Consider the following 121,896-nt stretch of genomic DNA (forward strand, 5'->3'; position numbering starts at 1 on the left):
GACGCTGCCTCATCCTGATCCTGTTACACGCCAATAAACATCAGCTACCAACATGGGGATTATGGCGTTGGTGAGGATGTGCGACTCTCCTGGTTTTTGGCCGGACCTTTTATCCTCCTTAACAGTGACAGCACGCCGCTGACACTCTCAGTACAGCTCATATTTTATGTGAGGACTTTATACTGAGACTTACATCTTTACATTTCAGGATAAGGTGAAATCCCACAACTGTAGGAGATAATAAAGAACTATTTATCTCATCTTTTGTTTTATTTGTCAGCAGATAAATAGCATCAAACCTAGATTCAGGCATGACTGTTTGGTACCATGGCAGAGCATGATTGCTCACCTGCTGGTCTGCTTTCACATCAGTAACACTGATCATAGTTTCATATGTGCACAGGTTGATACAGCAGGCCTGAGCATTGACTGTGATCGGCGAGGACCCTATTGAATCAGTGTTACTTTTCTGGCAGAAGAGTCCCTAACTTGGGGGGTTTAATGTGCTCAAAAACTCACCAAACTTTCCCCTAGTGGAAATTTTGTATTTTGGTGAAATTGTGCAAGTCTGAGATCGAGGACTGGGTAAGAGCTACCTCCATGAAAATTGGTACACATATATACCATGATTAGACGAAAAAAAAAGTCTCTTGGGGCCATCCTCTAAAACGTACAGGAAGTGCACTACAAACAGTTAAATGTCAATTTTTGCCATTTTTGGGCAATTCACAAGGTCGTTATTTTAATGAACTACTCCGAGGGATTTCATCCAATTGACTCCAGAATTATTTTGCTCATACTAGACAACCTGGAGATCTTAATCTGTATAAACAGTGAGTTTTCACCATAGGGTGGGGCTGTGACTGGAGCCCAAACTTAAACTGCTTTTTTGCACATTTTTTGCAGTGAAAATACACCATTAATGCCTCATAACTTCTTAATGCTTACATCAATCATCACCAAACTTCACAGGGATGATCACACATTAATCCTGAATACATTCATACATCAGTATCATTACTTTGTCACAGCGCCCCCCTCTGGCAATCAAATATTTCTGCATCTGATTTTTTGAATTTTCCCTTTAAATGTTCAGCCCCCGCACACCTTTCAGCCCAGGCTTATGATTTTTTGTCTGCTTATGGGTCATCATAAAACCTACAAAAAAGCCTCTTGGACCCATGCCCAAATCCCAACAGGAAGTCCACAAGCTTCATCTCAATTTCAAAATAAGGCTTTTTTTTTTTTTAAGGTTTATTTTTGGACATTTTTGTGCCTTAACTGATAAAGGAGGATAGCGGAGAGAGTTGGAAACAAGGATGAGAGCGGGGGAACGACATGCGGCAAAGGGCCTCAGGCTGGATTCGAACCCGGGCCATCCGTGTACATGGGGCGCACCTCAACCACTCTGCCACCTGCGCCCCAAAATGCCAAATGACTTTAACCTATTCTAACTTTAGTATACAATATTCTCTGATCTTTGGCTCTTTATCATAAGACATTGGTATCACACTGAACACGCCAGGGTTCAAACATCTCATCACAGCGCCCCCTACTGGCAACAGGAAGTGACACAAATGGTTTTTTCCTCTTATTGTGCTTAACCTGTGACAGGAAGTATACAACTCTCATACCAAGCATCTGACTGCTGTCATTTCACATGTAGGATCAAGGTGTTCCCTGTACATACTCAAAGGTTAATTTCATTGTTTTGATGTAGCACCCCTACTGGTAACAGTAAAGGACACAACTGGGCCATTTCTTTAATGGTGAGCAATTTGTGATCATGCTGTGTTACAAGAAGTCACTGTAACTCTTCTGACTTGCATCAAATCTCACATGTATTATTAGGGTCTACCCCTCCATATATTTAAATGTGTATTACATGTTTTTGCTCATGCGCCACCTACTGCAAGAAAGCAGAAGCATACCAAGAACGAGATAAATAACAGTCCTAGGAGGATTGAGATGCTTTTTGTGCTCTGCTGCAGCACGGGTTGCTAACACCCAATAATTCCCACTCCCTGGATGTGAGGGCCTTTTTGTCTTTACTGATTTCTTAAGATTAAATAAAGATGGAGATTAAGTAAAACTGGGGTGGATGGACATGCACAGGACCAACGCCAGGAGTTTGACTTTTACCTGAAGGACTTTAGCCTTTGTTTATGCCCTACCAACAGAGCTAATCCAACCCTAAATCAAATGTTTCCAGCATTGCAACCATCAACCATGTCTGTTGTTTTATCTAGTGGTGACCATTTATCTAAAGTGAACAGACAAAAACCACCTCTGAAGTGGTTTAAACTGATTGATTTTCACAAATTACTGGATATCTCTTTGTCTGGAGTGATGAATTTTTGACTTTTGTAGCAGTGGGTTCTTCAAATTATCCAAACAAAAGCACAAAAGCCACTCAGTCAAAGTGACATGAAACTGCCGGCCCCAAGCGAGCAGAGATTTTCCACCAAAATACACCATTTTTTTTTAGTGTGGACGCATGTCAGAAACATGATTTAGAGCATAAAAACCCCAATGTAAAGCAGAAAGAATAAACAAATGTTAATCTTGAAATCAGATGAAATCAGATCTCTGTGCCAAAAATAATGATGGACAGGACTGAATTTCAAATATTGGCAGTCCTAAAGCTTTTAATAAAAAGAGAAAAGGGTCCTTAAATCATCAACGGCCGTCACGCTCACTTATATGCCTCCTTCCTTTCTTTCTCCCCTTCTTCCACCCTCCCTCCTTCTCCTCCCCCCTTCTCTCCTATTGCCTTTCTTTCTTACAGAAAATCTAAAAGGCTGACATGCAAATGGGGCTTATTAAATCCTATTAGGCCGTCTGTCACAAGCCAGCAGAGAGAGGGAGAGTGAAAAAGGAGGGGCGGAGAGCTAAAAGCGAGAGAAATTATGATTTGAAGGAGGACGAAAGTACGAAAATCAGAGAAAAAGAAGCGGCAAAAACATGCTTTTTTTGATATATGTGCAGTTTAAGCAAAATCAAACACGCAACCTGAAACTGAGTCAAGAAGGGACATTTTTAGAGTTGAGTTCATTTCTATCCTCTGAGAGTTCTTCCTACAAGTTATCACACAACACACCTGTCTTTATGAACAACTTCTATGTGTTGTAATAAAAATTTAAAGAGTTTTTTGGCCTTTCACGTACTGTTGAAATGAGAAGCAGTCGCCGTCCAGTCTAGTTTGAATACGCTTTATTCACAAAGCTCTGGGTGAAAAAATCAAGGTGGGCAGGCACAGAACGTCTTTGTGTCTCTATCTCCGTAATCATCTTTGATTCTGAAATGAAGAATCGAGCCTTTATGAGTGAAATCAAACCTCTCAGTTCAGGTTTGAACCAAGAAAGCAGATCCTTTAGAGAAAGTGATAACTGGATTTATCAGGAATTAAATGGAAAGATGGTGCTTTTGAAGACGGATCTTCATTTAGATGTAGCAGAACAGACACCATCAATACAAACTACTTACAGCGCCTATAAAAACCCCTTTGATGTTATACCCTTTAACTGACTTTAAAAACCATCCATGGTCAATAGAATCAGGCTTTTTGACAAAATACTAAAAACCCTCTTTGCAGGATGACAGGTCTTGCTGCTCTGGAGCTCTATCCTTGGGCTGAAACATTTCTTCTTCATGTCTTTTGTTTTACTGGTTCTTCCTCTTCTTCACTGGTTGTTTAACTGCAGTTAGCAAACACAAACATTACTGCCACCTGGATTGGTGGGAAATAGTGTCATAGTCGTCTGCCAATCGTTTATTCAATCACTTTACAAACATTACTTTAAATCAGAAAGAAGATGAACAGCAAATCAACCCTTTATGGCAAACAAACATGCAGTTTGCTGTTCTGGGCCATGCACGCCGTCAGCCCGAGAAAAAATGCTGTGGACACATATCCTGTGGGAATTGTGGGTTAGAAGGAAAACTGACCATTAAATTAACATTAAAGAGACTAGTTTAGTGCACATGAACTCCCTGTGAAGTTTGGTGATGACTGACAGGAGCGTGTAAAAGTTTACAAGCATTACTGCAAAAATGTACAAAAAAGTAGTTTGGGTTTGGGCTCTGGTCACAGCCCCACCCTTTGGTGAAAACTCACAGTTCGCACAGATTTAGATCTCCAGGTTGTCTAATTTGAGCAAAAAAATTTGGGGGTCAATTGGATAAAATCCATCAGACGAGTTCATTCAAATATGAAACTTGTAAGTCGCCCAAAAATGGCAAAATTTGACCTTTAGCTGTTTGTAGTGTGCTTCCTGTACATTTTAGAGGATGGCCCTAAGAGACTTTTTTTGTCTAATTGAGATGCATATATATACCAATTTTCATGTACTTGGCACTTACCCAGTCCCCAATCTCACATTTGGGGCCCCTGCTTGATGGACTTGCAGGATCTCACAACCAGCAGACATCTTTGGAAGAAAAGCAGAGATTCTCCATCAGTGGCTTGAAAAGGTGGAAGTTTCCTGCGACCTGCTGTAGACTGACATCCAGAGGCTACAAGCTAGGCTAACTGAGCTGAGCTGAGCCGGGAGGAATGAGTAGGAGAGGTAAATCTGTTTTTCCTTCAGTTAATAACAGAAGGTTGGGTAGTTGGTTGGGAAAAGCACTGTAGCTCCTGAACCCAGCCTGGGTGTAGGCCTTGGCTTGACCTACTCTGCTCCCATTGTTTCTGAAGCAAAAAGCTGCTAGTCAAAGTCACACGGACAAAAAAGTTCAACCCAATCCAAGAACATGGTGAGTTGTACCTGTGTTTCATACCTAAACTGACCCTTAAAATCGACAGCATTCTCTTAAAGGATAAAATCATAGGTACCGGTGGGTTGGTGATTGTGTCTGCACGCCTCATGTCCACGGACTGTTGTCCTCAAGGTAGGCTGCCTGGGTTTGGGTCCAACATGCGGCTCCTTTATACCACATCATTCCCTGCTCTCACTCCACAGGTTCTGACTCTGTCCACTCTCCTGTCTGTAACAGAAAAATGAAAAAATAAATCAATGTGCCTGAAAACAGACCAAAACCTTCTTGACACATCAGAAGGTGTTGAACATGCTGAATTAAAGCACCCTTAATTAGAGACATTTCAGGTTATTAAAACAGGAGTGGACCTGTGACAGGTTAATGATGGAGGACGAGGATAGTCAAAGTTAATGTAAAATTCACACTTTACAGACGTGTCCTTTATAGAACACTTGGCCTTATTTTCACTCATATTTCATCAATCATTCAGGGAAAGTTCTGGGTTTAATCACAGCTCTCTTTGTCTTTTTTGGCCTTTTTAGCCCTCCTATGCCAGAGTAATGTCAATGATCTAAACAACTCCTGTAATGTGAATTTGCTCTGGTCAACGTATTGCTTGTTCTCCCTCTCTTTTCCTCCCCTCCGCTGCTCCTTCGCTTTGATTTCCCTTCTCTACGATGACACAGGAAAGATGAAGGCTGCCTTTCTCCCGCCTGTCAATTATCCCGCTGTCCGTCTCTCCGTCCAGCTTAATTGGCGTTTGGGAGACGCTGGTGTCGTCCCAGCGGGCTCAGCCAGAACAATGGACGCCCATATAGCTGACCGGCCCTCGTCTGAGCCCAAATTGAATTGGAAATCTTCCATCTTCTCTTTAGCATAACAAAAGGGGTGCAGGGTTTTTAGACAAAGGGCCCGTTTTAATGGAGAAAATCAATCTCTGGGAGGAAGCGGCACCATTGTCTCCCATCAGCTGTACAGGTGTGTCTCACCCACGCCGGGCCTAATCAGAGGTGGCAGGGGAGAGATCTGGAAGCTACGTCTCTGTCACTGAGGGAAGACTGGCAGCCGAGAGGAGGAAGAGGAGGATGGGCCTTTGTATATCCTGCAGTTCAGGAATGGACTCTGGAAAGGTTAGAAGTTAACGCCTCTAATAGAGGGTCTGCACAAAAAACTAGACACAAAAAACACTCCAAAGCCTGCAGTTGTTAAACTCAGTGGTTCCCAACCTGGGGTACAGTGTCGTAACTCTGACAGACTCAACCTCCAGTGACTCGACCGGTGGTTGACCCCCGACAGAAGCCGGAGTTCTGTTCAAACAGGTTATTTCAGGGCGCACAGTGGCAGTAAATAGAAACATTCTGATGCTAAAATGTCAGATCCTAAATGTCTGCTCTTGGTGATGGATGAAGGAATCTTGGATGATCTGCTGTTACACTCTGATGTTCAAAGAGGGAGTTTATTGAAAAGAGGGATATAAAAATCCCCAGAGCTCTTCTTCTCTTCATGGAGCCAAAAAAACCTGACGCCAAGAGAGCAGATTTGAAGGGACGTGGATTTGGGAGCTGAGATTGTTGTCGGACTACAATGTGGAGAAGGTACGAGAGGATCGCCTGGAGCACAGACGAGACCGCGGATTATGGTGGCAGGGATCTAGCTGTCCTCTCTGAACACGCGTTAGGATCACGTTACATGAGAAATCAATCACTCGGTCAGAACATATAGGCGCCTTTTTCAGAGAGTAACAAGTCAGCACATTTGAGCGTTTTCACTGCCAGAGCAACAGCTCTCTGGACTTCATCGCATCTTATCCAAAGTGTTTTTGCGTTCTTTTTGTGACAATCCTGGATCTAGGAGTAGATTTCGCCCCAGATTTTAAAAAGCATGATTCAAAAGCTTCATGGATGAGCCTTTTTCAAGTCCAACCACAAATTCTCGACTGGATTGATCTGGGCTTTGACTCGGCCACTCCAGAACATTCACCTTGTTTTAAAAACTATTTTTCGTGTAGCTTTCTCTGTTTGCTTTGGGTCATTGTCTTGCTGGAAGATAAATCTTCTCCAAGCCACAGTTCTCGTGCAAAGCTAGTAAGATTGTCCTTCAAGAATTTCCAATATTTTCATTTACCCTCTACCTTTACAAGCCTTTCAGAGCTGGCTGCTGAGAAGCATCCCCACAGCATGAAGCTGCCACCACAATGCTTCACAATGGGGATGGTGCACCGTTTTGTTCTCATCAGACCAAAGAGCTTTCTTCCACTTGACCATGGAGTCTCCCACATGCCTTTTAGTGAACTCTATTCCAGATTTAATCTGAGTTTTCTTCAACAGTGCCTTTCTCTTTGCCACTCTCCCATAAAACTTTGACTGGTGAAGTCTTTTTCTTGCACGGTCACTTGGGGTTTAGCGTACCAAACCATACCAAACCGAGCTGAATCAAACCGGACCCCTGATGGAAACACGGCAATAGGTGTCATAGGTGTGTCATTAGTTTTCTTCTTGCACGCTCTCTCAGTTTGTGATGGCGGCCTGACCTAGGTAAATTTACACGTCATATTCCTTCCATTTCTTCATGATGGATTTAACTGAACTGTGGGGGATGTTCAGAGCCTTAGAAATGTTTCTGCATCTATCCCCTGAGTTGTACTTTTCAGTCACTTTTTCTCTGAGTTGCTTGGAGTGTTCTTTTGTCTTCATGGTGGAATGGTTGCCAGGAATACTGACTAATAATGGTCATTTTCACACCTGATAGTCCGGGGGACTCGGTCCGTTTTGGAACAGAAATTGCAACATTGTTGCACTTTCCTTTGGTTTGGTTCGCATTCACATTGCTCTTGGCCAAACAGACCAAACGGTCTGAACACCTACAAACTCTGCCGACGAGGGGCGCTGTCGTTGCAAACAAAAGGCGACCAAGAAGAAAAGAAGGCGTAGAAGAAGACGAAACCAGAAATCCATCCCCGTCTGCCGGTCTTTTCTTCCACATAAACAATGAAAAAACACTGAATCTTGGGGTTTCTGCTCTTGCATTGGGGAATCATGAGCAAGCAGCAAGTTGGTGAGCTGTCCAGCATGCCGTTCTTTACATGAGACGAATAAATCAGCACCGAGTACGACGTGTTGCTATGGCTAAACAGATGCCAAGCGAGCTACCGACATGTGTTTGAGTGTATTAAATCACATATAAATCCGTATCATTACGCTTTATTCTACTTCCTGCCTTTGGTTCACAAGTTGGTCTGCTTTGCTTTCACACCTCAAATGAACCATACCAGGGTTAGTTTGGAAGCGGACCAAGACCCCCTGTTTTCAAGCAGACCAGAGTCCGCTCGTTTGGTCCGCACCAGAGTTCATGTGAGCTTTCACACCAGTCTAACTGGACTATCCAGGAAAACGGATAATGTAATAATAATGTAATAAATAATGTTAAAAAAGTGCCAACTAACTACTAAGACAACAGTACGGCTTCTGAGACTCAGTTTTAACTCAGCCAGTTTTAATCAAATAATCTTAATTCTAGGCTACATATCTAAATGACCCTAACACTAACCTTAGATGTCCAGTTTTACAGGCTGACACTGAGGTCTGTGTGGAAAGTATTTTTTTTTATCACTTTGGACAGTGGCCGTGTTCCTCCTCTAAGTGTGATGGATGCACCTTAAATGATTGTATTGTCCAAACCTTCCTGTAAATGAGGCCATAATCTGCTACAGCTTACTGACATCTTCCTCTCTGCTCCGTCTCTTCTTCATGTTTCCTGTCGGTGTCTCTCTGCTGCTCTGTCTCTGCTGTTAAGGAGTAGTCTCTCAGGTCTGGGTGCCTCGATAAGGTGAGTGTTTGTGTTTATCTGCGCGCTCACAGCTCCACGCATTACCATGAGAATGGTTTAAGCCCTGTGCTAATCCTCTGTGTCTCCGTTGTAATAAATGTCTTCATTCACACTCTCTGCAGCAGAGAGGGGACGGGGACGCACGCCAGAACCAAACATATCGTCTTCACGGGGAGGAAGCAGTCAAACATGTCACCTTGTGTTGACCTGAAACTGGAGCATCTCTCACCGACCAATCATATCCTTCAAAACAAAAATACCATGCATGTTTGTAAAAGTTTATAGAAAGACCTCTGCATTCAAGGGTGCCTTGATCAGGTTTTTACTGCTGATACTGATCACATGAGTGAAATTTGCTGATACCAATAATCATTTTTATGTTTGGTTTGATCAGCTGGTTCAGCCGTTGGCCAGTCTACTTAGCTTTGTAGTGTACTGAGACCTCCCACAGGTGGCAGCATAACCTGATAAAGAAGCTCCAATGTCCCCCTTAATCAGTTGACAACATGCTTTAATGTCCTTTGTTCAGCAGAGGGCACAAAAACCTCTGAAGGAGGAATTTAACAAGTATCCTGCAGTAAGGACTGACTTATTGGCTGTGTTCCTTGCTTCGAAATATCTGACCAGCTGTTTGGGCTTCGAAGAATTAGAACAAACAGAGCTAATTTTAGTTATTTAAGCTCAGCTTTCAGTTTTTTGGATGACAAATTTCCTTTCTAGTCTTCTGGATGGAGCTTAGCTCCCTTTATCCTCAGAAAATTGAAGAAGGTTGGTAAAACACCAGCATTCAGTATGGCAGGGAACTCTGGATGGAGAGTGATGCAGGCTGCTATCGTCGATCAGAAATGTCCGGTAGAAGTCCCACTCATGACAACAGTAGCTCTCTGGGACAGTTTCCGCACCTACACCACCAGGTAATCTGTAGAAGCTCCTCTGTGTACTCCAAATCCACAGGAAACGTTAACTATTCAAGTCAAAGTCGTTGTTTTCACGGTGCTCTAGCTTAGCTTGTTGTTGTCGTCTCTGAAGAAGCCTGCAGACCCAAACAGCCGTTCAGTTACACTGAGGTGGAAGAGCATGTAGCCTGTAGCCAAAGCTTGCATTGCAGAATAGTGCAGAACACAGAGGCTTTCTGGGTGGAAAATAAAACACTTCAAAAATTATCAATGTAGCGTACAATCGAGCCAGCATTGCTTTTACCTTAAACTCTCTAAATCAGTGTTTCCCAACCATTTTTCCTTGGAGTCCTCCCACATGTACAGTTGAAACCAGAAGTTTACATACACTATATAAAAAGGCACATAAACTTTTTTTCTCACCGTCTAACATTAAATCAGATTAAATTTTTCCTGTTTTTGGTCAATTAGGATTACCAAAATTATTTCTATTTGCTAAATGCCAGAATAATGAGAAAATGATTTTTTTAGACAATTTTTATTACTTTCTTCAAAGTCAGAAGTTTACATACACTAAGATTACTATGCCTTTAAACAATTTGGGAAAGCCCAGATGATGATGTCATGTCTTTGGAAGCCTCTGATAGGTTTATTGACAACATTTGAGTTAATTTGAGGCACACCTGTGGATGTATTTTAAGGCACACCTGAAACACACTGCTTCTTTGTGTAACATCATGGGAAAATCAAAAGAAATCAGCCAAGATATCAGGAAGAGAATTGTGGACTTGCACAAGTCTGGTTCATCCTTGGGTGCAATTTCCAGATGCCTGAAGGTGCCACGTTCATCTGTTCAAACAATTATACGCAAGTATAAACACCATGGGAATGTCCAGTCATCATATTGCTCAGGAAGGAGACGGGTTCTGTGTCCCAGAGATGAATGTGCTTTGGTCCGAAAAGTGCATCTCAACCCAAGAACAAAAGCAAAAGACCTTGTGAAGATGCTGACTGAAGCTGGTAAGAGTGTGTCATTATCAACAGTCAAACGAGTCCTGTACTGACGTGGGCTGAAAGGCCACTCTCCCAGGAAGAAGCCATTACTCCAAAAGAAACATAAAAAAGCCAGATTACAGTTTGCAAATGCACACAGGGACAAAGACCTTAATTTTTGGAGACATGTTCTGTGGTCTGACGAAACTAAAATTGAACTTTTTGGCCATAATGACCATCGTTACATTTGGAGAAAAAAGGGGGAAGCTTGCAAGACTGAGAACACCATCCCAACTGTGAAACATGGGGGTGGCAGCATCATGTTGTGGGGTTGTTTTGCTGCAGGAGGGACTGGTGCACTTCACAAAATAGATGGCATCATGAGGAAAGAACATTATGTGGAAATACTGAAGCAACATCTCAAGACATCAGCCAGGAAGTTCAAGCTTGGGTGCAAATGGGTTTTCCAAATGGACAGTGACCATAAGCATACTGCCAAACTGGTTAAAAAGTGGCTTAAGGATAACAAAGTCAATGTTTTGGAGTGGCCATCACAAAGCCCTGATCTCAATCCCATTGAAAATTTATGGGCAGAGCTGAAAAGGCATGTGCGAGCAAGGCGGCCTACAAACTTTGCTCAGTTACACCAGTTCTGCCAGGAGGAATGGGCCAAAATTCCTGCAAACTATTGTGAGAAGCTTGTGGAAGCATATCCAAAACATTTGACCCAAGTCATACAGTTTAAAGGCAATGCTACCAAATACTAATGAAATGTATGTAAACTTCTGACTCTCAAGAAAATAATAAAAAAACGTTTAAAAAATGATCTCTCTCATTATTCTGGCATTTAGCAAATAGAAATAATTTTGGTAATCCTAATTGACCAAAAACAGGAAAAGTTTAATCTGATTTAATGTTAGACGGTGAGAAAAAAAGTTTATGTGCCTTTTTATATAGTGTATGTAAACTTCTGGTTTCAACTGTACATAAAAAAAGCGGAGCCCCCCCCAGGACCCAAGAAAAAAGAAAAAGTGACACCAAAAATCAACATAAATTTTAATTGTTTTACTGATAAAACCCTACAAAAAGGCCTTTGAATGCTTTTCTTATCAAGACCTTAGCATAAACTACTTAATAGCTGCTTTATCCTGGTTTTAGTCAATAGTTTAATCTAATTTTGGCAGCCTCAAAGCAGACAAAGATTTTTGGCGCCCCCCTGGGGGGTCCTGGACCCCAGGTTGGGAACCAATGTTTTAAATTACATGGAGAAACTTTACCCACCTGCTACGATGTTTAGCCTAGCTTCCCCTGTTTGAAGGGGCAATGTCCACTGAAATCTCAGGAGGCTAACAGCACTGCTATCACCAAGTAACTTATACAGCCCAACTTCAATAATACTAAAATATCCCTTTAATGCCATTGGTTTCTACATGAATTTCAACACTGGATTATTATTTTTAAGTAATGCGTCTTGCAAAGTTTAGAGGATTTTACCTAGAAAGAAAAGGTTAAAACTACAGCTGTCAAAAGATTAAAATATTTACTTGCAATTAATCCTAAAATTTCTGTAGTTAACCACAATTAATCTTTTTATGACATTTTCGAATTCAACTATTTTGTATTTAAAATTCCCTTTTTTGAATTTTCTACTACTAAGAGTAACTGACTTTCACTGAGAATGCATGCTGTTGAATTTTTATATTTATGTTCAGACCTGAAACTTTCAGTCCACAAAAGATGCAATTTAAAGTTTGAAGAATGACCAAATTCCCAAATTTCAGTCCTTAAAGCAGACTTTAAAGTTTGAAGAATGATGATGACTGTCCAGGCTAAAACTACACAAGCTCATTTGTTCATATGGCCAACATTTACAGCTGATATATGCAGACTTATATTGGCAAAAAAACAGCTGTAAATGCTGGCAGAAATCTTCATATCTGTTTGTACCAATAATTGATTTTCTAAGCCAATATCTGCCGATACTGGTATACCGACAACACTGTGTATCTCTAGCTTTCATAGGTAGAGAGAAGATTTAACGTGAACTTAACCAAAGAAACTTATGGATCTGAGAGGAAATAAGGGACCATGCTTGACAAAGTTCAGATGATTGTTTGGCTTCACCAAAGTGTATTGAAATTATTATTAATATATAATTATTAACACTAGACATTGCATCAAAGACTGCAACATAAGGAAGCATGCACTGCTACCGGATGCTGCTGTTCTGTTGCTGTATCACACCCCAATTTCTCTCTGACATCAGCTGTGAGTTTAATAGCTCAAACTTCCCCGTGTTGTTAACTTCATCCCCCCAAATCCAGACCTCTTGGCCACACTAGACATTTCCAAGTCAAGTAGAAACTCAGCTTTACGTCTTGATTCCAATGGAGGGGTTTATTAAATAGAAAGGTGTATTTACTGAATTGTTATGCCTGAGTCTCACAGAATGAGGGAGAAAAGCTGTTAAAAGTTGATCCCAGAGTGCTTTGTGAGTAACTCAGAGAGCTGTTTCTATTCAAGTCAATATGACAAATCACAGCTGTATTATTAAACACTGGGTTTAAATTAGCTGTGAGTTCCTCAGTGACACATGCTAACCCCCCAGTCTCCCTGACCCCCCCCCGAGTTCCTCTCATCATAAAGCAGTCCATTAAAGAGCCTTCAGACCTTTATTCAGAGAGCCTTCAGCACTGGGAGGAGCTGACATTAAGCATGTGAGGTCTGGGCCTTTGGGTCCTGTGGATCATCACACCCTGATGTCCTGTAATCCCCTTCAATCCTTTACACACACATACATTAATGGACTGATGATGCTAATACCACACAGTGTATCTATTATATTACAAATCCCTCCTGTATAATTAGATCATAGTTTACGGATGTAATACAAAGATAAAAATGATTTTCTTCTCCTAGCAGTGATTGGTGATGTAAAAAGGAGCGGTTTCAGGTGTCCCTGATATGAATGTGGACTTCCACAGCATCTCTACCTGCAGCAAATAGAGAATAAAAAGGGGTCTGGGGTCACCTAAGTCTTTATTGAAGATCAACCCTTTTTTTACCCAGAGTGCATTTCTGTCAAAGACACTCTACTAACAGCACAAACAGGGCAGCGAGACGCAGAAGATGTTTGAACCCCGTGGTTAGCCTCTGCTGTCTGCTGTTTGAAGAAGATGAAGGGATCTGCAGCGAGGAAGGTGAGATGGCAAACCTCTTCAACACCTTTCATGCTCATACGGCGGCAGGAGATCAGAGACGGAGACGACGGAGGGAGAGCAACAACAGATTGAGAAGAGACGGAGAGGAAGGAGATGGAGACTGGGGGTAATTGAAAGAAGAGATGGAGATCCACAGGAGCAGAGAGATATCTGTGTTAAGAGCTCTGCTCTCTGTTTGTCAAAGAAGTGCATTTAGTCAGCTGTACGCTCACACAAACACGAGAGCGGCCTCAAAGAAGACCATGACATGTTGGTCTAAGGAGGTTTTCTTTAGCTATCATGCATCTTTCTCTGCTGCAGCCAAAACAAGAGTTACACCATTGCATCTGCTCAGCAGGCAGCCACTTTTCTGTTTATTTTCAACAAAAAAGTTTTTAAACTTGAGAATTTGGAGTTCTGAGTCTTTTCAAAGATGTTAATTTGCGGGAAAAAAATCTGATTTTTTTTTAACCTAAAAGTTGGAAACATACGTCAGCCAAAACTTCTGATTTTTTAAATTAAATTATAATTATAAATATAACCACTATTTTCAGTTTGGTTTCTTGTCAATTTTTTCTTTAAACTGTTAATGTAAGATTTTAAAAACTTGAAAGTCTTCCGTTTTAATGCGGAAAAATTGAGACTTTTTAAAGATGAAAATTTCTTTTTTTTTCTTGTGATTTTTTTTTTTACTCTGAAAAACCTGAGATTGAATTCTTGTACAAATTCGACTTCATAATGTCAAAAAGTTTGATTTTTTTCCCCCTAAAAATCAGACTTTGAGTTTTTGCACAAAAATGAATGGATTCTCTTAATTCTTATTTTTAGGTTGGGGCTAACACATTATTTCTGATTTAAAATATAAATCTATTATAGGGCTGTGTATTGGCAAGAATCTGGCGATACAATATGTATTGCAATATACATGTATATACACAGTTTTAGGCACTTTTGGACTGAAATTTCAGGCTGAAGTAAGGTGTGTAATGACGAGTATGCCCACCTGAGGGCTCCATCGGGTGGGATGGAGGATTGACATAACCCAGGTCATACTCCAGATGTCTTTGTACATTACCAAGGGCGTGGGAAAATAATCTGATGAAAACAAAACAAAAACAAGAGTTATGGGTAAATGTGGAGCTTAAACCTAGCCTAGGGTACTGTTAGGGCGGGTAGGAAGGTTGCCACAACCCCCTGGTTGTCGTGTGTATGTTCTACGCAGCCAAAAACTGTTGGTGATTGTTGGGTATGTTACCAGGGGTGCAAAGGCCCGGACAAAAGAAATGCTGTTAAGCTCGACCTTGGCTGCTGAGCGACACACGTACATGTCAAATGTGTCGACACTGACTCTGGCCACCCTTCCTCCTCTCTTCAGCCCGGGGCTGGGGAACATCAGGACCTGTGAAGAACCGTTAGTGCTCTACATGCCTTAAACTTCTGCACAGTACTGTATGTATATAAAGCATGCCAGTATTTTGAAATAGTCAATGGAAAGTTGAACTCACGTATAACTACTCAACTGAAGTGAAAGAGGCCACATATCAAAGCAGGATATTAATCTGCATAGAGGAACAAAAGCTGGTGGAGCTAGCTGCTAATGCTAGCCATGCTGTACAGAGTGCACCAGGCTCACGTCACACCTGCAGACACAACACTACTGACATGATTGAAGTATTTTCTCCTCTGTAGACTAGTTGGTTAAATGCAATTCAAATGGGCATTAGCTGAATGGAGAAATGGACTCCTGAGAACATCCTCAGCTAATATCCATGTATGTTAGTACGGTTGGTACAGAGGGACAAAGGGACAGACGGAGAACCTGAAAACATAATTCCACTGGTTCTATTGCCAACGCAGAGACATTATAAATTTGTTAAAGCATGCTTGAGTGGATGCTGAGCAGTACAGTGGAGTGTCATCAGCGTAAAAGGGTAATTTTGCATTATAGACTAACAGGACAAAGATCTTTACAGTAAGTTACCTCCATGGTCGTGGAGCAGTACGCTAAGTGAGGAGGGGGAAACCTGAGACAGCCAGTCCTACAATGTCTTTATTAATATTTTGTTAAACACCCAACAAAACAAACACACACTCAGAGCTCAGCGCCCGCACACACACTTGTGGTTTGCCGTGGGATGAGAGATGGATGGGTAAATATTGAGCAGTGACAGAGTAAACAATGCCCTGGTTACCAGATGGCTGGACTGACACACACACACACACACACATGCTCTCTTCACAGTGTCGATCAAATCTAAATAGCTTTTGGCTGGAGAGACAAACACTTTATGAGGAGGCAGAATGAGAGGCTTGTTTTAAAGCTGAGACTCATTTATCATCATCTGTTTTCACATCTCAACGTCATTCTCTACCTCTGACTTTCAACACTTCTTCTTCTTCTTTGCTCTGTCTCTCCTGCCTTCTTTTCAAACAGCTGACACTGACTCACATATCTTGAGATGAAACAGGCACGTAGAAGTGTAGGAGCTGTAAAAGTAAACCAGAATAACTCTACACATGATATTTATTCATTGAAATGTGAGTGGTTGTGGATTTCTGTAGCAGCAAAACAAAAGGCTATAAAACCAAAGAAGTTTTAGATTTAACCAACTTAAACCAAATGCCAGTGACTGATTTATAAAGTTGGATTTCAGAATATATAAAGAAAACAAAAGCTCACGAGGTACTGATCTGTTTCAGACCCATGGACAGCTCCCTCACTGTTCACAGAGTCAGTTTCTATTTCAGAACCATGGACAGAGGAACTAGACCTCTTCTAGGGCCTCTCTGAAACCTCAGGGATCTATGTCTGAAAACATGAATAAAGTACACGAAGGAAAGTTCCTTCTCTTTGCCTCAGCCATTGTATCAAATAGTACTGGAACAGGCTTAGTGGGGAAATGGAGAAAAGTAGAAAGCAGATCAAAATGTTGAGGATGCTTGAGGAGAAAAAAGCAGGGTCAAGGTCTAGAGCAGGATGAGGCTGATAAGGAGAAGAAAGCAATAACAGAGAGCAAGATGAGGATGATGAAGAAAAAAGCAGGAATGGAGAGCAAGATGAGGATGATGGAGAAGAAGAAAGCAGGAACAGAGAGCAAGATGAGGATGATGGAGAAGAAGAAAGCAGGAACAGAGAGCAAGATGAGGATGATGGAGAAGAAGAAAGCAGGAACAGAGAGCAAGATGAGGATGATGGAGAAGAAGAAAGCAGGGATAGCGGACAACATGAGGATGATAAAGGAGAAGAAAGCAGGAACAAACCAAGATTAAGATGTTGGAGAAGGAAAAAGCAGGGATAGTGAGCAACATGAGGATGATAAAGGAGAAGAAAGCAGAAACAGAACAAGATGAGGATGATAATGGAGAAAAAAACAGGGACAAAGACCAAGATGAGGATGATGAAGGAAAAGAAAGCAAGAACAAAGAGCAAGATGTGGATGTTGGAGAGGAAAAAAGCAGGGATAGCGAGCAACATGAGGATGAAAAAGGAGAAGAGAGCAGAGAAAAACAGCAAGAGGATGATGATGAAGGAGAAGAAAGCAGGGACAGAGAGCAAGATGAGGATGTTAAAGAGGAGAAAGCAGGGATAGCAGGTAACATAAGGGTGATAAAAGAAGAAAACGGGGACAAAGAGAAAGATAAGGATGATAAAGTAGAAGAAATCGAGGACAGAGCAAGATGAGGGTGATGGAGAAGAAGAAAGCAGGGATAGCAGGCAACATAAGGGTGATAAAACAGAAAAAAGCGGCGACGAAGAGCAAGATAAGGATGATAAAGCAGAAGAAAGCAGTTGCAGAGAGCAAGATGAGGATGTTGGAGAAGAAGAAGGCAGGGAAATCTCACAAGATGAGGATGATAAAGGAGAAGAAAGCAAGAACAGAGAGCAACTTCAGGATGTTGGAGAAGAAGAAAGCAGGGATAGTGAGCAACATGAGGCTGATAAAGGAGAAGAAAGTAGAAACAGAGGGCAAGATAAGGATGATGGAGGAGAAGAAGGCAGGGACATAGAGCAAGAGGAGCATGATAACGGACCAGAAAGCAGGGACAGCAGTTGACAGCATGTGTCGAAGCAAGCTGACAGAGACGCTCTGCAAAGTGAGTACACTTGCTGTATATTGCTTTTATTACAGACACACTTGCAGAAGAGAGCACAACTTTTACCTTATAGTATCTTGTACTGATACTGGTCTACTGTCCACCGCTACTGTCACACTTTGAGTCGGCTATTCTGAGGTGGTTAAGTTAAAAGTGAGTAAATTCAGACCACATTCAGACATAGTATCATTATTTCAGGTGTTCACATCAGGCTTTAGAAGTGATGATTTGCTGTAAAAATGCCATTAATTTGTGGTTTACTTGTTATAAAGCCTCCTTTGATTCTGATGCATTTAGCACACTCTCACAATCACCATCTGCTGCTCTATCTGAGGCCTAACCTGTATAATAAGTGTCACATTAGCAAGACAACAAATCAAACCAGCCTTCATTTCCCAGGCCTCTCCTCAGCTGCACAGCTGTATGCCGCTCTTTGTTGTCGGGGGACTTTCTAATTAATATGATAAATAAGATGGCGGCTTCTACTCCGCCATGCTTTTTAATTGGAGGGAGGCTTGAATGGCACGCGGGCCGAGGCAGAGATTAGCCGGTTATTTGTGAGTGTTTTTGTATGAGGAGAGAGAGAGGGAGAATTTTTTATCCTCGCAGTGATTTCCTGTCTCATTGTGATACTCCAGCGCACACAAACGCACAAAAAGAAACACACACAAAGAAACACACACGCTGGGGTTTGAGAGACAGCTGACAGTCTAGTTACACCAGCCGTCCTCACATACAAACCCACAGAGTTCTGTATTACTGTTTCAAAAACACTAAAACAGATGAGGTTTGTTCATCTGCGAGATCACTAACACCAGAAAATGTCAATTATGGAGTAAAATATTACATTTTCTTTAATCTGGACACTATCTTTTTACATTTTTGGGGCTCTAAATGTCTTACAGGTTCCTAAAAGTGGGTTAAAGTTATTATTTTTGTAACTTAAAGATGAAGCGGTTGTTACAAACCAATCATTCTGGCTTAAATTGTGTCACTGGAGGGAAGAGGAGTGAGGCACCCAAATCTAAAAAAGTTTCAACCATAATTCTGTTATCATCACGGGCCTGGAAGGCATTTTATCGATCACATTCAGAGAAAAAATGTCACACAGCCACCATTCTTTGCCGCTGCAGTGGGTCCTTTGGTTCTTCGCTGCTCTAAAATATGGTAGCTCGTGCATGCAGTGATTTCTGGTTTTTAGCGATATCATTTAGCATGGCTATATTAAGCAAAATGTAAAGGTAAACCAAACGGTATCGGATCAGTGCATAAACTTGTGTAATCGCCAATACCAATACCTGCATTTGAAGCAGTATCTGACATATTTCCAATACTGGTAACGGAATCAGAACAACAGCTAAGCTAGAGACATTTTCCCTTTCAGTTGTTAAAAAATACATTTGCAAGAGCCACAAGTAGTGAAAAGTGGCAAGGTGGCAAAATTGGTCAAAAAGCAGCAAACACTGGGAGAAAAGTGGCGAAAAAGGGCAGAATATGGCAAAAAAGGGTGGGAAGTGAACAAAAAATAAGTTAAAGGTGGCCAAAAAATGGCCAGAAAGTGGCAAAAATCTGAAAATAGGTGGGCAAAATGGCAAAAAGTGGCGTTTGATTGCAAAAGGCAGCTTAAATGGGTTAGAAGTGGCAAAATAGGCATATAGGGACAAACACTGAGGGAGAAGTGGCAAAAATGGGGAGGAACAGCAGCAAAAATTGTCCAAAAGTGGCAAAAACGTGACAAAAAAATGAATGAAAAGTGACTCAAATGGACAAAAATCAGAAAAAAGGTGGAAAAATGGGAATTAAGTGGAATTTAACAGCTAAAGGCACTTTAAATGGGTGAGAAGTGGCAAAAATAGGCAAAAGGGGCAAAAAGGGGCAAAAAATGCAAAAAGCAAGATAAGAGTGTCAAAAATGGATGAAAAATGACATAAAGAAGTGGCAAAAAATGGGTGAGATGTGGTAAAATGATGAGTTACAGGTGGAAAAAATGAGAGAAAAGTGACTGAAATGGGCAAAAATCAGCAAAAAGGTGGGAAAATGGGCAAAACGCATCAAAGAGTGGCAAAATGGTATTTAGGTGGCAATTAGCTAATTGTAAAAGGCAGCTTAAATGGGTGAGATGTGGCAAAATAGGCAAACAGGGAAAAGTGGCAAAAATGGGGAGAAAGTGGCAAAAACGTGGTAAAAAAAATGAGTCAAAAGTGACTCAAATGAGCAAAAATCTGAAAAAAGGTGGAAAAATGGGAATTAAGTGGAATTTAACTGCAAGAGGCAGGTCAAATGGGTGAGAAGTGGAAAAAATAGGCAAAAAGTAGGAATGGAAATCACTAGTGGCCCCACAAACGATATTATCACAATACTTGGGTCACGATTGGCTATTATTGCGATTTTAAACATTTTGCAATACAGTCAGTATTGTGATCCCATATATTGCAATCTTTACATTTTTTTCAACTGTTTAGCTGATTTAGCATTAGCCTTGCCCTCATGTTTGATGTATTTCCACAGTATTTTATTTTCATGTAGCACTTCTTGCAGACCTCATGTGTCAAGTCCATCTCATCCGTGCTCTGCTTGCATTCCTAATGTCCCTCCCCTGGAGCTGCCATGCTTGTTGTCTGCCGACCTCACTGGACAAACAACTGTCCAAACAATTTATTTCATTTTCCGTTATCATAGACTTCAGTTCATACTAGCAATTAATTTGAAAAAATAGATACTTGGGCGGACGAGACCATATGATAGATCACCAGACAAAACATCGCAATATAACGTATCAAATTTTTCGCCCGCCCCTAGCAAAAAGGGGCAGAAATTTGAAAAAAGCAGGATAAAAGTGGCAAAAATGGGTGAAAGTGGCAAAAAGAAGTAGCAAAAATGGGTAGAAAAAGTGGCAAAGATGGGTGAGATGTGGTTAAAAAAAAAAAAAAAAAGACATACAGGAGGCCAAAATTGGCTAAAAGGGGCAAAAGTGTGACAAAAAATGAGTAAAAAGGGACTAAAATGGGCAAAAATCAGCTAAAGATGGGAAAATGGGCAAAATACATCAAAGAGTGGCAAAATGGGAAATAGCTGGCATTTAACTGCAAAAGACATCTTAAATGGGTGCGAAGTGGCAAAAGGGGCCAAAAATGTCAAAAAGCGGGATTAAAGTGTCAAAAAGAGGTGGCAAAAATGGGAATAATGTTTCAAATTAAGACATAAAAGAGCCACATGTGACTACAGAGCCATACGTTGAGTATCACTGGCTGATTTCTCCCTGATCTAAAACCACTTTATTGCACACCTGAGGTCCCCCACGGACGACCTGGACTACCTAAGAGACATCTGAGCAATAGCAGGCATGGTGATGGTGGCAACAAGACGGTCTTTCTTTGGCAACCAGGAAGTGAAACCCTATGACTGATGCATCAGGATAGAATCACGCCAAAACACGCGGTCTGACGACAGAAAAGATTTCTACAGGTCAACAGCAACTTTCTAGAACTTTCTAAACTTTCTGAATTTGACTTTTTAAGTCTTTTAGACCTGAAAATGCTCAAAAATGATATTAAGGTTTAAAGATGGAGAAAATCCTCTTGAACTGGACAAAATCAGGAGATAAAATGAACCATTTTAAAGACTTGAACTCACAGCAGTGGAGTTGGATTTTCTTAACTTTTGTTTGCCGTGTGTTCGTTCGTTCGTGCCGAGCGTCCGTGTCTGCGCAGCCTTCATGGTGTATGTTGCACCACCTACGAAACAAAACAAGAAAATTGGTCGAATATCTGACAGCTTCGCCTGGAGCGTCAACGCATCACCAGCCCACTTCCCCCGTTGAACACACACTCTCAAACACACATTGACTCACACACTCTGATCTGCTCATCCTCAGCTAATCCTGCTCCATCTAAATCACAGCAAACAGCCCGCAGGGGACAAACCGCTGTTGTTTCTGGCTCATCTAATCCTTCTCTCCATCATCTTCATCTCCTTCTTATGTCTGACAAGAATCCTCTACATCAGTGAAATCAACAAAACGCTAACTGTGTGTTTATGTGTGAGCAGAGCCATCTAAAGGAGGATTTAACTCCGGTTTCTCCGGGCCTGTTCCAGCGCTGCATGTCAAGACTCAACAACTAAGAAAATCCCGTCTGGCTGGACAGTGAGAACCTCTCTACAAGAAATTAGAGCGTACAGAGGAAAATCCTCCTCCTGGCAGCGGCGATGGTGTCAGGAAAAAAAAGGAGGAGACAAAGAATGGAGGGGAAAGCGAGAAGAAGGAGATAGGAGATCAAGAGAGATTAGAGGATGAGAGAGGAGAGGAAAATTAGGATTACAGGATGTGAGACGAGGTGATGGAGAGGCTGACGGAGGAGGATGGAAGGATGAAGAGCGGAAATAAACAAGAAAGAAGAGAGGAGAAGAAAGGAGGGGAAAAGAAGACATGGAGAAGTTTAAGGGAGATTTTCAACCAATCATTTCAGAGTTAAAATCAAAGTTGCATGAAGACACGGACATTAAGATAAACAAGCAAAACACAACTTTACCATGCATCCATTCATGACAATGCTGCGTTCATGTCCAGCTTGGAAAATCGCCTATTCTTCAACTCTCTCACAGTCACACGGATGCTTTAAGGTACCAAAATGTGGTTCTGTTTGAGTTTATGTCAATCAATCCTCTAACCTGACACGCTAGATAGATGTGTTTCACACATCCATCTGGAAAACCTTCAATACAAAGCGTTTGGGAAAGGGCAGAGGAGAAACTCGGAGTGTGATTGGATGAACGTTCTGTCTGTCACATCTCTACGGGCCAATCAAAGCAACAAAACACGTGACATAGCTGCGACTGAGGTGCACAGCTACTGAGGAATAACGCAAACCATGGCGACTGTAGACATGTCAGAACACGACTTTTGTCGTTTTTGAAAAGAAAACAACTCACTGCTGTTCTTTGTTCTTCTTTTAATGAAGAAATGTCGTCAAGTTCTGATTAAACTGGCGCTTTAGTAGCATCCGCACTAGTCTCTTCTGCCATAATTGCACCAGCCTCATGTTGCTGCTTGCTTACGTCACGACTCCGCCGTGCCTGAAAGTACTGGCCCTTGTCACTGATTAGTCCTGTCACTTTCTAACCGGGCCCAAACAGTTCAGATGGGAGCTTTGCAAGATGGATTCGCCAGTGAAAAACAAGGAATTTGTTGTATCCATCTGCTTTGCAAGGTTATCAATCCTCAGGAGTACCAGCAGGATTCAGTCATGAATTCGGTACCTATCCCTAACCCTGAGATCCCTGGGGCATGAGATTTAGCCTGGCAGAGCTAGCTGTAGACACAGTGACCCTGTGAGGAATTTGACTCTAGTCAATGGGGATGAACGATATTATCAGCCGGATATCTATGTCGGCGGATATTAACAAAAAAAGACAAATATCCATATCTGCAAATATCTAGCCTAAATTTTTGTAAGGTTTATGCCACAGCTGCCCTAAATTAACAGCACTGGTAATTACCAAAATCATTTTTTATGTTTCTGCAATGGTTAATACACCAATATGTAAAAGCTCTTTAACCCAAATGATATTTTTAATGCTAAAATCTAATTATTATTCTTATCCACGAATTTTCAAATGTACTGATTTACAAAAAAACTGAAAAAAAAGTAAATCACATTAATATTTCTTGGTTAATATGTCAAATTATAGTTATTTACTTGCATTCCTGGACAGAAAAATGAGTTTTAGTGGTTGAATGTTATGTTTGATTCATTTCTCACTTCTCAGACATGCCCAGAGAGCCGGCTCACATTTGGGTGAATTCAGTTTGAAATTCCTCATTCCTGTTCAAAATGGTAAAACGTGGAGAGCTCACGGAAAATGAAAGAGTCCGCATTAAAACACTTCATGATGCTGGATGGTCTCTGAGACAAATATGACAGGTGGTCTAATAAATTTGTTAGGCACTGTACATCCGATATTTGGCCGTTCATATCAGCATATATCAAATCTAAAATTTGTCCATATAGTGGAGTTTTAGGCTGGACTAACAGATCTATGTAAGTTGAGATTGTTTTCTTTTTTCATTCTCAGTCTTTAAACTTTAAAGTGTGTTTTAAGAAAAAAAAGTTTGATCTTTTTTTCATCCTCAAACCTAAAATTGTGCTCAAAGGACTGAATTTTTAGTAATGTAAAACATATTTAAATATCAGTATTGGCTAAAATGAATCTGTAAATACTGGCATATTGGATAAAAATCCAATATAGTGCATCCCTTCTTTTCAAGCCTCCCTTTTCTCTTTTAAAGGACTTTAACTTGGTCTTCAGCAGAATGAGGAATTAGACACCTAAGAACATCCCTACCTAGGGGGAAATACTGATTTAATCATCAGGTTACACAGATATTTATTCATCAAATCAATCAAAACAGTCATGCTTATGATTTTTGCCATCATGGAGCAGCTCTACTGCTTTATAAGGGGCTGCTGTGGCCCCACTAGACATTTATAAGTGGAGTAGATATATACTTTAAAAAACAGTACAGCACCTTTTTCAACTCATGGACGAGTTTCACATTATGGGTAAGAAAAGCTGTTAAAAGTGTCCTTTTGATTTGGCTTTTGTCTCCCCCCTTCTCTCACCAATTTCTGACCCTGTCCTTCAAATCAAGGCATAAAAGGCCAAAATCCCAGAATGCTTTAACATAAATGATTTCATCAAGATTTAAAGACAAGACACAGACTGACTTCAGACGGCTCAGACAGTTTTTGACTTCCCCTGTGATTCTGAGCGCCATCCGATGGCTGTTACCGAGTACTTCACCTGCAGTGACTCAGAGCTGCAGAAAAAACTCAACCGTCCCTTTTGTTAAAGCACAAACTCCAACTAAACTTTTCTCTTTCTTTTTCTCCTCCTGCAGCTTTAACAGAGACCTTCAGCCTCCTCACACAGATCAGCCCGGTTCAACCACAAGTGGACACCTTGAAACCCATGAAGGACTGTCAGCAGCGAGAAGAGGTTTTTCATTTACAAAAGTCTAGAAGTTCTGGAGAATGAAAGGAAAAAATAAGAAATGAGAAGAGGAGAGGAACAGGGGAAGAAAACGAGGCAGAGCAGAGAGTAAAGAGGTTTTTGGAGGACGAGATGTAAGATGATGAAGATGAGGTGATTCAAAGAGAGAAAGTTCAAGGAAAGAAGAGATGAAGAGAGATTATTAAGACGGAGGAGAGGAGAAGAGAGGATGTGATAAAGAAATGAGAGGGGAGACAGGGCGGATAAGAGGTGAGTGGAGGATAAAGGAGATGAAATTAAAAGGTGTTAGAGGAGAAGGAAAAGAAGACAAGAGGTATGGTTAAGTTTGCTTCATTTAGTCATGCTAAATGTTCAGAAACATGTGCGTGCATGTGCTACCGTTTAAAAAACAACAAATAGGTTTTCCAGACCAGCTTGGCTCCATGCCGGTTCCCGGACCTGATTTAAAACTGGCCAGTGGGTTCAGACTGAAATATAAATTGGTTCAGAACCTGAAAAGTTGGTTCTCAGCTGCTGAGGAGACAAGAAGGGTTCAACAGAACGCCAGAACAAAGACTTACTAAACTCAAGAAAGTGAAGAATGAATACCAGGACAACAAGACAGACGCAGAGTAACGTCCTCCCACTTTGGTTCAGCTTAAACTGGTGAACGCTGGCTGGTTCGCCAGAAAGCACCAAGGTTCAGAGACTCCAGAACAGAGCCAGATCCAGAACCATGTCTGACTGGAAGAACTAAATAAGTGTCAAAGGTTGCCATAACTTAAATAACCTCTGGAACCATAAATTGAAGCCTCTTACCTGAAGCAGCTGTCGTGTCGTTCCATTGATACTATCCATGACTTTAAACTTCTTACATACGCATTTCTAGCGAGCCTGAATTCGGGTGATTTTGGTGGACTATGATAATTAAATCCACACCAGTAGATCTGATATTGAATGTCCTTTTATCTATTTTTTAAATCAAGCGTAATGCTAATGAATGCTAATGGCAGTTGCCTTGTCAGGGGCTGGCAACCAATGGCAGGTCGTTCATGGAGTGCTGTGTCAAACTGAGCATGCTTAAGGCCGGCTCAGACTACACGATTTTTTTGGTCGTTCACGACGGCACCGTGTCAGACTATGCAGCCAAAATCTTGACCCGTCTTGGCCGACAGCCTGGCCACACTGCAAGAGTGATCCAGATCGCTCAGCATATGCTGACGTCACCACCGTCTCCGTGACTGAGTGCAAGTTAACAGGTTGTGTGGGGGCGGGCCAAAGAGTGTCAATCACTCTACAACAGGGGCGCTCCGTGTGACTGTAGAGGTCTTTTCCTCAAAAATGGAAAATAAGAAGCAATGATGGATTGGATTATGGATAATAAGTATGGATGTATCAAGAGGAGGACAACATGGACTGGCTCTCCTTCAGATAGAACTTAAGGTATGCATGTGACAACGTGAAAAAAAAAAACAAAATTCACATAGTTTTAAGAAATAAAAGGAGATAAAAGTAGTAAGACTTGTAAATGATGATGCAAAGATAAAGAGCAAATGTTCTCCTGTTGTTAGACGTCAGGATTCATGTCGTTGACGTCAGGTCAGGGTGTCAAACTGGACGATGATGTACAAAAAATTCTGGCACGCTAGTCTTGTTGAATCGTGGTCGTGAGGAATCATAAGGAGTCTTGAACGCGTCGTTAATTATGTCACACCACAAGACGGTTTGTCGTTCCCTCTTGTCGACTCAAAATCGGGCCCGAGTTTTGACGACGAGCTGTGACATTGCAGTCGGGCTTAAATCTGGCTGAATTCATGTAGTCTGAGTCGGCCTTTAGACGGCCTGAATAGAGCATAATTAAGAGAGAGCCAGTGAGGTGGCTTTCTCCATCACTGACAGATTTTTAGTGACAAAGAATTTTTAGTTAACACGACCTCTGCTCAAGGGTTAATTAGGTATGAGTATTGAAAACCCATCTGATACCTACCAGGCTGAATAACAACATCCATATTAATACTTCATTTTGATACCTTGTCACCCAAATGTGCCCCCCAGCCCCCCAATGAAAGGCACGAAATACATTATGGAAGTTGTGTGTTTTATGTGTTAAGTTGCACCAGTTTCTTTTTCTTTTTTATTGTTAAAGATTTATTTTTGGGATTTTTGTGCCTTACTGATAGAGGAATATGGTGGAGTTGGAAACAAGGATGAGAGAGTGGGGAGACATATGTGGGAAAGGCTGGATTTGAACTAGGGCTGGGCAATCAATGGCAAATTAGATAAAATCGCAATACGGCCTGCTGCAATTTACTGATTGCAGGAGTTGCAATATTTCTTTAACGTGAAATGTGTCTAAATAGCAGTTTAATAAATCTAATTTTTTTTTGCAGCAGAGATTTTATGCACATTATGCAAACATTCAAGTGTCATTTTTTTATATTGGTTTACAAAAATCCTCTTTTTTGTGATATATGTCTGTTTTTTCTTTATAAAAATAAATGGCCTTACACAAAGCATACGACATCACATTTGCAATACGGGCAAAAATAGTCGCTCATTCTATTTAAAACTGATGAAGCCTAGCGTTACTTCATGAAAGTCATACCTCAGCTGGTGGCCAGCCTCACCTCCTCCACCCCAGCCGCCTCCTTTATAGCTTAAAGCTTGTTGCACCCTCATATTCAGATTCATGCTACTATGGATTAATTGCTCCTGAAATAATTTCATTGTTTTCAATGCACATGGTCTCATTTATGGAATTATTTATTGCTTGAATTTGTCAAAAAATACTTAAGCTTGACCTAAGAATAATGCTATATTAAATCGCAATTGCAATATTGGGGAAAAAAATCGCAAACTTTTTGCAAATCAATCAGCCCTAATTTGAACCCAGGCTGTTCGTGTACATGGGGCGCATCGTAAACTGCTAGGCCATCTTCCACTGGCACCTTAAACAAAAAGCTCCACTGACGTTCAACTCACATTTTTTCTCTCAAAATATTGATTCAGGCACCATTTTGGCACCAGCACCATGTATAAAGTATCGATTTAGCACTGGTATACGAAAAAACTCAAAAGATACCCATTTCTAGGGTAAATGCTCCCTGAGATCAGAAGTTTTAGGACACGATGGTGTTGAATCAGCGGCCATAATGCTGTTTAGTTTTCATGTTGCATCACAGAGTTGACTGCATGCAAAGATAGTAAGGATGCGAGATGGCTCACTCCTCATCAATCTCCACTTTATGCACAGAGTAGAAAACACAGACAATGCCGTAACCAACAAATCATCAACAATGAAATCTGCCAGCAACAAATTTGGTCACTTAATTTTGTAAACAACATCCATGAATCATATATTTTTACCAAATGGCTGACATCTATGGTTCACACACCAGCCTTTAGCTTAGAAGAAGCCATTATCTTTTTCTCAGTGATGTTTAAACTATGTCCAGCTCCGTTACACTAGGTGATGATGTGCTCCCTTTAAGCTGGTTACCAGTGCACCTTTTTCTGGTCGATCTTGCTAACAAAGTAGCAAGTAGCTAACTGGTTGTAAATGGAATGGTTTAGCCCTTTTTTACATGCACTCAGCTTTATTTTTGGTACAAATATGATGCACATCTCTCCCTAACATATGATGCAGGCAGACAGCAGCGTGATTTTTTCTGTGCTTAGCATTAATGGTGCACCACCTCTGGGTCAAAGCTCTGTGCAGAGGCTGTGGAGCATGCTCAGTATGTCTTGTCCAGTTTGGGTCTGACTGACATGCATTCTGAAAGTGCAGTTTTAGTCCGAGTAGCGCAATGATTAGATTTTTCCATTAAAACAGCTGCAGACTGAGAGGACAGAAAAGGAGAAGAAGCAAGGACATGAGAAAAAGCAGACGAGGAGAAGAGGAGGGGAGGGAAGGAAATGTAATGAAGAGAGGAAAGGAGTTATAAAGAAGAGATACCAAAGAGGAGAGGTAAAAGGGAAGAGGAGGAAGAGCAGCGGCGGCGTTTAAAGCAGTAATGACAGGCCACAGAGTGATAAGAGAGTGTGAGTGGAGAGGCCACTAACGCTGCTCTCCTCTGCCTGCTAACAACTGTAATTATCCAAACTCCACACTCACTACTATTGATCTCTCCCCCTCCTCCTCCCCCGCCCTCGCTGCCTCTCTGCCAGCGCGTGAGAGAGACGGGGTGTCGGCGGAGTGCGTCCCTCTCAGCTGAAGAGTTGTTCACACCTGCTGCAGCTCGCCGTGGAGAGCAGAGACGAGGACCGGGACAAATACGTGACGGGAGACAAACACAAATATTGGTGCAGCTCTGACGCCGGGAGTGAAGAGTGTTCTCTCGTGTCGTTCACACCTGGTTTAGAGAAGGTGGCTGCAGCTTTGTGAAAACAGTGTCATCATACCAGGTGTTAATGTGTGAGTTTGCTCTTTTTCATTGCATGTCCACAATAAAGAAATATACGTGCAAAATTACTTTCCATCAATATAACGTAATATTTCATATCAGAATCAATCTCATCTTAAGTATCTGCTGAAATTTATTTATCCACTTCCTGGTTAGCAGTTAGCATTAGCTCTGATGCTTCTGTTTTTATGCCTCCACAGCAGGGATAGCCAGCATCTGAGGTGTTTTGTATTTGAGGATGAGATAGCTCACAAACACTTCGACAGATTCTAATCAAACTTTGCACAAATGTTCACCGAACTCATTTGATTTTTGAGGTCAAAGGTCAAAGGTCTAGGTCACACGGCTTCATGATCATCCCTCGTCTTCCAGGCCATTCTACATAGCATGATATCGAAACAATGCTTCAAGGGATTTGCTTCAAACTTTGCAGGAATGATGGCTTTGACTCAAGGCTGAACTGATTAGACTTAAGAGGTAAAGGGAAAAGGTTAATCTACATTGTACAAGAGCACACGGGAACAAAATTATTTCACAAACCCAAAAACTACCAGGGTCTAATTATTAGCCTCCTGATGCTGATAGGAGTTAGTTTCCAAGTCTTAGACTCGTCTCGTTAGGAATCACAGCCCGTTCCTTTTTGGTGAATCCCTCAAGCTCCTCCAGATTTGATGTCTTTTGGCATGGACCTTCGTCTTCAGTTCACCCCACAGGTTTTCAATGGGATTTTACTCTGGACTTTGTGCAGGCCAGTCGATAAGGTCCGATTCGGGCTGAATACCAAACCCTCAGTCTCAATTGGCGTTCCTGCAAAGTGCGAGGGCTGTCCAATTCTCCCGAGAGTTGAGTTGAGGGGTGAGTTTGAGGGCTTTATCCCCCTTAGTTTTGAGATGTTCCTGGAGCTCCCATCGCTACCACCAAACAGCTCTAGTTTGGTCTCATCTGACCAAAGGACAGGTTTCCCATGTCAGACTCTTTCTCAAGGTTCTCTTTAGCAGACTTCAGTCTGGCTTGAAAGGGTCTCTTCTGCCAGAGTGGACTCTTTCTTGGTCTATTTCTATGCAAGGCTCTAGTGATTGTCTTCTTTGAGACTACCATCCCTGACTTGGCCATGTCACAAGAGTCCTAGCAGTCATCCTGGGGTCTTTAGGCACATCTCGCACTACTTTTCTTTCTAGTCTTTGGATCTTTCTCTTCCTACCTCTGCCAGACTTATTGAAAGATCGATGCTTCTATCGATAACATGAATCAAATAATAGATTAGTTACTGGGCAGAAGACGCCACCTTTTGGACAACCTCAGATCTGTTTTTCATGGTTGAATGTGACAGAAAATTTTGGCACCAAAAGAACTGATTACCAAACATTGGTATCAGTCCAAATGTTCAAATTTGGTCTCTAATGCAATTCCAGCACAAGTCAAGAAAGTCTGAGGTACTTTTTGCTGTATGCTTTTATGCAGACGACACCCTATACTGCACAGCTTAAACACTGGGTCGTACTTTTTGGTTTCTTGTTGCTTTGAGTGTAGAAACTAATCAGGTGAGCTGTCGTTGTAAAGAAAAGGTTAACCGCAGCTGACAGAATCAACTTGAGCAGACATGGAGATAAGAGCGCCTCCTTTTATTAGCCCTGCTCATACATACGTCTGGTTGTGTATCAGAGGACGTATAAATACTCCACACGCTCTCAGAGGATCAATGTGGGAGACCGTGGACCATCAGATAGCTCCATTCAGCCAGGGGAAGGATTTACACACGGCGCCGCGGCCTCGACACCCGCACAAAACCCCTCTTTTGTTCCCCTCGTCACCTGTTCCAGATTTATGACGTCCAATTACAAACACGGATGCTAACAGTACTCCCCATTAGCCTATCAAATGCCTTAATGGTCGTCCCCTCTAAAGGTTTATCTGGCCTTTCAGCGGGGCTGCGACCAATTTACAGCCCCCCCAAAGAAGACCGAACAAAGACCTCCCTAGCTCGGCTTTTTGTTTTCCTGCACCGCTCCCCAAGACAGGTAATTAACAGGGAAGGAGTTTGTGGTTAATTTGCGAGATAATTATCTAAATTAAACCGCCTTTCCTCGCGCTATCTCTCTCTCTAACTCTCCAGCGTGCTCACAATCTCGCTCTGCTGTCTGACGAGGGTGGTCAGAGTATTGTGCCGCCGCAGAAACAAAACCAGTAATGACACGTTCCTCTTTCTTTGCCTTTTGTTTTGGGCTCTTTGTTGTGCTTTGTCTTTGTTTTTCACTCACAGGAGGAGTAAATGAAGAGGCTAAAGGAGCAGAGAGAGAGAGAGGGTAGAAAAGAGAGGGAGATAAGGCAGAGAGAGAATCAGTTTACTTACAGACTTCACAAAGAGAACAGTGGCATTTACACCGCTATAATCTGATGTGCACAGGCTGTTATTTATCAGGTAGCTGTGAATAGCAGCGCTCGTGTGTTTGCTGAATCAGGAGATCAGATTACTGAGAGTGAAAATCCAGATTCAGACAGCAGCAGGAAAATCCAACAACCTCAAAATCTTTTTAAAGTCCGACAGACAGAAAACAGCTGATTATTGACCTTTGAACTCATCACCAAACATCTGATGATAATATCCTTGGGATTGATGGCAAATTTCCTCTTTTTCCACGTGTTACCTCTGTTTACAGTCTGATCAGCCACTTTAGAGACAAGAAATTAAGTTTAAGGTTAGATAATGTGGGGCAGTGAAACTGCTGCAGCCGAAGCTTCATTTTGGATTTTACAGAAAATCTGTATATATTTATGATTTTGTTATGGCACCATTTTTAAACAGATACATCCAAGATGTCTGCTGAGAGTCATCGGGGACGACTGGAGCAACGGTGTGGCGTGCAAATCAACACAGACACACGCCACCAATTATTATAGTAAGATGAGGATCTGCTGAGTGCAGTGAATGTGTCTCAAGACTTTTTGAAGTATCGAAGGTCCACTAAGGCTAATCCATATTCCTGGCTACCATTACACCATGAAGACAAAAGTACACTCCAAGCAACTTAGAGAAAAGGTTACTGAGAAGTATAAGTCAAAAACAAATAGAAAAGTATTGATACTAGGGGTATTGATAAGTGCTCAGTTTAAAAAAAAAAAAAGCTTTGGATTGAAAATGCAACTTCAAATACTTAGGCTATTACTTTAAAAAAAACTTGAAGAAGTGATTTGAAACAATGAATCTATACTTTTAAATTTTCAGCTAATTGTGGAAAAATTCCACAACTGTTGCACTCAAGTAAAAGTACAAGTACTCTGCTTAAAATTCTTTAAGTAAAAGTAGTGGTCGATAAATCTACTCAAGTAAAAGTTAAAAGTAATTTAAATTTACTTGAAGTACTGAGTCACTAATAGGGCTGAACGATTTGCAAAAAATAATCTAATTGTGATTTTTCCCCCCAATATTGCAACTATGACTAATATGCGATTATTTTTAGGTCAATCTTATAGGCTATATTTTTCAACAAATTCAAGCAATAAATAACTCCATAAATGAGACCATGTGTACCGAAAACACTGAAATTATTTAAGGAGCAATTAATCCATAGTAGCATGAATCTGAATATAGGGGTGCAACAAGCTTTCAGCTATAAAGGAGGCAGCTGGGGTGGAGGAGGTGAGGCTGGCTACCAGCTGAGGTGTGACTTTAGTGAAGTAACGCAAGGCTTCATCAGTTTTATCTAAATTGAGCTACTATTTTTGCTCATTGCAAATGTGACGTCATTTGCTTTGTTTAGGGGAATTATTATTTTTCTGTCACTCATTTTGATGAATAAAAACATACATAAAACACAAAAAGAGGATCTTTGCAAACTGTTGCAAAAATGACACTTGAATGTTTGCATAATGTGCATAAAATCTCTGTAAAAATGATTTATGAAACTGGTATTTTGACACATTTCAAGTTAAAGAAATATTGCAACTTCTGCAATTTGTAAATTACAGCAGGCCATATTGTAATTTGATTTAATTTGCAAATAATTTCCCAGCCCTAGCTACTAAGGAGTTGTACTGTAAAAAATGACCTTTCCTTACTGGCAATAATAACAAGAGAATAAATCTCCAACCAGGTCATTCAGGTAAAATAACACCGTTAGAATAAAGTTGAATACACAACCAAACTGAGAATATTAATCAAACTAATTTAAAGTTGAATTTAACACTTTAAATGTGTTTACAGTGGTCCACACTACATATAGTTAGACACTTGTGCAAGGCTATACATACTAATTAAGAATACACACTATATATCCTAAACCAGCGCTACTCAAACCTGCTTCACCAAAGAGCCAGATTGTTGAAAAGTACCTTTGCAAGAGCCACATTGTAAGTGGTGTAAAGTGGCAAAAACTCATTAAAGTGGCTATAAAAATTAGTACAAGGTAGCAAATAATGGTCAAACAGTGGCAAAAAAGTGGCAACAAGGGGTGAAAAGGGAAAAAGAGTGGAAAAGCAGGGCAGTAAGTGGCAAAAATGGGTGAGAAGTTACCAAAAAAATGAGTTACAGGTGGCAAAAAAGTGCCAAAGAACCAAAACATGGAAACTAGAAAAGACCTCCACCATTAGCCCTATCTCCCAATAGTACAGAATCCTTTAAAAAACTCCTGGATCCAGATGGTGATCTGGATCACTCCCAAAATGTAATCAGTTCTTCCTTATGCCATTTCTGACATTTCCTGAAAATTTCATCAAAATCCCACCATGACTTTTAGAGTTATGTTGCTAACAAACTAACAAACAAACCCTGCCGATCACATAACTTCCTTGGTGGAGGTAAAAATGAGTGTAAAAGTGACTAAAATGGCCAAAAATGGTCAAAAAGCAGCAAAGAGTGGCAAGAATGCTGAAAACAGTGGCATTTGGTGGCAAAACGTGGCTTAAATGGGCAAAAAGTGGCAAAAAAGGGGAAAAAATTTGAAAATATCTAAAAGCAGGATAAAAGGCAAAAAACTGGTGGCAAAAATGGGATAGAAGTAGTAAAAATGGGCAAAGAGAGATGGCAGAAGTGGGCTTAATGCAGCAAAAATGGATTAAAAGTAGCCAAAAAAAATTGAAAAAAGGCAAAAAAAATTGCAAATAAGGGCAATGGAAATGTAAAAAAAAAAATAAAGGTTGGAAATTAAAGCCAACTGCATTAACGTGGGGATTTAAACTGATTAATGTGATGAGCAATGGATAATTTCTGAGGTCACAGTTTCCTTTTTTAAGGTTTTCTAGGGGAATAACATTTGAAATTAAGACAGAAAAGAGCCACAAATCACCACAAAAGAGTGACATGTTGAGTATCAGTGACCAAAACTCACAGACTGGAGCTCTAACTCAGTGGATAACTTCACTCATGGTGCAAATGTATCTCACATGACAAAAACAACAACAATCCCAGAGAAGCATGAGTTAAAGAACCCCAGGGATCTCTGCACAACAGGCAAACACAACTGAACATATAAAACACATCTAAGGGTTCCAGAGACATTGTGCTGCAAAAGCTCTATCAAGTAAAGGAGCATCCATCCCAACCAGGACGGGTTGGAAGCCATAATGTGGTGGGCCCCATACTGGGAAAACCAGGACCGACAGGGTGTCCAGCACCAGACCACAGCCCACATGAACCACTTAAACCAAAACAGTTGACACGGTTGTAATGTGCTGATTGCACCTATCCCTGCATTTCCTGAAACCCAAACCTGACCATCTCCTCCACTCTCATTCTTGCAATCCACATCCCTCCATCCCACCTAATTCTGATACTTTCTTCCCATGATCTGTAGGGCCTAAGGGGGTTCATCATGCCTGGGAAATACAGCTCTCTAAATCCATGCCAGCAAAACTTAACACATCAAGCACCAATTAAACATCCAGAATCTGGTGAAGAACTTCGAGAGAAAATTTGACCAAAGGACGGCAGATTTTCTGTTGTGTTTTTTAGATTATCTGTTGTTGTTTTTTTAGATTGTCGGTTGTTTTTTTTAGATACGATACGTTGTCGATTTGCATGAAAAAGAAAAGATGGAAACCCAGCGAGTGCCTCTGTCCTCTCTCTCTCCGTACTGTATGAACGAGGGATGATCGCTCGCTGTCACATCTGTTGGCACGTTGCCATCACGCCCTGACAGGAAAATAACACTCTTCAGGGAAAATAATACACTCGCTCTGCCGACGGCGCTCCCAGACACATGCACGGGTGTGTGCGTGGCGTCTAAAAGCCCTCGCCGCTGCTGTCAACCTGAGTACAAAGGATCACTTTATATGATTAGTATGCATCTCTGAAAAACACACTGAACAAAAAGGCCTGCCCCGCACGCCGCTCCACGCCAATTAATGGATTAAGAAATTATTTTGAGGCGAGGCTTGTTGTCAGACAGCTATGATACGCGGCTGGAGAGGCTTTTCTGTCGCCGCTTTAACTCCCAGAATGCATTGTGATCATGCAACATATATACAACCATACATTTGTCTGAGGACTGAAAAAACACCTGCCATGATTGACAGAACTTTTTAAAGCATCCTCGCCCCAGATGGAGACCTTTCACCTCACTCGTGTGCTCAGAGGATAAACGCCGCTTTGACACCGCAGTTAACCTGTGCCCTGCACCGCCCCGGACCCCCTATAACCCCACACTCATCCAGTGTTAAGAGCCTTTATAGATTTTAGAAGAAGCTGAAAATGGAGCTCAGAATCGACTCACGCTCCAACAATGAGAGCTGATTTTTTTACCTGTAGCTGTGGCGAGGTTTCCTAAATCTTACACATAAAGAGGCCCCACAACGGCATGTATCTGATTCTTATTTAACATTTTTAACTGTAATCTGAGGCTAACTCATCACAGCTGCAGCTTTAAGCAGTTTTCACCGCTGATTTTGTGTCTATTTGTTCTATTGGATCAGGAAATTTAAATACAGCAAGCAGCAGTTCTAACTCAGTGGACAGCTTCACTCATGGTGCAAATATGTCTCAAATCAACACCTCTGAACACTGCCCAAGGGCATGATGGGAAACTCTGCCCACACATCCCCACAGGTGAAATCAAAGTGGGTGGAGCTGAGAACAGTTGACTCTTTATAAATCGAAATACACCAAATATTCCCCCTAAATTTTTCTCAAAATGACAACAATCATAAACGGTGGCATAAATGAGCAAATTCTCCATCTGAGTGGCAGGAAACATCTCAACATCAGCTTTGGTTATCGTTTTGATTGGCAGCATGAGTTTAGGCTGGTGACTGTGTTCAAACTTTCTATTTAATAAAAGTTTAAGTATCACCTGTTTCCCTCAAACACATCAGTTTAATCACAGACACCATCAGTATTCTTGATTAATGTAGTACTCCACATTTTAACCTCCCTTTGTTAAGACTTATACCGATGCATAGTAAAGCTCAGCAATTGGCCGAAATAGATTAAATTGCAATATGGTTTGCTGCAATTTTTGCAGAAGTTGCAATATTTTTTAACCTGAAACTTGTGTAAAAATAGCAGTTTATAACTTTTTGTTTGCAGCAGAGATATTATGCATTACATATCATGCTTAATTTTTGCACATTTCTCTTACTATATATGAGAATGACATAAAAAATTATCAGTCCCTTCGATAAAACAATTCATATCCAATTTGCAACACCAGTCAAAATCATCATGATTACATTTAAAAAAAAAAAAATATTAAAGCCCTAATTTAGTCTATTATTGTGTTAGTTAAAATATAAAATAATTTATTTCTTGTGTTTGTTGGAAAACACATAAGATCAGGAACTTAAGAAATATTCACAAATCAAATCACAATATTGGGGAAAAGTATCGCAATGAAATTATTTTCCTGAATTGTTCAGCTCTAGTGCATATTTTGAATTTTCATGTAAAACATCAGCTCTCTTTATGTTTCACTAAAATAACAGCTGTCCCCAAACCTCCCCCTATACTCAGCATGACAGTGAGTTATCTACTTTTTGATGTATTCTATTTGTAGAGAAATAAGCAGCAGGCTTTTTGGTCCTTCATCTTTAATCGAGGAGTTTGAAAACGTCCTGTTTTTACCAGGCAAACATGCCTGCTTTGACATACGGTACCTGAAGTTGTTTCGATGTTTGAAATGTCAGATTTAAAGGTTAGTGAAGGGTTATCAGTATCTTTGCTTATTTTATATTAACCCCTTCTTTTAAAAATCAAAAACGGAAAAAAAAAATCTGTTCTTATGGCTCTAAGTAGGAAATTATGGGCTCCTGGCTGTGGTGGTAATATTAGAGGACAGAGGGAACTTTGACTCTGACTGATGTGCGAGTTTGGGTCGTTCATTAAAAAGACTTCAGATTTTGAGTCGTTTAATTGTGGGAAACAGCAATCAAAAATTTGAAACGGTTAAATATAGCAGCTAGGCTATTAGGGCCACCAGGTCTCAGTGAGAGGTATATCTGAGTGTCATCAGCATAAAATGGAAGCCAGATTATGACACTGAATGATGAAACCTAACAGAAGCATATAGAAAGTAGAAGTGGATCTAAATTAGAATTTTGCGCCACATCAAAGGTGATGGAAGATGCTAACTTTTGGTGCAATATCCTTTCAACTGGCATAGCTTGTACATATCGATTTATTTTAGGCCATTTAACCACACGGTAATTCACTGTTTCAGTATGTCTACAGAAGTGGTTCCAAACCTGGGTCCGTACACCTCAAGGTGGTCTATCTGCTCTGATGTCAAAAGAAGACGTGCATATATTTGACTAAAACCTTCCTTCGAAACGTAATGTATGGCAGTGTATCAAGGCCACCCTAAAAGATTAAAAAATAAGAGGGTTTGTACAGTTTTGAGGAAAACAGTCAAACATTTTGAGATAATAATGCCTCAGATTTACTTGGAACCAAAATCAGAATTTTTAGAGTAAAAGTTGTAAATTTATGTGAAACAAACGTTGAATTCACAAGATGGAAAAAGTCCTCAATTTTAAATTTTAGTGTCAGAAATTGACATCAGTGTAAAGTCAACAGCTGTTCGATTCTTGGCTTTGCACTCTCAATTTTTTTTTTGTCAATTTCTGGCATTTTTAACTCAAGAATTTTGGTTTTATTGTTGTAAATAACAGATCCTCTTTATTATTATTATTATTATTATTATTAATGTATTTTCTTTAAAGATGTATTTTTGTGCCTTTATTCGATAGATGAGGACAGTGGATAGAGTCAGAAACAGGGACAAGAGCAGGGGGGAGACATGCGGTGAAGGGCCTCAGGCCAGATTCGAACCCGGACCATGTACATGGGGCGCGCCTTTAACCTGTAGGCCACCTGCACCCCATTGGTTTTATTTTTTAAAGTGCCTCTAATATGCTGTCGCAGTAATTAATAGTTTATGCATAGATATTTTAGTAAGAAAGTATGTATGGAGGCTAATTATATTGGGATTTTTTTTAAATATTAAAACTGGTGTTAAATTTTCTAAGTGGGTTCTGGGGGGCTTCACTTTTTTGCAGATACATGTGGGGGGTTAGGGTCTGATCTACCTACAGATCTTTAGCCATTATCCTGATTGCATTATCCCGGGGCCAGGGGCCGTTCCCAGGGACTTATTTGGAAAATCCAACTCCATTCTGATGCTTTTATTTATCAACTCGTTAGCTCATTTATGATCAAAATGCACATCTTATTAACTGTATTATTTGTTATGTATTCTCTACATTTAATGTGAACTTTGTATTTGATTCAGACTTAGATAGACTTTATTTTGAAGGCCTTTTGTCAGAGGAAAAAAAGACAATAAAATAAATTTAAAAATAAAATAAAGGTGGCATTTTCCTCCGGGATCTTGCTCCATCCACACTGACAGATTCCTCACACAGATCTGAGATGAAACTCAAAAAGGAGCTGCTAAGTGAGAGAAAATGACAGAAACGAGGTTACACTGTGTGTTTGTCTTCTATAAAGCCGTGCTGAGCTGCGTCTATATTTGTCTGTTTCTGAGGTACAGATCTTCACTGAGCTGTTTGTGTGCTGCAGGCCCTCGTGTTTGTCAGCTCCCACATTCACTGCGTGGAGAATGAATGCACGACGCCGGATATCCATCACATTAATGCGCTTTGATAGCAGCCTGGCACTTTGAGGCAATTCAGTCCACGAGGAGAAGACGCTGCTATCCCAGCGGTCCACGCTCTGCTGCACGCTCCACTTCTGTCTGCGGCTTTTATTCTTATAATCAGAGTCTGCTGCCGTGTTTGTGCAGGAAATGTGTGTGTTTGGACTCGGCTAACATCGCTCTCTCCTGTGTTAGTGAAAATTATTTATTAGCACAGATCAGATGCTGACATGCTTCAAAACCTGAAGAGAAACTGAAAGACATTTGAATGAAAATCCACAACAAAATGCTGATATTCAACAGGTGTCAGCAGCAGGATTTCCCTCGGTGTGCTGAAATGTGCAGTAGATATATAAAATAAAGGAACTACATCAATTAAATATCAATATTTCTGCAGTATTTCTCACAGTGCATGCCAAGAAAACTACAAAATGTGAAAAATTCACATGGATTTGGTTATAAACTTCACTCGAATCCACATTTAAATTCACTAAAATATTAACAAGCATCGCCGTACTGAAGCAATCACCATTACATATAAAATGAACCAACTTTAATTGAATCTTTGGACATTTTTAAACTGAGTTCAGTGCAGATAAAGAGCTAGTTTTTGTCTCATATGCCACTCTAAACTGTCTTTAACACACAAAAAACTCTCTCTGATTCAGACGATCACACCAGACTTTAGGCCTTAAATTTTCTGCACACAGTCTGATGGTTTCTAAATTTCAAACGCTGCTGTTTGTCCAGGAGCTGAGCTTTAGATGTGGAGTTGAAGTGTGGATGTAGAGCTCCCTCTAGTGGACAAAAACCTTTGTGTCTGCAGAAAGTGTTTTTAAATGCGGTGACTCAGTAACTGTGGTCCAAAGACACCTGTGTGTGGAAGGTCCACTCATTTGTAATCAGTAATCCTGGCTACCATTCCACCCTGAAGATTAAAGAACACTCCAAGCAACTCAGAGTAAAGGTTACTGAAAAGTAGAAGTCAGGAGGTGGATAAAGGCACTGAACATCCCCAGAGTTCATTTAGATTCCATTTATGAGTGCCTGGTTTATCGTTATAATACATTTTAAGGATGATTGGTGTTTGATAGAATCGTAGGTAGAATTTTAGAAAAGCAGTTCAAGTAATGAGACAAGTGCAAAATGGCAAAAATCAATCCTAAACTTTCTTTTTGTGTTTTAAACTAACCTTACAACTTTTAATTTCTTAGACAGGCTTCTGTAAATATAGAGCGCTTTCTGCAATGTTTGTACAAAGACCAATTGTGTAACAAAGTTATAAAATGGCTTTAATAAATACTCATATTTTATAGTGGCTTTGACTGCACAATGTGTTTTTGTTTGTTAGACTGTGCTGCCATCTAGTGGTCATATCAGAGATTACAGAACCTGCATTTATAGCAGTAACCATCTAAATCTGCTTAAAAAGCACATTTAAGAGGAACAAAATTTGACATAAGTGCTGTGAAATCAAACATCAATAAACATCAATAAACAGTACAATAGAACACCAGGACAAAATAAAGATAAAAGCGGAATAAAAAAGGGAAAAAGAGGAATAAGGAGACACTCCTGCAGAGCCAAAAGTCGGGCTAAAGAAGGAAAAACCAGGTAAGTGTTTCTGTTCCATTAATTTCTATTCCTCTATGGTTGGATTCATAGTTATCAAACATGATGTAGAGTTCATTTGTTGTGATATATCTCTGAAAATCTGGACTAAAAACTCCTAGAGAAAAAAACATTCTCAGGGATCCATAAACTGAATCGGATCCCTACATGATCCTCTTTTTGCACATATTCTTCATTTCAACACTAAATGATGAGCCTCCATCATTTTAGGAAGTATTAAAGAGTCAAAGCTGTCTGATCCTGATGACTAAAGTCATGCTACTCAAAGCCAAACTACCACACAAACACCATCAGGTACTTTTAACACCTGACCTGCACCTTTTCCTGTCAGGTAATCCAGATCACTCATGTACGGTGGCCGTGAGAGTCAACTGCAAAAAATCTTCATGAAATGCAAGAAACCCAAACATGAGATGATTTTGTGTTTAATGAAATTTTTAGCTGTTGACCTTCAGGGCTACCGTACTCTTGTCTTGGTTTCGATGAATAAAAACTGAAGGATCAATGTGGATCAGCTGCAGACTACCAGGATACTGAATCAGCATAACCAGAGCTTCAAATGAAACCTCACAGGACGTACACGTCCCAGAGAGATCCTCCCAGCTTCTTTAAATCCAACCTCCAAAGACCCTGCATGTGCATAGAGGACATTTAACTTTGGCTCTCCTTCAATATAAAAATGATTTTTTTGCAACTGGACATTTTGAGACACTTGTCCAGATTGTCCACCTAAGTTTAAGTAAATTGCTTGAAATGTTGGGAGAATTTGCTTTAAAATTTTCAGGAATGTTCCTGTAATTTTTGAAGGAAACTGGTTTTCTATTCTGGGGTATTTGGTTGAAAGTTTTTTAAGCATTTTTATGGACATTTTGGGTCATGTTGGCTTATTTTGGAGAGTTTCACCAAAAGTTTTTGGGGAAATTTGCTTTGAAATATTCAGGTATTTTTGGGGGAATTTGGGAAATGTTTTTGTAATGTTTGGAACTTGAACTCTCTAAATTTAGTGGTGCTTAATTTTGAAAATATTTTAGGTGTTTTCATATTTATTTTGTTGGGAATTTGAAATTTTCAGATTATTTTGATGGAAATTTCATGGAATTTTTTTGGTTGTTTGAGGGAATTATTTGTCATTTTGGGGGAATGTATTTGTATTTTCTTTGGAATCTGCTAAGAAATTTTTCAGAAATTATGATGATTCAGTTGTTTTTATTGGTTTATGAAAACCAACAGAACAGATTCCCCACACATCAAAAGATATTACAACCACCCCGTCCCCAAAGACTGGCTGACAAAAGGATGAAAATAAATACATTCTAAATAAATAAATAAACAAATAAATAAACATAAAAATGAAAATAAAAACAAAAAAAATAAAAAATAAAAAAAAACAAAAATGAAAATAAATACAATAAAACATGAAAATGAATGCATTAAAAAAAGAAGGAAAAAAACATTTAAAAAATTGAAAGAATTACAATAAAATAATGTTTCAGAAATTGACATGGAATTTTTGGGGACATTTAATTGTTTAGGCTATGATAACGTAACAAAATTGAGGAATATTTAAAGAAATTTGGGGGAACTTTGTCTGGGATATTTAAAAAAATGTTTAAGAATTTTCACAGAAATTTTAGGCCATTTCCATGAATCTTTGTGGAAATTTGTCAGGATTTGGAAAGGAACATTTCCAAGAAATTCTGAGCTTCTTAGTGGAAGTTCTGTTCATGCTTGGCTAAAAAGTTGTTGTGGATAATCATTGAAATAACAAGAAAAATGACTCCACCATGACTGACACCAACTGTCTGACACATGAGCCAATGACATGCTCAAATGCGGTATTTTCACCAGAAACAGGAGATTTGTGGACATCCAAACTACTTCCTGTTCAAAGACAAGGCTAAACTTTTAAACTTATCAGGTCCTACTGAACCCAAATAAGTGGGAAAATACATTCCAAGCAAAAGCTCAGGAGGTTAATATCAAATGTCTGTTGTTCATGCTGTTTGTTGAAATATTTTAGTGGGAAAAATCTATATTTCTATCCCCAAAGCAAACCTAATCTACTTGCTTTTACAAGTAAAATGCAAAATATTTGAATAAAATCTGACATTTTAACACCATCTTTCTCTGACATACACTATAATGCCAAAAGTATTCACTCACCCATCCAAATAATTGAAATCAAGTGTTCCAATCACTTCCATGGCCACAGGTCTATAAAATCAAGCACCTAGGCATGCAGACTGTTTCTACAAACATTAGTGAAAGAATGGGTCGCTCTCAGGAGCTCAGTGAACTCCAGCATGGTACTGTGATAGGATGACACCTTTGCAACAAGTCCAGTGGTGAAATTTCCTCGCTCTTAAATGTTCCACAGTCAACTGTCAGTGGTATTATAACAAAGTGGAAGTGATTGAGAACGATAGCAACTCAGCCACCAAGTGGTAGGCCACGTAAAATGACGGAGCGGGGTCAGCGGATGCTGAGGTGCATAGTGCGCAGAGGTCACCAACTTTCAGCAGAGTCAATGGCTACAGACCTCCAAACTTCATGTGGCCTTCAGATTAGCTCAAGAACAGTGTGTAGAGAGCTTCATGGAATGGGTTTCCACGGCCGAGCAGCTGCATCCAAGCCATACATCACCAAGTGCAATGCAAAGTGTCAGATGCAGTGGTGTAAAGCACGCCGCCACTGGACTCTAGAGCAGTGGGGACGCCTTCTTTGGAGTGACGAATCGCGCTTCTCCATCTGGCAATCTGATGGACCAGTCTGGGTTTGGCAGTTGCCAGGAGAACGGTACTTGTCTGACTGCATTGTGCCAAGTGTAAAGTTTGGTGGAGGGGGGATTGTGGTGTGGGGTTGTTTTTCAGGAGCTGGGCTTGGCCCCTTAGTTCCAGTGAAAGGAACTCTGAATGCTTCAGCATACCAAGAGATTTTGGACAATCCCATTCTCCCAACTTTGTGGGACCAGTTTGGGGATGGCTCCTTCCTGTTCCAACATGACTGTGCACCGGTGCACAAAGCAAGGTCCATAAAGACATGGATGAGAGAGTTTGGTGTGGATGAACTTGACTGGCCTGCACAGAGTCCTGACCTCAACCCCATAGAACACCTTTGGGATGAATTAGAGCGGAGACTGAGAGCCAGGCCTTCTTGTTCAACATCAGTGTGTGACCTCACAAATGCGCTTCTGGAAGAATGGTGAAAAATTCCCATAAACACACTCCTAAACCTTGTGGAAAGCCTTCCCAGAAGAGTTTAAGCTGTTATAGCTGCAAAGGGTGGACCGACGTCATATTAAACCCCATGGATTAAGAATGGGATGTCACTTAAGTTCATACACGAGTCAAGCCAGGTGAGTGAATAGTTTTGGCAGTATAGTGTATATAAAGTTGATCATATTTTTGCCTGTAATGCAGTGTGATGATCTAACCCTGTGATGAGATCAACATAACCCTGATGTTTTGGGTTAAAGTTATCTCAGTCAAAGTTTCTGATTGTTTAAATCTGTTTCGATGACTTTGGAAGCACAGAGACAGCGCCGATCTTTTACAGCAAAGTCACACAAACTAACAGGTTTGCAGCGATGACAGAGTCAGACTTTTAAAATCTAGACCTATGAAGACTTCAGGTGTGTTTGAAAGAAACCAAACATGATGAGAAGAAACAGGAAGCATGAACTCTGCAACAAGAATACAACTCTAGTGACGACTCAAGAGCAGTGGTTTTTAACTTTTTCTGCACAAGCCACTTCTGAGATCAAGCCAAAATCTCAAGGAAAACCATATCTAAATCCACTTTACTGGTCCTGTATGCTTACAAAAGAATGGATTTGACTGGTTAGCTTTGATCTAGATGTACAGGAATAAGATATTACATATAAAAAATAAAAACAAAAACATGTAATACTCAAGATTGAAATATATGTCCTCCTGAATATATGTATTCATGTCTTTGTGAATATAGGTAGTTTACCACAGTGAGCTGTCTTACTGTGTTGGAGCTCCAGTAAGAGTGTGCAGGATATTTTACATTAAGTTGGGCTAAGGTGCTGGTAAAAAAAAAAGTCCTATTTTCTGACACTTTGTGACTTTTGAGAGGTCGTCAAGGTAGCTCAGTGTAACATCAAGTGTATCGATACATACTAGCCTCTTTAAAACATGTCACAGCAACTTAAGTTGTAGTAAAACCCCACCTAGGCACACCAGTCTGTCTTTTGCCCCCCCTTTGCCACACCATTTGAGAACCACTGCTCTAGAAAATGTAGTAATAATGACTGCAAGACAGGCAATCAGGCAGCTAACACAGTATTCAAAGACTGTGCACAAGTGGACCTAGCTGCTCTCGATGTTAAAGCAGACGTTGATTTAAATTAACTACAGTTCATCAAAATGGCCAGCAGGGGGCAACCACACTCATTCCTACATGCCAGTTAGATTATTCACTCAGTAAACATTCTCTTTATGAGTTTAGTTTTTAATTCATCACAGAATTGTTTTAACTCATAACCCAAGAGTGCTTGAGCTTGAGGTCATGAACTGATGGCCAGATGTTGGTCTTCAGGATTTTCTGGTAGACAGCAGAGTCCATTGTTCCATCAATCACAGCAGTGGTCCAGGTCCTGAAGCAGCAAAGCAGCCCCAGACCATCACACTGCCACCACCATGTTTGACTGTTGGCATGATGTTCTTTTGATCAAATGTGTGTTATTTTTAATCCAGATGTAACGGGCCGCACACCTTCCAGAAAGTTCTACTTTTGTCTGGTCAGTCCACAGAATATTTCTCCAGAAGTCTTGGGGATCATCAGGATGTTTGTAGTCAAATCAGAGACGAGCCTTTGTGCTCTTTTTGGTCAGCAGTGGTTTTGGTCTTGGAACTCTCCCATGATGCCATTGTTGCCCAGTGTCTTTCTGATGACCTCTTAGACCTTAACTGAGGCCAGTGAGGCCTGCAGGTCTTTGGATGTGATTCTGGGCTCTTTTGTGACCTCCTGGATGAGTCATCGTTGCACTCTTGGAGTCATTTTGGTTGGCCGACCACTCCTGGGAAGGTTCACCACTGTGCCCAGTTTTCTTCATTTGTGGATAATGGCTCTGACCGTGGTTCGCTGGAGACCCAAAGCCTTGGAAATGGATTTATAACCTTTTCCAGACTGATAGATTTCAATCACTTTGTTTCTCATCTGTTCTTGAATTTCTTTGGATCGTGGCATGACGCGTGTCTTTCTGAGATCTTGTAGCCTACTTCACTTTGTCTGACAGCTTCTATTTAATTGATTTCTTCATTCAGCAAATCTGGCAGTAATCAGGCCTGGATGTGTCCAGTGAAACTGAACTCAGCTTTTCAAGAACTGTGGTTAATCACAGTTAACTCCTGATTTAACAAGGGGGGCAATTACTTTTTCACACAGGGTCAAAATAAATAAATCAGGAATCAGAAGGGGGCAAACACTTTTTTGCACTGTAGTTAAGGTTTACAGATACATACAGATTTCAGACTTAAAAACATTTGCCTGACTGATAAAAAAAGTTTAAAAAAATGCACCCATTTTGGCTCGATAGATTTCAAGATGCCATGCAATTGGCTGGCCATGTGTCCAGATGTGACCCCGCCTCTCACCCAATGATAGGTGGGATCGGCTTTAGCCCCGCCTCAGTCCTAAATGAGCAGAAAAGAGGATGGATGGCCTTAAGGATGTTAGAAGAGACGTTTTGAGGACAGTTTCCACCATGATGAACTCAGGACGCCTGCTGGGGTTAATGCAGACCTCAAAAAAGTTCGAGTCAAGGTTATAACAGTTTAGGATTTTTCATTTATAGTTTAGTTTTTACCTTTAGTTTTGAATTTAATTAGTTTTTACTGCTGTTTTTTAGTTCAGTTTAGTTTTTATTTAGCAGAAAGCTTCGTTTTAGTTTAGTTTTAGTCAGTTTAAGTGTTAGTTTTAGTTTTGGATACTTGCCAGGGCGACACCCAAAAGGTCTCTACACTTTTTACTGTATTTACTCAATTTTTACGGTGGTCTACAACTCCAGACATAAAATGACCATTGTGTGAAGTTGTCTTCAATCAAATCAGGTGGTTTTTCTCTCTCCAGGCTTGGCTGTTCATGTCAGTCAGTATGTTAATGTCAAAGGCTGAAACTAAGCAGATTTTCTCCCTAATTCTATTTCATTTTAGTTAACTTTGTAAGCACACCTTACAGTTTTAGTTAGTTTCCATTTTATTTGTAAAGCTTAGTTTTTATCTAGTTTCAGTTAACTACAGTGATTTTAGTTTTAGTTAACTATAATAACCTTGGTTTGATTAATCCATCTTCTAAAACATCTGAAAAATAATTCCATCTAGGGCTGGACAATTAATCGCAAATCAGATTAAACCGCTATATGGCATGCTGCAATTTTCAAAATTGCAGACAGTGCAATATTCCTGAAAGTGTCAAAGTACCAGTTAGATTTTCTTGCTTATGTATTTATTTTTCTTCATTATAATGAGAATAATATGAGAGATGATCTTTCCCTTCAATATAGCAATTGATATCAAAATTGGCTATATGAGCCAAAATCACAGTAAGATTTTTTTTCCTAATCTTTTTATCCCTAGTTTTACTTATCTAATATTGTGCTTGTTGTAATATTGAATGATTTCTTGCTTATGTTTGCCGAACAACACAAAATGAGGAACCTAAATAATCGCATATTAAATCGCAAACCCAGCATTGCGGGAAAAAATTGCAATTAGAGTATTCCCACAAATCCTTCAGCCCTAATTCCATCAACACTGAATAAACACTCAAACAATCTGAAGTTTTTGTCATCACCTTAACTGTCAGACATGTAAACCTCTTATTTCTGACAATTTAAGGATGAAGAATCACTCTGTGCTTTCCCAAGAGAAGTAAAAGTTAAGTAGAACAAATCCAGATGTAGAATCCTGTGTGAAGTGCAACGTATGACCGCAGGGACGCAGTGAAGGATTTTTGGCCCCCCGAGAGAATATCACACCGGGCCCCCTTAACCGGCCTGCCATGCAACAAATGTTGCATAATTTTAACAAATATATATGCACTTTAATGCATTTTTGAACCATCATTTTACAATTTATGAGCAATATTTTTACTATGGTTAAACTGGATTTACTTTTATTATTTCACAGCACTGGACTACACCATTTGGACATTTTTAAGGGAGGAGCAGAGACCCCCTGTATTTTATTTTATACAATTTTCAGTCTTTGGACCCATTCAGTCACTTTTGATTCAATAATGACACTAATCACTGAGAAAAAGTAAATAAAAACCCTCTTTTCATTGCAGGCTTCACAAAGGCCCCTCCCTGCTGTAGGCCCCTTTTTCCCCCCTGTGCTACGCCCCTGTATGACTGCTGCAAAATGTTGACTTACATCATGTTGGAGGAATCCAAATCCATCCAGATCTGTCTGTGGTTCTGTTTGTGGTAATATCCGCATCTCGCTGAAGGCCACATGTGCACAGATCCCAGAGTGTGTGATTACTTTATCCAACATCCTGTGAAAAGGACGATGAGGTATACAAAAATTAAGTCCAGTTCCCCTTTCATGAAGTAAACTTAAGAAAACTGCTCTTTTGGTAAAACAAATATCCACAATGTCACATCCAAGTTGCATCCAAGTGCAGGTTAATGGTTCCTCATATTAAAGATAATGAGGAGCTAAACCAAAAGGTCTAAATATTGGAGAGAAGAATTTTGGTGTCATGTTGCAACACTTATTCTTCTGTGGGGTCTTTCTTCAGTCAGGATGCAAAATTAGTTTTTCCTTGTGACTTGCATGAAGGAAAAAAAGGAAAACAAGACAGTCCAAGTGATGAAGTGAATGGTCGTGGTCAGTGAATGGATTTTGGATAAAATCATCCACGTTGTTGCACTCTCTCTTTGCCAAACATTGCATGCAAAATTTATTAATGAAGTGAATTTTGCACAAAAACACTGTATCCCCACTTTGCTCACATTGCCACAAAGTGCACAAAAACCCCTCATATATGGAAATTAATGAAATCCAAGGTCCAAAGGTCCACATTTGTGCAGAAAATGACTCTGTTGTCATCAGAAGTTTTCAGTTCTTTCTTTAGTCTGTGTGCAAAGTCCAGTTACTCAATAATAGAGGAAAGAATGGACAGTTTTTGTCTCCAAAAAGAGGGAGAAAAGGAGGTTTGGATCTCCAGTAATCATGCAACCTTATCTTTAAGTTGCAAAAATAAAGTTTAGTTCATTTTTACAAAGTTGATTTGCAGAAATTGGCTCCTTTTGAGTGAGGTGATTATCTGCAATATCAAACAATGTTCAGCAATTTTGCAAAAAAAATCATCTGAGCTGTTGGACTCTGCTTGATAGAAGGGCCAAGCAGTGCATGCAAATTATTCTAAATATGAAAGTTAATGGCATGCATGGTCAAAAGTTTTGATTTTGCAGAGAACATTGTTGTCATCCTCAATACTAACAAAACTGCCCCATGTTTCCTGCAAAGCTTGTGCTAAAAATAATTAAAGCATGAATTTCCTTAATAAAAAAGGGAAAATAAGCAATTATGTTAGCTTTTATCCAATTTCTTGCAAAGCCCTCGGAGCTCTCTTTTGACGGAAAGTGTTAACTTATGCAGGAAGTTACTTCAAACATGACATAAACGACGTCCAAGGTCCAGAAGTCTTCCTCTTCAAGCTTTTCTTTGCAGCTTGCAAAGAAAAAAATCCAAAAGAGCATGACTTGCATGAGGAAAAAACTATATTGGCATCATTTCTGTGATCCTCCTCCTAGCGAAGCAACTTTTCACAACATTGTGCAATTTTCACTATTATTCTGTTTCATGCAAAGAAATCCAAGTTTTTGCACTCTCTCCTTGGTTGAAGAGTCAAACAGTGCAGGATCAATGACATGAGAGGTACAGAAGTCGCAGTTTTGCAGTGAAGTGAGGTCCAAAATGTTGGAAAACTGCATCCCTTCATCTCTGAGTTGTCTCTCATGTCTGCATGCAAAAATGGAGCAAAAAGCTGCATTTGGGAAATATTTTCCATATGACTCAAAAACCTCCACACAAAGCAGAAATCCTCTTCTTCAGAGATCCTGATGCTGCAGAGCAAGGTGATCCATGATCATGCAATGGTTGGACATTAAAGTTTGGTTTCTTGAGGACTAAAAGTCCTAAAAGAGGGGCGGATGCTGATGGAGAGAGCAGAGAAGTGAAGGATGCAGAGTTGAGGAGTGGAGCATCCTCTTGTCTCAGAGCCAGCAGGATGAATGAAAAGCTTTCCTCTGACTCCTTTTATACTCTCCGCCTGCTGCCTCGCTTTGGCTTTTACCCCGACTTCACTCAGTCTGTGTGAGCGGAGAGAGAGAGAGCCCTTTCAGAGCAGCAGGAATATATTATAACCCAAACAAAAGGAGCCGGCTTATTGTTTATGAATTACTAGCCTTCCAAAGCCAACAAAGGCCCCTATTTTCATAGAAAACCCTATTTTCATTTGAGCTGCGTTTGATTAGCAGAGCAGAGACAATGAAAAGGCCCCTCCGGTCGCAGCGTCCCAAAGGGATTCATTCCTGCGTCTCTCGCTCTTTCAACGCCACTGAAAAGCTTTCTTTATTGCTTTCTTTTCAGGAGCCACGTCAAACGGGCTTTTAGGAGTAAACCAATGACGGAGAAAAATTATTGCTTGGTACAATAACGGGGCCGAGCGAGAGAGCGAGGGAGAGAGAGGGAGTGAGGAGAAGGAGAAGAAGACGAGAGGAGGCCTGTGTCGTCTTTGTCATCTTTTCTTTCTCCTACCGGAGAGGAAAATTGCAGAGGCTGAAATTAATGGCGAGGCTTTGAAGGGAGAGAGAGAGAGCAAGAAGAGAGAGACACAATGCAACAATACGAGTCAGATCTCAATGATCAGCAGCTATTGAACGCAGCACAGAAAGGCTGAGAGGAACTGTACAGAAACTAGAGTCAGACACCTGTTGGTGCTCCGCCAAAAACAATGAACCCCACCGCCTGGCTGTCATCTCAGCCTGAAGAGAGAGAGGAGATGTGGGTTATTAACGCCGGTTCACTCCAGTTCAGGTTTCACATCATCGCTCTGAGCTTCTTTAACATGTCAGTCAGTCAGCTTTGATGGATTTAAACACCTCATTTCCATCTGAAGACGCCAGAACAATGAGTTTAACCTGGGTGTACACTCACCCGCCACTTTATTAGGTACACCGTGCTGGTCTTGCCTTCAGAACTGCCTTAATTCTCTGTGGCATAGTTTCAGCAAGATGCTGGAAACATTCCTCCAAGATTTTGGTCCATATTGGCATGATAGCATCACATGATGCTGCAGATCTGTCGGCTGCACATCCCCAAGGTGCTCTATTGGGTCAAGATCTGGTGATGGTGGAGGCCATCGGAGTCCAGTGATCACTGACATGTTCAAGAAACCAGTTTGAGATGATCTGAGCATTGTGGCATGGTGCATTATCCTGCTGGACGCAGCCATCTGAAGATGAGCCCGCTGCGGTCACAAAAGGAAGGACATGGTCAGCAATAGAGACGGGAATCGAGACCATTCTTAAAAAGCAGTTTCCATCTGCAGTGGCACAGAGAGTCTTCACAAACTCTCTCCATCATATCAGGCTCTAACATGATTTGCGCTAGGGCTGAACGATTTGCAAAAATAATTTAATTGCGATTTTTTTCTCCAAATATTGCGATTTAACATGCAATTATTCTTGGGTTGATCTGATGTATTTTTCGACAAATTCAAGCAATAAATAAATAATGTCATATATAAGCCCATGTGTATTGAAAACCATAAAATTACTTCCAAAGCAATTAATCCATAGTAGCATGAATCTGGATATGAGGGTGCAACAAGCTTTAAGCTGTAAAGGAGGTAGCTGGGGTGGAGAAGGTGAGGCTGGCTACCAGCTGATCACAGCTGGGGTATGACTTTCATGAGGTAACAGTAGGCTAGGGCTGGGCGACAAAGGCAAAAATCAAAATCACCATTACTTAAACTTTTTACCTCGATTATGATTAATAAACGATTATTACACCCCCAAACTCTGAATCTGTTTGTTCTGAAAATATTTGTATAATTTTAAAACAAAAACAAAAACAAAAAAAGGAACAGACACAAATTAACAATTCATGTTAATCTAAAACATTTGAAATCAAAACACACATCAGCTGAAATGAAAATGTTTGTCGTAAAAAGTGAAAGTTTTCCAAGAAAAGGGGAAAAAATTGAAATAATTGACACGGCAGGTTTTTGGCGGTTAGAGGCTTTAAATGTCAGTTTCGATTATTTTTAGGTTACTTTCCCAGCTCTACGCTAGGCTTCATCAGTTTTAGATAAAATGAGCTAACTTTTCTTGCTCGTTTTGCAAATGTGACGTCATTCTCTTTGTTTAAGGGCATTATTATTTTTATGTCACTCACTTTGATTAAGAAAAACAAACATAAAACACAAAAAGAACCATTATATGAACCATTATAAAAACACTGACACGTGAATGTGCATAAAATTGCCCCTGCAAAAATTGATTTATTAAACTGCTATTTGACACATTTCAAGTTAAAGAAATATTGCAACTTCTGGAAATTGGAGCAGGCTATAATGCGATTTAATCTAATTTGCAATTAATTGCCCAGCCCTAATCCGCGCAGTGACGAGCTGCGCATGTTGACAAAGCACGAGGACAGAACAGCCTGTCATTGCCATAGCCGCAAGTGGAAGAAATGAATATAAATAGATTTAAAAATGATAAAAAGACGTTCAACATCAGATTTACTGGTGTGGATTTTTAAATGGCCTGGCCTACTAAAGCTTATCTAAATTAATGATAAACACTCCATTTCTGACTAGGGATGAGTACCAGTACCAGTACATCCAATATCTACCAGACCGTATTATAAAACAGATATCGATACTTCCTTTCATTACCCCACCACCCCAAAATGAGAGACAAGAGGACCGTGATTTATGTGTTGGGTTACGCTGGTCTCTTTTATACTATGGTCTTAACTACAACACTAGGTTACGCTCTTAGAAACACAGCGGCAACTCAACACAAACATGCAGGAAGTAGTAGGATTTGTTATAAGTGGGTCTGCGAGGGTCTCTAGTCTCCCCTCTATCACAACCTCTACTCCTGCTGGTTGTTTCATTCAGCTGTTGACCTTTTATCACGTCCCTTTCACATCTTATTAAAATGCTAATGTAAACGTTAACATTAGTCTCCACTACTGACAGGGAGCAGAAAAAACAAACAAAAAAAATGGAACGTCTCCTGGTCCCTAAAAGTTTCCTACCAGTCTCCAACCTGCAGACCTTTTTTCAGTTCATTTCTGTATTTGTTGCATCCTGGCTTGACAGGATTTAAATTCAGACATCACTTACTTCGGTCTGGAACAGGTGGATCCTGTTGATTGTTATCATTGTAAGATATTTTGTGAACTCATAAATCAACACTAAAACCACATGAATACAGTCAGGTGCACACTGGTTGTTTCTGAGTCAGCTGTTTTAGTACAATGTAATGATGCTAAAGCTACTGGCTGTAAACTAGCATATGGCAACCACCATCTTTTGGCTTCATAATGCCTGAGTGACTTCACCTATACTAGGTCCATGTTTTATACAGCATATGGGATTTATGATGTTTTTTTTTTTATTTAAATCTTGAGCAGGTTTAATTAGACATCCATTGGACTGACTACAAACAGTAATGACAGTCTGTATCTGATGTTTCTCTGTAGAGGATGCTCTTTTATTTTGTCCCTGCTTCCTGTTTTTTTTTTTTTTTTTGTCGTGACTGGATGAATATTTGACTGGAGACAAAAGGTGAACCGATCAATTATTCTCCTCGCACAGCCCCGGTGCCGCTGCTGCTGTGAAAAGCGTTGACATTTGAGCTTTCCAGACGACATCTGCAAATTTATAAGCCGTCCATTGTGTGAGGCAGCCGGCCCCGTATCAAAGGCTGTAAAAGGCCCTGTCAATTTAGTCCGGACGACTCCACAAAGACGCCTTTCTCCTCTGTTGTTGGGAGAATAATGCTCCTCACCGTTTACCTGCCAAAACCTGTTGGCAATTTGGGCACGAGATGATATTGATTACATTGATAACAGACGACGAAGCATCAAACTGTCACTGATGCATTGTGGGACATCACAGATGAATGTGTGGAGATCAGATTCAACAGAGACAACTCTGAGCCCAGCTATCACGATACAAGAATTTAAAGTTTGATATTATATTAAAAATCTAATCATAATGACACCTGTGTTTACCACAAAAAAAAAACCAGATGATTGAGAATAAAATAAATGTAGAGAAAAGGGGAAAGTGACACTATTTAAGGCCACTAGGGGGCTCTTAATCAAAACAATAACAAAACATTAAGAGAAGAGAGGCACTACTTAGCTCCACCCACTTCCTTGCCATAAGACGTATTTGCTAAACAGTAGATCACTGTCTTGGTTTCATGGATGAATTTCCCATAATGAGGGAGAAAAGCTGTTAAAAGTGGCCTTCATGGTTCATGCCGCAAGCTATTTGCAAAGCATTCTAGAAATGCTTGCAGCATTTATGTGCAATTGTAGGCATGTCATTAATAACTATCAACTGACTAGCTAAACAACTGCTAGCTAGGACGGTAACCCAAAAAAGCCAAGTTATCAACCAGCAACTGAACATGCTAAATAATAAATAGCTATGAAGTTATGACATTACAAAAGTTTAAGAAGCCCTGGTGGGCTTTTTGCCAGAAAAAAGCTGCAAAATACAAATTTGAGTAGTAAAATATGAAATAGAGCAAGATAAAAACATCAGCAGTAGCAAGGGAAGGAGTTAACAACCATCAAATAATAACTAGCTAATCATTACAGCTGCCAAGTTATGACATTTCAGTAATATATGAAGCCTTGGGCGCAAGACTTTAAAGAAGGCAGTAAGGCTAGCTAAGAGTCACCAGTTAGCACGGTAACTTATGAAACCAAAACACCCCGTTATCAACAACCAAGAACTGGCTAACTAGATAATACATTTATATTTAGTTATGGCATTAGAACAATTTAAGGAGCCTTGGCAGGCTTTTTGCCAGCAAAACTAGCAGCAAAATACAAAAATGAACCGTAAAATATGAAATAAAGCAACGATAGCACGGGAAGGAGTTAAGCATCAAATTGCTAGCTAAACAATGAACAGCTATGAAGTTACGGCAATATAAAATGTCTAAGTGGATTTTTTTGCCAGGGAAAAAACATCAGAATACAAAACTGAGCAGTAAAATATGAAATAGAGAAAGATAAAATTCAAAGGCTACAAAGAAAGGAGTTAACAACCATCAACTGACATTTCAACAACAAGCCTGAGGGGGCACGAGACTATAAAGGGGGCAGTCATGCTAGCTGAGAGCCACCAGTCAGCACGGTAACTTCTTAAACCAAAACACCTGGTTACCAACGACCAACAACTAACTCGCTTAGCAACAAACGGCGACGAAGTAATGACAATTCAACAATATAAGAAGTCTCAGAGGGCTTCTTGCTTTAACAAAAAGCAGCAAAATACAAATTTGAGCGGTAAAACATGAAATAGAGAAGATGATAATATCAACGGTAGCACTTGCAGCCACAGCGGGAAAAAAAAGAGTTGTTATGACTTACTTTTGTTGTCAAACTCCATTTTTTCTTTGTTATAAAGAAAAGGCCTCAATAAATGTCCGACTGCACATCCTGTAAATATCGCTTTTGCTTCTTTGATATGAAATCGTTGTCAATCAGTAGACGTGAAAACACCTGGTGGATGCCGTTGTGGGTGTAATAGTCTAATTGGTCATCGCACTGATGAAGGGTGTGCTCTGTTTCACCGTTTTACGGATTTTATTACCTGAAAACACTCCACATTAACAAGATAATTTAGACAATTTAACAGCTTTTTCTTGGTTAAAAATGTCCAAAATCAACCAACATATCCACAATTGAAAACTTAGTTTTTTATTTGTATAAGAAACGAGAAAGTGCAGCAGATTTGTACTGTAGAGATTCACAAAAAGACACAACAGAGTTTCGTTTTACGGTTTATTCACAGACTGATGGGTGAAATAAATAGATGAGATGATTTATAACTACATTAATCCACACACAATAAACCAGTCACTTCAGTTAAATATATTAATAAGAGTTCATACGCTGTATAATATCTTCATTAGTGTCATTAAACATATCAGTGAAGTCTTAAATAACACCAGCAAAGGAAATGTTCGACTTATTTTTGTACAAATCATGGTTAGTGATCGAGCAGGTCCAGTAGAAAAAAGTCACAAATCAACAGCAGCTGTTAAGAATAAAAACACAATCACAAATATAAAAATAAGAAATCATTTTACAGGTAGTTGCATATTGAAATAGTAAAAATCATAATAAAAAACATTTTCCAGTGTTGCATTGCTTTGATTTTGGTCTTTAACAAAGGTGTTTAAATACTATGTGCACTAAATAATGCGGTAAAGACAAACTAGAAACAGACAGTGAAGGTATTTAATGCAAGAGCATGCTTAAAGGGAACTTCATTAGGTTTAATTTGTAGTGTTTGATCAACAAATAAGGCCCAAATTTGTTTCCTTTATTTCTGGCAGTAAGGTTCGGGGGGTTTTTCCTGCTAACATTCCATTATTTGTAAATGTAAGTGACATGAACACAATCTATGGCAGCATTTATTGGTTTTCTTTGATTGCACTCATTCTACAGGATTTATGAATATATATGGAAAGTACGGCCACTGAATCAGCTGATGCAGAGGAAAGGGAGAGTTCCTGCAGTTGTCTTCCCAATGATTGTGGTTGTGTGAACTCAACCAGAGTGAGAGAGTGAAGGCTCAGCAAACCTTTGCAAATTGGACTTTTCCACAATATTCTAATATTTTCAGCTTGTGGTTTTTAGATTTTTATTAGCTGTAATTATCAGGATTAAATCAAAAAGTCTTGGGACGTTTCACTTTGTGGAATGAATCTAGAATTTCTAAAAGTTTTAATTTTACATGAATTTTTTGGGCAGTGTTTTTGAGCTGTAAAGGAACACGACTGCCTGTCTGCTAGCTCTCACTGGCTGCTGTCAAAGCAGTCCAATCTGGAATCATAAATATGAAACATATTTGATATTTACGCCTCTAGATCTTACAGGAATACCTAAATCAGGGGCAGTAAAGTAGCTGTATCGAACCCAAACACTTGAGGAATATTTGGATAAACAATTGGTTATGACAAGCTTCAAATTCAGCCATTCCTGTGATTGTTGGGGGTGGGGTTAAGGCAGGAAATCAAGGCTTGAACTGTCTAGTGTGCATCCAGCCATAGTCAACTGTCAGCTCATGTTTATCTAAAGTTCATTGGTTTAGAGCCTGGGAATAAAATTACCTGTAGTTTCTTCAAATGACTTGAAATCAGACTAAAACAGAACTACAAACATTCTATATTTCCATGTTCTGCACTTCCCATGTTCTATAAATAATTATTCAGTGTGAAATGTGAAGAAGCAATCATATTTACATCAAATAGATTTTATATCAGGACTAACCTCTTAGTGCTGGTAAATTTATATTAAGTTTTGTTTCTCTGTACTTTATATCTGATAAAACAACCTAGAAGCTGAGTCAGCTGAATTTTTGTAGTGTCTTTCACTATTTGCTACTGATGAAATCTTTTTGTGTCGTTAAAGTTTTTCTCTCATGTTTCTTTGAAATGATAAACCCGTTTGAGCGTTGTTGTTAAATCTGAGTAAAGAATTTCTGAATTTCTTACTTTATCTAAAAAAAAAGAGGAATGAAAATTAAATATACATGTAAGTAGGAAAAAGTGATTTGTTTGTCAGTGCTCCATAGAAGGCATCCGAGAATCACGACAGGAAGTGATGTCATCATGCCTACCAGCTGATTTGGCGTCACAGCTCCCCGGTCTGTCGATGGCTTCGTTGACGGCTGGCAAGCGTTTTCTCTTGGTCCAGTTTGTCAGAATGTTTTATTGGCAGCTTGTGTCGAAAGTTCAAACAACATGTGGCCCGTTTTTAAAGTCAGGAATTAGTCTGGTCCCAAAGTTCAGAGGTTAGTCTCGTCCCAGGTGGGGTCGTTCATGCTCTTCAGGACCCTCCGGATGATTCTTTCCAGCTCCTTCCTCGCTCGCTGCTCCTCCTCCAGCGTCCTCTTCATCCTCTTATTGTCCTGGAAAGAAAGAAAAAGAACAGACGGATCATATCAGCTTCTTGTTACAATATTGAATACAAAATGAGAATGACACAAAAGCCCTTTAAGACATGAATTAATCTAGAAAACAAGCAGAGGTTAAATGCCTCTGTGGGGTATACAGTCGGTGGGAAGTGCAAGTACAATGGTGGGTCAGGAAGAAAAGCTGGGGTGTTTTCTGGGGTACAAATGGGGCTGGATAGCTGACTGACGAGTAAGAGGAAGTTGAGGGTTCAAGTCTGGTCAGGGCACAATGAGTATCCAATGTGAGCCCTTAGACGTGGTCATTAAGGCCAAAATACCTGTCCCAGATGTACAGTACCTCGAGTGACTGTAGTGTAAAGGTGCCTGTGCCTGTGCCTGGAAGGTCCAGTTACTGGTTAATCAGTATTCCTGGCTACCATCGCACCATAAAGCCAAAACAACACTCCAAACAACTCAGAGAAAAGTAGAAGTCAGGGGATGGATACAAAATCATCCCCCAGACTTCAGTTAAATATGGCAGCAATGGCAGCATCATGCTGTGGTGATGCTTCTCAGCATCCAGCCCTAGAGGTTAAAATAAATGTGGAAAATATGGAAAATTCTGGAGGACAATCTTACTCAGTCTGCAAGAGAGCTACAGCTGAAAGGTTTCAAAATAATCCGATTGCCTTTGCAATGTTATTTAAGTTTCCATGCATCCTGAGATTTCATTTTAGTAACTAATGCCTCCTTGGTTGAAGAAAAATGTTCATGGTTCTTCTTGCAAAAAACTAAACAAAGTGGGACCTCTGACAGAAAAAGGCAATTATTCAAAGTCTGTTATGATGAGATATCTAGAAAAACAGAGACTCACCTGTTTGAGTTCCTGGACTTCATCTTTCAGACAGTACACCGTGTCCACCAGACCCCTACAGAAATACAAACATGACCAGTAACAGCTAGAATATTGAACTAAATCCTCTTATTGCTTGCACCGATTCATTCATTGATTTCTCTGATTTTTGTTAAGTTTGCTTGTTTGTGATTGGTTTCTTTATTTAGTAGATATCCATCTTTGATTTGTCTCACCTCTCCTCAACCACAGTTTGTCCGTTACTCTTCGTCTCCTCCACAATGATCTTCTCCTCCTCTGGGAACAGCATGTGGACGTTCTGCCTGCTGGAGCCTGATCAGAAATAAAGGACCACAACAGTGAATGTTACTTTCTTGATGTAAAGAAGAAGGTTGGACACAGGCAGGATCACAAACACAGACTTTTACTCAGCATCAGGAAGGTTTGGGGAAGTTTATCTGGTTTGCTAACAGTTGGGTTTCGAACACTGATATCTTACGAGAAAACGAGCCCGTCCTGTAACTAGTGGCGGTCCAGATACTGTCATAATCCGAGTCCTCTGATTGGTCAGAACAAGGCAGGTTACCAGGGTTACCGGTGTTACCAGTGACCGTGAGGCTGGTGTCAGCAAGAACATGGTTGTGCATGAGGTCAGTCCCTTGCCAGGCTGCGCCATAATGTGAAAGTACAGGGGGGTTGGGATGAACCAAATTGGATGTTTGGGAGGGATAGAAATTATATTGGGTAAAAAATGAGGGAGGTTAACCCAAAATATACACCAGAGTTTGAGTGGGGTGAAAAATTAGGAAACAAGAGGAAGAATTGGAGGGAAGTCAATGAAAACAAAACATTTAAAAGATGAAAGAAACACATAAGACGAGAGAGAAGAGAGAGAAATGTTAGAATCAGAAGAGAACAATCAGGGTTAGCATTAAGTCGGATAGCATTATATTAGCATGCATCTGAGTTAGTGGACATGTGCTTGTGTACTCACTGGAGTTGAGAGTTTGTCGAGTTTTGGCGCTCGTGCAGTACGCCTCAATCACTTTCAGGATCTGAGCGTCTTCCTCCAGGGCTGCCGTACCTAAAACAGAGCAGACAGAAGAGTTACACGGGTTTATTACCACAGAGAGAACTAAAGGAGCTGCTTTTGGATGCAAGAGAAAGCTAAGTTAAGTTAAGGCAGCAGCTATTATGGAGAAAACTTTAAAAGATTCCCAGAGGATGATAATTATCTGCAGACTGTGCAAAATCAACCCAGGAATTTATATAAGCAATTTTCCTCTTTGGTATCAGGCAGCTGCATCTTCTTACTTTTTCTGACAGTGAAATCCTCCTCTGAAGGTTTCCTCTCTGGTTTCCTCTTTGGGAGCAGCTTCTTCATGTTCTTAGGACTTTTACTCATATCCTACAAACAAAGAAAAATCCTTTCATACACTAAAAACATGGTTTTTATTTGGATGTAGCGCATAATCAGACACTGTGTCAGTCTGATGTAAATATCACCTCCTTCTGGCTGAGCGCAGCAGAGGGTCGGAGAGGAGGCGCAGGCCGGAGGCAGCTCAGGCTCCAGGGTTTAGGGGTGCTGGGAGGCTCCAGGGGACCCCACATGGAGCTGCTGGTGTGAGCGTTCCCGAATGAAGATGGATGTGGGAGCGTGTGGTAGTTGTTTCCTGAGCTTCCTCCTCGAGACTCCGAGTGTCTGGACGGAGTGACGGGGAGAGAGGGCAGCTGCCGGGAGCAGGAGACGGCAGTGTTGTAAAATAAGTGGAAAAGATGTACTGGTTGACTGTTTGGATATCCTGCAGACTTACTGTGTGGCACACAGACTGAGGCTTGTGCGAGTGAGCGTGCACGGCCGGAGTGTGCGTGTATTTGGTGAGAAGGTCCAGCCAGTCCTGCAGATCCTGCTGACTGTTACAGGCAACCTGCATCCGCTCACACTGACCACCTGGAACACAAGATAAAGAGTGTGAATGCACAATCATGTAGCTGTCTGGTCAAGTTCACACAACATCCTGCAAATTAATGCACACAGAAATTCCCAAAATCTGCAGCTCCTCAAGTAAACATCTAGGGCTGGCCCCAGCTAATGTGACAACATTTAAGGAGTTCACATTTAGTCCCTTTCTCCGTCAGTGAACCAGTAAAGTATTCTCAAAGTATCAAAGTATTAAAAGTCCAAAGACTTTCTGCTGGCATGGGAAACAGAGCAACAACGATTCATGTGATTTAAAAAATTTAAAGCATTAATTCTGGACCTTAATAACTGATATTTTTGAAGGTTATCTTACAAGTTGCACACAGTATAAAAAAGGTAGAAAGGGTTTGAGCTGTTACTTGAGAAGGCACCATGCCAAAGCAGTTTAGACTTGAGACAAAGAATTGTTGATGCTCACAAAGCAGGAGAAGGATCTGCAAAGTTATCAGAGCGTTTCCAAGTGTCAATAACTGGAGTGAGAAGGATCATATAGAAATTCAATGAGAGCCACACAGTCCAGAACAAGCCTGGCAGAGGTAGGAGGAGGAAGATTTCAGAGACTCTGGAAAGAAAGCTAGTGAGAGATGTGTCTAAAGAAAATCAACACCAGAGCCCTGCACACTTCTGCAGAAGAGACTCCTTCAAGCCAGACAGAAGCCTGCTAAGGACAACCTGGAGAAAGATTCTGCAGAATGGAAGCATGTGCTTTGGTTAGATGAGACCAAAGTAGAGCTCTTTGGCCGCAGAGACGTTGCTGTGGGGATGATTCAGTAAGTCTGGAACTAGAGATCTCATAAACGTGGAAGGACTCTTAAAGAAATTGATGTGAAGATTTTGAAAGAAAACCTCTAGGTTTGTATTGTCGCTTTGTCTTCCAACACAACAACAACCCAAAACATACATTGGTCCAGGTGAAGAACTACTTCCAGAGGACCAAAGTGAACCTTATTGAGTGGCCTGCCCAAAGCCCTGACTTGAATCCTATTGAAAATCTGTGCACTGACGACCAAGGTCAATGCCAGAAGACCATGAAATCTGGAGGACCTTGAGAGATTCACCAAAGAAGAATGGGCTGGGATTCCTCAGGAGACAAGCCTGAGACTTGTTGAAAACTACAACTCTCTCTGTTTAACAGCACTTGGAGAATACTTTAAAAACTGGAATTTTCATAGAGGGGGGCTAATATTTTCATCCTTATCTGTATCTAAAAAGTGGGACTCTGAAATCCAGCAGATATATTAAAAAAATAGTCTAAGGAAGGAAAAAGAGAGAGAGCTGACCTGATATCTCAAAAGCATTCTTCAGATTTTCTCCATCTTCTATTCTGGAGATCAGAATCCCTGACAGTGGGATCCTTCCCTGTGGAGATAGAAACACAGAGTCCATCAGCAGGTACGATAAAATGATTTTCAGGGTTTCAAATACCAATGGAAGAGGGGTGCTGAGCTTTACATGTGCAGAGTGTGCACCACAAAGACCACGAGGGTATAAGCAGATAAATAAAGTATTAAAATTTTACATTTTATGTTAGAAATATGCTGCCCTCTACAGGTTGGAACCTGGTTATTGCAACTGAATTTTTCTATTGGCTGAACTGGAGGCCGGTTATGAATTCATCTATTTTATGAAAGTTTCCTGTGTTGAAAACATGTATATTTGCAAGAGCTGTAAGCTTTGTATAATGACTGTATTATTGTTTTGTATACCGCGCGTATATAAGCGCGTGACTCCCAAAATAATGGCATCAGAGACAAGAGACCCCCACCCTCCCCTGAGGGGGAAAAAGTGCAGGATGTTGCACAAAGCATCATGTCAAAAATGTGCATATTAGGTTGCATTTAAGGCACAATTATCACTTGATAACTACATTTTCATTTTAACTAAACTTATTTTAACTTTTTTTTTAAACTATAACATTTATGATTTTAAATCATATTACATTTTTCTTAGTTTTTTGAAAAGCATCCTGCAACCCCCCTGGGGGTCCCGACCCCAACTTTCAGAACCACTACTTCACACTACCTTTGAGGTGGATCTCACTGTTAATCGTACCTGATAAATGAATCCGCTCATCCTCAGGCTGGCAGAGAGCATGAGCAGAGTGTGAGGAAACAGGACGAGGTAGCGCTCATTTGACTCCTAAAAACAAGCAAAGAGTCTTAAACATATCCTTAACAGTATTTTTGTTATATTAGGTCTCACTCTCTCTTAGTCCTTCTTTAATTCTGATAATATAGGTACCTACCTGACAGTTCTGCGTGTGCACGGTGGTCTGGGACATGTGGAGAACGGGGCCGAGGGTTTTGATGTCATCGCCCTCCCAGTTTCTGATTGGCTCGGTTAAAATCTGCAACTCCAGGTCTTTCTTCTTCCTCACATCCTGACACAGAGCCTGAGCACATGAGTACAAATAAAGGTCAACAGGCTAGCTACCTTAAAGCTTCTGTGAGTGATTATCAATAAAAGGTGGCTGTGAAAAATTACTTACTGCAAAGTTTTTAAAGGCTGTGATAGAAGCATGGAGATCTGCTCTGTCAGGATGCTGCTCCTAAAACAAAGACGACAACGAAGGGTGTTGAAAAGGATTTTGTTTTCTGGGTTATTGGAGATTCAGGCAGACTGATGCTGACCTCCATGTGTCGGTCCAGCTCTTTGAACAGCGTCGGGTATCTCTCCAGTCTGGTGAAGGGTTTACTCAGACTGGTGGTTAGAGTCAGGATCCCTGGAGACGACGCCCCCTTTGACTCCATGTACTCCCCAAGCTCCTCCCTGCACAGCACATCGATAAGTTTTAATAACTTTTTATAACAGCTTTTGATCAGAACTTCAACATTTTGTGGTTTTCATTCCAGCATGTGAGGTTTTTTTTTTACCCGTGTTGTGTGAGGACGTTGACGGCACACGGGTGGTTGGAGCAGTACGCCACATAGATGGTTTTCATCTGGGGCATCAGGTTCAGGAAGAAACCACCGATCCTCTGCTGGCTCTCTTGAAGTCTAAGAACAAAAAAAACATTAAACATGGACGGGCTGCTGAGAAGCATCCCAACAGCATGATGCTGCCATCACCGTGCTTCACCGCGGGGATGGTGTGTTTGTGGGGGTGTGCAGTGTTTGACATATTGTCTCATGGCCAGAAAGCTCCATTTTGGTCTCATCAGACTTAAGAACTTTCTCCACTTGACCATGGAGTCCTCCACATGTCTTTTGGTGAACTCTAGTCCAGATTTAATCTGAGTTTTCTCCAACAGTGGCTTTCTCTTTGCCCTCTCTCATAAAGCTTCATGTGGCTGAAGCTTGGAACTCCTTCAGAGTAGTCATAGGTGTCTTGGCAGCCTCTCTCACTAGTCTTCGTCTTGCACGCTCACTCAGTTTGTGAGGACGGTCTGATCTAGGCAGATTTACACATAAATGGTGTCCTTCCATTTCTTCATGATGATTTAACTGAACTCTGGGGGATGCTCGAATCCCTTGGACGTTTTATGTATCCATCCTCCGACTTCTACTTTTCCATAACCTTTTCTCTGAGTTGCTTAGAGTGTTCTTTTGTCTTCATGGTGTAATGGTAGCCAGGAATACTGATCAACCAGTGAGTGGACCTTCCAGACACAGGTGTCTTTATACTACAATCACTTGAGACACATTCACTGAAAGTTTTAAACGAAGACATAAGAGAAACATAAGGATGCAAAAATTGTTAAATAAACAGAAAACAAAGCATATTTTTTAAATGGACAACGACATTTCTGTTAGAGGTTTATCTATTTTCTTTCTGCCTCTGTATGTTGGACAGTGGAAATGGGAGAGTGGGAAACCCAGAGGAAAGAAGTCACAGGGTTGCCAGTTTGGAAAACTTTGTACTCCATACTTGAGATGCAACATAAATGCTATTTTTTTGTTAACTGACAAGGTTGAAACCCTTTGAAATTGTCTTTTACAACATTACTAACAGGACTACGTTCAATATCATAAATTATTCTTCTGCAACACTGATAATTCAGTAGCAAACATGCATGCAACATGTCTCTAACTAAGATTATTGTTGCAAACTCTACAGAGCTGAACTTTCACATGAATTCAATTTTCTAAAACAAAAAACACCTGCTGTATCTCTCTGACTTCTGACAGACCTATAAATTCTCCACTAGATGTCACCATTGCTTCATTAACAGTCTAACACGACTGCTTGCAGCCTGATCTTCAGTTTATTTTGAAGAAAAGCTGGAGGATGTTTTTTTTAACAAAACAGGATGTTAACATGAGCTCATCGGGAAGTTTCTTAAGATTTCAGAGAGAAACTTTGCTCTGTGAAGCCAGCGAGAAACACACAGCACGATATTAATCAAAGCTGTTGCATTATTGATGATCTTGAACTACTTTTCTCTCTCCTTGACTGGGTTATTTATAAAATGGAGTTATTAGAGAGCCATAAAGAGACTAAAACTTCAGAAAATTTGGTTTATAAGAGGGTCTATTTCTGGGGGTCTCCCAAGGGGAAAAGTTCCTGTGTGATGGTTCCAGTTATGTTTAGTCAAGTTCACAACAGTCACTTTCTGTGCAGCTGTGTAGCTCTTTTAGCACCGTCTGTTTGTATTTTGCACTTCTGTTGGCTAACAGTACACTAGTTGAGTTCTTAGCCTATAGTAATGTTGATAGTTGTGAAGTACAGACCCACAGACCCCACGATTGTGGACAAATGTGTGAGAAAAGCTGATAAAAAGTGATACCAACCCACTCTGGCCTGGTCTGCATCACATCATCAATACTAAAAATCTCCTGAGCAACCTACATGAAAGTTTCAGAGTGGTTTGTGAAGCAGTGTTGTGTTTGTAAATACTGATGTACTGACTTTGTGTGCTCCTCCAGCGACTGAACCAACATCTGCTGGAACGTGGAGATCTCCTCCAGATTCCCCTGAATGTGAGCGATGTCGGTGCTGCTGAGTCTGCAGGAAGAGGAGGAGGAGAGAGAAGAGGGGAGTCATTCATTTAATAATAAATTCCCTGGCTTTTACTCTCATTAATGCGGTACTTTTAGGGCCATATTTTTAAACAGCACTCCAATATTTAACAGACAGACTTCCACAGCTTGACACTGATAAAACCTGAGACAAAATACACTTTTTTCTTTGGTGTTTTTTTTTTAATATTGGTGCATAATAAATTATCTAAAATACCACATTTATTGTGCAAATGTAAATTCTAACTTTCTTGAATAACAATATACCACAGATGTACTCTACGTCTTGGTAGCTTGATGCTAACACACCATAGAAATTGCCATTAACACGGTAGCAGGATCAAGCTAATGACTAGACTTGCAATGCACCACCTTGCATGCATATTCCTATAAAATACAGCATTAGCATGAGCTGCAGGACGTGTGAAAAGCCAGACAGGTTACATTAGTATTGCAACAGATATTCTGCTGCGTCTGAAGCCTGTTTAATAAAACATAGGTATAAAAATAACCTCACCTGTCTGAAGGGTGAAGAGAGCGTAGGTACGAGCCGAGCAGACTCTGCAGCTCCCTGGAATATTCACTCTCTGCTTCCAGGATGTTCTGGAGGACCTAAAAACACAAAAAAGCACCTTAAGTTTTGTTTGAATACTACGCACAATTCAAAAGATGCTATGTTTTTAAAGTCAATGCTTTACACTTCTTCCCTTGAAAATTCCTTTATTTTTGATGTTTTTAAGGTGGAAAATGTTCTGATATACTCACATTGTTGTTTCTACAAAGTAAGAAGCATCTTCAACCTCATTATCATGAAGACATTTGTCATTAAATATTGAGGAAAACCCCCGAAGCACAAGTCTTCTACTACAAAGTTTGTATTGTAAACCTTTTAGAGACTCCATTAAAGTCACTTTTTTATTTAGAGTGTCTTTACGTGTCGTATTCCTGCCAGCTTTGACTCCAGGCAGCGTCTGCGCTGAAATATTTGTGTGGTTCAGAGACTCAGGTATCTGTGGCAGAACTGGACGGTCCAAAGAGACTGTGGCAGCGTGCTGAATTATTAAAAACACACACAAACATGCACAAACATAACTCACACCAACACACCAGGAGAAACCAACCCTGCGGCGCAGCTGCCCCAGAAACCACTGGGATGGAAGAAATAACCTACATTTCACCGCCCAACACAGACGACACATGCAGGGATGCTCGGTGATGATTACAAGACACACACGCACGAACGGCCACACGCAACACACACGCAGCTGCACAATCATTAATTGGCCGGGTGGGCGAGAAATAATTGATTGTGACGGTTTACGACAGCAGAATGACACGTTAACTCAGTTCAGTCGAGTGTTAAATCTGAACCACATCAGGGAGAACATTTCTGCTAAATTACATATAAAAACTAAAACTTAAAATCCTATAATTTAGACAAAAAAAAAACACCCTCTAAAACCAAAGCACTGCATGAAACTAATCCCCAAAAACCTGAGGGTTCTCATAAAAACTGCCCCAAAACTCAACGTTTACTAAAATCTTTCTCAGCTTCTGTAGCAGAGTGAGAGGTAAAATCACAAACATTTAACAGATTAAATCCCAGGCTTTAACTGTTGTGCCCTGAAGTTCATAAATTTATGGATACCCCTCATCCACTGAGCCTTGGTCAGCAGGTTTGCTGTTACACGTCTAATCCGTCCCACCACAGTCTCATTCCTTGCAAACTGTACTTTTTATAAGGTATTTTAACAATATTTATTAAGACTGCTGCCGTTGCCTTGGCAACGTCACACCCAGTCAGTTAGCCGACTCTCCCGCCTCTTCATCCTCCTACGCCATCTGCATGCACATTAACGTACACACAGAATTCACTGAGCTGCATCCAAAACATTAAAGTTTGAAGTAAGTAGCCTTTAGTAAATAATACAGCATGCACCAAATATTTCAACAATAATCCTCTTATTATCGTTTTAGGATTATGGATGGAGTATTGTGTGAGGATCCTGTTCAGCATTTTTCAAATCCTGAAAATTAATAACATTTAAGGCCAACACTACTCTTATTGAGTCTGATGGGTTCTGGGGTGACTGTCAGATTCTAATAGAGGATTTGCAGCTGGACTTGAAGAGGGCTGTTCATGCCTGATCCTGACAGAGCTTGAGCAGTTTTGCAAAGAGGAATGGAATAAAATTCTCCTGATAGAGACCTATCCTCACAGACTCAGTGCTGAGTGCAGTCAAAGGTGACTCTAAATACTGACATTAAGGGGTTGAATATTTATACAGTCACTTGTTTTACACTTATTTATTATCAAATTACTTTAAAGAAATCTGTTTTCACTTTGACATTGAAGAGGGCTTTTGTTATTTTTTTTTTGTCAAAAATGCCAGATTGTATCGGCCATGATTAACTAAAAAAATCAATAGAAGGGCAGAACATCCATGGAGTAAGTATTTTATGGGCACTGTATGTGTTTTAGTGAAACAAGTTGCAGTTTGTCAGTCAAGTGTCTTAAAATTAATGAGATCAAACAGTTTTATAAATAACATGATATGAAACTCACCACATTGTAGTACGTCTTGCTGATGATTGTGGTGTCAAAACCTTTGGGTGGACTCTTAAGTGTGCCTGACTTCTGCTTCTCTAACGTTTTATCTATAAAGAGAAAAACAGGAGGAAAAAGTCAAATTTTCACTTAGTCAGATGCTAATGACCATGAAACATCAGTATTAGGGCTGTTAAGTAATAATGAAAGCTTTAAACTGCAAAAACAGCACACTGAAAGTGTTATTCAGGGCCAACACAAAAATAACAACATAAAATTTTGTTCTGCTTGACTGAAAAGTCTTCCTAGATAAAGCTGATGTACTTGTGGAGGCAGAAGTGTCACCTCTGTTCAATAAAAGCTCTCCTGTTGTAGTTCAACCACTCCCTAAAGGGCAGTTCAGCTAAATGTAGGACAACCAATGACGGCATGTTTAATTCAATGACTCATGTTGTGGCATATTCCTGCCCTGGTTGGCATTATACAGGAGACAAAAAGCAGAGCGGTCACATCCTTTACCTCACTGTTGTTGTTTGCAGACATTGCATGAAAAGCCTGGAGAATAATAGGCTTATTTTCTGGATAATAGGCAGCTTTATGTGCTTTCTGGGCTTATCCTTCTGACAAGAGATACAAAAGAGCTGCTTGAAGTTAAAGCCAAAGACTTCAAATTAACCTACAGTGCTTTTTTAAATGTTTCTAAGGCCTAGTCTTCAAAAACGCCTGTTAAACATGATGTAAAGCATGTGCATTTCACTACAATCAAACTCTATGTGCTATTTTAGATGGCTGCCCTACCTCCCTGTTCTGTTCTGGTTTTCTGCTGTTAGTCAGGAAGTTCATTTCTATACAGTCGCTCTGGATCTTCCTGTCTTTGTTTGCTTGTGGAGCTTCCTTCCTTCCTCCCTTCATCCCTCAACAGAAAGCAACAAAACGGACCAACACAGTCTAACAACCCAAGAGGATAATGCTCTTAGAGGCACGAGGAGGTTAAAGCCTGGAAGTGTTCAGATTCAGGTCAGAAACGAGAAATAGTAGATTTTTCCATACTGTTCTCACACTTAAAGGAAAAATAAATATATTTTAAAGATGTAAAAGTGAGGTGAGGCAAGCTTTAGACACCAAGTCTTCACGTAACGTACAAAAACAAGTTTCTTATTCATCCTGGAGGTTCACATGGTTCGGTTTAGGCCTCATTTTTGGGGTCAAGGTCCAGTACGGGTTCAGTTCAACGGCAGGAAAGAGAAAAGTCCTGCATGCACATATCAAAGTTAATTATTTTTAGCAGGTAACAACAGTTCCAGTTTGCTCGATCTTGTGTTGTGCAAAACTTCCAGACAGTGTGTCAGTCTGTCGTGGATTGAACAGCAAAACAAAAAAAAGAGCAAAACAAAATGGTGCAAAATAAGGATAGGATTGCTCAAAAATTATTAACTTGGATTATAAAAGTCCCAAACATTTACAGTGCATTCAGAAAGCATTCAGAAAGCATTCAGATCCCTTTCAATTATGTTATGTTGTAGCCTGATTAAGCTACACTCAGTACTCCATCATGACAAAGTGAAAACTGAATTTTAGAAATATATTAAAAAGAAAAAAATGAAGCATCAGACCCTTTGCTAAAACACTTGAAATTTAGCTTAGCTTCCTACCATCTCTCTTGATCTTTTTCTGAGATGTTTCTACGCCTCACAGCTGACAATGGTTACCAAGAGCACAGTGGTCTCCAGAATTCTTAAATGGAAGAGGTCTGGCTCAACCAGGACTCTTCTAAGAGCTGGTCGCCTGGCCAGACTGGGGCAGAAGGGCCTTAGTAAGAGAGGTGACCAAGAACCTGATGGTCACTCTGACTGAGCTCCAGAGATCCTGTGTGGAGGTGGGACAAAGTTCCACCGCAGCCCTCCACTGATCTGGGAAACCTTCCCTTGAAAGCCTGCTTTGAGTTTGCAAAAAAAAGCACCTGAAGGATTCTGAGACTGTGAGAAACAAGATTCTCTCGTGTGATGAAACCAAGGTTGAAGTGTTTGGCCTCAGCTCCAAATGTTATGTCTGGGGGAATCCGGGCTCTGCTCAACACCTGCCTGATACCATCCCTACAGAGAGGTATGGTGGTGGCAGCATCATGCTGTGGGGGTGTTTTTCAGCAGCGGGGACTCGGAGACTGGTCAGTGCTGAGAGAATGGAGCAGAGTACAGAGTTATCCTCATTTTAAACCTGTTTCACAGCACTCAGGACCTCAGACTGGGTCAGAGGTTCCCCTTCCAACAACCAATGACCCTAAGACCACAGCCAAGACTAACAGGAGTGGCTTAGGAACAATTCTGGGAATGTCCTATAGGGGCCCAGCCAGAGGACCGACTTGGGCCCTATCAAACATCTCCAACATCAGAGTATTAACAAAGAAGATTGGCAGATATTTCAATTGTTTATTTTTCATAAATTTGAAAAAAAATTCTAAAATTCAGTTTTGACTTTGTCATGACGGAGTACTGAGTGTGGATTAATGAGAATAAAACGGATATTTTCGACCGTAGCATTAGGCTGCATTAGGGGAGTCTGAATACTTTCTGATTCTGTCATTTTACAAAGAAATAAACCTGCAAAGAGCCTACATTTTTTGCTGCATTGTGTTGTTTCCATAGCTGCTTTTACATAAATAAAGTTCCCAAAGTACATTAAATTAAGCCGAATTGACTCTGATGAGCTAAACAACTGAGGATTTGTTCTTATAAATCAAATCAAAGCTGCACAAAGAGGACCTCATTCAGAGCACATTAATAGAATATTTGGCCCTGTTAACATTCTAAAATCAAATCTGATCCACAAATAGTGAGATATAGTCAGTTAATCCAGGCCTGGAGGATTTCTGTTATCTTGTGTTTGTTTGGCCGGAGTCACCGCTGTGGGAAAATAATGTTCACTTCAAAACAGAGGGCCTGTATCAAAAGTGGTGCTTAAACTCTGCAGCATTACTGCTGTGAATTTGGACTGATTTTGAGTCAGGGCATGATGGGAAACTCCCCCCACACATCCCGCCAAGAACTGAAATCGCAGTGTCCTCTGCAGAGTTAGTGGATCTACACTGTCAAAGGAGGAGCTGGTTAGATCTCTGCGTATATGAAGCGTTCAGATCTGCACCCACCGCCTCCTTTCAGCTCCCGTACATAGTTGCTGGGGAACCACCCAGACTTCCCGTTGAGCGAGCCCTCCCACCAGCCGCCGTCCTCCTGCCGGCTCACGCTGATGATGTCACCTTTGGAGAAGGAGAGCTCGTCCTCATTGGTTTGCTGGAAGGGAAAGCGAGCTTTGACCAGGATCTGGCTGCAGCCACTGCCCTCTGACATGTCCTGAGACGGAGCAAGAGAAGGAGAGAGAATCTGAGAGATGACTCAGTGAAGAATAACGTCACTGTGTTTAAATATAGAACTTCAAAAGATTCCTATATCAGTTTAGAAACAGACTTATATCAGTACTAGTGTATCCAAACAGACTGTGTCTGTTTAATGTCACTCTGCTGTCGTCATGGTAACTCACCAGGCTCCGGTACTGAGGCTGCAGCAGTTTAGACGAGCGAGTCTGAGTGTTGGAAGAGTCAAAAGATTTGATCCTCAATGAGGAGGAGTGTGGCACACAAACGCTGTCTCCAGAGACGCCCAACTCTGCACACAACAGACAAATACATGTTTTTACAGTTAGACATTTTCAAATAAGCCCTGAAAAATCATTACACCTCTGACAGACAGAGAGCTTCAACAATAATTCAATTTACTCAGTAGCATGCAAAAGCTGAAGAAAAACACCACCCCACCTTCAGTGGCTTTGTTGAGGACAACCAGGGAGTTTAGGACCTTGGAGAAGTTGAGCCCCTGCAGGAGGTCATTGACCTCAAAAGCCTGAAGGAGAGAAAAGAGAATACATTAAAGATCAGCAATAAAACATAAAGGAGGAAAGAAAAAGGAAAAACACCTTCATAATAAATTTATAAGGCTTTATATCTACAGAGATACCAGACTGCTCTTCAAGCTTGAATCTCACGCAGTGATGTGGAGAAGAAGAGGACCTCTGGGACCCCAAAAACAACCTAAATAGTTTGCTAAAATAAGGTCTACTACATGCACGATGAAAACAACTACAGCATTTTTAGAAGTAGAGTGTTTTCATTTATTTTTAAGTGATCTTCAGTCAGATTTAAACCAAAACTAGCACAAGAAATAGAGAAGGGATTGTCTGAATTGCACAAATACGTCGTAAATGTTTTAACTGTCAAAGATCAATGAAGTAACTGTGCAATTTAGGAGTTTGCAGTAGGTCAACATGTGGTCAAAGGCTGGAGCAGCATGACAGTTAGCTCATAATGAGGTGAAGAATGGCACTTAGGAAAAATCTAAAAAAGCAGGGAAGGCAATAAATTTGTCTGTGAAGGAATACATAGATGACTGAGATGAATGAACTGTCACCGACAAGAATCAGACATCAAATTTGAAAATCCTGGTATTGCCATGACCCTACATCATTACTAATTTACATGTAAAAAGAACACATGTAAAAATGAAGAAATACAACGTTCAGTGGGGGTTTCATCCCTGCTCCAACTGCAGTCTGGTGCAGGATTACTCAAAGTCTGAGCTCCCACTTCTAATCTCCCATCAAACACACACAGACACACAGACACAGACCAAAACCCAGCTCTGGAGCCCCCTAATCTTGTGTGCACCACACACAGCCCGACGTCTTCATCTCCACGGCGTGAAGGTGGAGCAAAGTCAAAGTGAAAACATCCACATTTTTTGGACTGAATTACCTCCCGAGGGAGCGCACTGAGAGCCGAAAGACGATCGACTCTCTTTAATCAAATCATAAAACAGAGCAGCTCTTTAATGCAGTGCTCTTAAAGACCCCACTTTGTTTGATTTATACACACAGGCTGATTAGCATTCACAGCAGCTTGGACCAAACACACTTTCATCTTTTGCTCTGGCGTTCGGCCATGGTACGTACAGTAGGAGTGAAGCTCAGCTGCAGAAGGAATTCTAGTTTATCATTGTGCACAGTTTTAATATTAGCTGCAGGACAGTGATGAATGAAAGACACTAAGAAGCACAGGCAGGGTGTCAGGTCCTTGCAGAAGAATCTTATACCTCAGTCACTAATGAAGAAAAAGTGTTGATGCTGAAATATGAAGAGTTAGAAATGCTGCATCATGAATATTTTATCTATGATCAAAAATGACCTCATCAAGCTTGGCTAAGACGTGATCATCTGATGCATTTCTCTGCTTCAGCACGACTATTCATCAGAGGAACTTCTGCTTTTGTCTAGGCTGAGTCAAGTTTAATTCTTCTAATTCCATAAAATAGATTTATTATCATGAAGATTATTCGTTTAGCCTGGGAACCTCTAGCTGCAGATTTCTCCTGGAGCTGGCACGTGCTCCTCCTCCTGTTTGGACACATTTCAATAAAACCTGATTAAAGCCAGGCCAATCATGGCTATTTATCCATGGAAGGTGGGCCACACATCCTGACCCTGTAACTGGCAGTCACAAGCATACAAGTCTTTAAAAAACAAAAAGAAAATGTGATTTCACTAGGCTACATCTGTGCAAAGTTTGCAGTAAAAAACTGAGATATATCATGTGGTATCGTATTCACAGTGTTAGGAGTGACGGGTATCAAAAAGTTCCTCTTATTTTTGGCTGCCGATAATAGGGTGAGAGTGCAGAAACTGTGCCTGAAATTAATTCAAAATTTTCCATGTTATGGTCAGAATCAGGTCAGGTCAGGTATGAGAGCGTATGCGCTGTGTCTCAAAATCCTGATGGCCACCCATCTCTCCGGGTATCCTCCCATCTGACCCCTCTATGATGCACATGGCAGCCACTGAGGTGAAGTCCAACCCACTGGGACCAAGGCATCCAGCATGCAGTAAGCAGAATCAGGCCAAGGAGACCCGGCTGCTGAGAAGCATCCCTACAGCATGATGCTGCCACCACCATCCTTCACAGTGGGGATGGTGTGTTTGTGGTGATGAGCATTGTTTCTGGTCTGATGACCAAAAAGTATAATTTTGGTATTACCAAAACAAAGAACTTCCTTCCACTTGGGGGACCAATGACTGAGAGACTCTAACTTTCGTCTGCATGCTCAGACGCCACCTCGCCCATCGCTCTATATGCGAGTCCTAGTCTGTGGTTGATCTCAGCCTAGTAGAAAGCAAATCTACTGATTAGGGCCTGTGTCAGTCGCTGGCTTTTTTAGTGCTGGCAGTTCTTATTTTTAATTCAAAACCAACGTATCCCTGACCTCGTCAATGTCACTCCGTCCTCACTTGCCAATCAAAATTAAGGGGCGGGACTTCAGACAACAGTGGAAGAAAAACTGATCTGACTCATCTGTTTCCGAGGGTAGTTTTCAGGTCTGCAGCTGCTGCTTGTGTCAGGACAGAATTCTTTTACAATGCATGTCTTCTAGGGGTGTAAAGGTACATGTTTGGTACAGGACTCTCAGTACAGACATGAACCGAATGGATACATGTGCAACGAAGCTCATACACGGACGGAAAAGTATCCATCTGTGACTTCAAAACTGAAGTATGTACCGAACTGAAATTTTTCCGTACTGTTAGACCCTTAATGTCTTCTGTCATATTTCCTCGAAAAAGGAAATATAAAGCACAAGGGATATTTTAATATGATTCTACCAAGAATACAGATTCTACCAAGGAAAGCGGGATTCAGTTTTTGTAACGTAGCAACAACAAGCGCTGGCGAGAAGCGCTCTGGAATTGAGGTCCTGAGTGCTGCCAGTGTAAAAAAAGCTGGCTATGGACACCAGCCTTATGCTGTTCCACAACTTCCACGCGCTCACTGTCCACAGACACAGATTTGATGGCAGCACCCAAAGCATTCCTAAATGCCTGGATCTTTGTTTGGCCCAGGAGACGCACAGTCCCAACGTTTCAGCCTTGACACTCAGCAAGTTAAGAGCCCTTTCAGGGACATCTACAGTCTCCACAAGGACCACAGCATCATGAGAAAAGTCCAGTCCTGTTACCCACCTCAACAGCCAAGCCAAAACCATGACCTTGAATAAACTGTTCTATTATAACCCAACTAAACTGAAACTATAGATAACATAAATGAAGAACAGCCCAGGCAGAGGTACATGTGGCACAGAAGCATTTAAATTAAGTAGCGTACCCTAGTTTTAGGATAAGACCTGCTTTAAAAACACACATCTTTAAACAACATGACACAATTACACATGATAAAAATAACCCTCTCACTACTACAGCCGCCAATGAAGAAAAGATATTAATAACTACAGAAGAAACTCAGTGTTCCATGCTCGGTTTGTGGGATGATGTGAAACTTCTGCAGCTCTGAGGACACAAGCACACAGCGTGCTTACAGTAAAACAAACCTCTGAGAGTAGTCAAACAATCAAAAGACCTCTAAAGCCCCCTAATCTGGTGTGAACCACACACTCCCGGAGCAAAGAGAAGAAGCTCCAAATGTGGTCGATATCCACAGAAACATTGGTTTTAATTATTAAACTATAAAGTAAGAGTTTGACTTGACTTCTTGTCTGCTCTGTAATCCTCGTCTGCTGGCTCGTCCCGCGTGTCTGAGCATCGTCTGGGAGAATTACTACACTGATGTCAGCCAGGCTGCAGGGGAAGAAGGCCTTAGCTTCCAGCAAACATGGATGACATGGCTCTAATCAACCTGATTGGAAAATCCACTGGCTGCCTGACATGTTGCATTACATCAGCCCCACTCCCCTCTCCTCCTCCTCTCCTCCCCCACCTCATCTTCTCTCCTCTCCTTTTTTACAACAAATTCAGGGATTTCTTACTAAACCAATTCCACTCCTTGCTTTGGGCTTTCAAGGACGTCAGAAATCGTTTCCACAGGCTGGAGTAAAACCTTGTTGAAGGGCTGCAGGCCGGGACTCCCGTCTTGCATAATCTAGCCCTTCCTGTTATAATTCAATGGCTTTTTCCACAGCCCAGATCAATACTGCCTGTTTGTGTGTGCCTGCTGTAATTTTCTATCACACTACTCACTTGGCCTTTTTCCTTGTTCGCTGTGCAGCAGGACAATTTAATCTGGCCTGATTCACTGCTTTATAAACACAACAAGACATGCACAATAACCTCTGAAACCACCACAGATACATTCTAGAGAAGTAACCAGAAATTTTCAGACAAGTTCAGCCTTTCCAGCTCAGGTTTGAACACATTTGCGCCCAACATTTCTGCAAAACTACTCCTCATTTCCCACTACAGTTGCAATAAATTTAGAAATGTAAATACTTTAATGATAACATGAGAAGAAAATTTTACTAATCTTTATTATTCTGATGATCAAAAAACACCGCAACTTAAAAACTACATCTTTTCACAACACAGGTGCATAGAAGAGAAATCCATCCATCAACAAATGCAGAAAAACTCCCACATGCTGTATAGATTGTTCGAAAAACAACATTTTTGAGCAATTTAGACATTATGCAAGAGTTTGCCTGCAATTTCTGAGAATTAAAACAGGAAATAAAGACATATTGGATGTCCTGGACTTCTAATTTTGCTGCTGTGGAACCCAAAATGGTATTGATGCTACTTATTTTTACTAATATTATGCTGACTACAATGCTGGTAAACTGAAAATCCTTCTTCTCACAAAGTTTTGCATCAGAGTAAAAATAAATTTAACCATCATAGAGCAACAGTTGCATAATCATAATCAGATAGGGCAGCAAAAAAACCAGATATTATGCATGAGATAATATGATGCAGGATTGTGCAGAATCTGATCCGTCCTCACAAACTGAGTGAACGTGCAAGGAGACTAGTGAGAGAGGCCACCAAGACACCTATGACTACTCTGAAGGAGTTCCAAACTCTAAATCTGGACTAGAGTGTACTATAAGGCATGCAAAACACCAAATCACTGCTAATTCTCTGAGTTTGCATCATAGGCCAGGTATAAGGATTAGGATCAGGATTTCTGCATACAAGTGAAACCTTTCTGATAATTATTAGAACAAGATTTAACTAAAAGTTTAAAAATCAATAATAAAGGATGCAACAGCGTATCAGTTTACAAACCTGGGCTTGATGATTTAACCCTTTAAGAGTGTTTGTGACCGTGCAACTGCCCCCTCTTCTCTGGTTTGCTTTCAGATTAGTAACATCAGTCCAAGCCTGAGCACATTCGTATGTGCTGCATACAGACAATGGGGTTCATTCTGCTACTACGGATGTTTTTCTTCTTCTAAAGATGCCATTGATGACTCTCCTCCTACTTCCACATCTACCGTGCAGCTCAAAGGATAAAAAGGTCCCATTGTGCATAGATACAACAAGTACTCAGGCACGGTCTTGTTCCCATTTCCTATTAATTTATAATCATGACATAACATCTGTCATTCACATGACGTGGGCTTGAGGAAATTAAAAAAAAAATCTACAGCATGTTGTCTTTAGTGAGAGGAATTTAACTGGTGCTCTAAAGTGTCTTTCAAATTAAAAGTAGGCAACTATAAAATGTCAATAACTAATAAAACAGGCATCATTCAATGACTAAGTTGTTTTACCTCACAGTATTCAGAAACAGGGCCCAGGTTTCAAACAGCTGCCCACTTTATAATCCCTTCCTAAAACGTCCAGATTTGCTGGTTTACACGAAAATGAGAAAAACGTGAGTATTTAACAACGGATTACCAACATTTAGCTGTGTGATCATCGAAGAGTAAAGAGGCTGGCTTTTTCACAACCTGGCAACCTAAAAGTTGTTCTTATTACAAGCTTACAACAGTGTGTGTTAAACCAACATAGTTTTGTAATTTTAATAAATGTATGTAAATCTCAATTACAACTTCCAAACCCTTGACTTATATTGAAACGTTGTACCTTCATTTCCGCAAAAACAAAACAAAAACAAAACAAAAACAAAAACAAGGTTATTTAGCAGATAAAACAGCCATCTAATCAAGTAAAAAATACCTTATATTTGCATATACAGTGTTTATGTGTTTAAGATGATAACTACAAAGAAATGTTCACGAAATGAAACCGAGCAGCCATGTTTACTCATGTAAAATCCACCCAGGTGGCTCGTGCGCACTGTTCACGCCAACTGTTGCTGTCTCGTGCAGTAAAAAGGAGTAACGGCTGTCTGACGTCAGCGATAAACACTGGGGTAAATAAGTTGTAAATGTCGGTTTGAATAATCAACACCTCCGTGCAGGTGTAGTGAAACGGGTTCATGCGGCTCATACGGTGTCAGGGCATTAATAAATACATGACTGATAAAGTGAACTCACCTCCACACCGAAAGCCCCGCAGCCTTTAATAAACTCGCTGATGTTCCGCTGACACTCGCTGTCGTTTCTCGGTTCCTGGAAAAACTACCAACAAAAAAAGTGACAACGTTTATCTCACGGAAGAGTTAAAAATGCTTTCAAAGCTGCGTTTACGCATTTCAATCACAAAAAAAAAAAACAAAAACAAATATTATCCCAGCTGGTGTTTTTGTGCACTTGCTGCCCACAGGAATCAAGCTAGCTAATCAGCTACACTTCCGGTTTGGACTTTCAAAATAAACCATTTATCGCCTGACGTTTGAAAATTGATCAAGAATCAGACGTTTAACACAACTCAAATGTGTCATTTTTTTTCCACTATCTTTGTTTATCCCTTTCTTGTGAAGGCTCACAAAATCTTTTCCCCCCTCTAACTCCACTTTGGCTACGCTCTGAGATAAGCGACAACACAAAGGAGGAAATGACGTCACAAGGTTAATAGTCCATTGTGTCTGCAGGTAAGTCTGATTATTATCCCATTGGCCAACTGTAGGCTGTAGTGAAACCATAACTGGTGAAATATTAATCTCTAACTTCCTGTAAGCTTTGGATTACAGCTGTATCAAATACTTACATTGGCACAAGTGTTTCATAATACTACAAATTAATTCAAGTAAATTTACACATAAATATATAAAGACAATTTCTCCCTCCAAACTTTTCAAGAAAAGTCCAGTTTTAATGTTTTTTTTATTTCTAACAGCACATTACCTTTACTTGAATTATTTGTGTCTTTTATTTTCTTAATTACTGTATTTCTTCTGTGTTTTGCAGGATTATCTATTATATGTGCTTATGTACTTATTTTCTTGTATATACCATCATCCTGCCAGGGACTACAGATGGAAATTAGCCTATGGGTACAATCTGGCACATTTACATGTTTATGTCCATTAATGTGCATTGTCCCATGTCACAAATAAATAAATAAAATTTAAAAAAATAAATAAAATAGATGTATTTTATAGGGTTCTTTTGTGCTTTAGAGCAGGGGTTCTTAACCTTTTCAGCCTGTGACCCCCAAAATAAAGGTGCCAGAGATCCCCACTGTACCTGAAGGTGGTTGAACACAGCCATGCACATTCAAGAATAGTCATGTGGAGACAGTTCTGCCCATAAGGAGGGATAAAGGGGGAGGTCTCTGGGTGTGGGCCCATGGAGGTCAGCAAAACCATGGTCCATTGTGAAGTTAAGCTGTGAAGACCATATTTTATATTTGACCTGAATAATAACCACTCTTATCAAAGAACCAAATATCTTTATACATTCATTTGTGTAGGAAATAGTCCTCTTTAAATGAAATTAACATATCAAAAACAATTAAAATGGGTTACAAAGAGCTAAAATTGGTTTATAATGGCAAAAAATTGTGAAAAGGGTGATGAAATTGGATTTTTAAAGAACATATATGCATTAAGAGTGGCAGAAATTGGGTAAAAGTGGCAAAAATGGGCACAAAAAGTGGTAAAAGGGGATTAAAAAGTGGTGGAAATTAGGTGGACTGGGATAAAAAATTGCTATGAAAAGGCAAAAATGGGTTAACTGTGGTTAAATGGGCACAAACGGAGTGTATAAAATGGTTGATGGAGGCAAAAATAGGCAGAAAGTGGCATTAATTGGTTTAGAAGTGGCAAAAACAGGCAGAAGAAAGTGATGCAAAGGGTTTAAAATGGACAAAAATGGGGTTTAGGTGGTAAAAATGTGCTAAAATTGGCTAAATTGGTGTTTTAAAAAAAGTGATAAAAATGATTCACATTTAGTCAAATTGATGTAAAGTGGCAACAGTGTAATTTTAAAAAACATTCTTAGCTTTTTTAAGACATCTGGAGACCCTCTCTGTGTCTCGTGACCCCCAAGGTTGAGAACCCCTGCTTTAGAGCAAAAACACACTGTCTGAACTGGACCAAAACTTTGTCAACATTTCTGTACACCAAGTATGTAAAAATGGTTCTATACTCTTATTAATAGCTTGTGTTTTAAAATGGTCAAATCTCTATAATTTTAATGACTGGTGCTATCAAAAAGTACTGAAACTTATTGGTATCCAGTCATATTTTATCTTGAAGGCAGAGAGAGAGCACTGTTTAAAATGCACAAGTACATTGGCAAGATTTTGAAAAGTGGGTGGAACTGGCAAGTAGTGACGATCTCTTTCTATTTTTGATAATAAGAAATAATAAATTACCCAATATAGGTGTCTGGACAGACGCTGTTTACTATTAGGCAAAGGTAGGATGTTGCCTGGGGCCTCATGCTCTAAGGAGCCTCAAGATATAGTCAATAAAAATATGCACATCACTAAATATCTGCACTGATTGAGTATGTTGAATGTACAGGGCACAGTGTGTATTTGGCCCCTTCCTGATTTCTTACTTTTTGGCAAAGCCGTTTTTAAATAATGATTTCATTTATTGCACCATCCAAAAAGTTCAATGTCTGTCTTGTCAATCGGCAGAATATTTTCCCAAAAGTTTTGGGAATAACCAAGATGTTCTTTGTCAAATGTGAGACGAGCCTTTGTGTTCATTTTAGGTCAGTCTCTATTGTTGAATCATGAACCTTAACTGAGTCAAGTGAGGCCTGCAGGTCTTTAGATGTTCTGGGTTCTTTTGTGACCTCCTGGATGAGTCCTCCATGCGCTCTTGGGAGTCATTTCAGTAGACCGGCCACTCCTGGGAAGGTTCACCACTGTTCCAAGTTTTCTCCATTTGTGGGTAATGGCTCTAATCGGTATCTTTCCAGGCTAATAGATGCAAATTATTGAATTTCTCCATGATGTGTTGCCTTTTCTGACCTTTAAGTCTACTTCACTTTGTCAGACAGGTTGTATTTAAGGGATTTCTGGGAATTTAAGGGAATGTGGTTAATCACAGTTACTTTTTCACATAGGGACAGGTAGGTTTGGATGGCTTCCCTCCCCGTTAATAAATGTAATAATCAGTTTAAAACTACATAATATCAAAATATGTTAGATGAACATCAAAATATATTGAACCCTCCAACTAACCCCACAAAAAAGTCCCAAAATGTCTTCATCAAGCTATTTATACCTAGGAAGATCTCCTAAAAACACATTAAAACTATTAATCTGTGTGGTAAAATGGCTTGCAACGTTTGACAAAAATTAAAAATATTGAGCTGTAATTTCTGGTCCATATTGCTCAGCCCTAGCCGGCACTCACCCTGTCCACAGTCCCGGGTCTGAGTCTCTCCAGCAGCCGGCACAGCACCGCTCCATCCTGCAGAGAGCTCTGCAGAAAAGCCTCCGGATCAGAGATGCTCTTCTTTGGAGACTCCAAGACTCCGAGCGTGATGAGCCACGTTACGGTCTGCTCTGCTGAATTCATGCTCGGCTCTCTAATCTCATCTAAAAAAAAAAAAATCAAAAATAACAGCAGAAAGACTCCTCAGTGTCTGCGCTGCTGCTGCTTCTGCTCCGTCCAAAATGGGACTTGAGGGTCAGCCCCGCCTTGTTTGAACATCACAATAAAAACACACTCGTTCGACTTTGATCCTAAAAAGAGAAAAAAGAGTGAAATGATAAAAAACGCGTTTCCTTCCTTGAACAGCCTGTTTTTGTCCCGTTCAGACAGCTTTTCTCTCCCTGTCTGTCTCAGCGGATGTTGGTTTCACCTTTTTCTTCTGTACACAACTGTAGAGTAGAGCTGCGTCAATGCACACGCTGTGGGGCGCTACTTCCGTTTAACGTCTTCAAAATAAAAGTTCGGACAAAACGCTGCTCTTTTTCGATTCTATTTAATCTGTTCTTAAAACGTGTTTTGTGCCATAATTATCCATTTTTATCCCACTGTTTACCGGAGCTTAACAAAAACACTGTCTAACATGCAGTCAACACAATCAAGTGAAAACGCCAAACTAAAAATCTTACTTTAAGTGATAGGTTTTATTTTGAAGGTACCTTAAGTAACTTCCGTGTAAACGCTCGTTACTTCTCGCTAGCGTGACGCAGCTAACGGCGGCACATCACAGGACCGTCCCGGAGACTAACAAGCTAATTTAACCACACGGTGCAGGTAGACAATGGGTCAAACACCGAAATAAAAGACCCTCTAGTACCAAAACGTCATTTTTAAATATTAAAAACTATGTTTATCTTTTTGGCAGTCTTTTAAGGTGTAAGTGCGATATCCCCAACATTACAGCTCACAAACAAGCAGATATTCGGTCATGTTAATACTCGAATTATTTTATTTCTCTTTTTAATTAGTAACGGCTAAATAAGGTTGTAAGGCTTATTTTATCCAAACCGAGATATGTTTGATAGTAGAAGAAACCGGTATGACTAATTTAGAAACAGCAACGTTGTTTCCTCCCGGTTTAAAAAGTCCACAGTTTTCCAGTTATGTTTCTTTTTAACTTTATCTTTTAATAAATTAAACAAACACGTACATTTGGGGGGGGGGATGTGTTATAAATTCGTTGACATACAGCCTTTCTCTTATTAACCCTGCTCTAAACCATGCGAAGTCTAAATAGAACATCAGCGCCATCTGGTGGACAAAGCGAATGGTGCTGGCAAACGACCCCCCCCCCCCCAAAAAAAAAAAATAAATAAATAAATAGATAAATAAATAAATAAATAAATAATAATTTTATATTCTATCAAAAAAAAAAAAGTTTCATAAATGTATCGTTATCTTCATTAATAATCTTAAAGGATTAGGGATATCTTAAAGTATAATCCACATTCCAAAAAAGTTGGAACCCATATTTTATTGACAATAGAACATAAACAACATATCAGCTGTTGCAACTGAAACATTTTACCATTTCATTAAATAAATATTAGCTTATTTCGAATTGGATGGCAGCAACAAACCATGTTGTGAAGCAACCCCTCTCCTCTTAAAAACGCTTGTAAACTCAGTCTAAATGTGATAAATTGTCTCATTTTGCTTCAAGATTTGTTACCAATCCTGTTAAATATTTAGATTATTTAGCAATATTTAGTAATATGAAGCAACAAGCACATCTGTACACTCGATATAAATACCATAGATTTATTTGTCCAAGTTATGCACAAAATTTAAGTGTCATTTTTAAGCCTCCTATTGTTGCAGTTTGTCTGTAGATACATTTGCAACTGACCAAACATTAAAATTAAAACCTCACAATGCAACCCTTAAATAGTGAGCAAAAATAAATCCAAAAATATGCAAGAAGAGGGAAAAACACCAAATTTAATAATGTGAAGAAACAATGAAAGGTGAAAAGATAACACCCAACAAAAAATACAAACGTATTGTTCATGCAATCTGCAGTACTGCTGCAGAAAACTATTCATCCAATGCAAATGAAACAGATTTGCACAAGTGTCAGAGCTTTTATCACTTTAAACCTCACCTGTTGAGTATAATGATTCAAAACTGTCTGTCAATCCTCAAAAAGAGTCAAAAGTTTTTAATATTGAGTGTCAAAGGAAGCAGAAAGGGTTGAGTTTGCCGATAAGCACAACAGGATGTTACACTAACTTCTCATATGAACTTTGGTGTATTTTACATGTGTGAAATTTCTTCTAAAACAGGAATTAAAGTATTTAATCTGATCTTACTGCTATCTTTGGTACCTGTGTTATTAAAAGCATGTGCAAAAAGCCTCCTGTTAGAATAAAGAATATATTCAGACCATGTTCTTAGAAGTTAATTCCATGTTTTTACTGTAAGATCAAATAAAACACAGAACCAATGATGACCAGGCTATTATGTTTCTGTGACATTACACACGAGTAAAAATGTGTGTGAATTATGCATTAGTGTGTGCTTAGTGCAATGCTCAAACACAGTAAGATTTCTTTCACCTCCTGCTGTGTTGCATGTTTCTGCACGCTCCAACAAAACTCAGCCACGTTTCTGAAGTTCTACTACCTTCTTCTTGCAGAGGTGCTGCGTGGTTTTGTGCTTTCGCACTTGCTTGTAGTTTTTGGGTTTTAGCTGTGAGCTTTTGCTCTGCTTGTGGCTGGTGAAGCATCTCTATAGGAGCACCGACACCTCTCTCTCTCTGAGCTCTTCATTTTCACATGTATTTCCATTTTAGATTATAAAGAGAACTTCAAACAGCAGAAACAAGCTTTTGTTTTCTGAATATTTCAGATGCCACAGTTTCCTGGCAGTGGTCAAAGTTTTACCCCCTGTGGGTGTTTCAGTGTAGATGAACCAGATCTCATACAAAAGGTAGATATATAACCGCTCTGAATGTAACCGCAGCTAAAACATGCAAACAGGAAACACCAAAAGAAAGAAACACTGGCGTTAAACCTGAAACCAGATAACCAGAGAATAATTTACCAACAGGTTTTCTCACAACAGTTGGCCAGATTATCTTAATGACAGTATAGCATGCACAGTTACGATAAGATCTGCAGAGGTAGAGCCTTAATTAGCATTTTATTAAAAGCAGCTCATAGATTTGTAGTTTAGATGACAGCAGCTGGCACTGAAGACTCAAACAAATGACTGACACTAACTCCTCCACAGGAAAAGTCCTGAACGAGATAAGAAAATATTTTAAGGAGAGGTTGGATACCCATCGCTCTGTCTTTACCCTCAGCTCGCTGCATTCTTAGCAGGACCGAAACTTACAAAAAACCTCACTTCCAAAAAGGCTGGGACGTTGTGTTGTGAGACAGAGAGTTTCATATACTTTTCGACTTATATTCAATTGAAATCAGCACAAAGACAAGATACTTACTGTTCAAACTGATTGGCGTTATTTTTTCGGACATACATTTTGACTCTGATGCCTGCATCGTGTTCCAAAAAAGCTGGGACATCGTGTATCATCGCCTTTTTTTCCAACAACACTGTAAGAGTCTGACGACTGAAGACACGGATTGTTGAATAAGTCAACAAGTTGCTCACCAGTTAAGAGTTTTTCGTCGTCGTATTTTGTGACATAATATTTGACATGCCAGGCCAGTCTAGGCCCCGCCCTCTTTTACTGTGAAGCCATGCTGTTGTAACTTGTGCAGAATGTGTCCTGGTGTTGTCTCTCTCTGTATTGTAGTGCTTATAAAAAGTATTCACCCCCTTGGATATTTAACCCTTCTACTGATTTTAAAAATCTGTCAAGGTCAATATAATTCAGCTCTTTTTGATAAAAATGTTTCTATAAAAAACTACATGGATTTCACATTTATATGGAGATCATCGAGTGCAGCGAGTATTTCTGAAGTCACTGGTTCATCAGTATTCCTGGCCACCATTACACCGTAAAGACAAAAGAATATTCCGAGCAACTTTGAAAAAACTGTATTAAAAAGTATATGTCAGGGGATGGGTACAGAAACATTTCCAAGACTCTGAACATCCCCCAGAGTTCAGTTAAATCCATCATCAAGAAATGGAAGGAATATGTCACATGTGTGAATCTGCCTAGATCAGACCGTCCTCACAAACGGAGTGAGCGTGCAAAAGGGAGACCAATGAGAGAGGACCCCAAGACACCTATGACTACTCTGAAGGAGTTCCAAGCTTTAGCAGCTGAGATGGGAGAGACTCTGCACACAAGGAATGTCACCCAGGTTCTTCGCCAGTCAAAGCTTCATGGGAGAGTGGCAAAGAGAGAGACACTGTTGGAGAAAACAGATTAACCAAAAAGCATGTGGGAGACTCCATGATCGAGTGGGAGAAAGTTCTCTGGTCTGATGAGACCAAAATGGAGATTTCTGGCATCAGACAAGATGTGAAACACAGCACATCACCACAAACACACCATCTCCACTGTGAAGCACGGTGGTGGCAGCATCATGCTGTGGGGTTGCAAAATATTGGAAAAATAAAAGGACATTCTTACTCAGTCTGCAGGAGGCTCTGGAGTAGAGTAATTTTCTGTTTAATGAGTTTTCTTTAAAAGTGGTCCTCCCATCTCAGCTGCTGAAGTTTGGGATTCCTTCAGAGTAGTCATAGGTGTCTTGGTGGCCTCTCTTACTAGCCACTCAGTTTGTGAGGATTGCCTGATCTAGGCAGATTATTTATACATTTCCTTTTATCCACCCCCATTACACTTTTCAGTAACATTTTCTCTGAATTGCTTGGAGTGTTCTTTTGTCTTCATGCTGTAATGGTAGCCAGGAATACTGATGAACCAGAGACTGGACCTTCCACACACAGGTGTCTTTATACCTCAGTCACTTCAGACACATTCACTGCACTCAGGTGACTGGCTGGACCACTGCTGAAATTGGTTTAGAAATCTGTTTTCATTTTGTTTTGTTGTTAAAAAGAAATTTGGTTTAAAAAAAAAAGCCAATTTATAGTGACCATGACTGATTTATAAAATCAATAAAAGGTTAAAACATCCAAGGAGGTGATACACTTTATAGGCACTGTAAGTCAGCAGGGTTTCCCCTCCGAGGATCATGAATATTTAAACCACATTCATCCATAAAACAAAGTATTTTTTAAACTTTTGCACCATTTGGCCTGAGGACAGTGCTTGATAAGGTTCACCACAGATATTCTATTTTCTTCTTGGGGGTCTTAAGGAGGGAACAAAATTAGATGACAACTATTCAATAATTGAGGGGATTTTTTTACTGAAAAGCTCAGAGTGATACTAATGTTCATGTCAATATTAAAAACATATTCACTATTTAGTTTCCATGTCCACCTGTGCTGTTCTTCCTCATTTAGAAAGAGGAAATGGGAGGAATGTAGGCTGTGCCCCTTTTTGCACAATGAGGGGGTGTTTGTGGTTTGGAGTTTGGTGCCATCACATGTGAGACGAGGAGGGGGGTGACACTGCAGTTTCATCAGTCCTCTCAGTTTTTCTGTTCGCTGCTCTTTAACTTCCTTATCTGTCCGCATTTCCTCTTTCGCTGGCTGATGAGAGGTTCACTAAACTCTTCTGGGCAAAGCTTTGGACAAGTCTGCTCGGTTTGATGACAAAACACCAACAAATATGCACTTTTTCAATAATTATGAAGGCTTTCTCTAGCTGGCGTCGACTGGGTTTGAAGTTTTTAGTCTGCTTTCATATCTGAAGGTGGGGCGGAGGCGGAGGAGCTCGTGCATGACTGGTGAGAAGCTGAATTATTAACTTTACTATAAATATCCAACAGCATAATCGTAAAGTAACGTAGCTTCTCTCTTTCTCCAGCTTCTGTCCGAGTCTTTTAATGTCTGTTTAAGTGTAAAAGAAGAAAGACGACGCAGGAATGTTGAATGTAGGCGTTGCAGAAATGTGTATCTACATGCAGTAGCATACAAACCGTGTTTGTCTTTGTGACGGGAGGGTGAGCGAGTGATGTCGGGGGACGCCAGCACCTTGTCCTGGAGGAGCATGTCTCCCACCAGCAAATCAGAGGCTTCAGATTTGTCTCCCACAGCGAACATGGTCAGAGTGAACATCTTCCCGGTGAAGATCATCAAGGTGTGCTTCCTCAGTAACAGCTCCAACCTCGGCAAGAACTTCAAACTGGTGCGCTGTGAGGAGGGATGGACCGTCAGGGTAAACACACTCTAAATTACTCTGATATACTCTGCTCTACAGAATAGCTCTCTTTCTATTCAGCTGTTCCCTATACATGCTAATTTACAGGAATTTTAACTTTTCTCTGCTGTTTTCTTTTTTGCTCTGACCTTCACTATATTACCCTTTTCTTTACTCTAACATCATTAACAGCATCGTACCTTTGTCTACAGCGCATCTATGTACACATTGCTAATGTGTAGTCTAGGGATGCACTAGGGTTGCTATGGATGTTTTACCCTTTTATTGATTTTATAAATCAATCATGATCAATATAATTTGGCTTTTCTTGACAAAGAAGTTACATAGGCCAAGAGGCATCCCCACAGCATGATGCTACCAGTGTGCTTCATAGTGGGGATGGCCAAAAAGCTCCTTTTTGGTCTCATCAGATAAAATAAGTTTCTTCAACTTGACCATGGAGTCTCCCACATGGCTTTTGGTGAGGACGGCCCGATCGAGAGATTCTGCCATTTTCCTTCCATTTTTTCCACGATGATCATAATTGAACTCCGGGGGATGTTCAGTGCTTTGGAATGTTTTTGTATCCATCCCCTGTCTTATCCTTTTCCAGAACCATTTCTCTGAGTTGCTTGGAGTGTTCTTTTGTCTTCAAGGTGTAATGGTAGCCAGGAATCCCTACTTCACTAACACTGAGACTATTAGCACCAATTGGCTGGACCTCTGTTCAATTAGGTCAGTCACTTTAAGGGGTGAATATTTATGCAGTTACTTATTTTACATTCTTTATTTTTTTATCAAATTGAAACTTTAAAGAAATCTGTTATCACTCTGACATTAAAGTTTTTTTGTGTGTTTGTGTCAAAAAAGCCAAATCATATTTACCATGACTGATTCATAAAATCAATAAAAGGGTAAAACATCTAAGGGGGTGAATACTTTTTACAGACACTGTAGGTTGCTTCCAGATGACGTGATGCCACAGTGAATAACACCAGATGATGGCATGAAGTGATTTCTAATTTTTGCTATTAAAAAGCCCAAGTTCTGTGCTGCTTACAGGTGTGACAACTATTCAAATTTTGGGAAAAAACACTACTGAGCTACTTTTGAGTCCACAAAGTAGTAAAACATTCTGGTAAAAGACTTGACAGTGGTAGACATGGATTAAAAAAACCTCCATTTAAAGTCTGGATGAGCAGTGTCAGACAACGCTCACATATGGACCGTTTACACCTCCTAGTCTAGTTTGGTTCAGTACAGTTAGTCACAGAAAACCCTGATCTTGCTTGTGCTTCTACAGCCCATGTCCATCCACCTTCGCTTGCCGTGATGGATTATCCATCTCTTTTAACCCTCAAATTTCACATACTCTGCCCATGCAGCGATGTGCATGCAAAGCAAACCCTGGAGCAAATCGCTCCCCTTCTTGTCAGTCTTTGCAGTCCTACTACACACACTCGGGTTGTCTCCAGCGCATCCAAGAAGCACCACTCTGCTCTGCTGGAGATATGCACCAGGTCTTTCTTTGGCAGAGCCTGCAGCCAAACTACATCAATCTATGAAGAGCAGATCAATCCAATCACTACCATCCTGGTAGTAACCATCACTATATCACCATCACAAGCTACAGGTCACTGGTCAGAGGGTCGCACAACAGCTATGATGCCACTGATGACAGAAAGTTAACTTTTGAGGTTGAAAACCACAGAATTTTATATAAAACCACAATCCTTTCCAGGAGACATAAACCTTTTAACTTCCTAGTTTACCATCCATGGTAGAAGCAAAACAAATCACAGAATAATATCGAGGTGAGTGACCTGAGAAAGGCAAAATAATCTTTTGTTTACATTTTGCATTTCCTGCATGATTTTGTTGTCCTTCTGTGATGCTGCTCTCCAGAAATGCTGCAAGGGCGCCATTGATTGGTGCAAACTGCAGCACATTTGAAAGGCAGCGCAGGTGGAGTATGTGGAATTTAAGGGTTAGAGATCTGGATCCTTTAGCTTAGCTCAGAAATAAGAGCCGATCTTTGTGCTCCCAAATGGCTCTTCATTTGGTATTAGTTTGGCTTTTTTGATTTGGATAAAGCAACGAAAAAAATAGAAGAAAAGAAACTGGCACTCAAACGGGAGCCAGCTCCTCACGTTCATATAAAAGAGCTGGCCCACTCGGTCTCTTAACCCCCCCCCCAAAAAAAATTTCTTAACAGTGTCTCAGCATTACCATTAAAAGTATGTTTATGACAAAACAAGGAAAAAAAGCTGTTAAAGGGGCTCTTATGGTCTGCTCTAGACTCTTGTCTCCCTTAATCTGGCTGGACACCGGAGGAAGTCTGCAGGACTAAGTCATCTATGTCACCTCCATAGCAGATAGATCGATTAATCTGTGGTAAAAATCCCTTTTTTTTTAAAAGTGTAGGGATCATACCTGATGGATGTAGAAATTTTCTGACTATAACTGCAGCATGCAGGTCCACCCAGAGCTTTAACAGACTCACTTTCTTCCCTTCATACTGATTACTAACTGAAGTTCTTCACTTGATTTTCCTGTTCAGACTTGGGACTGTAAGGTTAGACACTTTTCAGAGAGAGTAACTGTATAAAAACTTGTATCCCAGGCTATCATCAATGTGGTTTTGTCCAGTGGCTGTGTGGGTCCTGACATAAAGTACTGCCTGTGTTACGGCCTCCTCCTCAAACACCTCAAGTCGTCAGAGATTCACTGGCTCCACCCCGACCTGCTGGTGTCTGAACTCACGCAGAAATATGAACAGCAGCACTTGGAGGCTGAGTGGAGGTAAGTACGTCCATCTTTGTCACATTAATTGAATCTTTACAATGCAGAAAGTGGTGCATGGTCAAACTGTGTGTGTTTTTTTTTAATGTGCAGGTATGATTTAAGGATCCGATACATCCCGTCAGACTTTATGAAGAAATTCAAGGATGACAGAACTACCATGCTTTACTTTTACCAGCAGGTCAGTGGTACTGCATGCTTCTCAGAAACATTCATTTTCTCCGGTTTTCCTGGTCAAAATAAATCTAATTTTTAATGTTGGAGTCAGGGCAGTTTTGCAAAGGATTTAGTGTTTTTATATCCTCAGGTACGGAGTGACTACATGCAGCAGTACGCCTCAAAAGTCAGTGATGGAATGGCTCTGCAGCTCGGCTGTTTGGAAATAAGGTGCTGCACAAATACCACCTCATGCATGCTCATTTAACAAAGATATTCTTTCCACCAGTGTGTCAGGATTACAATCAGAAAGCTTCTCTTTCTGCAGGAGATTCTACAAAGACATGAACCCAAACGGACTGGAGAAAAAGTCAAACTTTGAGCTACTGGAGTAAGTTTATTTATGCAACTCTTTTCATCGAAAGCAGAGGAATTCTGATTTTAAGCGAAAATAAATAATAAATCAATCAATCACAGTATATATAATTTGGCTTTTTTGATGAAGAAACCTGTCATGTAAAATAAGTGACTGCATAAATATTCAGTATCAATATTCAATATTATGGAAAGTCCAGTCACTAGTAATTCAATATTCCTGGCTACCATTATACCATGAAGACAAAAGAACACTCCAAGCAGCTCCCAGAAAAGGTTATTGAAAAGGATAAGTCAGAGGATGGATACAAAATACTTCCAAGGCACTGAACATCCCCCAGAGTTCAGTTAAATCCATCATCAAGAAATGGAAGAAAAGCATGGTGGTGGCAGCATCATGCTGTGGGGATGCTTCTCAGCAGCCGGCCCTGGAAGGCTTGTAAAGGTAGAGAGTGAAATAAATTCCCATAAAATTTAAATTTAAACTATGGGAAAATTTCCCCCCAAAATTCCCCCAGACCTCCAAACACATGGCCTTAAAAATCCATGAAAATTTAGGAAAATTTCCAAGAACATTCCCATCCCAGTTTCCAATCAAATTTCCTCAAATGTACTTTCATTCAAACTCTGAAATATGGAAACATTCCCCAAATATTTAAGAAAGTCTCTGAAATTGAAACACAAATCCCTGCCAAAGTTTATACTCAAATTCCCCCCAAATATAAACACATTCCCACAAAATTTGAATTTAAATTGTGGAAAATTTCCAAACAAAGCCCCCCAAACCTTCAGACACATGGCCTGAAAAATCCATGGAAATTCAGGAAAATCTCCAAGGACATTCCTCACCCCAGTTTCCAAACAAATTTCCCAAAATTTACTTTCATTCAAACTCTAAAAATATGCCAACATTCCCCAAATATTTAAGAAAGACCCTGAAACCTTCAACACAAATTCTTAACAAAGTTTCTACTCAAATCCCCTCAAAATATAAATACATTTCCACAAAATCTGAACTTAAATTGTGGAAATTTTCCAAAAAAACATCCCCCAAACCTCCAAACACATGGCCTGATAAATCCATGGAAATTCTGGAAAATTTCCAAAGACATTCCTCACCCCAAATTTCCCTAAATTTAGGAAAACCTTGGAGGACTATCTTATTCAATCTGCACCAGAATTACAACATCAGAGAAGATTTATTTTCAGCAAGACAATGAGCCAAAGCTTTTTTTTGTCAAAAAAGACAAATTATGATTGCTTTATAAAATCACTTAAAGGGTAAAACATTCAAGGGAATACATGGGCTGTATAGGCTCTGTACATGCCACATGGATCTGATGATGAAGAGGAATCATGAGTACAAATCTGACCAATTAAAGAGTCAGTGGTTTGAATGTGATACCATCTTTGATTGCTAATATTTATGGAGACAAAGCTGAACGCCTCTACCATAAATCTGCTTTATACTGTTAAGAAAGAGGGCGAATCTGCCTGTGCATTTAAAGATGAAAAGATGTGATTATTTAATGACTGTACTCTGATTTACCTCCATTAGGAAGGATGTGGGTCTGGATCTGTTCTTTCCCAGAGAGCTGATCGACAGCATGAAGGTAGAGCACCACAAACGTTGACTATAAAGTCAATCATCTTGTTTGTGCATCTTCTTTTTCAGCCTAAATTTGTTTGTTTGTGTACTCTCTTAGCCGAAGCAGCTACGGCGGCTGATCCAGCAGACGTTTCAGGGCTACTCCACCCTAAAACAGGACCAGTGCATGTCCCGCTTCTTCACCACGCTCGCTCAGTGCTACTGCTTCACACAAGAGAGCTTCGCCTGCCAGCTAGTGGTGAGTGCTGTGTGCACGTTTCCAGTGTGGGGCATGTTTTCATTCTCTGTTTGTGAAGAAGAGTTGTGAGCTAATTTGGAGGTCTTACCGTGGGCAGAGGGAGGTTCATGTGGTATGTTTCACACTGCAGGGTTTGGTGAAGAAAGTTAGATGCTTGATTGTGTCTTTTGTCCAGCTTGTGAGAGCCTGGTCCTTCTGAAACAAAATAAAAAACAGAGGAATGTTCAACTCACACGATGGGTTTCCTGACAAACCTTAACCATTTCTGTGTCAATCCTGACCCTAAAATGATCAAAATACCACCAACATAATGTTCCTTCTTGTTTCTGATTGGTCGATGAGGGGGAAGTGACACTGACAAGCAGGGTAGTGTTTCAGGAGTTCAACTTTTTTCAACAGAGAGCTTAGTGACTGGAAATGCTGATGCTGAGGTTATTGTACTCAGTAAAAACACTGCAAAAAACAACTACATAATTTAGCTGCTAGTTGTGTTTGCTGGTGATATATGTATTTGTAAGAGAGGTTTTGTTGTTTCTTGTAGCCATTTGAAGCTTTGGTTCTGACTCCAACCTCCGTCTGTACTCAGATTGAGTGCATCAGAAATGATAGTCGTGCATAGATGATTTAGTCCCAGTATGAGCTGACATTCCACCATGACTGTTTTAGAGTCAGAAGAAAAATTACACACCTGGCTTTAGCTAGTAAGTTAAACAAAAAGCATCTTTTCTAAAAAGTAGAAGCATAGAACAGACTGTTCACCAGCAAATCGAACTAGAGGTATGTGTCGACTGACACCAATTTTTTCAGGTGGTTCTAATGTTTGCTGCGAGAAAATTCTGGGGCATTATGAGGAAAGATGTCCACAGTTTTGCAGGCATGACAGAACAAGATGGAGCAAAATCAGCATCACGAGCAGTGTCATGTATTCGAGGCCAAAAGAAAAAGCCGTTTACAGATGTGGAGACTGAAAATCCCAAACAGTTTGACTGATTAAAGTTTTAGCCATGTGAAATCTCTCTGGCCCTTCTTTTTGATCCTACTGGCCCTCATCCTAAATAAACTGAATAGCCCTGGTCTACACCATACTGTCTATTGTCTCTGTCTCAACCAAGAGAAGTATCCTTAAAAGTGAGTGTGGAAATGTGAGCTGGAATGATGGTGGATTAAGAGTAGGGGGGAAGTTTTACACCACTTTCTGTAAGATTAATGACATTCTGGTCTTTGAGGGTTCACTTTCATAGCCCAAACAAGTTTGATTTTTTAAATCATATCCTGATTTAATGTTTTATGTTGTTTTGCTCTCTTTACAGCACAGCTGGAGTCTAAGTATCGACCTGGTCATCGGGCCTGACGGCATTAGCCAACAAACAGAGAACTCCACGGTAAACTCATGCTTTTATTTTGAAGAGCTTTTCATTGTCCTGTCGATCATCACTTTTACACCCACAAATAGTGATTGACAAGGTGTGATAACACCCGCAAAACTACTAAAACATGTGTGTAAAAATGTGTTAAAGAGGATATTCTACAAGCTGAAATGCTGAAAATTAAATTTGTAACAAACTCCACCAGCCACAAATGGGGAAAACTTTTTGTATTGTGCCTAGTATGAGAAGAAATGTAAGACAGGAGGGAAGTTTTGTGTCTTACATGTAAAATAAAAAAAAAGATTTATTAAGGATTTTTTTTTCATATCTTGCACCTGAACTCATATTTTACTACAGACGTTTTTTTCTATTTTTTATCCCCCACATGCCTATTGTATCATATTTAAAAAACACACTTTTATGGGACCTCTATCTAATCAAAATGATCAGTAAATTACTTAAAAATCTTTTAATACAGGCAGATAAATGATAAAAAGAAAGTACAGTGAATTATCGGTTGCCAAAAACACCTTGATGTATCAAATGTGATATAAAAAATAGATATGTAATTTTATGGCTTTATTTATTTATTTTTTGATTCGGGTAGAGGGTTAAATAAATATTTCAGTTACAAAAAAATGAGAATTTTCTGGCTATTATTTGAGTTAACAGACTTTAAGGGGTTAGTATGCCCAACTTTGAAACCATTATCTCTGCATAGCCCTAAAATGTTTTATCTGCTGCACACATATGAAAACATGGCACTGCTTATGTATTACAACACAGATGTGCTGCTTAACTACGTAATGAAATAATCCCATTGAGTCTGAACGCATCCTTAGCCACATCTACAGACCAATACATGGTAAAACACCCCCAAAAAACACATTACCTCTCAGTGAGCCAATAAAATGTATACATTTCTCTAGAAATGAACAAATATTCACGCTTAGTTTTAACTTTCTGATGTCTTTTTTGCAGCCTGTCTGTTTGGCGTCAATCTCTCAGGTTCAGAGCATCTCCTGCTCAGCAGAGAGCAACGGCCGAGCTCTGCTGACCGTGCACATTGACAGTGCCAAGCAGGTAACTTCATAAACAAACACTAGCAACACTAGCATTAGCAGTATTATATAAAGTGAACCAAGTATTAAAATAAAAAAAAGTGGTTTTAGAGGGCAGCAGGTGTTATAACCATTTCTTCACACATTCAGACATGGGATATTCCCCCTCCCTTTGGTTTTTTGCTTTTCACACATTTTAAAAGACTGAATATTTTATCTCTTCCACCCTTCAGCCTCTCTCAGTGAGCACCTCCTCCCTGGCTATGGCAGAAAACATGGCTGACCTGATCGACGGCTACTGTCGGCTGGAGGGAAACTCTGAGAAGTCGCTCATTATCCGGCCGAGCAAAGGTGCAAAAATGTGTCTACTTGTAGGAAAACTGCACCTCTGACTAAAGCTAACACGTCATAATTCAACCAACACCCTGAACCCACACACACCAAAGAAGCCACATGATTCATTTACGTCAGGTGTTTAAGCTCAGTCTTGGGTAAGCACTGGTGTGGGTAATTAATGGGAAACTGCTCGTATTGCACTGTCGACTCAGTGTTTGAGTTCTCCTTTATGGCGCTTCCGTGTAGTGGACTGGATGGAGTGGTGTCACATGTCTACATGCCTTTAACACCTGGCTGCCTGTCACATGACTACATAGTCAGTAGTGTGTTTTTAAGGGGATGGTGCATTAGTAGAGAGAGAATTGCAAAAGACGAAACAGTCAGGTTTGTGACAGTCTGGATATTTTTCAGTAAATCATTTGGCACTACTTGCTACAGTAGCTGGTTTGGTCCAGAGACCAAGACGTCTCTAATGCGCTCAAATTTACAGACATTTCTGAAGGAGAACATAACGGTGCTGCGTGGAAATGCACAGGAAAGCAATGTTGTGCACATCATATTTTGCAGGTCATGTTTCCTGCTTGTGTCCTAACCAGTCTTCAATAGACAACATACACTTCAGTTGGTTTCCCTCTATGTGTACATATATTTATATATATATATATATTTGAACATTTTCAGATCTGTAGCAAGCTGATGATACTTTTAAACTAGTGAAATATCTCCTCTAACTCTTCCACTAGACATTAAGCCACCTGTGCATATTTGCTGCTGATCAGACAGAGGAACAGAAAGTTGAGCATCTCTCCAGTTAATGTATGAGAAAGGGAGACGTCTAATATTAGCGACACATTTAATATTTAAAATTATGCCTAGCTTTAAATGTACAGTTAAATAATACCGATATAACATCAGGCATTTGCAAAGAGAAGCTGTAGGAAGCAGAGCAGTAATGCTGTGTACGAAGAGAGCAGCGGCGTGCACGCACATTTAGACTGCAGAGTTTAAATGAATAAGTAAAATAAAGCCTTTTCTTTACACATAAGCTGAAATTAAATAAAAAGGGAAGCACTATTTATAACCTACAGTGCTTAACAAATTTATTAGACCACCTGTCATATTTGTCTCAAAGACCATCCAGCATCATGAAGTGCTTTAACGCGGACTCTTTCATTTTCAGTGAGCTCTCCACGTTTTACCATTTTGAACACGAATAAGGAATTTCAAACTGGATTCACCCAAATTTGAGCCGGCTCACTGAGCTTCTCTGAGGAGTCAGAAAATAATCAAGCATAACATTCAACCACTAAAACTAATTTTTCTGTTCAGGAATGCAAGTAAATAAGTATATTTTAACATAATAATCAAGAAATAATAATGTGCTTTACTATTTTTTTGTAAACCAGTGAATTTGAAAATTCATGGATAACAATATTAATTATATTTTAGCATTAAACATATCATTTGGGTTAAAGAGCTTCTACATACTGGTGTATTAACCATTGCAGAAACATCAAAAATGATTTTGGTAATTACCAATGCTGTTAATTTAGGGCAGCTGTGGCATAAACCTTACTTTGGTTAGGGTTAGGGTTAGGGTGGTCTAATAAATTTGTTAAGCACTGTGTATGTGACTTAGTTAACAATTTCCTATGCTGCCTCTGTCATTTTTTTGATCTGAAAAAGGTGCAAGAAAAGCCACACTGACTATGAAAAAACATAGTTACCACCCTAAATTACAGAGATGCTGATTCGCATGGGATTAGAATTACCTGTGGACCTTTTGTCTATTTGGAAATTTTTACTCTGCAAATTACAGACGTGGTAGATTTGCGGGCATTAAAAACACAAACGTCCTACGCAATTATTACAGCTCATCAGAGGTCCCTAAGTAATACTAATCCCATGCGAACAGGGAAAAAGATACACCTTTTCCAGAATGAACAAACCAAAAAAACAAACTCAGGTTCACTTTAAAAGCATCAACAGGCTCACACTTGTTTCTTTATTTTTGTTACATACAGTGTATTCATGAAAAACAGTGAAACTCATTGCGTTGCGTTGCTTGCTGGCCGGCTGTCAGGACAACACACACAACAGAAATCAGTGTGATCAGCCTGTTGAATGAATATTTCAGACATGAATATTTCACATGTTAAATTTGGCTGTAAAATGGACATTTTAACATGGGGCTTAATGGGGATCAACTCACCTCTGCAGGCAGCCCCTAGTGGACACTTGAGGAACTACATTTTTTTGCACTGGCTTTATTTCTCAGCATTAGAGGTTGTTAAAATAAAAGATGTTTGTTGCTTCTTTCAGGGAGAGACACACAACCAAAACTACCAGACATCCCCAAAAGGTGAGTATTATTACTCACAACAGAAATCGATGGCTCATAAATGCTCTAATACGGAGGTAAACAGTGGGATTATTCACTGTGTGGGTTTAGCTTTCAGTATTTGCCTCAACTCAGAGGCCACACATGTTCAAACACAGATGTTTAAACTTTGCAAACTGTTTCTGAAATTGTACTTGTAAGGCAATGCAAAAAAAATCTCTCTTTGTTCCAGTGGAGGCACCGGTGCTCCTGTTAAAAGTGCTAGTAAGTCAAAGATAAATATAGAGTACAAAATTGGGGATATTTCTGTCATTTTGATTCACTTTATGCCTATTTCATGTTTAATTTCAAGCTCTTACTCCTCTCTGCTTGTTTAATTCCATGCAGAATTTGCACTCATTTACAGAAAACATTTCACAAGTTCTTCAAGGTAATAATTAGACTGAAACGAAGCAAACTCATCATGTCTTTTCTCTTAAGATTCTGATATTTATGCAGAGATTCCAGAGGGCAATGCAGATTCTTATGGTGAGTATTGCACAAAACATTTCCCTTATTTTCAACATTAATGTAACAGAAATATATTTTCATTATTTAAAGGGATACAAGCGATACAAACTGGTTCTTATTTTAGGAGACAAAATACAGTGGGGGTTTCTTTCTACTTCCTGTGAAAATTGTGTTGAAAAAATCATCCCATGTGATTTTTATTTTAAAATATAAAGGGCAAAAAAGAAAGTGAAAGTCTCTGCAAGATATTCAGGAAGCAGAAAAGTTGCCTTTTTTGAAAATTACTGCACAAGACATTTAATATCTAATAACTTACATAAGCATAAATAACGGTAATGACTGTTTGTGTTCAGAGAAGCACAGAATCTCCAGAGACGACGTTGTTCTGGGTCGGATTCTCGGGGAAGGATTCTTTGGAGAAGTCCACCAAGGAGTTTATAAAAGTCCGGTGAGTTTATCTACCATTTTTAAACTTTACTGTAAAGGTTTTCTGAGTAATATCTTTATGTGTGTTTTTAGACAGGAGAGAGGATCAGTGTGGCCGTTAAAACGTGTAAGGACTTCACAGCAGATGTAAAGGAGAAGTTTCTAAGTGAAGCCGGTGAGTGTTTCTGCTGTTGCAGAGATTACTTCCTTTCATATCATGTTGCAAAACTCAGTCACGCATCGACTTCTTTGGTTTTCTCTTAATCTAAAGTACTGAAAGCAAATGTTCTGCCTGGGTTTTGATGGTGGGCCTTCATAAACTTTTTTGTATTTTGTCTCAGATGAAGGTCAGACTAAATTGTTGAAATTAGAGAAAACAAAGAGAAGTTACACAGTAGGCCAGATGTGTCTGGAACATTTCAGGGTTTCATTTTTCAACACTCAGCTGTAGGCGACTTCCTGTTGCCAGGTTGTGGTTTGTAAAAGCGTTCAGTTGCGGTGTGTTTAAAGCAGGAGCAGAAACAAAGTTTGATTTCTGTACATGCGCTGACAAGGTTTTAAAAATACCTCACTGTAGCTAAAATTTCTCCCAGTCCTGTGCAAACTTATGGTTATGATGCAGTGTTAATTTCATTGACTAAAACTATGACTAAAATGTTCGTCGACAGCCTTTTTTCCATGACAAAAACTAGACTAAAACTAACAAAAGTAGATCTGTGATGACTAAAACTGACGAAAACTGAGTTTAGTTTTTGTCAAGATGACTAAAACTAAACTAAAGTGCAGTTATTGTCAGACATTCAAAGTCTGTGATATTTCTCCACTGTGGGTAAATCTGTCAAAAAACAACGCATCTGTATCTATTCTGTCTCTCAGCTGTAGAAAGCAGGGACCCCAGGTTTGGCAGAGTGCAGAGAACACACTAACATGATTTGGTACCAGATTTAGGCAAGAAAATAAATGCTTGGACTAGAAGTAAAGACTAAAATGTGAGGACTTTTATGGACTAAAACTAGACTAAAATATTTTGAGTTCCCATTGACTAAAACTAGACAAACTAAAAAGGATAGAAATGACTAAAATGTGACTAAAACTAAAATGCATTTCATTTAAAGACTAAAACTAAGACTAAAATTAAAAATAGCTGCCAAAATTAACACGTTATGATGAACAGTTTGACAGATAGTAGTTTGGAATCTTCTTTAGCCTTGTTTTATTAATGATTGGTGGTGTGGTTGGGGAAGAATGAACATTGTTGCAATGTTTTTAAGCTAATTGATAAACTTGTTTTTCTTATAGGTTTGATGAAAAATCTGAATCACCCCCACATTGTGCGTCTGGTCGGAGTCATTGAAATCGATCCGGTCTGGATCGTCATGGAGCTCTACGAACACGGAGAGGTGTTTTTTTTTTTCATTTAAATCTCTAGACAGCTAAATGCTTAACAGTCACAGAGTAACTGATGACCACAACAGACACAGAGCTCCTGTGGCTCACCCCATTTCACATTTGCACTAATCAACTATCTTAAATTATCTTCTGCACATCCTCTGCTCATCTTGCAATCATACTATCACAGCACACAGACCTGATCTTAAATATCCTTGTAAATGTAACATTAATGTGTCATAATTAAAAGATGTCATAAAATGTGAATGACTTTTATCCCCTGACAGCTGGGGAACTATCTGAAGGAGCAGCAGTACACCCTGACAACATCAACATTAACCCTTTACTGTGTTCAAATCTGCAAAGCCCTGGCTTACCTGGAGGGACTCAACATGGTGCACAGGTAACAGCCTCGCGTATACACAGCACTTCTTCTTTTATTGGATGTTTTACAGTGAATTTAGTCAAACCTTAATTAAGCTTTTAACATATTCAAACCAAGGCTGGTTATACTGGAGGAATAAGCTTCAAGATCTGGTTGATATTTACTGAAGTATTCGAACATAAAATGTATTATTTTTGGTGTGTGTCTCTTAACTATGCCTTATATTTTGGTTTCTGTTCTGCAGAGATATCGCAGTACGAAATGTCTTGGTGGCATCTCCTGAATGTGTGAAGCTCGGAGACTTTGGTTTGTCTCGCTACGTTGATGAACAAGAGTACTATAAAGGTGAACTGTCACTAAAACGCCTGTGGTTAGCTTTTTCAAAGAATCAGCATGGTGGAAACTCCCTTTCTACATCAGTCTTTGTAAATGTAAAGACAAAAGTTTTATCAGTATCTTTGTCTATTACATTTGATTTTTGTCTCTTCTGTCTGCAGCCTCAATTAGTCGATTACCGATAAAGTGGATGGCCCCTGAGTCCATCAACTTTAGACGATTCACCACAGCCAGTGATGTCTGGATGTTTGGTGAGAAGCTGTTCCATTAAAAGCACATTTACAGCTTAAATAAGTAGCAGAAATTTAAAGCAATAAATAAACCAGTCTTTTAAAACAGGTGCCCAGTAATGGGATATTAAGAATCCTTTAAGAGAAACTAATTTATTCCTTTGTTTCACTTTCTGATGCACAATTTCACTTGTGTCTCAAGTGACTGTAGCATAGAGATGTGCTGGAGGGTCCAGTCACTGGTTAATCAGTATTCCTGGCACCATGAAGACAAAAAAACACTCTAAGCAACTCAGAGAAAAGGTCATTGATACTTACAACAAAAACAAAAAGGAAACTGTAGCTGGCTCCCATCACTCAAAGAAGAGGCCAGCTCTTTTAACAAAGTTGAGTTGTAATTTCAAACCATGCTTGGTGTGTGTTTTAATTTCAGACTCGTGTTTGTGCGTCTTTATTACAGGTGTTTGTGTGTGGGAGATCTTCTCAATGGCCCAGCAGCCGTTCTTCTGGCTCGAGAATGGTCAAGTGATCAATCAGCTCGAGTCAGGCGTTCGACTTCCCAAACCTCAGAACTGCCCGCCCACCATCTACTCTCTGCTCACCCGCTGCTGGTCTTATGAGCCGGCCGGACGACCGAGCTTCAGCCGACTGGCCTGCTCACTCAGGTGCACTGAAACACCTGTGCCCCCCCCCCCTTTCTAGTATAAATGAGGGCATTATCATCACTGATTTGTTTGTTTTTGTTTGTGTGGTGACAGTGAGATTCAGAGGATAGAGGTGGAGCAGGAGACGGATATGAAGAGAGACAAAAGACGCTCCATTCCTCCAGGGTTTGAACCAAGCCAAAGAGAGCCTCCACCAAAGGTACCCCACAGCATTTTAAAGCCAGAGTCTAAACCAGATATCTTCTTGTTTTTTTATCACTGAGTGTTAGATTTTAAAGGCAGTCAGCCCTATGAGGATGGTGCAGCTGAAGAAAAATAGAAAACATGGGGAGAGAGTGGGACAAGACATGCACTTAATGCAGGGACTAGGAGTCAATCCTGTAACAAGCACCCTAAAGAGTAAAAACATAAAGATAGAGTTGAAACGAGAGATTTTAACTTTGCCATGGTTAGAAAAAGGTCTTACAATTCGGTGTATAAATTTTAGAGTTTGTCTCTTTTTGTACAGGAACTGTTTTTGCACAAGTGTTAGACTCATAATCTGCAGAATTTGTGAAGCTTTACTCAATTCGTCATCTCTCTTTAGTTTTAGATGAGCTAAATAAGTGCCATGGTCTCTTTGTCTCTCTCTCACCAGCCTTCCAGGATACAAGGAAACACTCTCCCTCGGGTCACGCACATTCAGGTATCACCTTCACACACAAGCACGTACAATCCTCTGCAAAACATTTGGGTCTGACATCAAAAGATGATTATGACACAAGAGGTCAACATTTTAGCTTTTAATTCAAGGTATTTACTTCTGGATCTGATACACAACTGAGAAGATAGCACCTTTGAACCCAACCATTTTTGCACAGGCAAAACCCCAGATTAGGGTTGAATTGAGGGCAGGAGTGAAGGTATCACCATCTACTGTTGGCAGAAGACTTCAGGAACAACAGTACAGAGGCTACACCAGAAGATGCAGACCACTCATTTCAAGAAGAATTGGAAGGCCAGGCTGGAATTTGACAAAAAGTACAGAGATGAGCCTCAAAAATTCTAAGACAAAAGTTTTATGGACTGATGAGACAAAGAAGAATCTCCATCACGTTACCAAAGGGATGGAAAGGCTAAAGTTTGAATCCGCTCTGATCCCAAACATACATGCTTATCTGTGAAACACAGTGGAGGTAATGTCATGGCTTGGGCTTGCATGGCTTCTTCTGGGACGGGCTTATTAATCTTCATTGATGATGTAACACACAATGGCAGCAGCAAAATGAACTCAGAAGTCTACAGAAACATTTTGTCTGCCAATTAAAAGACAGATGCATCCAAACTGATTGGGAAATCCTTCATAATGTAGCAAGATAATGACTCAAAACACACTGCCAAATCAACAAAGGAGTTCATCAAGAAGCAGGGTGTTTTACACTGGCAAAGTCAATCTCCAGCATAAACCCTATAGAGGATGCATTTTACCTGCTACAGAGGAGACTGAAGGGAGCAACCCCCCAAAACATACCGCCAAAACAACAAAGGGGTTCATTAGGGGCAAGAAATGAAAGTTTTTGGACTGGCCAAGTCAATCTCCAGACTTAAATTGTACAGAGGATGCACTTTACTTCATAGAGATGAGACTGAAAGGAGCAACCTTCCAAAACATACACCCAAAAAACAACAACAAAGGAGTTCATCAGGGTCAAGAAGAGGGATGTTTTAGACTGGCCGAGACTTAAACCCTATAGGACATGCATTTTATCGTCTAAAGAGGAGACTAAAGGGAGCAACCCCCTAATAAACAACTGAAAAAGGCTGCATGATGTCAGTGGATCACAGGATTGTTGCAGTTAACCAAGCAAAGGATTTGCAACCTAAGCCTATCTGCTTCAATACTTTTGCTAACCTGAAAATTTGGTGTTTCGTTACAAATAACATTAACTTCTTAGGTTGTGTATCAGATTTAGACTTAAATACCTGGAACTAAAAGCTGAAATGCTTATCTTTCATCTCAATTTCATCTTTAGATGTCAAACCCAGCAAAAATAATAATAATAATAATAATAATAATAATTCATCAGACTTATATAGTGCTTTTCTAGGAAACTCAAAGATGCAAAAAAAAAAAAAAAAAAAAAAAAAGGAATTGGCCTCAACGTTCCAGTACTTTTGGACCCGAGTTTCCAAGCAGCTTCATTCTAAAAAAAAATAAATCAATGCATTTGGCTTCATGAATCACTAAATTAATACCACACCGAGCAATTTCAATTCCTCTTTCTGTTTTCCTACAGGCAGAAAACATGTATTTTAAGATCTGCATTCATTCTGAAATCAAATAAAGAGTAGAATTTATTGATTCATACATTTGGGGCGGCTGTGGCGATGGAGAGGAGTTTCTGTTTACTTTAGTTCATACTGATGGCAACTTTATAAAGCAGCTTCTGCCACCAGTGAATGGGTATGAATGAGTAAGTGTGGCTTGTGTAAATGTATGTTTGCAATGTAAAAATAAAGGTACAAAATTGCTCTATGTCAGTATTTCATGCAATGACTTAAGCTCTAAAATTGCAACAAGCATGGTTCTGAAATGTGTTGTTGAGTCATCTGCTTGTGTCAGCCACTGTTTGACTCTTTAGGTCAGAGTGTTAAAGAAAAAATGACACAGCAACAAAACTGAAGTAGAAGAAGTGACTGACAGCAGACATATCTACCTAAAACTGCCAAATATTATCCTAGAAATTGAGTAGAAGCTGCAAACAATCAGCTCAGACTGCCTCCACTGTATCATTGACTTAAATGAGTGTTTGCATGTGTGCAGGGAAAGAAAGATAACAGGCCGATATGGGAGAAGGAGAGAGAGCACGTGGAGGACACCTTACAGAGACAAAGGCGAGAGATGCTGATGGACAACCAGTGGTTAGAGCAGGAGGAAAGACAACTGGTGAGAAAACACAAGCGTCAACACATAAACAGAAAAAATGTGACTAAGGGCTGGTAGAAACTGAGTGACATAGACTTCAAACACAAGATTTATCTCAAATGTTTGAAGGGACTAAAGGGTTAAAATACCAGAATAAAAAGACTGAAATTAGCTCACAGATGCAGCTACACCAAGACTACACAAACTATTTCCTTTTTTGTTCCTGCAGGATCCAGCTGTACGAGTGGATTCACACAACAAGGTAATGATTTATATCCTTGTCCACAAGGGGGCAGCACCATACTGCTCATATTATTAAAGCATATTAAGGTGAATTAAAGCTGTTCAAATTAAATGTGATTTTTTTGTTTTAATCTCAATGATTACGGCTTACAGCTCACAAAAATAAATAATCTGCCATCTCAAAATATTAGAACATCACCAAACATCAGTCCAAAAGAGGGATTTATGATACAGAAATGTTGGCTTTCTGAAAAATGATGCTCATTTATGCACTCAGTACTTGGTCGGAGCTCCTTATACACAAATTACTACATCTGTGTGAGATTTTGAGATTCTCTGTGTGGTTCAGGTTAGACCAGTTGGCTGGTTGGTTAAATCTGCTTAGTTTGACAATCCTCTGAAGGCTTAGCTCATCCCTGTTGCTTGTGCACCTTTTTCTAAACACACGTCTCCCTTCCAGTCAATTCTCCTTGAATCTGCTTTGATACAGACTCTGAGAACAGCCTGTCCTGTCAGCAGTGACCTTCTGTGGCTTACCCTCCATGTGGAGGATGACAATGATTGTGCTCTGGGGATTTGTCAAGTCTACAGTCTTCTCCATGATTGTGGATGTGTTTACTGACCAAGAGAGAGAATGAGTGCACAGGAAACCTTTGCAAACTGGACATTTCCACATTACTCTAATATTTTGAGATTGTGTCTTTTAGACTTTTGTGAGCTGTAAGCCTTAATCATCAAGATTAAAACAAAAAAAAGTCTTTAAATTTTTCACTTTGGATGAGATGAATATAGAATATATCAAATGTAACTTTCATAAGTAAACTTTTACTTGACTTCTAATTTTTTGGGGTGCACCTTCAGGCATTTAGATGCCTATGTCACAAATCCGAGGCTTTATTTATGTCCGCCCAGCCTCGCTTAAAGAGATGGGAATTGCAGCTCTTTTTAGAGCTCAAGAAAAAGGATCAGCACAGAAATAGGAGGCATTCTTTAGACTTCTAAATTGTTCTTCCTTTGGTAACATTTCACCTTCTTTTGTCTTTAAAGTATCAAAGATGTAGAAAAAAATGAATCCAGCTCCTTGTAGACTTGTAGAATTGGATGCTTATGACAACATGAGGGAGAAAAGCTGATAAAGAGGCCCTGCTAGCGTCTTAGCTGGTGGCTAATTCACACCCATTGATTCTTATCAGCAGCAGCTTCATTGCAAACAGCACGTAGGGATAACAAACCACAGTAAGAGAGCTACAGAAATGATGTATGGGCTACTGTTTGGATAGGAGGAGGTACAGTGAGTTCACTGAAGACATTTTGATAATTTAAATTATAGATGCATGGGCAGGACACTATCTATGCTTTGCCAGTGTAGAAGTAAAATGACTTCTAATCTTACCTTATCTCTTAAAGTGATGAATTTAAGTCCTCTTGTTTTGTGCTTTTCCTTCTTTGTTGTCTGCAGCCTCCTGAGAAAAGCCAAGAAAACGGTAAGTCTACATAAAAAATACAGAAAAGAACACAAGGTTTACATAGATATAAACAAAATTCGCTTGACACTTTACAAATGCATGGGAAAATGATTTGAAACAGCAGTTCAGACATATACATAGTACATGAAACACATTTTAAAGACAAAGTGCATATAAAATGTCAAAAATATGGTAATAAATGAGATTTCATTATACAAAGATGTGCTATGTTGCCCTATGTTGGACACAGAATGTGTAAAAATCATTTTCATTCTTCAGAGTATTAAAGAAAGTACAGAAAAGGTGTGGGACCACTTTTAAAACAGCTTTTTATCTCTTTAAGGTCCCCCAGAGAAACCTCCATGTCCTCCCCCTGTAACAAAGGTGAACAAAAACACACCTCGTTGACAGAATTAAAGCAGAATTAAGGAGAAGTACTAAAGAGGAAAGTGTTTGTGTTGGTTTTTGCAGCCTCGGCCCACAGCTGAGCTCGACCGCTCTGGTGATCAGGTGTACACCGGCGTCATGGCGATGGTGAAACAAGTGGTGCAGCTGAAGAATGACGTCAACACGCTGTCTGCCTCCGAGTATCCTAGCGCTGTTAAAGTATGTGCATCGCCATCATGGTTATATGTGCTTTGTGTGTGCAAACTTTGAGCTCATCTCCTGAGAAAAAAATCATGAAATGATGCTTCAAAAACTGTGGGTGAACACACAAAAAAAAGCATATTTTGCGATAAGGCCATTAAGGGCTGCAGGTGGACCACACCTCTCACCTCAGATCAGACCTTCGGTCTTTTTATGGGCACAGGCTGCACCGGGGGTCGACTGCTTTATAACTAGTGACTACAATGCAGCATGCTGTGACTGTTTGTCAGGAGGAACCTGCCTCAGCTCCACCTCTTTGTCTGTTTCTATCATGTTTTTTTGAACTTTTGATGAATACGATATCTCTTAAATCTCTCACATCTTAAATTTTGGTCCTCTTGGTCTCAGCCTGTGTTGCTGGGTTCCTGTGTTGCTGGGGTTCCTACTGTTTTTATGGTATTCATGATGCCACTATCATATCTGTATTCTGATGATGTCTAGATGTAGAATCATATGATGCCGGCACTCGTGATTGTTGTCTTGTGATGTCTCCGTTTGCATGGCATCACAAGATGTCTGAGTTCTTGATGTCTCAGGATGTTGTAGAATTAATTTCTTAATCATATTTTTGGTTAGATTCTTAAGTGTTTTGGATTCTGCTGATGTTGTCTGCTTCTTTCTGTCTCTTTTGCTGGGTTTTGTTGCTTTTTTCTTCTAGTTGTTATACCTGTATAGGTACCTATAGCCACATACAGTCAGGGTTCCTTCAGGTCCTGAAAAAGTTTTGTATTTCATGTTTTAAATTCAAGGTCATAAATTGCCATAAAAGGTTTGATTGAGTCTTAAAATTTGCATCATGTCTTCATGTTGGAATACTTCATAAATACAAACTGTCCAGTTGGTGTTACATGATTTAAAGCATTTAAAGCAGAATATTCTGTACGTTTTCACAATTTCTGAATGAAAGAGATGGAAAAATATATATATAATATATATAAAACATAATTAGTGTTGAAGTAAGGTTGAATGATTTTCTTTAATAAATGTAAAACCTAATTATTGTATGTTGGTTAGAGTTTGCTCCACTGTTTAAGTGTTGATAAGTACTGATAGAGTTGCTGTGCATCACTAGAAGTAAAAAGGGGAAAGGTGTTGGGTTCTGTCTGCAGCAACGTAGTGTTAAATTAATGTTAGACGCCAGGAAGCCTCTGGCTCAAAGGTTACCCTTTAACTTCTTCACCTCCTGTTGTTCTTCATCCCTCCATCTCATCCTCCTCCAGGCGGTGGGCATCACCCTGAAGAGCCTGATTCAAAGCGTGGATGAGATCCTGCCGTCCCTGCACAGCTCCGTCACCACAGAGGTTAGCCATCTTTACCTCTTTATTGGTGTAAAAATGTCTCATCCATGAATTAAAACTCCAAACCCTCCTCTGTGTCTCAGATCGAGGGCACGAAGAAGCTCCTGAACAAAGATTTGGGTGAGCTGATCAGTAAGATGCGTCTGGCGCAGCAGAACTCCGTCACATCTCTAAAGGAGGAGTGCCAGCGGCAGATGTTGGCCGCCGCTCACACACTCGCCTTGGACTCCAAAAACCTGCTCGACGCTGTCGACCAGGCTCGAGTCCGGGCCAACCTCGCCAAGCCCAGACCTGAGGCACAAGAAGGAGAAGATTCTGGGTAAAAAAAAAACGAGACTCTCGTTTTGAAGACAGAAATGAAGATAATAAAGACTGAATTATAAGTGAACATTTTATTTTTGGCTCTATTCCTGTGAAGATGTACCTGCTGCAATAAAAGAAGCCATAATATATTTGTACTTGTCTGAGGAAACTGAACAGTCAAACTACAACAAAAAAATAAAAACAATTAAATTTACTTATCCCTTTTATCCTTTTAAGGTCTTTTTATTGTTGAATATTGTGACACTCTGCACATTTTTTCTGGTATGAAACAGTCGAGTATAGTCGTCTATAAAACCTTAAGAAATCCTCTGAAATCATCCATGAAAAATCAGTTAGGTGGGAAGATAAATGGACAACACACATGTTAATTATTGAACTCAGGTGTTTCAATCAGACCTGTCACAGGCTGTTGTGAGTTCTGGGTTTGAAGAATTTTGAGACTGGAGAAGAATAATTTGGGGAAACCATTTGAAGCATTTGCTGTGTTGAGCTATTTCAATTTTTTGTTTGATTTTTTTTCATTGCAAACAGCTGAAAGTCGTTAAATTTATAGGAGAGGTTTGGGATGAAGGGGCCCTGCCTTCCATCCAGTCCAACATCTGCAATACTGAAGGTGCTGAACCGATCCTCCAGTCAATCTCATGGTTCATTCTACCCTCACTTGAGAGCAAGGCCCTGAGATACTTGAATTCCTTTGCTTGAGCCAGAGACAGCCTCCCCACCCAGAGGAAGCAATCCAATTTTGACTCAGCGTATGCACATTACCTTCAGGCAGTGCAAATGTACCATCATGGTATAACTGTCACCACACCCCTGCTGATTAACATTTTTCACGCTGTGTGACTCGTGTTTAAACACCTCTGCAGCTCATGCCCTAACCTGGATCACAGCATTGACGACATTTCTCTATTCATGCTCATTCTGTTTAGCGATTACTTTGATCTGTTGCGAAATTTGAGCAGTACCAAAGAAAAGAAGAAGCCAAGCAAGACAAATCTTATTTGGCATTAAAATAGGAGAATGTGCAGAATAATTCATGCACACTACACATGTAATCCCAAAGATTTCTTTCTACAACTGATTGTAAATTCCCCAGAAATTTTAGCAACTCTGCCTGAAAGAAATTCAACTCAAAACCACAGGAAGTCCCAGTGAAGGCAATAAAATGTGTTCTTCACATGCAACACATTACAGCTTTAAGTCAGAGCTTCTCTGACGGTCTGTGCAGACGTCCAAAACTGGTTCTACCAGAGGGAGGAGTTTAAACACTGTTATGTAACCTCAGAAAATGTGTTGCATCTATTCAAGCTTTCTTTATAGTTGCCAAAGTGTGCCAGATCTAGATGAGGACGTGTTGTTGAGAAATCTTCCCGTTGTGTAACTTTCCCCCATTGTCTTCTGTTGTATAAAGAGACGAGCAGACAGGCATCAGACTGAGCTTGCAGTTGCAGCCTTTTCAAAGGTAAGTTCACTCCGTAACCCTATCAACACAGTCTGTAGCTTCTTTTCATGTAAGGATTGATTGATTTATGAATGTGTGAGGAATTTGAGATATGTAGGGACAAATGTCTTGTCTTTAATGAGGGCACCGTGTTAAAACTATGAAGCTCGTCCCAACATTTTGTCAGGATTTTAATATGTTTGGAGCCTAGCATTGATTCCTTGGTTCCTCCAGACCTTCTTTACTGCAAAAACTCTTATTAAACACAGTGCCTGTTTTGGGAGTATTTGGGCTGCAGCTTTTGCACTTTTGCATGGCATGAGATAAGATATATTTTTTATTTTTTATTTTAATATATTTTCCCACTTTGATATACTGACATTGTTTGAAAAGATGTGGCATTTGTCAGAATGCATGAAACATTTTTGGGTTTTCCTTAGTTTGTGGTGCGTCATTTGTTAATTTCATTCCCCTCCCCTCCCCTAAGCCTAACCTTTAGAGTTTGGGTGCCTAACCCTAACCTTCTTTGGGTGTTCCTTAGTTTGTGGGGCGTTATTTTTATTTTCCTCCTCCCCCCCCCCCCCAGCCTGGTATCCAAGTGACTGCATTTTTTGGCCAGGCAAACAGATTTTTTACACCATCAGTCACCCCCTAGTCCATTTTAAGGAGAGCAGGTTACAGATTCAGGGAGAAATTTGATCCATGCTCCTATGTAATTAAAGACAAAAAGATGACACACTCACATCTTGTTGATATAATCTTCTTCTTTCCTCCTGATAAGATGAAGAAGTTGATGATCGACGTGGACACCGGTGTGGATGATGCCATGGCCGTCATGATGGCCCTGGCCGCACCTGATGTTGAGATTTTGGGCATCACCTGCACACATGGTAACACAAGTTTGGAAAACGTCCAAAAGAACACGCTCAGGGTGCTGCAGAAGTGCAATAAACTGGATGTGAGTCTTCGCTGTGTTAAAACTTGCCTTGAAATAATTTGTAGGTCCTGTCTGTGCCTTTAGCATGTCAATACCTGCCCATAGATCCCGGTGTACCGTGGCCTCGCCAAGCCTCTATTGGCTAAGAAACGTGAGGCCTCGGACTTTCACGGGAAGGATGGGCTGGGGGATTCCCCCGATCCGGATGCACCAGGTCTGGAGCTGATACAGAAGAGGAAAGCTCCTCAGGCCATAATCAAGACCGTGAAGGCGAACCCTGGAGAGGTGGGTGGATGGAAATATTTTAAAAATGCACTGAGGAGGAACAATCTGTGACTTTTTTATTAAACTAGGACTCGCTGGGACGTTCTGTACAAAGTAAAACACAGGATGTGATGATAAAGAAAACTCAGTGTAGATGATGGTATGGGGGGGGTATTAGTGCATGAGGCATGGGTGGCAGGATCATGTGTGAAGGCTCTAGTAGTGTGCTGAGCTACATCATATGGACAAAAGTATTTGGCCACACCAGTTAATCACTGAATTGAGGTATACAATCAAACACCCAGCCATGCAGTTGCTATTGCAAATATTTTTGATCCTAAGTGGGTCATTCTGAAGAACTCAGCGACTTCAAGCGTGGTTCTGTGATGGATGCAATGAGTCGGTTTGTGAAATTTCATCCCAGACGGAGATTCCACAGTCAGCTGTAAGTGATGTTATTAGAAAGTGGAAGTGTTTAGGAACAACAGCAACTCAGCCACGAAGCCGAAGGCTAGGGATCAACAACTGCTAAGGCCCATATGGGAATTTTCCATTGCATGGAGCAGCTCTGCTCGACTTGGTTTGACTCGGCACAGGTGCCCAGCACGGCAGGGGCTTTTGCTTTTCTTGAGGGCGCATCTAGAGCTGATGATACAGTGTTTTGAGCCCTCATCAATCTGCTCTGCCTGATCTGATTGACTCTATACCGTTTTAAAGCAAAAATAAAACTGTAGACTGGCAGCGTCACACACACAATAATTCACGCTTATTATCAAAAATAGAGAATTTTCCTACAAAAAAGTTAAAGAACAGTCTTCTGATTATTGAGTTTTGGTCCCTATGGTAGCAGAAAATGAACACAATCATATTTTTGGCTGGACGAAAAGAACTGTATGCTTTACTAGCACTAGTTAATAAATTAATACATGTTAATTGATGCCAAGAAAGACTGTCTATATCATGGACTAAAAGTTTCAAACATCTCCAGCACTCTATTTTTTTTAAAGTCCAGAATTTGTCTATAAAAAAAGGAGAGAGTATGGAAAAAGTTGTAATCCTTGCGCTGCACCTGGGGAATCTTGATTTCACTCTTCTGTGTGAGAACTCCGTGTACAACTGTCAGACAGCAGTATGAGCACATAAATTTCAAGTTTTGGTCTTGTGCCATAAACGTTTGAGTCACAGGAAATGCCACCACTGCTTAACAGTTGGAGTCAGAACAAGCAGAGGCAGGGGTTAAAACACATCTCCCCGTAGGCTGAAAATTCTCTCCCAGCAAATCACACCCTGTGAACGGCTTTGAGGTCAGTGCAGTGTGTTTGGAGGCATGTTCTGTTGAGTAATGAATCCTGCTTTGTCTTGTTTGAAATTCAGATGGGTGGGTCTGGGTTTGGGCGATGCCAGGAGAACGTTACCTGCCTGACTGTGGAGTCTGGTGGAGGAGGGGTAATGGTAGAGTCTGTTTTTCAGGGTTTGGGTTTAACCCCTTATCTCCAGTGAAGGACAATGCCATGTTTCTAACTTTGTTGCAACAGTTTGGGGAAGGCCCTTTTCTATTCCAGCATAACTGAACCCCAGAGCACAAAGCAAGGACTATAAAGACATGGTTTGCTGAACCCTGGCATCAACCTCAACATGCATCTTTGGGATGAACTGGAACTGAGATTGCGAGCTAGGTCCTATTGTTCAACATCAGTGCCTGATGTCATAAATGCTCTATAGAATGAAGTAGCGATGTTCCGATACCATTTTTTCCTTCCCTATACGATACCGATACCAAGATGGTGGGTATCGGCCGATACTGAGTACTGATCCGATACCGGCTCAATTATTTTAGACCTATATTTGACTCAGAACACGGCTTAACAAATAGAATCACAATATACAGCATCGTGACCCTATCTCTGCTTTAGGTTTTTTTTTTTTGTTTTTTTTTTTTTTTTGTGTTTTACTCCTAAATATTAAAATAATAATACAAGGGGCTGCATCACAATCTCTCTCTCTCTTTTATGCTCTACTCAGGCACCATGACATGATTACAGACCAGCCTGCAACTGGCTGACAGACCCAAACAAATATGGCGGTTAGCATTCGAGCTAGCAGTAATAAATGATTGTAATTCGATTAAAGTGGATAAAAAGACGTTCATTATCAGGTTTACTGGTGTGGGTTTAATCATTCAAGTCCCCAAAAGTCACACAAGTTCCAGGCTTGCTGAAAATGCTGCCAACAGGGTTCAAAGGCATCAATAGCATCTATGGGACGATACGACGGCAAGTTTCTGGAGGAAAAACAAGCAAGAGGCAGCGATGTATGGCGATAAACTGTGTCACTTTTTGTTGTGTAAGATAGCGGGGGTCTGGAAGGCATTTTAACGATCACATTCAGAGAAAAACTGTCACACAGCCACTAATCTTTTCCGCCGCAGTGTGTCCTCTGGTTCTTCTATGCTGCCCTGAAAACAGTAGCCTGTGCATGACGTGCTTTCCGGCAGCGAAGAAGAATGATTTCCGGTTTATGGTGCTAACATTTTTATTTGGACATATTTCCAATACTGGTATCGAAATAGGAACAACCCTAGAATGAATAGGCACAAATTCCCACAAAAACACTCAGAAATCTTGTGGAAAGCCTTCCAAGAAGAGTGAAGGCTGTTACAGCTGCAAAGGGGGGCTAACTCCATATTAAAATACATGTACAGTCGCTAGAAAAAGTAGTAATGTTTTTATTGAACAAAACACGTAAACATTCACAGTGCAGGGTGGAAAAATTATGTGAACCCCTAGGCTAATAACTTCTCCAAGAGCTAATTGGAGCCAGGAGTCAGCCAACCTGGAGTCCAATCAATGTGATGAGATTGGATGTGTTGGTTAAAGCTGCCCTGCCCTATAAAAAACACACACCAGTTTTGAATTTGCTGTTCTCAAGCAGCATTGCCTGATGTGAACCATGCCTGGCACAAAAGAGCTCTCAGAAGACCTATGATCAAGAATTGTTGACTTGCATGAAGCTGGAAAGGGTTACAAAAGTTTCTCTAAAAGCCTTGATGTTCATGTGTCCACGGTAAGACAGACTGTCTACAAATGGAGAAAGTTCAGCATTGTTGCTACTCTCCCTAGGTGTGGTCGTCCTGTAAAGATGGCTGCAAGAGCACAGCGCAGAATGCTCAATTAGGTGAAGAAGAATCCTAGAGTGTCAGCTAAAGACTTACAGAAGTCGCTGGCACATGGTTTTAAATCAGTTGCAGTTGCACCTTGATTTTAATGATATTTTAGAAAAGTTTCAGTCTGGTTTTAAATCATGCCACAGCACAGAAACGGCCCTTTTAAGAGTTTTTAATGATCTCCTTTTAACTGTTGATGCTGGAAACTCCGCTGTGCTAGTGCTTTTTGATTTGACTGCTGCATTTGACACAGTTGACCACCAGATTCTTTTATCACGTATTGAATCATGTGCTGGTGTTAAAGGGACTGTCCTGAAATGGTTAAAATCTTACTTATCAGAAAGGACTTTCTCTGTCAATCTTGGTCAGTTCTCTTCTGCGCCAACTCCATCATGTCATGGGGTCCCACAAGGCTCTGTTTTAGGTCGTCTACTCTTTTCTTTGTACATGCTTCCTTTGGGGTCTATTTTCAAGAAACACAATGTGTCATTCCATTTTTTTGCTGATGACTTGCAAATTTATCTTCCCACGACCCCTAAAGGAAATTCTTTTACAGTCTTACAAAACTGTTTAAATGATGTAAAATCATGGATGGAGTTAAACTTCTTACATTTAAATGAAAAGAAAACTGAAATAATAGTGTTTGGAAAATCTGAACTCCTGAATGGTGTTGACAGTGTTCTTGGTCCGTTAGCCTCCTACTGTCAACCTTTTGTGCGTAACCTTGGTGTCATCTTTGACAGCTGCTTCAAATTTGACGATCAGATGAGTTCAGTGGTGCTATATAAATAAATTTTGACTTGACTTGACGTCAACATTTGTGTTGACAAATCTACAATAAGTAAAACATTAAACAAGAATGGAGTTCATGGGAGGACATCACAGAGGAAGCCACTGCTGTCCAAAAAAAACATTACTGCACATTTGAAGTTTGCAAAAGAGCGACTGGATGTTTCACAGCACTACTGGCAAAATATTCTGTCCATAGATTAAACCAAAATTGAGTTGTTTGGACGGAACACACAACGCTATATGTGGAAAAAAAAGGCACAGCACACCAACATCACAACCTCATCCCAACTGTGAAATATGGTGGAGGGGCCATCATGGTTTGGGGCTGCTTTGCTGCCTCAGGGCCTGGACGAATTGCTGTCATTGATGGAAAAATGAATTCCCAATTTTATCGAGACATTTTACAGGAAAACTGAAGACCATCTGTCCACCAACTGAAGCTCAACAGAGGATGGGTGATGCAACAGGACAACGACCAAAAGCATAGAAGTAAATCAACAACAGAATGGCTTCAACAGAAGAAAATACGCCTTCTGGAGTGGCCCAGTCAGAGTCCTGACCTCAACTCGATTGAGATGCTGTGGCATGACCTCAAGAGAGCGATGCACACCAGACATCCGAATAATACTGCTGAACTAAAACAGTTTTGTAAAGAGGAATGGTCCAAAATTCCTCCTGACTGTTGTGCAGGTCTGATCTGCAACTACAGGAAACGTTTGGTAGAGGTTATTGCTGCCAAAGGAGGGTCAACCAGTCATTAGCCTAGGAGTTCACATACTTTTTCCACCCTGCACTGTGAATGTTTACATGTTTTGTTCAATAAAAACATTAAAACATATCATTTTTTGTGCAGTATTAGTTTAAGCAGACTGTGTTTGTCCATTGTTGTGAATTAGATGAAGATCGGAACACATTTGATGACCAATTGATGCAGAAATCCAAGGAATCTCAAAGGGTTCACATACTTTTTCTAGCGACTGTATTTGAATACAAAGGGATTACAGTCCCTGTTGGTGTAATGGTCAAGTGGTTGAATACTTTTGTCCATATAGAGGTTCAAGAGAAACCAGACAGACATCTTTGTCATATAAAGCCTCTGTCGTTTTATCAAGACAACACTAAAGCACAGCCAACTAAAACCCAGTCTGAATCCTGCAGCTACATCACCCCTAGGAGACGTTTCACATTAAATCAACAGGTTTTGCAGAACAGTTTTAATCTTTTGTTAAAAAGGCTGACATGTATCAAATGTCACTGAAGCAGTTTGGTTAATTTAGCATGCATTGCTTTCTTAAACCTGTTTTTGTGTTTCTATGTGTGCAGGTGACTATTGTTTGCACAGGGCCCCTCACCAACCTGGCTGTGGCTGTACTACTGGAGGACACGCTCCCTAAAAAAGTCAAGGCCCTCTACATCATGGGAGGAAACACCGAATGTGAGAGCAGATTCGCGTTTATGTCTCTTAATGTTGACAATGTTGTTTAATTAGCATTGAGGTGAATATATTTCATGTGTGTGTTTACAGCCAGAGGTAACACCACAACCTGTGGAGAGTTTAACTTTGTTGCAGATCCTGAAGCTGCACACATTGTGTTGGAGCGCTTCTGCCACTGCCCCATCGTCATCGCCACCTGGGAGTTCAGCTGCAGAGCCAGTCTGCCCTGGGTCTGTGGTTAAACTGTAATAACTATCTATTAGCATTGGCATTTCTGATGAGATACTAATACTAGGGTGTATTTAGAAAGAAAACGCCTACAAATAAATACAAGCCCAATGCTAAAAAAGTTGGGACACCATGTAAACTGAATTAAAAACAGAATACAGTGATTTGCAAATCATTAACACAGCACATAAGATATTTAACACTCAAAATGACAAACTTTTGTGTTTTTTTTAAATATATACACATATAGAACTTGATGCCTCTGAAATGTTCCAATAAAGTTGGAACAGGAGCATGCTTACCACTGTGCTTCATCACCTTCCCTCAACAACACTGCAAGAGTCTGGGGACTGAAGTGGAATTTCTTCTCATATTTGCTTGATGCTTATCTTAAGTCGCTGTCTGAATATTTCACTACTTTTAGGACACAAAAGTAGCTCAAGAATAAGGAATGTTTATGTTTTGCGCTCTGAACACTTGGCATAGTTGAAAACAGGTCCAGGCGCGGTGTTTTGGTGGTGTTTGTTGAATGTTCCAGGTGTTTTTCTGAGCACTCCAAAACTTTACCAGTCTTTTCTGTCCACTGTTCCAATTTTTTTGGAGCACGTTGCAGACATAAATTCAGAATGCATGTGTATTACCAGAAAAAAGTATTAGTTTGAGCACTGAATAAATTGTCTTTGTGTTGTATTCAATGGAATATGGGTTAAAAACGGATTTGCAAATCACAGGCGTCCTGTTTGCGTTCACATTTTACACAGCATCCCAGTTTTTTCCTAATTGCACATAATAAATAAAAATTTTAAGCTTGAGTTATCTAATTTTCTACAATTTCATGTTTAAGTATGCAACTCTGCTTGCATTTATACGTTTAAAATCCTCTTTTTGGCATACAGTTATTTCTTTATCTCAAAACAACATTTTTCTGGCCAACCTTTAGTTAAAATCAGAAGTTAAGGAGGTTGTGCTGAAGAAAGGGATTCCAAACACTAGCATGTTAAATACTTCATAAGTTTTTTATGTTGACAAAAGAAAAGTATTTAACAGCAGCAAAAATAGTAAAACTAGCCTCCCGACCACTGAAACGAACAGAGAAAACAAGAAACTTCATTCTTATGGAAGCCCTAAGCTGACGTGTGTCCATACATTATATTTACTCTGTTCTCCTGCAGTAACATGGAATACCGATTGTCTACTTGACATATGTTTCAGGATAACAGGCAGGTTTTCTTGTGGTAATGTCATATTTGTCGATTTAAAAAAATAAAACATAACATTACACACTGTGATAGTCCAGCCCATGATATGTCATGCTGCAAATTTCTGTACACATCTGTATCATTGAAGTTGAAAGAGGTTGCTTCCCTTACCTTCTCTCCTCATCTCTTTCATTGTCAGTCCTTCTGTGATGAATGGCTCGCCCAGGACACGGACAAAGCTCGCTTCATGGAGAAGATTTACCGTCACACCAGGAAGGTATGACAACACCTGAGTGGTTTAATGCTAATGACCTTCCCTCCACACAAACATTTGCATGAGAGGATAGAATCTGTGGACACAGGATGAGATTTCAGTGGAGCATGCTGGTGTAAAATGCAACCCATCAAACCACAAATTAAACATCTTGTAGCTTTATTAACATACCATTACGTCATCAAACATTTCTATAAGCATATTTCATCAGCTGAGGATCTGTAATGACCATGGTGAGCATCATCAAGATGTAGTTATTAAAAAGGCAATGAATTTCACAATCACACCTACAGGCAGTTTAGTATCACCCTTTAAGCTAACAAGCATGTCTTTGGAGGAAGCCAAAGAGAACCTCGACAAACACAAACTTCACACAGCTGGGGATCACACACCCCAGTGCATCCATAGTCACTTATCACTTCTGTTGAACTGTTTACCTGTAGATGGTGCAGACAGAGCGGTATGAGAAGGAGCTGGTGGGCGGTTCCGCCTTCAACGGTTGCGATTGTTACGCCATGGCTGCAGCCATCGACGACACTGTGATGACGAAGAATGAAGAGGTGAAAACACTGCTCTTGTACTTTTAATACTCTTCAGTACTGACCTTTCATTCAATGTCTGCATATTCAGTGTGGTGTACATACTCAACAATGGAGTTTGTTCATTTGCGAACCTTTTCAAAGATGGTCGGAACAGCAGAAATGTGTTTTGGCTTGGCAAAGCTACATAAAGGTCACTTCAAAAAGTAACATGTTGGAAAGCTTGAAACGTGATTTAATTTAATCTACTTACGGACTAAAATAAATTGCTGATTGGCATTAAAGATATTCGTCTGTGTTAACTTGTTATTTTGGCATAATTGTTGGGAGTAATGTGATTTTTGGTGATCTCCAAAGTTGAAAAATTGAAGCCAACACAGATGCAAAAACTGCAGTTCCTCAAGTGTCCACTTGAGGCCAACTCCAAAAGTGAGTCAGCCCCCATTAGGTTCCATACTAGCATGTATAGCTTTGCAGCTCATTTCTTTTCTTAAAAACTGAATGAGAGTATTTTTTTTTATTTTGCAGCTAAAACTGCCCTCAGTATTGATACCATATATTCATTATTTTCTTAAGATTTTAACCCTTTGAATGCCACTTTTTTGTCATGATGCCAACATGTTTTCGATGAAAAAAATACAGAAAAATGAATTAATTTCTTTTGTGTTGCATTATTAGTACAGCCTATGTCCGTGACTCACAGCAACATTGATTTTTATGCATTATCACTTTTTGCATGATTAACATGTTTTTTCTCCATATGCCAAATATGGTCAAAATGATGCCATCTGGTGGAGACTAGCAAAAATTATTATTTCCAAGGCAAAAGCCCAGATTGACACCCAGATATAATAACATAAATATACTATGCTTTAATGTAAGTGAAATTAAAAATTGCAGTTTGAATGGATTTCAATGGGGCATTTTTGGCCTTAACAGCTTGAGTGTAACTAAATGAAAAACGTGTATTTTACTTTTACTGCAGGAGCTGAGGTGCAAACAACAAGATCAAATAAAACACAATCCTGCCAAAATTCATAACATATACATGAACACAGCCAAAATTATCAAAAAATTGTAGAATGAAAAGCGGGTAGAATGTGCACAACCTCCCCTAAGGGTTAAAGACTCCTTGTTTTCATCCTTCAGGTTGCAGTGACGGTGGAGCTGAAGGGGGAACACACCCGTGGCATGATGGTGGTGGACCATATGGAACTGCTGAAGAAGAAACACAAGGCCACGATCATGAGGACAGTTGACCTGGAGAAGTTCAAACAAATGTTAATGAATGCACTCAAATAAGGATGAGGTCAAAGTCACTGCAAAGCATAAACAAACAGGGTCAAACCACTTCTTTACAAAATCTTAAATCCTTTTCTTATTCTGTTTTCTTGTAGGTTGATAGGCAAAGAAATACTTGGCCTGTAATTGAGGAATGGCACAAGCTTTGTAATAAATCATCCATCTAGTCAGGATACATGGATAGAGGACATTTTTAAAGGACCACTGCATGCTTCTTAGCCAAAAAATCTGCTTACACCTAAATTTTTAACCTAATGCTTTTAATAAAAAAGGGCTTGGCATCACTTTTTGTGCATTTTAACAGAACTTTGCCTTAATGTGCACTTGATTCTTGGGTAATAAACATGATCTTTCTAATCAGCGTTTCTCTTTTAATAATTTCATCAACACAAACCATGCGAGACTTAAACACAAAAAACTGCTGTTTTGGGGTTTATTAATTTACTGTTCTATGCTCATACGACTCAGTAACTGCTCTAGGGCTCAAAACGCCTTGAACAGGTCCATCTACACCGTTAAAAAGTAAAGTCTCCAAAACAACAGGAAAATTGTAAAATAGTCCCTTGAGCCTTGTTCCACATTAATTTTGTATTTTGGGAATGTTTTTAGATAGTAAATTAATTCTGAAACATTGTTAAACAGCAGCAAAACAGCCAGTAGAAGCCAAAATGAAAAGGAAGAAATCTCAGAGGATAGAATAAAAAATGTTTAAGTTATTCGGACTTCCAAAAAATCCAAACAACCAATAAATATTGCATGATATGAAACAAAATTTTACCCTCTAATATGGTTTTGAAAGGTTGTATAATGATTCCAGATACAACGATGACATTTTCTAACATTTACTTGATGGTTTAGGATTAACAGTATAAACAGAAGATGTTAATTGTTGTATTTTCATGGCTGGACTCCCACTCCCACTATCTGCAGTCCTTAATATACATGTACAGATGAGGACAAAATTATAAGCCCCCCCATG

General features: G+C 40.0%; 3 protein-coding genes across 4 annotated transcripts; 2 read left to right on the plus strand and 1 right to left on the minus strand.

Moving 5' to 3' along the window:
* Nucleotides 1-55,961: 55,961 nt before the first annotated feature.
* LOC121506394 (rho guanine nucleotide exchange factor 7-like) lies at nucleotides 55,962-82,410 on the minus strand. The gene is made up of 21 exons (XM_041782180.1): nucleotides 81,966-82,410; nucleotides 78,745-78,828; nucleotides 72,225-72,309; nucleotides 71,951-72,075; nucleotides 71,559-71,763; nucleotides 68,435-68,526; nucleotides 66,386-66,480; nucleotides 65,759-65,854; nucleotides 63,784-63,906; nucleotides 63,541-63,679; nucleotides 63,399-63,458; nucleotides 63,156-63,302; nucleotides 62,963-63,049; nucleotides 62,191-62,269; nucleotides 60,744-60,880; nucleotides 60,436-60,660; nucleotides 60,244-60,337; nucleotides 59,924-60,013; nucleotides 59,166-59,262; nucleotides 58,951-59,005; nucleotides 55,962-58,091 (listed from the first exon to the last, which is right to left on the minus strand). Exons 1-21 carry the CDS (start codon nucleotides 82,128-82,130, stop codon nucleotides 57,969-57,971), a joined length of 2,403 nt encoding a protein of 800 aa, XP_041638114.1. The 5' UTR covers nucleotides 82,131-82,410; the 3' UTR covers nucleotides 55,962-57,968.
* A 5,185-nt stretch (nucleotides 82,411-87,595) lies between these two features.
* On the plus strand, nucleotides 87,596-109,536 carry LOC121506250 (protein-tyrosine kinase 2-beta-like). Of its 2 annotated transcripts, none has more exons than XM_041781965.1 (30): nucleotides 87,596-87,820; nucleotides 87,901-88,251; nucleotides 90,857-91,035; nucleotides 91,129-91,216; nucleotides 91,343-91,422; nucleotides 91,520-91,582; nucleotides 93,125-93,179; nucleotides 93,273-93,413; nucleotides 94,724-94,795; nucleotides 95,762-95,863; nucleotides 96,075-96,192; nucleotides 98,500-98,539; nucleotides 98,751-98,782; nucleotides 98,999-99,046; nucleotides 99,382-99,476; nucleotides 99,548-99,629; nucleotides 100,754-100,854; nucleotides 101,131-101,246; nucleotides 101,473-101,573; nucleotides 101,726-101,815; nucleotides 102,255-102,459; nucleotides 102,553-102,658; nucleotides 103,097-103,144; nucleotides 105,263-105,385; nucleotides 105,594-105,626; nucleotides 107,067-107,091; nucleotides 107,417-107,457; nucleotides 107,545-107,679; nucleotides 108,942-109,022; nucleotides 109,103-109,536. In XM_041781965.1, exons 2-30 carry the CDS (start codon nucleotides 88,048-88,050, stop codon nucleotides 109,340-109,342), a joined length of 2,844 nt encoding a protein of 947 aa, XP_041637899.1. In that variant the 5' UTR covers nucleotides 87,596-87,820; nucleotides 87,901-88,047; the 3' UTR covers nucleotides 109,343-109,536. The 2 variants fall into 2 exon arrangements, with proteins under 2 accessions (XP_041637899.1, XP_041637900.1); XM_041781966.1 differs by having other exon boundaries at nucleotides 88,036-88,251.
* Nucleotides 109,537-110,648: 1,112 nt separating this feature from the next.
* On the plus strand, nucleotides 110,649-121,274 carry LOC121506029 (inosine-uridine preferring nucleoside hydrolase-like). Its single transcript, XM_041781515.1, has 8 exons — nucleotides 110,649-110,805; nucleotides 111,566-111,742; nucleotides 111,827-112,006; nucleotides 117,264-117,375; nucleotides 117,466-117,605; nucleotides 119,002-119,079; nucleotides 119,520-119,636; nucleotides 120,765-121,274. Exons 2-8 carry the CDS (start codon nucleotides 111,566-111,568, stop codon nucleotides 120,915-120,917), a joined length of 957 nt encoding a protein of 318 aa, XP_041637449.1. The 5' UTR covers nucleotides 110,649-110,805; the 3' UTR covers nucleotides 120,918-121,274.
* The last annotated feature ends 622 nt before the right edge of the window (nucleotides 121,275-121,896 follow it).

Source organism: Cheilinus undulatus, linkage group 24, assembly GCF_018320785.1.
Source record: "Cheilinus undulatus linkage group 24, ASM1832078v1, whole genome shotgun sequence".
In the NCBI taxonomy this organism is placed as follows: Eukaryota; Metazoa; Chordata; class Actinopteri; order Labriformes; family Labridae; genus Cheilinus; species Cheilinus undulatus.

Bases quoted from the DNA above. Each gene is read 5' to 3' on its own strand.
- LOC121506394 (XM_041782180.1), bottom strand. From the start codon at position 82,130: ATGAATTCAGCAGAGCAGACCGTAACGTGGCTCATCACGCTCGGAGTC. The intron at 60,014-60,243 runs GTAAGAAGATGC...GCTCTGTTTTAG, and splicing joins GGATTTCACTGTCAGAAAAA to GTACGGCAGCCCTGGAGGAA. The intron at 59,263-59,923 runs GTGAGTACACAA...ATTTCTGATCAG, and splicing joins TCGACAAACTCTCAACTCCA to GCTCCAGCAGGCAGAACGTC.
- LOC121506250 (XM_041781965.1), top strand. From the start codon at position 88,048: ATGTCGGGGGACGCCAGCACCTTGTCCTGGAGGAGCATGTCTCCCACC. The intron at 93,180-93,272 runs GTAGAGCACCAC...GTACTCTCTTAG, and splicing joins AGCTGATCGACAGCATGAAG to CCGAAGCAGCTACGGCGGCT. The intron at 98,540-98,750 runs GTGAGTATTATT...TCTTTGTTCCAG, and splicing joins CTACCAGACATCCCCAAAAG to TGGAGGCACCGGTGCTCCTG.
- LOC121506029 (XM_041781515.1), top strand. From the start codon at position 111,566: ATGAAGAAGTTGATGATCGACGTGGACACCGGTGTGGATGATGCCATG. The intron at 111,743-111,826 runs GTGAGTCTTCGC...ACCTGCCCATAG, and splicing joins AGAAGTGCAATAAACTGGAT to ATCCCGGTGTACCGTGGCCT. The intron at 117,376-117,465 runs GTGAGAGCAGAT...GTGTGTTTACAG, and splicing joins CATGGGAGGAAACACCGAAT to CCAGAGGTAACACCACAACC.